This window comes from Ahaetulla prasina, chromosome 3 (assembly GCF_028640845.1).
Source record: "Ahaetulla prasina isolate Xishuangbanna chromosome 3, ASM2864084v1, whole genome shotgun sequence".
Classification (NCBI taxonomy): domain Eukaryota; kingdom Metazoa; phylum Chordata; class Lepidosauria; order Squamata; family Colubridae; genus Ahaetulla; species Ahaetulla prasina.
In genome coordinates, this window is record NC_080541.1 from 134,829,592 (window position 1) to 134,973,770 (window position 144,179).

General features: G+C 38.5%; 4 protein-coding genes across 6 annotated transcripts in view; 2 read left to right on the plus strand and 2 right to left on the minus strand.

Annotated features, from left to right (window-relative positions):
- Positions 1–2,398: 2,398 nt before the first annotated feature.
- Positions 2,399–14,000, minus strand: LOC131194831 (coagulation factor XIII B chain-like). The gene is made up of 10 exons (XM_058176328.1): positions 13,931–14,000; positions 13,040–13,240; positions 12,349–12,546; positions 11,534–11,710; positions 11,241–11,417; positions 9,785–9,964; positions 9,065–9,295; positions 7,578–7,784; positions 6,106–6,288; positions 2,399–2,622 (listed from the first exon to the last, which is right to left on the minus strand). Exons 1-10 carry the CDS (start codon positions 13,998–14,000, stop codon positions 2,399–2,401), a joined length of 1,848 nt encoding a protein of 615 aa, XP_058032311.1.
- Positions 14,001–16,846: 2,846 nt separating this feature from the next.
- Positions 16,847–43,985, minus strand: ASPM (assembly factor for spindle microtubules). The gene is made up of 24 exons (XM_058175572.1): positions 43,407–43,985; positions 41,732–41,875; positions 39,531–40,767; positions 39,238–39,333; positions 35,416–35,562; positions 34,801–35,043; positions 34,423–34,490; positions 33,859–34,000; positions 33,437–33,567; positions 32,890–33,065; positions 32,650–32,795; positions 32,481–32,566; positions 31,135–31,344; positions 29,633–29,837; positions 29,386–29,531; positions 29,179–29,298; positions 28,960–29,085; positions 23,963–28,744; positions 23,307–23,477; positions 21,824–22,016; positions 21,013–21,167; positions 19,534–19,710; positions 17,905–18,068; positions 16,847–17,822 (listed from the first exon to the last, which is right to left on the minus strand). Exons 1-24 carry the CDS (start codon positions 43,701–43,703, stop codon positions 17,717–17,719), a joined length of 9,468 nt encoding a protein of 3,155 aa, XP_058031555.1. The 5' UTR covers positions 43,704–43,985; the 3' UTR covers positions 16,847–17,716.
- A 1,262-nt stretch (positions 43,986–45,247) lies between these two features.
- On the plus strand, positions 45,248–65,033 carry ZBTB41 (zinc finger and BTB domain containing 41). 3 transcript variants are annotated; one of them, XM_058175574.1, is made up of 11 exons: positions 45,248–49,683; positions 50,406–51,591; positions 53,954–54,161; positions 54,860–54,929; positions 55,842–55,989; positions 58,252–58,381; positions 59,876–59,970; positions 60,529–60,636; positions 61,389–61,494; positions 62,870–62,958; positions 63,300–65,033. In XM_058175574.1, exons 1-11 carry the CDS (start codon positions 49,618–49,620, stop codon positions 63,866–63,868), a joined length of 2,775 nt encoding a protein of 924 aa, XP_058031557.1. In that variant the 5' UTR covers positions 45,248–49,617; the 3' UTR covers positions 63,869–65,033. The 3 variants fall into 3 exon arrangements, with proteins under 3 accessions (XP_058031557.1, XP_058031556.1, XP_058031558.1); XM_058175573.1 differs by having other exon boundaries at positions 45,250–49,683; positions 63,216–65,028; XM_058175575.1 differs by having other exon boundaries at positions 45,250–45,483; positions 63,216–65,028.
- Positions 65,034–143,130: 78,097 nt separating this feature from the next.
- The window catches only part of CRB1 (crumbs cell polarity complex component 1), a gene marked incomplete at its 5' end in the record, with an annotated part of 131,021 nt that continues 129,972 nt past the window's right edge, over positions 143,131–144,179 (plus strand). The window contains 1 exon segment of the mRNA XM_058176643.1: positions 143,131–143,706. Coding sequence (XP_058032626.1) covers positions 143,131–143,706 — 576 coding nt within the window.

Genomic DNA, 144,179 nt, shown 5'->3' on the forward strand with positions numbered 1-144,179 from the left:
TTCCCCCCCCCAAAAAAAAAGTGGGTAGAAATGTCTGTGCATCTTATAGAGTGAATATTGCAGTGAGGGGGAGGGGCTGGTGCAGTGGCGCCATTTGCTGCCACTGCCATTCGCCACTGCTGGGGAACCCTGGAGCCTTCGCTGACGAGCAGCTGATTGGCAGTTGGATCGGCCTCCCAGAATACTGCCGATCAGTTGTTCTAGGCAGTGGGGATCGCTGCCACCGATCGCCGATTGGTAGCGGTGATTGGTTGCAGCGGTGAACGGCAGCAGCGGTAATGATCGGTGGCAGCAGTGAACGGTGGTGGAGATGATAGGTGGCGGCAGCGATCCCAGCCACCTTGAACAGCTGATTGATGGTATTCCAGGAGGCTAATCCAACCACCAATCAGTTACTCGGCTGCTCGGCAGTGAAGGCTTCAGCATTCCCCAGCGGCAGCAGCTCAGCTCTGTTGACTAGTGGTGGGCACAACGGAGCTGAGCCCTGACAAGCCACATGCTGGGGCTGCGATAACGTGCTGACCAGCCTGCTTGCTGTTTGCTGCAAGGACGCTAGCCAGCTGAATACTGGATGGATGCTGGGAGGCAGAGGCAGATTTTTTTTCTTGTTTTCCTCCTCTAAAGCTAATGTGCATCTTATGGTCCTGTGAGTCTTACAATGAGAAAAATATGGTACTTCATTAAAGGCCATTAAGTGTCAACGTTCCAGAAAACCCCTCCTGCAGAAAAGACTCTGAAACCAACATCTTTCAAAGTTCTTTTACTAGCATAGGTAAACTGGCACAGTTGGAGGAAAACCGAAACTGGGGATTCCGGTTCCTCCCTCAGTAATACAAACTCCAAAATCTCCACCCTCATGACCCCTCTGCCGGTCACATGCTCCAATCCTCAACCGTCCCATGTCAAAGCATCACTCCAGCCACTCCTTCTCCAGATGTGAACCCAGCCTGACCTTGACCGGCAGAAAATGTTATTATGTCTAATCATCCCTTGCACTACCACCCTCCTTCCCTCCTTTCCCACAGAGGAGAATTGTGGCAGCGCATGGAAGCCTTCGGCCTAGTATGGCTTCCAAAGCTGACATTAAGATTTCTGTATTAGAAAAAGTGCATCCTGAAAGCCTAACATACACTTTTATTTTGTTAAGCAAATGTTTTTAACAGGCGTAAGCTCAGAGAATAAATCTTCACCCTCAAAAGGCTTAATATATAAAATGACTATGGTTAATAAACCTGCTGTTACCGTGTCACATAAGAGTACCTGGAGCATGCTGATTAATCTCAGATATGAAAGTTTTTTAAGGTATATTATTAATAAAACAAAGAAAAGAATAACGTGGAGGAATTTTGTAATGTTGGTATTTTTTAAAAAATGAAAATGCAAAAAAAATGCAAAGCAATAAAAAGCTTTTTATTGTAATAAATATGAATATTTATTTATCCAAATCCAAATTAGAATTATTCTGTTTGTAAGCATCTTCAAATGATGTTGCATGCTGAAGTCAACAGCTATTCCAATAAACCTGAGTAACTATAGTCTTCCAACAGTAAAAAAAAGATACTATAATGAAAGTTAATTTGCATGTTTCTTGCAACATGAAATGAGGCAGAGAAGTCATTCAAGGTTTTTCCCCCAATTATGTTATCTAAAGAAAAACAAAATATGTTAAGTGTTACTTACAAAGAGAGACAAATTATATACTTATAACCAGTACTTCTAAAGCTTGGTTTAGAATATAAGATTAATTATTCATAAATGAGAAAACAGCAGTACTGCTCAGCTCAAAAAAGAGGTTATATAAACCATTGTAACTTCTAAGTAACCTATTGCTAAATTCTGCATTTTTTGTCAACTGATCTCTCATCTTTTTTAAAAAAGGGAAAAATTTTATAGCAATAAGGTTTTTTTTTCATATTCTTGAACAGACTGACACTGTCTGATGCTTTCATCTCATTTTATGTACCCATATTAGAATACTTTCCCTTTCTCTATTTTACAAAGTGCTTTATACAGTTAAAGATATATTGTATAAATATCCATCAAGTTTTCTACATCAAGCTAAGTCTTGGTAAAAGATACTTAATTTAATAGAGTAGAACATATCTGTTTTTAATATTGCCAATAATTCAGGTTCAACTGAGCTTTGATAAATTAAAAAATAAAAATCTTCTATTTTTCTAATTATGGCAGAATGAGAGAAACCTAACAGGAAGTCCTTGGAAATTGATTTTTTGAGGTAGCAATAAATAAGTGTTTGAACACTTTGGATAAATATATTTAATATACATTGTCCCAATACCATTTTGTTAGACAATATACCCAAATTCTTAAAATATGTTTGAATAAGGAAAACATAGAACTACATAAGTATGAAAATATGTGGCAGATAATGTTTTGCTTACCCTTTATTTTTAATGCATTGGGGATACAATAGTTGTCCATTCTGACACTGTACTCTAAATTCAGAGGGTGAATTTGATAGAAGTCTACCTGTAGTAGTGTGATATGCTTTGCATACAAATTCAACAAATTCTCCGTGAAGAAAATAAGGTCGATTGTCAAAATCCCATTTCAAAAGCAAATTATTTTTTGCCATCTCTTCCTGTGACAAGGTGCATGGCTCTTTAGAAAGTAAACACAATATTATTATTTTTTACCATACCATGAAATGTAATAGAACATTTCCCTTAGATACTAGAATTCTTTTTATATTGCATCTGATAAAATGTAAATATTAATGAACTACAACAGGGGTGTCCAAACTTGGTCCCTTTAAGACTTGTGGACTTCAACTCCCAGAGTCCCTCAGCCAGCAAAGCTGGCTGAGGAACTCTGGGAGTTGAAGTCCAAAAGTCTTAAAGGGACCAAGTTTGGACACCCCTGAACTACAACTTCATAAATTAGAATTATCAAGAGTTTATTTTCACTCCATTAGATTGCTAATTTGAAGATAAAGCTAGTATTCATTGTTCTGTTTCTTGCCTGGATTACCTCACAGGGCTAACACCACTGCTGTGAGTCAGGCCTTAAAATAATCTAAGTGAGATCAGATCTATGATTTGCATGATGGCTATGAACGTCTTTATTTATTTTATTTATTTATTTATTAAATTTTTATACCGCCCTTCTCCCGAAGAACTCAGGGCGGTTTACAGCCATAGTAAAAACAACAGCAATATACACATAAAACCATAATTAAAAAACTTATTACACAAATGGCCGAATTAAAACATTTAGAATAAAACCCCATAAATTATAAAATATTAAAACGTTAAAACTAATTAAAATCCTATGCCAGTCCTGCGCGAATAAACAAATAGGTCTTCAGCTCGTGGCGGAAAGTCCGAAGGTCCGGCAGTTGCCGAAGTCCAGGGGGAAGTTCGTTCCAAAGGTTGGGAGCCCCCACAGAGAAGGCCCTCCCCCTGGGGGCCGCCAGCCGACATTGCTTGGCGGACGGCACCCTAAGGAGTCCCTCTCTGTGCGAGCGTACAGGTCAGTGGGAGGCATTCGGTAACAGCAGGCAGTCCCGTAAGTACCCTGGCCCTAAGCCATGGAGCACTTTAAAGGTAGTCACCAAAACCTTGAAGTGCACCCGAAAGACCACAGGTAGCCAGTGCAGACTGCGCAGGAGTGGTGTTACATGGGAGCAACGTGTGGCTCCCACTATCACCCGCGCAGCTGCATTCTGAACCAACTGGAGCCTCCGGGTACTCTTCAAGGGGAGCCCCATGTAGAGAGCATTGCAGTAGTCCAAGCAAGAGGTAACCAGAGCATGAGTGACCATGCATAAGGCATCCCGGTCAAGGAAGGGGCGCAGCTGGCGAACCAGGCGAACCTGGTAAAAAGCCCTCCTGGCGATGGTCGTCTGATGATCTTCGAAAGACAACCGCCCATCCAGGAGGACGCCCAAGTTGCGAACCCTTTCCACTGGGGCCAATGATTCGCCCCCAACAGTCAGCCGCGGCTGCAGCTGACTGTACCGGGGTGCCGGCATCCACAGCCACTCCGTCTTGGAGGGATTGAGTTTGAGCCTGTTTCTCCCCATCCAGACCCGTACAGCTTCCAGACACCAGGACAGCACTTCGATGGCTTCGTTGGGATGGCCTGGGGTGGAAAAGTACAGCTGCGTATCATCAGCGTACAGTTGGTACCTCACCCCAAAGCCATTGATGATCTCACCCAGCGGCTTCATATAGATGTTGAACAGGAGAGGCGAGAGAATCGACCCCTGCGGCACCCCATATGTGAGGGGCCTCGCGGTCGATCTCTGCCCTCCTGCCAACACCGTCTGCGACCGGTCAGAGAGATAGGAGGAGAACCACCAATAAACGGTGCCTCCCACTCCCAAACTGAGCTGCTTCCTGCTCCATGTCTAGGAAAAGCAAGTTGAAGTCCCCCAAATAGAGTCTGGGGAACTCTAACACCAACATGCCCACTACATCGAGCAGCTCAGGCAGGGAATCTCAACAAGACAAGACAACAGCAACAATTAAAGTTGATCTCTAGAAACCAATCTTATCAGTGGGGCCTCACAGCTGATTATCTGTAGGGCAGTGCCTCTGAAAGTCAACAGCATCTCTCAGATGACAATAGTCATTCCATCACCAAGAGTGGCAACTGGAGCCATGCTTGAAACCCAGATAGTCTCATTCCTGAGATGGGAATACACTCCTCCATGCCCAAGCAGATTTCACTAATATATAGTAGATCAACCCTCTCATCCACTATCAAATCATGAATCAGAATCACATTCACCAAGAGCAGTCTATTCCCATTGTTGTTATATACCAAATCTGAGCTTTCATTCCAGTGCTACAAAGCATAACTGCAACATCTAATTCATTGCCATGTAATATAATGGAGCAATTGGAAAACTTTACATTGAGGGCCCTCCATTTAGGCATGAAGACACCATTGCTTTTCTAAAATGTATTGAAACACATTGAAGCTGCATGTTTATTTGGTATCTATTTGCATTGATACCAAGATAATGATAACACTACTATACAATACCTATACAATCAGGTGGAGTAGTCCATTGGCTCCTTGAACAAAAGACTGTCATGGAACCTTGCAAAACATGATATTCATTGCAACTGTACTGTATTGTTGAACCATCTTCATAGTTTTCTGTTAATGAGCCCATAACAACTCCATTTTCTATGGAAGGTGGAGGACCACAGTTAGCACTTAAGCCTGTAAAACCCAGTGGAAAAATACAGCTGCGTATCATCAGCGTACAGTTGGTACCTCACCCCAAAGCCATTGATGATCTCACCCAGCGGCTTCATATAGATGTTGAACAGGAGGCGAGAGAATCGACCCTGCGGCACCCCATATGTGAGGGGCCTCGCGGTCGATCTCTGCCTCCTGCCAACACCGTCTGCGACCGGTCAGAGATAGGAGAGAACCACCAATAAACGGTGCCTCCCACTCCCAAACTGAGCTGCTTCCTGCTCCATGTCTAGGAAAAGCAAGTTGAAGTCCCCCAAATAGAGTCTGGGGAACTCTAACACCAACATGCCCACTACATCGAGCAGCTCAGGCAGGGAATCTCAACAAGACAAGACAACAGCAACAATTAAAGTTGATCTCTAGAAACCAATCTTATCAGTGGGGCCTCACAGCTGATTATCTGTAGGGCAGTGCCTCTGAAAGTCAACAGCATCTCTCAGATGACAATAGTCATTCCATCACCAAGAGTGGCAACTGGAGCCATGCTTGAAACCCAGATAGTCTCATTCCTGAGATGGGAATACACTCCTCCATGCCCAAGCAGATTTCACTAATATATAGTAGATCAACCCTCTCATCCACTATCAAATCATGAATCAGAATCACATTCACCAAGAGCAGTCTATTCCCATTGTTGTTATATACCAAATCTGAGCTTTCATTCCAGTGCTACAAAGCATAACTGCAACATCTAATTCATTGCCATGTAATATAATGGAGCAATTGGAAAACTTTACATTGAGGGCCCTCCATTTAGGCATGAAGACACCATTGCTTTTCTAAAATGTATTGAAACACATTGAAGCTGCATGTTTATTTGGTATCTATTTGCATTGATACCAAGATAATGATAACACTACTATACAATACCTATACAATCAGGTGGAGTAGTCCATTGGCTCCTTGAACAAAAGACTGTCATGGAACCTTGCAAAACATGATATTCATTGCAACTGTACTGTATTGTTGAACCATCTTCATAGTTTTCTGTTAATGAGCCCATAACAACTCCATTTTCTATGGAAGGTGGAGGACCACAGTTAGCACTTAAGCCTGTAAAACCCAGTGGAAAAAATAAAGGCAGCATAAGACCATAATGTTTATGGCTAAAATCAATTTCAAAATTGAGAGAAAAGATGCTTTTGTACAATTTTTTTCCTGAAATCCCTATTTTATAGAAGTAGTGAACTATTGGGGTAAAATGCTTCCCCATTCAAGAGGAAAAGGTGAGAGGTACAGTCATCATTCTGATTTTATATATATTATTATCTATGGTTTTATGTAAAAGAATAACATTTAGATGCACATAACTGGTGAATCTCATTACTGTAATACAATGATTGAACTTTTAACCACCAAGTGATATACTGGCAATCCATGTTTGCAATTGGTTCTGTCAATTCATTCATTAAGCAAAGCAATCTTTGCTTAAGTGAAATCGCATTATTTGCTTGAAATTTTACTTTGATTTTTTTTTGCTTTGCAGCATAAGAAGAATATGGCCCCAAACAGCTGGATGAGCCCAAACACCAAGGAAAAGTTTTCAGAAATTGATTCATGAGGAAGTCAGATAAAAGGGCAAATCTATAACCCCTTTTCCGCATTCCCACATCATTTCCAACACTGGAAAAACTAGTAAGAACACACAGTGGGCAATATACATTGAAACAAATGCACTAGCACTGGCTGTTTGCCTAGAATACCATGGACCATGGATACCTTTTGTGGCCACAGACCATGGCCATGGACCCCCAAGACTCAAGATTTAAATCATAACATTTTTTAAAATCTTTGCAGACCCCCTGTGATGATAATGCAGCCCACCCAGAGATTTGCAGTTCTAACCAGTGGCCTAACATGCTTACAACTGCAAGCCACAAGCCCCTTAGAAGGCACACAAACCTTTACTGTGAAACTGGTTAGGCAACCAGATTCCAAGATCCCTCTCACAGTTACTACTCTTGAGCCAGGTACCATTTATAGTGTACCTGTGCATTTTGTTTTTCTGGCCTAATGTAGAACCTTACTTTTTTTCACCATTGAATTTCATTTTGTTAGATAGCACCCAATGTTCAAGTCTGTCAAGATCCTTCTGTATCTTAAGCCTATCTTCTGGAGTGTTGGCTATACTTGCAAGCTTGGTGTTGTCTGCAAATTTGATGGGTTCCCCATCTATCTCCTCGTCCAAATCATTGATGAAGATGTTGAATAGTACTGGGCCTAAAACAGCTTTTTCATCATACTTTTTCATTACTGTCATAAGTGTAAATGGTTCCTATCTGAGAATGTTGGAATTTGCCAAACTCCAGATAAAACTTTTGCTAAGAACTGCATCATTTTACCTTTGGAAATACACTGAGGGTATCTCAATTGTCCATCACTACAGTACACCAGCAATTTGGATTCTGAGACTAAGGGTGGCAAAACATATCCTGGTTTACATACAAATTCAATAAAATCACCATGCATGAAATACCATTCTTTTTCAAGCTTCCATTTCATTTCTATGTTGTAATCGCCAGGAATTTCTTCTGTAGCTAAACATGGCTCTGTAAGATATGAGTCAACAATAATGTATTAAGTTCTGTGATTAAAAAAAATATTGGTACTCAGTAATTTACCAAGGCACAAACCTAATTGATTGTTGATATTGGGAGATGGGAAGGGAAACATTCTTCATTTATGGTTAACAATGATTTGTTGTCTTTTGTAGTCTCTTCCCTTAGAGTGGGTGTCAGCAACCTGCAGCTCTTTTGTCCCCCTGCTGTGGCTCCCTGCCAGCTGAACCCACCACCGGCTGGCCCTGTTCCCCCACCCTCACCTCCTAGTCACTCCTCGCCTGGCCTGAGAAGGTAAGGGTGATGGCGGTGGATGGAGACTTGCTCCATATTCCAGAGCAGGAGCGAAGCGCCCCTGTACTTGCTGACTATATAAAGTCAGGCGCCACTGACTCTTTTTTATGATTTTCAGATAGATAGATAGATAGATAGATAGATAGATAGATAGACAGACAGACAGACAGACAGACAGACAGACAGACAGACAGACAGAGGGGGGGAAACAGAGAGAGAAGGATGAGAGAGTGAGAGATGAGAGAGAGAGAGAGAGAGAGAGAGAGAGAGAGAGAGACCTATTTCCCACAGAAAAGAAAACACTGGGAGCAACAAAACCCGGATAGGCATGGCTGGGGGGTGTCATGTGATTGGGTGAGAGTGAGTGATGAGTTGGCCACGCACACCCAGGTTTTGTGGCTCCTGGTGTTTTCTTTTCTGTAGGAAATGGGTCCAAATGGCTCTTTGAGTATTTAAGGTTGCAGACCCCTGCCTTCCTTAGAGAGTAAAGCTTTGTGGTGATCAACAGAATCATGATCCCCAGTATAGAAAAACATATAAACTGATTAATCTTTCATGTATTATTCACATTGCAGCAGCTCAATCCATAACACAAAATGTATAATGGGCAGAGCTTATCTATTGTTAGCTATTTCTTATCAAATGAAGATATGTCAGCTGGGATAACCAAACAATACGTTCAAATACATGTTGAATATTAACTATGCTGGTCACTCCTCAAATGTTGTGTTTTAACCACACTTAGAGAAATCAGTTTTCAAACGGTTTTGGAGAAGAAACATTTGGAGAAAACCAACTATCATTCTTTTAAAGAATAATTATAAGGTTTATAGAAACATAATGCTGCATGTTTCTTTAGCCTAATTTGTAAATAAACATTTCATAGAATAGTAATACACTATAGTGGTCTTATAGTGGTCAGAATTCTTCAATTTAATCATTTATATAACGTACACTATTTATTCTTCAAGGCTTACCTAAACAAGTCGGTGGCTCAGTCCAAGTTCCATGGATACAATGAACTGTACTGGATCCTTTCATTATATGCAAAGGACGACATGCATATTCCACTAAAGATCCAGGGCTGTAACTTGCCAACTGATTGATATCATTAACGGTAATACTATTTTTAACTACAGGAGGGGAATTGCAGCTCCCACCAGTTTCTACAGTCCGATAATCTTCTGTGGTCAATGCCCTGCCCACATCTGAGAAATAAAAATAATGGAAACAGAAGTACAACAATAACAATCTAATGATGTTCAACTATACTTTATCAAAATTATTACATACAGTAAATGGCATTTCAATCCTTTTGCATTTTTAAGTTACAAATTTCCCTTTTCTTTTTCTCAACATGTTAGCTTTAAGCTAACAAAGTCATAGTTAGGAAAATTCAGAAGTCAGCAAAAGGTTGTACTCAATTTTCTACTGCCTCTCTGACATAGAAAAGGGTCAGTTTTTAGTTCTGGGAATAAATATATTCTTACAGAAATAATATCATCTGAATCTCTTGGATAGAACTAGCTATCCAGAATGTCTGATATCTAGAATACTCTATTTTGGATGACTAAATATCCCTGAATGCATATCACATTTATATTTGAAGAGAAAATACGTAACATAGGCATTACATTATATAGTAAAATTCCATCTTCCATTATATAATTATCTAACACCAATATTTAGAGTCAGACCTATGCATTTGGGAGGTGAAGTCCATTTCCCATTCTCACATCGGATTTCTCTAGTTCCATTAAGCTGGAATGAATGCTCACACTGATAATGTATTACGTCCCCCTGACGGTAGGTTCTTAAATTGGTTAGCAATATGGTATTTGGGGGCTGAGGTGGGGGAGGGCATTTGTTTCTTCTTTCTGTAATCAGAATAATAAATAATAGCAAAATACCATTTTGTTTAAGTAAAAGTTTTACAGTACACTCTTTCAGAAAAGACAAAGAAATCTTGGACTAAAACAAAACATCATTATCTTTTTCTAGGAAAAAAAAATCAAGCACACTGCTTTTACTATACTTATACTATGTATACTTATCCAGTAAGATAGTAAGGGAAGCAAAATCAAAGTACACAGTCACAGTCCTCCAGGTAACCAAAATGTGAAACACACCTACTTGGAAAAAAATAATTGTAAGGATAAACATGCTATATATAGAAAAGGAGCATTTGGTTTATGCTCTTCAGTTAATGATTCAGTATAATTTTTCCCTCTTAACTATTTCTGCAACATATTTAAAGCAAATTATATAATCAGTGGTTTTTGGTGAAGAGCAGGGAAAAAGAATATATTGTATAATGAAAATATTAATGGAGGTTGCTCTACCAAAATGGAGGCTCGCTTATGGCTGGTAGACTTAATTCTATGGTTAAAGCTTAACTCTTGTCCAATAAACCAGGTTGCTCTAAGAACTTCTACTCTGTCCCCGGAGTTTTAACTGTTTGTGGGCTATGCCTCTTGAGCAGCAAGTCCTTACTGATAAGGGCAAAATGAACTACTCTTTAAATCCTGGCATCTGAATCCGATTCTGAAGCCAGCCAAATAACTTCCTACTGTCTAATCTCAAAGTTGATATAACTTCTGCTCTGTTAGAGGGCAAATTTAATAGGACATCCTATCAGGAAAAAAATTGCCTATTTGAACTTTAAATATGCCATGGGACCAGGTTATTTGAGGAACTGTCTCTCCCCAATCACATCTACCCATCCCATCAGGTCTGGCAAGAAAGGCGTGTTGCAGGTCCTATCCACAAAGGAAGTTCATCTGATGGCACCCGATGGAGAGCATTTTCTGCTGTGGCACCCACAGCAGAAATGAAAGATCATTTTCCCTAAGATTGGCCCTGACCTTGCTGACTTTACTGAAGGGCCTGAAAACATGGCTTTACCATGTGGCTGTGGGGATCCAGTAATGTACAGTAGGCATGGAGCCTACAAAGTGGCCCTGTTGCTAAGGAAATTGAGTGAACTGTCTTGCAGATGGATTTCTAAATGACTTTCAATTTCTTTATTGTCTTTAATAGATTTTTGTTAAGTTTTTTTCTTGTTTTGTGTGCCAGTCATGTTTGTAAGATGGGCAATTATACAACTTTACTAAACAAAGTTATAGGGATCTATGAATAGTATAAAAGAAGTACCTTCACATATTGGAAATTCTGGATACCAGCCAAAATAATAACACTGAATTAATTCAGATCCTCTTAAAGTATAACCTTCCAAACAGATAATCTGAATTACATCTCCTTCTTCATAAGTGCTTTTCTTAGGATATACTTTTCCATGTGCAATATGATTTGGAGATGAACACTCTAATTCTAAAAAGCAAGGCAAAATAAGAATGAATATGAATAAGTGATTTATTTTTTAGTGTTGACAGATACCACCTGCTGTTGGTATTTGGCCTAAAGCAAAGTCCTGTAAATTAACTTACTAGTACATTTGGGAACAAGTAACCACCCTTGAATCTGACACAGCACTTCTTCTGTTGTGTTTCCTCCGGCTGTAACATATCCATCCATGCATTCATATTTGAGCTTGTCATTCACACTGAACGTTCTCTGCACTGTATGATAATGACCATATAACAGATCTGGAGCTAAGCAAGTCCCTGAAAACAAATGGCAGAAAAACCAAACAGGCATTGAAAAAAGGGAAGAGGAAAAATAGGTTGTGCAGAAAACAGTACAAGGTATAGATAGCATTATATTTGTTGTTGTTGATATTTTTAATTCACTGACACTAAGTTATCTCGAGAGAAGCCTAAATATGGAAGCAATGAGTTAGTCATAAATTAAGACAGGTATAGTAGAGACAAAATAACTCAAAACACTTTTTTTCCAGATTAATTGACTTCAGCTAATCAATTAAAGGTCAGATTTAATTCTATTGGTCTCTTGAGTTACTCTGTGCAAGTAGCTCCAAACCTGGCCAGAATTGAATCCTCAATCTTTGCAAGATTTTTTTTATCTTGGGGACGATGGGTGTTAAAGGATGAAAAGTTTTGCAACTTTCAGGAAGTGATAAAAGCAGGCAGGCAGGCAGAAAGCAAGGAAGGAAAGTTGGTTGGTTTTCCAGGGCTTACTGCCAGCTTCTCACAAGGAAATTCATTGGTGAAGACAACAGGAAGTTGGAAGACTCTTCCAGTCTCACTGATTTTTTTTTATCCACCTGTGGTGATTCAGATTTTTTTTTAAGGAAATATTTTTGAAACAATGACCCAATGGGTCATGGGTTATTTAATATTACCTAAAGGTTCTTTAGTGGCTTCCATACACTGTGGATGAACTGACCACCCATCTTGAAGACATTGTATACTTGCATCCCTCTTGCCTTCTGGAGTTTGGTAGCCTGAATGGCAACTATATTTTAAGTTTTCCCAGATGTCGTAAGATAATTTTGTATCAGAAAATACACCATTATCCAAAGTAGGTTGAACGCATTTCTCTTTAGTGTGTTAAAGGAAAAAGAGGAGAAAAATGTTATATTTCTTTTCTTTGTTCATAAAAGTTAAACTCTTACATGGCAAGAATTATATTATAAAAAGGACCCATAGTCACTTAACCAAATTCCATACATCAAGAAGCCATGTTAATAGCTTGAGAAATCTACAGATAATCCTTGCTTATTTACTGGATACTTAACAACTATTCAAAGTTATAAAAAACTCCTCCAAAAGGTACTTATGACCCTTCCTTCCATATCCACCCATACTGTCAAGGCTTGGCAACTAGCTCACATTTGCAATCAGTTGCAGCATCCCATGGACACATGATAGCAATCTAGAACTTTTTTGTCAGCTATTTAACTATCAAATTGTATATAGATTGCTCATCCTAGCTATACTTTACAGTGTATATAACTTTCAAATTTTCTTATCACATGAAGAATACAACATTTCTTTTCTAACTAGACTAGAAAGATAAGAATGTGGACTTACTATAACATTTGGGGACTGGTGTCCAGCCTTCATTGGTGCAATTTACCCTTCCGTTTTGACTTCCAGTTTCAGTTGAATACCCAGCCAAGCAGGTATATGAGAGCTTTTCGCCTTTCTTCATTGGAAAATAATAATTTTTAAAACTATAATAATATAGTGCAATCCTTCCATTTTCTATATTGGGGAAGTCACAAGCTTTGTCTAGAAGAAATGTATTAATATTCAAGTAGGAAGAAATGAAAAAATATACCCTTCAAACCACTTCATTTTAACCATGGACAGTAGGCAAATGAAAAAAAAAGACAGGAACTGTCTTTAAAATATGTTATCAGTGACTATGCTCAGATAGTTGAATCCAGTTGAATACATTGTTTCTACTTCATGACTCAAATTTTGACAAAATCCTCATATATATGTAGGTTTGCTTACTGTTCACTTTATAAGCCTAAACTTTAAACTTCACTTTATAAGAACTTTATAAGATGTGAAGTTGTTAAAAGGATATTAGAACCTAATGAATAAATAAATACCAAGTCCTTTAAAAAATCTTACAAAACAATGCAATTAAAATGCAAGTTTGTAATATGAGGCTTATTGTATGATGTAATATCCCAATAAACATGATCTTCTATTTACCATGTTTCCCTCTTACACACACACACACCTCGGTTAAGATTAAATTATTATCCAAAATCTTTTGATTGCTAGCACAACTTTCAGCCTCTCAGGATGCATGCAATCATACGTTTTTACATATATTCTTAAAAAAATAAAGACGTAATCAGAAGGGGATGATACACACATCAATTTTGAACCTAGAACATCAGTATCTACTGCCTTATAATTGTTGAAAAAGTAGTGACATTTTAACAACATATATTTGATTTTTACCTTCAGCAAGAAGTTTCCTTATTGCAGCAAACATTAATAGAAATGAAAACATCCACCTTTTATATCCCATCCTGAGTGCTTTCCTGGCAAGTTTGTATTATCCCACTTTTGGTAGTTTACTCCGTTCTGAAGGCAGTTCAGTTAATAATTTATAGGAGAGCATGACAGACTGGAAGATAAATTGAAAGATTATTTCTTAAACTACTACTCGTTCTAGGTAACGACTATTTGAGGCCTCAGATTCAATCAAAAATGACTCGGATTTAATCTTAATTAACTCATTTTAATCAAGCTGGGAAATTCATATTATAGTTTCTTCTGTATTTACTCCTAGACTGGCATAAAATACTTTTATTGAAATCCGTATCATTTTTACTTCTTTGGCCTTGTCAGCTATATGAAGTCTGACAGGTAAAAACTGTTCTTTTCACTATGAAACTTTATTTCCAATATAGAATTATATATATCTAAGTTGTAGGAAGGCAGCATCTCCTTTAGGATATTTCACAATATACCTGTTCTGTCTCCCCCACCTCACTTAAGAAAACACACGTGCCGAAGAACGTCTGCCAGCAATGTTTACAAATTGGCCTAGTTTCCTTTGGCAGAGTAAAGTTCCGGCAGCAATTCCCCAAGTTCTTATCAAGAGTCAGCGTGTTACAGTCCATCGCCGGAGCAACCAGGAGACCACAGAATGGTCAAGAGTTACTCATGAAAATCCAAGCCTTAAATCCAAAAACTGTCTGAAGCTCACACGATACAGTTCCCCCTTAGTAGCTTTTGTCCGTCACAAGGGCCAGATGGCAACCCCACTCGCTTTTATCCCCTGTGGAGTGTGGCTCAGTGATTCAGCACTCTGGGCCTGCCACACCTCTTCCTCTGCTACGCACGCCTCTCTTGCTGACAGTGCCTAGGGTCTATCCAGGATTGATTCTCGTCTTTTATCTGTGGAGGCTCAGACACGCCTTCTTCCTGGCCTTCCGCCGGCACTTGAGGCGTTGCCAGGAAGGAGGGACCTGGAGAGGGAAGTCTTGTCGGCTCCTCTCCCTCACTCTCCTCCTCCTCCTCCATGAAGACAGGCTCGGGGGCCAGAATCACAATACCATTCCAAGTTCTACAAATGTAAGATGACCAATTGTCCTCCTTTAGGAAGACAGTCCTTCTTTTGTAAGTTCTGTCCTCTCTCAGTGTCCTCCTACATGTCCTCCTTTTCGATATTTGAAGACTAATCTGTAAATCTCCGTATAGCAATGCCGATCCGATCCGTTGCGTGTGATGTATTTGTATTTGACACAATGATTCAAGACTCAGTACAATGCGGTGAGATGCGATTATGAGACGCATGCACTCCGCACAGAATTGTTTTGAGTGTGCCGAGCGCAAGTTGCTTTGTTTACTTCTTACCGAAACACAACACAGCACACACGCACATATTAGACTCACTTCTTTCTCAGTGAATATTCAATCATACACAGTTGAGCACAATAATTCATGTTTTATTTTTTATTTTTTTGTTTACATTTATATCCCGCCCTTCTCCAAAGACTCAGGGCGGCTTACATTGTGTTTTATTAATTCATGTTTTATTAATTAATACATGTTTTATTAATTCATTATGCATTTATCATATTATAGTGTATTCTGTATTATTGTTGCAATGAATAAAATGTTTCTTTTATTTACGATATTTTTTTCTTCAATTTATTTGTCTTCCTTCTCATTGTAAAAAAGTTGGTCACCTTAATAAATGTAACATTAAAAGTATGGGAAAATATTTAATTACTAATTCATAATAATTAAACATTAATTCATCAGATTGATTCAAATGTGAAAAAAATCTGCAATGCTTACGTGATCTGTTAAAAGGTCTTTCATGTCACTGGATAGCTCTAGGCTAGGTTTTTAAATACTTATACATAATAATCTGCACTTAGTTAAACAGTATCTCCCCAACATTGAAGTGATTCATGACTTAATAATCTCACATTTGGATTATTGTAATCCACTATATCTATCATTCAAGTTGGCATACTTTAACCAGTGAAGGATGGGATTCCTAGACTGTTATACTGAAAGCTAAACAGGACTAGATAGCACTATTCCTAAAAATCCTATGGTACAAGTTCATTGTAAACATTGACATTCAATTGCCCTTAAACTATTTATGAATGTAAAATAAAATAAATTCTGCTGGAATTGTTCATAATCTCAGATGGTTCAACTTTTCCATAGTTCCCAGCAGTAGAACATTTTCCAATTATGTAAGTCTTCTGAAGAGATGTTGGCTGTCTTTTCCCCATCACATATATAATTTTTTTAAATAAAATCATATTCACCAAGAAAATTGCAAATAAGCAAAACTTTTAGATTAGCTATTACTTTGTTTCTGTTAAAATGAAATTTGCATTATTTTAGTATCCATTATTGAATGTTGCTTTATTGCAGAAGCCTTGTTTTGTATTCTTCTGGGCTCCTCTAGGATGAAAAAATAAATAATAGGTCAAATCCCTAGGCTGATACATTTTATTGAAAGAAAGCTTTGCAATCAACTATTAAAAAAATAAAAGAAGTGTTTACTAAAAGGCTTGCTAGCCATATTCATTGACAGACAATAACACTACCACCAAACAGGCCAAGGCATTTAAACATGTAGGAATTACTATTAAATCTTCTGTAGTTTGAAGGAAAATTAAAAGCTTATTCGAAGTCAAATTATTTAGGAAAGGATTCTACCTACTTGTTCTATCTATCTATCTATCTATCTCATTATATAAACATTATATAAGTGTGGATAGATGGTAGATAGATAGATGTGTTTGTGTTAAAAACAATAAAAAGCAAAGCAACTAATACAATTAAAAAGCCATACTAAACAAATGTTTTGAGTCTGTTACTAAATTATGGGGAATGGGATTTACTTAAACTCCAGTTTGTTTTACAATATGGGTCCAGCCATAGGAAAAGGAATTAGGCATCAAATATCAGTGGAAGATACAAAAGATGACAATAAAACTAGTAATTGAAGAGTGAACTGAATATGAATATGAAGGGATGAACTGAATATGAATAGTCTTGCAACTACTAATAGGTTTTTTTTTCATAATTTTGACGTTTCCATTTAGTAGTCATATCTTGTGAAAGAAGTAACAACAAGAAACTTAGGATTCATAGTGGTAAAGCAAAACTGTAAGAATTCTATGGATAGAAAAAACTACTTTTCATTCGTAAACCAGAAAATAATTTTATTAAGTAAAAACAAAAAGTAAAAAATATTATTTTTAATGTGTTGCAAGGGGGGGAAATCAATAATTTTGGAGGAAGTAATCCTATCAGAGCTTTAATTAATTTTTTCTGTTGTCTTTCAATAATTATGTTCAGTTCTTTGGAATGCAATTTCCCAGACAAACCCTCAACCTTTTGTTTTACATGCTCATTTTATGCTATTAAGCTGTTAATATTGGTTTCAAATTTCTCTCTAAAGCAAAAAAAATACACTTTACATTAACTAACAACTTTAGTTTTTCCGTTTTATTGTATAAAATAACAATCTTATATTGTACACAGTATATAATATATAATTTTCTTATCTCTAAAATATATAAAAGTAATATTTGTGATTTTATTAATTCAACAGATAAAAGTCAATAAGAAGTTTAGTTTAACTGACAGATGAGTTCAAACACAGGTAAACAAGCTTTATGAAACAAATGCATAATATGTACATCGATACAAGAAATCCAGGCCATTTCTCTGTGAAAATGTCATAATTATAAACTCTTCCATGTTTTAATTGCAGGAAATTCCAAGTGTGTTCACTACCATCTCAATGGCTTCCAATGGATCAACTATCTCTCTTACATTATCTTTCCTTAAATCCCAATCCGGCCTCTGCCTATAGGATGAAAAAAAATCTCCATAAAAATAAAAGTATGATTTGAAATAGAAAATTTAAAGTTACAACAATTTAGACTTACCTTGAAACTATTTTTGTTTTTACAGAAATGGAACTCAGTCCATTTGTGTATGCAACTTTTTTTTGTTTGGCACGCATTCTTTCGACATCCATTTGATGTTTACGGGCTGTAAGTTTAAACAATCTCCGAAGGCTAGCAACTGTTTTACAATTGTTTCGAATCTCCTAAAAAGATAAACCACAGTTGTTAAAATATAGCATTTTATTCAATGAAACCTCACAGCTGTACATCTTTGAAAATCCTTTCAAATTTTCAGTTGGACCAATTTAATGTTCTTTTCTATAATCTCAGTATGTCTCACTTACACCAAGTACTTCATTTTAAAGCTAGTCTCAGGCTATATTACACAAAATTCAGGATTCACTCTACAGAAAAGGACAAATTCAAACACTTAAATTAAGACATATTTTGTTAAAACACAGTATTCTATAGAACGGGAAAAGCTAGTAATTTTTCAAAAAATATCCCCTAAAGTTGTATGGTCTACCAACTGTGAATAGTTTGAACTAAGTTCTACTTTTAAAGGCTGTTAAATGTTGTGGGATCCAGTCAACCTGGATAATTATACCTATAACCTATAATCTCTATACTAAAAGGCAAAGATCAGTAGAAATTGCCTACATTCAACTATATTCCCCAAAGAGGGAATGGAACAACTTCCATAGCCAACTTTCTGCAGCCAACTTGCCGCAGAACAATTTAACAGTTCTATTAAATTATTTAAAATAAATAAAAATATTTTACTTTTTGCCATTCACATTTCATTCTGCCCTTCCTTTAATGATTCTATTCCACCATTTGATATTAGTGTAACTTGTCCTGCACCAAGTTGTCCTGTGGCAAATGTCCATGAGGAGTCAGTGTGGTGAATTGTCATAGAGCCCCCCAAAGAAGCAATTTCCTATCTCCCTTAGCACATTTAAAATTTGTCAGCATATACAAGAGAAGCAGATCCCATTGTTAGAATCTAATATCCAGGATTTGCTTTTAACTATAGGGTAGTCCTAATTTAGTGACTGCCTCATTTAATGCCTGAACAGTTACAGTCAGTGAAATGATGAAAAAAATAGCTTTGCAACCAGTCCTCACGTTTACAACTTCCACAGGTCTGAAAACAAAGGAAAGCAGAAGTAAGCAGTCATGGTTTTACTTAGCAACTGCTTTTCTTAGCAACCAAGTTGTCAGTCCCAATTGTGGTTGCTAAATGAAGATTAGCTGTACTTAAGATGAATCAGCGACATCCTATATAAAACCATTATATATAAGCAAGTATTAGTTGGCCAGATATATGTGAAATAATAATAACATAGTAAACTTGTTATTTTGCCCACTCAGAAAATACAAAACAACCAATTTCACTGTGAGCGAGAGCAAGTAGGAATATTTGCTCACTATTCAGTTCTAAAATACTTTATTTTAGAATGTCTGTTTTAAAAAAACTTCCAGCAACTACACTGCTACCTCTTAAGTACTAGTTTCTGTATCTGAACCCGGAGGCTAGTTCTAACTATTTTTTGGCAAACAAGGAAAAATAATTTGCATTCCATTTTTTGAATATATTTATATTTGAATATATACTTGGCAATTCCTAGAGAATGAAGGCACAAAAAATTAACAAAGAAAACTTACAGAAGCTCTTCTTGAATCCTTTGAGAGATGAGCAAATAAGCAGCATGTCTTTGTAAAAATGCTACCACTTTTTTCTGAAGTTTTGTCCCCAGGTCTTTCCCGGTACATCTGAAGTAAATCCAACAGTGTTTCTACTGAATTTTCCACTGAATAAACAGCATCAGTAGTCCTTTCATACTAAACAGATGAGAAGAGTTGTAAGTTAATTCTCAAAAGAATTCATAGGATTGTTCATCATTTGTGAAATCATTATGGAAACTGTAGAATGACAAACAAATGTCAATGATTTACAGCAACAATACATAGGCACAAATAAACTCATTCTTGTCTATTTGTTATTTAAGTTAATATAGCTAATATAAGCAAAATCAACTAAGTTTATTCTAGCAAATATTTTAAATTTCAGATTGTACTTAGGCAGGACAATGACTATTATAATATATATTCTTATGAATTGACTATAATTTATGAATTGAGGGGGCAGGTGTCTTCTTTTACCAACAAAAATAAGATCTTGGCCTCCCCCACCTCTAGGACATATAAATGTCTTAAATGTTTTGAAAATTAACCTGAAGATTTTTTTATTTCCTAATGAAATTCAATTTCTTTTCTAATGCTTAAATATGGCTTTCTTTTCTTAACTTTCTCTCAAAATAGTTTTTCCAAACCATAACTTGACTGTATAGGGAACTGCAACAGTGCTCCTAGATCAGTGGTTCCCAACCAGTGTGCCGCGGCACTAAGGGGTGCCGTGAGATCTTTTGAGGGTGCCGGGAACTTTTGAGCTACGGAGATTTTAAATATCTATTTCCTTATAAGGGTGCCGGGAACTTTTGAAAGGCTTTCCAAGGGTGCCTCAAACAAGAAAAGGTTGTGCCTCAAACAAGAAAAGGTTGGGAACCACTGTCCTAGATGGTACTTTTCATCATTTGCAAATTCCCTCCCCTCCCAAATACAATACTAAATTCAACTAAAACTCATTAAAGGTACATTATCATAAATTATTTGATAAGCAGTTGCAGTAACTATGTGGGACTAAGTAACATGCTTAGCCCTTAATTTAAAATATACTTTCCCTAATTTTTTGTAATAAAAGTGTTTTGTTCAAGTACTTTTTGACTATTTGGCAGATTGATACAAGTTACAAGAACAATGACTAATATTTTTTTTTGCAATTTGAATCATAGCACATTACGTGAAATGCTAATCAATTTTAGACTGAAATATTTTTTTGAAAACCAGTATCTCTGGTATTTTTCACAGCATGAATTATTTGGCAGTTTAGAATTGTGCTAAATTAAACTTGAAATAAGCTTCAATAGTATAAATGAATTTAGCTGTCATCTGCAATATAACCTGAAATTTAAATTCTGGCACTTATTATAAATGAGAAAATAATAACCGTTGTAAACTTTATAATACAAACTTAGAAAAAATAAAAAAAGCTTAATTTCAACAAACATGAAAATAAATTAATACCTTTGATAAATTAAGCAAGACTTGGACAGAATATTTAATAACATCCATACTAGGGACACTTCTATTGCAGCTCCGTATCAAAGTAAAAATCGTGCAGACTGCTTTACTTTGGGCCATATTTTCACAGCAAACAGGAGACAATCTTGTAACAACCTCTGACAAGAGAAAAACAGGAAAAATATTAACATCTTTTCAAACTAATACCTAAATATATCGTAGAAATATAAATTCAGTGACCAATCTATTCCTCATATAACTGAAACCCCAGAACTGACTGCATGTGTCAACTCTCAGTCTACTGCTATAATATTCTATTTATTGAAGCTTAGGCTCTGAGCTCACAAAATTCAAATGTAGCATTATTTAGAATTTAGAGTTACTACATTCTACATTGCTAGTCATACCATTATTTAAACCCAATTTCTATAGCCTGTGAGGACTTCTCAACTGCACAAATTTCAGCCTTACATCTGGAGATTCAAAAAACTATCAATAAGGCAATATAAGTTATCAAGACATCATATTCCCTCCCTTCCAAACATATGAATCAAACTGCACCATATATAGCAATTGATTATGAGAGCAACCCAGTGGTGAAATAATATTTCTTTCAGACACATTAATTTTGGCCTAGCTATCTCTCTTTCGGATTTTCTTTCATTTGAGACACCAGTGCTTTTAAAGTCTAAAGTAATGACAATAAAAAGAACTGGTGTTTAGTTAGTTTTGCCTGTTTTTCACTTTGTACGTAGAATAATGTTTGTATACTGATATTTAAAAATAAAGATTGCCCTTGAATCAAATTACTAACCCAGATCTTTCAGAGCTGCCAGAATATAAGAAAAATGTTTATATTTAAGAAGATAATCAATGGCAACTGCAGTTCTATTATACAGCTTCTTCTCTTCTTTGCTTTCTTTATTGGCAATGATCAAACTGTTTCGCAGAGATCTGGTTTCTGGAGTATCAGTCTTCTTCCTGCAAGAATATCCTCTCCACAGTGCCTTATAAGGGGAGAAGGGAAAAGTTACATGTTTAAGGAACAAAAGAAGAGGCAGAAACTTCATAGAATATAGCTTTATTTAATAAGCTATATATAGCTTATTAAAAATAAATTCCACTATTGTTTTTCTCAAAAAAACTTTTTCTGAAAGTCAATTGATGAAAATTTGCAAATGTAATTTTAGATAATGAGCTATTCATAAAACATTTCCAGATAACCATTGAGCAATATGCAAGATTTTAAATCTAGTTTACAGAATATCCTAGAGAAAGATAATTGTTTCCATGTTTGCAGTTTTTAGAGTCAGTTGATCTGAAACAGAATGAGCAAAACATTTGACTATTTTTTTATTCTTTTAAAATATTCATAAAGCTGCCCATCTTAAAACTTACAATAGCTTACAAACAATAAAGCAATATAAACAATTATAAAAACCAACAATAACAATAAAAACAGAAAAACCCTATGCCTCAGCCCCATTTCTTTTATGCACAGATATTCTCATCCCAACCTCGCCTTGCCTTATTCCATTGCCTCGGGGAAGAACCAGGTTTTAAGTACTCTCTGGGAGAATAGAAAGGTAGGAAACTGTTAGACCTCAGTGTCAACTTGCAAAGCTTTCCTAACCTGCTCCCGAGTTGCCATAGGTTGGGGAATTGAGCCTCACAGCTGCACTGAGGAATTTGCATCTCAGTCAAAACACACATCCTAGCCGGCCAAAGTCAAGGCCATCTACAACCTGCGAAATTGCTTCGTTGGGAAATGTGACTGATGACACACTTTGGGGGGAAGGGGAAACAAGATCAGAGTCAAGGCACGAACTGAGTGGGGTCAGAGCTGGCTTCACTAGATCCGTGCCAACATGGCGCTCCTAATAAATAATTGGATTCTCCTTGAAAACTGGCTTGAGGCTCCTGCTTTTATTAGGGCATCGGTTGGAACCCTGACACTCAGAAGAGAGGAGTACAAACAGTACACTTCTGAAGTCCAACAAGATGGCAACATTGAAGTTTCGGGTGCCACACCTGAAACTTTGGGAATTACACTTCAGAGAGGGGAACCGCCCTCCCAAATACCCAGCTGGGTTTCATCAAATATAGGTCACATCGGCCCTCTTATTCATAATTAAGTTATGAACAACAGAAACTTCATTACAAGCTGCTCCAATTTCTTTTATCTGGATCATTGCATGGCCAAGAAAAATAATTCCAAAAGAAAATATTTGGGTTTGAAACCAAATTTGTCTTTTATGCATTCCTAAACAGTATCAATTTTCTGAAAATTTACTTACCTGAAATTTAGTTACTCCAGCGTTAACATTTTTGGGGTTTATGTCTTTTGGAATTCCACCTGTATTTGTATTTCTGTGGCTAATCCATCTTCTAACCATTCTTTGTATTATAATAATCTTCGTACGATATTGCAGATATTTCCTCCTCTGCCAGTTTCCTCGATACCATCTCTGTTTTAAAGGGATATAAATGAAACTTTAGCTCATGGCCTCATAATATTAAATTATGTAAGCAGCAGCCTAACATAGGTGAGGGACAGCTATAAAAGGATATTCCATATCTTAAAGGTAGTGGACTTACATAATTTTGCTTTTAATCTGTAGTTAAATTGTATCAAAGGAAATTTATAAGAGCAGCGGTGGCCCAGTTAGAATGCAGTACTGCAGTCTACTTCTGCTGATCACCGGCTGCCAGGAATTTGGCAGTTCGAATCTCACCAGGCTCAAGGTTGACTCATCCATCCATCCTTCCAAGGTGAGTAAAATGAGGACCCAGATTGTTGGGGGCAATACGCTAACTCTATAAACCACTTAGAGACAGCTGTAAAGCACTGTTAAGCGGTATATAAGTCTAAGTGCTATTGCTATTTATTCAAGCTTATTCTATTGTCACTGAAAACAATTAATGCTGGAGAAAACTGAATGTTTTTAAATACCTGTATTTTTACTGTACTTCTTTTTATTCTGGAAAACCTCTGCCGTACAATGAAACCTCTCACTGTAGCTTGCAAAAGAATTATTCTCTTACGTGTTTGTAAATAAACCGTTGAATGATGTTTCATAGTCAGGTAAGATCGGTAATGTTGTTGTATTAAAACTGAAGCTTTCCAATATTTCTGGTATTGTTCTCTGGCTTCATTTGTATGGCACTGACTCTTTGATTCAATAGCTTCAATTCTATCATTCACAGCTATATGACACAACTGTCTGTTTCTTGTTGCATACATTTCCTTTGTTTTTTTGCGTGCTATCATTCCACGATAGGCAGATTGAATAGTTATCACAGCCCAGCATATCAATTTGTAATGTTTTTGCTGTATATACATCCGATAAAGAGATTGGATGACAGTTGCCGAAATATGCATGATGTCCAATTCTGGCTGTATTTTTGTTCCTCTGCAAGTGACCTGACTTATTATAGATTTCTGAATTTCCTGATGTGTATTTTGATGTTTCTCCTTTAGATGTAATCGATAGTACTTCTGCATTGTAATAGTAGCGTATCTCAGTTTCTGGTAAGCTAGTTTAACTTTATACATTCTAAATGTTGCCTGAATCACTGTTGCTGCTAAATGCTGGCATTTGACTTCTCTCCGTATTTTAAAGCCTCTATAGAAAGACTGCACACAAATAATTTTTGCACGAACAGAAGCATATTCTTTAGTTTCTCTTCTCATTACAACCAAGGCTCTGTACTTTCTCTGAAGAGATATAGCAGCCGCTTTTAAGGTAAGGTAATTTTTACGTGCTCTTTGCATTTTAAAATTCCGCTGAAGCAGGATAGCAGCTTCCTGTCTTCTTTGGTTTCTTGCCTTCATCCTGCGAAAAGCTTTCTGAATGCAGATGGTCGCTTTCTTAATGGAAGAATATTGCTGAACTGCCATTTTGCTCTCTTGGTTGGCTCTGACTCTTGCCTGGATGAGTCTGACTGCCCACTGAATATTTTTGTAGGATTTCCATTGCCTGTGTTTTCTATAGTTACTTTGTATGACTACTGCAGCTTCATGTTTTTTCTTTAACATATGCCGAACTTTCATCCCTCTGTAAGCTGCCTGAAGAATTAGAGCAGAGCGATGCTGTTTTAAGTACAAATCTCTGGTTTGCTTGGCTGTTTGGTATGCTCTATAATGATGCTGTATTACAATACAAGCAGACTTCATTGTTCTGTATCGAGTATAGGTTATGTGCATTCGAAAAGTTGCTTGGATAACTGCAGCAGCCAGATGCATTTGCTTTACACATCTCCTAACAAGCAGGCCTCTAATGGCAGATTGTATTATAATCACTGCTCTACGCAAATTAAGGAACGTCTCACGTTGCTGTCTTGAGAGTACTGTTGCTCGATACTTTCTCTGAAGAGATATAGCAGCCGCTTTTAAGGCAAGATAATTTTTACGTGCTCTTTGCATTTTAAAATTCCGCTGAAGCAGGATAGCAGCTTCCTGTCTTCTTTGGTTTCTTGCCTTCATCCTGCAAAAAGCTTTCTGAATGCAGATGGTCGCTTTCTTAATGGAAGAATATTGCTGGACTGCCATTTTGCTCTCTTGGTTGGCTCTGACTCTTGCCTGGATGAGTCTGACTGCCCACTGAATATTTTTGTAGGATTTCCATTGCCTGTGTTTTCTATAGTTACTTTGTATGACTACTGCAGCTTCATGTTTTTTCTTTAACATATGCCGAACTTTCATCCCTCTGTAAGCTGCCTGAAGAATTAGAGCAGAGCGATGCTGTTTTAAGTACAAATCTCTGGTTTGCTTGGCTGTTTGGTATGCTCTATAATGATGCTGTATTACAATACAAGCAGACTTCATTGTTCTGTATCGAGTATAGGTTATGTGCATTCGAAAGGTTGCTTGGATAACTGCAGCAGCCAGATGCATTTGCTTTACACATCTCCTAACAAGCAGGCCTCTGATGGTAGACTGTATTACAATCACTGCTCTACGTAAATTAAGGAAAGTCTCACGTTGCTGTCTTGAGAGTACTGTTGCTCGATACTTTCTCTGAAGAGATATAGCAGCCAGTTTTAAGGCAAGGTAATTTTTATGTGCTCTTTGCATTTTAAAATTCCGCTGAAGCAAGGTAGCAGCTTCCTGTCTTCTTTGGTTTCTTGCCTTCATCCTGCGAAAAGCTTTCTGAATGCAGATGGTCGCTTTCTTAATGGAAGAATATTGCTGGACTGCCATTTTGCTCTCTTGGTTGGCTCTGACTCTTGCCTGGATGAGTCTGACTGCCCACTGAATATTTTTGTAGGATTTCCATTGCCTGTGTTTTCTATAGTTACTTTGTATGACTACTGCAGCTTCATGTTTTTTCTTTAACATATGCCGAACTTTCATCCCTCTGTAAGCTGCCTGAAGAATTAGAGCAGAGCGATGCTGTTTTAAGTACAAATCTCTGGTTTGCTTGGCTGTTTGGTATGCTCTATAATGATGCTGTATTACAATACAAGCAGACTTCATTGTTCTGTATCGAGTATAGGTTATGTGCATTCGAAAAGTTGCTTGGATAACTGCAGCAGCCAGATGCATTTGCTTTACACATCTCCTAACAAGCAGGCCTCTAATGGCAGATTGTATTACAATCACTGCTCTACGCAAATTAAGGAACGTCTCACGTTGCTGTCTTGAGAGTACTGTTGCTCGATACTTTCTCTGAAGAGATATAGCAGCCGCTTTTAAGGCAAGGTAATTTTTACGTGCTCTTTGCATTTTAAAATTCCGCTGAAGCAGGATAGCAGCTTCCTGTCTTCTTTGGTTTCTTGCCTTCATCCTGCAAAAAGCTTTCTGAATGCAGATGGTCGCTTTCTTAATGGAAGAATATTGCTGGACTGCCATTTTGCTCTCTTGGTTGGCTCTGACTCTTGCCTGGATGAGTCTGACTGCCCACTGAATATTTTTGTAGGATTTCCATTGCCTGTGTTTTCTATAGTTACTTTGTATGACTACTGCAGCTTCATGTTTTTTCTTTAACATATGCCGAACTTTCATCCCTCTGTAAGCTGCCTGAAGAATTAGAGCAGAGCGATGCTGTTTCATGTACAAATCTCTGGTTTGCTTGGCTGTTTGGTATGCTCTATAATGATGCTGTATTACAATACAAGCAGACTTCATTGTTCTGTATTGAGTATAGGTTATATGCATTCGAAAGGTTGCTTGGATAACTGCAGCAGCCAGATGCATTTGCTTTACACATCTCCTAACAAGCAGGCCTCTGATGGTAGACTGTATTACAATCACTGCTCTACGCAAATTAAGGAACTTCTCATGTTGTTGTTTCGAGAGTACTGTTGCTCGATACCTTCTCTGAATTGTCACAGCAGCCGATTTAAGACATATAAATTTACGCCTCTGAACAAAAGCTTTAAAATTCCTTTGAATGATGATGGCAGCCATGTGCATCTTTTTCAAAAGGACTCTAGCTTTCCTACCTCGGAAAGCCGCCTGGATTTGGAGAGCAGAAATCTTCATCATTTTGTATTTATGCATCTGAGCATTTGTATCTCTGGAAGCACGATACCATCGCTGAATCACTTTCGTTGCTGCAACTAGCTTTAAATAAGCTTTCCGTTCTCTGTACATTCGATAATATGACTGAATAACTAGTATGCATTGGTGACTACTTCTCAATTGCTGTCTAATTTTCATGCCTCTGTAGGCTGCTTGAAGAATGAGAGATGACTTTCTAAGTGCCAGATATTTTTTCCGATCTTTCTGTCCTCTGCAGAAAGCTCTGTATTGTGCTTGAATTATAGTAGCTGACCTTTTCAGGGTCTTATATTGAACATTACATCGATGCATTTTAAACATGGCTTGGATACAAATAACTGCTTGGTTCATGCGCTGGATTTTCCGCCTTTCTCTCAAACCTCGGTAAATTGCCTGCATTTTAACAGTTGTTTCCTTTAAAGCAAGATATTTTTGTCGTGCATTACGGGCTTGCATAACAGCACGATACCATCTCTGAATTGTAACTGCAGCCTTCCTGAAATGTTTAAACTTAGCTTGATTCACATGCATCTTATAATAGGACTGAATAGTCACTGCAGCCTGATGCTCTCTTTTTATTTGCCTCCTCACAGTAGTGCCTCTCCAAGTTGCCTGGAATAATACAATGCTATTGTAAAGAACAATATATTTCTGTTGCTGTTTTTTACTTGAGATGTGAGCCCGATAATGCTGCTGTATAGTAAGAGCAGCACATCTCACCATCCTGAATTTTTTCATAGCTTTATATTTTCTGTAGACAGATTGAATAGTAATTGCAGCAGCATGCTGCCTCTGAAGCCATTTTCTCACTTGCCAACCACGCACAACTGCCTGTAAGGAAATCACAGCTGCTTTTGTCTCCTGAAATCTTTCTCTTATTTGGGATCCCCTTTTAGAAGTCCTGTACCATTTCTGAATCACAATGGAAGCTTGAATCAAACTTTGATATTTCATTCTAGCAGCATAAGCCCTGTACGTAGCTTGGATTTTAGTAGCAGCCATATGTTGGTGTCTTAGCATTCTTCGTACTTTAAAGCCTCTGTAGCTTGCTTGCAAACACAAAGTTGCCTTTTTGATTTGCAAAAACTTCTGTCTCTGAAAGGTTTGTTCTCTATGTGCACGATAGTATGTTTGAATGACAGATGCTGCTCCACACATTTTTAAAAACTGCTGCCTCTCTCTCTTCATTCTATACCAAGCTTGAAGGACAATTACAGCCTCTTGCCATCTCTGAATAACAAGAAGAGAACACCAGTTATACATTTGTTTGTTCAGGTTTTTAAAAAAATAAAATATAAAGACCAACAAATGTTCTATTAGTGAAACCTTTATTTACTTGAACTTGAAATCTAATGGCTTCAGGGATGAAAACTAAATATCTTAACCATCTTAAGTAAAAAATGGATTCATTTTGATCAAGTGGTTTTATACAAAGTCAATTATACCTGGATTGCAATTCTTCCACTTTCTTCTTGCTTTGCCTTTTTTAATTTCTGAAGTTCCAGAACAGCCAAATATCTTCTCCAGTGCTTTTGAAGTACAACTACAGCATTTGATTTTTGCTTCTTGGTCTGAAAAAAATAATAATATAAACAATCCTCTTTCCTTCCAATAGCAGTAGTCTGAGTTGACAATAAAGAGCAAAATAGAAAGCAACTGAATACCTCAGCAAGTATTTTCAAACTGTATTTTCTCCAAGCAGATTGAATCAACTGAGCTGCCCGAATCTCTTTAGAAAGACTTATAAGTCTTGAACACAGAAATGACACATAAATAATGACTACCTAAAAAGAAAGAACATACAAACAGAAACTTACTATATGTTGTGAGGAAATAAAACAACTTTGAATTTTAATGATCCGACTGATTACCTTCTCGTCAGGTATTGTATTAGACATGTCTGAATGCTGAATCATAGCTGGAACACCTCCCAGATCAGAAACTGCAGCATTGATCAGTTGAAAATTTCTTTTTTCATTATCAAGGAGTTCTTTGTAAAGCACGGAAGTACTTATAGCTTTGTAAACAGAAAAACATGAAAAATGGAATATATTAAAGCAGAAATAGTAACACAAACCCAGCCTGCTTTGAAGCCAGCTCTATTTTTAAGAAACTCACTTTGATCAAAAGTTCCATTTATTAGATTTAGAGAAGCATCAGATTCAGAAGAGGAATTCAGCCCAAGAGTGCCACTTCTGGTACATTCTACTGTTTGAGTAGTGTGTTTACATATAGCCTCCAAAGGTACGTAACATGGGTGATAATGATGAATCAAATAACATAATACTCTTCCATCTGAAAAGGACACTGTGAAATTTTCCACCTAGAATAAAGGAACATAAAAACAATGGTAGCTCTGTGATGGTTGTAAAAATCTAAATCTATAAATCTGTAATTAAATAAATCTATGTTAAAACAGTTCTGAAGTAGTTATTCTGAGATAAATAACTTCCTTGGGATGTATTCCTCTGGATATGTTTTTACAAAGATCTTTTAATTTAAAAAAGTAAGATATAGAAATTTACCTTTTCTTACATACTAGCCTAAAATGATGTTTTTCAGGCAGTTTAGGATTGGGAGACAAGCAGGCTGATAGGAAAGAAAGAAACAAGGCTGTATGAATAGTAAATTGTGCAGAAACATGGGGGCTAGGTCAGCTGATGGGAAGGAGGAAGGAAAGGCAAATTCATTTTACTCCTGTCTGTTCAAATTTAACTATGAAAGAAATTTTTTTGTAAGTGGATAGTCTTAAATGACAGCTAGGAAGATTTGTGCATTTTTTAAAAATAAAAAAAAAATGGTTTGGAAATCTTTGCTCTAGAGAATATTACTATGAGAAAGTAGAGATGATGCAGTGGGTTTTTTTGGGGGGTGGGGGAGGACACAGTGAGACAGATCTCATCCTTCACTTTTGCTAAACTAAACTGAAGCATCAAGTTTGTATTTAAGCTCTTCTTATTTAAAGATTTCAGCACACGATTTATCATTAGTATTTTGTTAACAATTTGTTGGAACTAAAACAGAAGAATATATGACCATATTATAAGGCTACTTAAAAATTTAGATCAAGTTAAATAATTAACTTACCTTAAGAGCATACACATTAACTAGTAGAAAATTTAGTGTGTTTAAAAAGAATCAGTGTCACATAATCTCTTAACCAAAGTAATGTACAGACAAATGATTCAATGTAACAATATGGAATATATTTTTGAATAATATAGTAATTATCTTTTATACATTAAGCCCAATCATACCGCCAGGCCATTATATTTATACCTTTTTTGTGTGTCATGGGTTGCTTAAATCATCATCACCATCATCTTCCACCCACCAACAAGCAACTATTTACATGACGTCATTTGGCATCAATGAAGTGCACCAAGAAGAGACAGGGCAGTAGCAAATGCTATACTTTTACAAATAAATTATTATCATAATCAACTCTTACTTTAATATTTTAGTTTTCATAGCAGTAATAATCCACATAATAAATATATGATCAAAACATAACTATACTTGTCTCAACATTTCAATTCGCTTTTATTACATTTGGTTAAGTTTAATAATTATACTCAGAACAGTGCTTTGTGAAATTGTTTAAGGAAATAATTATTTACCTTAATATTATAAAATCCACAGACAACATTCACCCAGTCCATCAGCAGTTTTACATTTTCACCATAGCTTTCATATGAATAAGACCTGCTGGTGTCATTTCCCATGCTGTTAACACATTCTACATCAGGTCTTTTTAATTTTGTAACTTGCATGTTTTTTAAGAAGGCAATTTCTGCTTTTAACTGATCCACGTCAAACGAAATATTCACCTAAATAAAATCCAACCACAATTTTATTCATAGCATATTCCTTATATAGTGAAATAATTAAGCTGAGAGTATTATTAATGGAATTTTTAAAGTCATTCTGAGTAATGTTTAGGATTTTAAAATATACCAACTGTTAACAAATTGCTTAGACAAATTATTGAAACTAAAATGGCAACGGGTAAAGGGTTTTGGGTATTACAGATTTTCAAAAATGTTGATTTCGTTCAGGTTGTGAAAAGAGCCTACAGAAAGTTCTAATAATTTAGAGAGACTGTGAAAATAATGTCTTAATCTAGGAAACCAGTCCTATATAGCTATATGTGTAAGCCTACATTATTTAAAATAAATTAATTAGGACTCTGCAGTGCTTTGCTCTCAATTCTAAAAAGATGCTTCGAAATATAAAAGAGCATTACTATAAACTCTACCTGTAATGCTTTAAAGCAACTGTTTCTCGGAATTATGCAGCTACGTTTCACAGTTGCCATATGGTCATAATGGCTGCTTTAAAAAGTTGCACAGTGCTGAAAAATCATGTTGAAAATTAAGGTCTAAATAATGATAGCAATCAATTTCTTGATAATTTCTGTGTATATTTTAAAGGTTTCTAATCTTAATTTCTGTATCTGCTACCTTGTATGACAGTTTTTCATGAAAGTGCTCCAAATGTAAATAAATGTGCTGTCATCTATTTTCAATTTTCCCCCCTCAAATTCTATGTACAGCACATCTGTACATATGTGTACACATTGAGCCGCAGTGGTGCAGTGATTAGAGTACAGTACTGCAGGCGACTTCTGCTGGTCACCAGCTGCCGGCAGATCGAATCTTATCAGGCTCAAGGTTGACTCAGCCTTCCATCCTTCCGAGGTTGATAAAATGAGGACCCGGATTGTTGGGGGCAATATGCTGACTCTGTTAACCGCTTAGAGACGGCTGTAAAGTACTGTGAAGTGGTATATAAATCTAAGTGCTATTGTTATCTACTTTTATACATTGGCTTTATGCATGAAGCAGAAGTAATACCATGTTACGTTTCATGCACAAATTATTGTTTGCTGAAATTCTGAAGATAGAGAATACACATTTTTAATTTTATGCTCTAAAGAGAAATTAAAGCAATGATTATGCAGTACCTGAAAAGCGAACACTATTTTCCATAACAAAGCAAATGTTTTCTCTCTATGTCGATCTACAATATCCTTTGTGTCAATGGTTGAACCTATAAACCAATGAAACAAATTAATGAAAAGCAAAATCAATAGACTGATAGGATAACACTCCACATTACTTTCTAGTACTTACCATGTTCATCTTTCAACTGAATTCCATGATCATTCAATGCCTCAAAAGCTAGTTTAACATTATGCATCTTCTGAAGTCTGCTGATTGCAGGCACTCTTAATTTTTCGGAAAGAGTCCAATCTGATGACAGCAGTTCTAAAGTTCTCCTTAAATACATTAATATTTCATATTAAAAAGTAATTAATTTCTTCATGCAATATATTTTTGTAACTGTAATGACAAAATTCGGCAAAAACTTACACAAGACGAATGCCACATTGTAAGTCTGTAGCTAAATTTGTAACAGCAAAGTCAAATTCATCAAGCGGAGTCTGTATGTGATTAACAGGGAAACCCAAGAAGCCAAGGTGACGTGAAAGATCACCTTCTCCACTTAAAAAGTCCCGGGAAAATGCTAGTAATATTTCTTTACTAGACTAGAAAAAAAAGAGTGGTAAATTCAGTACATATATACAATAATTTATTATCCTACATAATTAATGACTATATAATTAAGTCACTGAACTATAATATAAATATTACTGCTACCTGTATACTTTGTTTTTAGTATTATGGACATTAATCTCAATCATTAGTGAAACTGCCAGTTACATATTATGCAATCAAAAACCTGTAATAAACCCATTGTTGATTAAACTTTAATCAGCCCTGAAAAATTCTTGTACCTGATATCTATTATTTTAAAAAAAATATTCTAAAGAAATAAGCATGGCTTGTGTCTTTCAAACACACAAATACATACAGATTATACGCAAACATAATTCAAGACAAGCTTAAGTGAGTATACCTTAAATTCTGCATTTTTGAAGAATAAGCAAGGGTCGTGTTCAATAATTCGAGACACTTTGGCACGATCAAGGAAACAAACCAGTAGTAGAAGTTTTTTCAGTGTAAATTTGGACAATGCTTCTTCGTGACCTATAAATGCAATATTTTATATAGAGATGCTTCTTGTAACTATTTTTTTACCTTTGTTCTTTTCGGTCAATCTGGATTCGTACATGGATTTTTAAAAACATTTTTGGAAATGTTTGTCATTTCCTTCTTAGGAGAGACAATGACTGACCCAAGGACACCTGGCTGGCTTCATGGCTAAGGCAGCACTAAAACTCATAATCTTCCAGTTTCTAGCCTGGTGCCTTTAAGCACTATACCAAGCTTGCTCTCAATTTTGAAATACTACTATGTAATAGCGAAGGAAAATTTTACCATCTCGATAAAGGTGAGGCACAGTTGGGTGTCGGTATTCAGCTGCTATATCTGGGTTCCACAACAAGCGATTTAGTATAAATACTGCCAAACCCATCACATCACTGTTACTTTCCAAAGCAATTAGTTCCCCAAAGATTGTCTGACAAAGATAAAAGGGTGAAAACAATTCAAAATATGAATACAGCTCTTGTAGCAATAGGATGATATTGAAATGTTTGCAACAATTTGGTACGTGAATGTATTAACTTCGCTATAATATTGTCCTCACAGAATATTTTAGCAAGCAATAGAACAATGTATGGGAAAGGAAGAAAACTATATACTATATTATTATGTTAATGCAGCTGTTCTCATCACTGAAAATCAGCTTAATGAGCTACAAAATACTGCACTTGTTTTGGCCACTGATGCCTATTTAAGCATTATGTTCTCAAGCAGAAGAATTTTGCATCAAAGAATATCTTATCCTGATCTTGAACTATTCCATGTAACACAATAATCATTAGACTTTACAAAATAGCATATTGTTTACAGAATAATCATTACAAAGAACAAACTCACTTCTAGGCCTATGCGTAACCACAGTGGATTGTAACATAAAAGCCACTTGAGGATTTTCTGTCGTTCTCCTGAAAGAAAGAAAGATGCAAAAGCATTATGTAGTGAAAGCATTTCTGAAAATGTTACATAAAGATATTGATCACATTAGTAGCAGAGGCACAATTTATTCATCAATTTTCTTAAGCCAATCCCACCCCCTCCCAAAACAGCAGCCCCCAATGTTTTGGACGCCAGTTCCATGAAGAAAGATTTTTCCTGCATCCCGCAGATGTAACTTCACTTGTTTGCGCAGCCTGGTTGCTGGCATGCCATGGATGGGTGCCAGTCCATGGTCTGAGGATTGGGGATCCCTGCTCTAAAACACAACTATATTCTTACCAATATCCTTCCACAGATGTCTGTCTTTTCGAACTAGCAAACGTTTTGCTTCAATTTCAATCTCCAGCCTTTTTATTGCTTTTACAATTTCATCAGAGGTAAACAAGCAGCAAGCTGACCTACGAAGTTTGTTTAATTTGCATCGAGTTGTATATGATCTTAATGATGCTTCTTCTTTTGTTGGTGCTTTAGGAACACTGGTTTTATAAATCTCTGATCCCAGGATGAGACATGCTGTATTAACTAATAAAGAGAAAATGGTTGTATGTGTTTAAAACTTACACTATTTCATCTTAAAAATCACTGAATTGTCATTAGAAGGATGGCCAAATGGCTAAAACTTGCTGAGCACAAATGTCACCAAATCCTAAGAAAGTCCAGCAATCAAAAGAAAAGACCTTTTAATCCGATTGCTAGGCTGACTTCAGATAATAAGTACCAGGTCCAACCCAACTATATTTCTAGCTGATTGTAATAAATGTGCAGATGCATGAAACAACTATAATGAAAAGTTTTTATGCATATATATATATACACAGCTAACTTCTGGAACACAGAACAATTCTTAACTACTCTTAACCCTTGAAATATTAAGATGCCATTGATCAACTTTACCTTGTGAAATGTCTGTTTTCAAAGTAAAATCATCAGGAGTAAGTACAAAATTCAACCACCATGTAAAACCTCGTTGTTGTTTTTCTTTCCACTGCTCATCGTAAAACATATTCTTTGCTGCAAAAGGCATTGGATGCCTAGGAATATCTTTTAAAATAATTAAAAGTTATATTATTGTTTTTGCTGAAACACTGAAATCCTTATCACCTAATGAGAATATATCAAAGCTCCATTTGTAACAGCAAATGGAGACTAGGAGTGCTGGGCAAAGGATTGGAAACGGACATTTCTTGAAGTACATAAACCCTTCCACTGTAACTGGCTCTTCTATTTAGTGTGACTGCTTTGAAGGTTGTTCCAGTTATTTGACTATGAATGTGCATTCACAGTTATAACTGCCAATAAAGTGAGGCAGGTCTGCATGCACAGATTGCTTCTCGGCCTTGGCTACAATCAAATGTAATGCACAAAAAGTTGTGGAGGCAAGCTTTCACAGGAGCAGCACAAGCCTTTCAAATCACATGGCTGCTCTAACACTGATAAATGTTGATTTCCTTATGTTAAATAAGATTTTGAAGTTGTCTCTTTCCAATGTTTTGTACAGTACCACAAAATATGAGATAACGGAACAGATGAACAACTGTAATAGAACAATTGTTTTAAGATTTCACATAATTCTCCAAAGATTTTCAAGCTTGAGGTGAGTTCTGTCTAAATTCTTCCCTTTTTAAATTATTCTTAGCTTTCTTGTTCATCTGTGTCTGCAACCAATAGTTCTACGTATGTAACTCATCAGGTTGTACACTGTGTCTACACTCATATGAATATATATTATTGTAAGCAGGAATTACCCATTTTGGATTAAAAATGGCATCTTTAGTTCACCTTTTACTCTCCCAAAGCAATCTTCACTCTGCTTTTTCATGGGCCTAAATCACTACACAATGTTTTGATCTCTGCCATATCATTCATGGAGTTCAGAGGACGACCACCAAAAAATCCCAGAATCAGTAACATGGAACAATTTCCCCCTTCTTAGTGTTCTGAGAAACCTGGCTTTTCTCAGAAACCTTGAGATAGTCTAAAGTTGGAGGCTTCCAATGGCAATGCAGGCTTCGTGGACGTTCCTTTGGGATCGTCTGCCCTGGGTTTCGTCAAACCGTCCCTGACAGCGTAAATGGGCTGTCAAATGGTTTGGAATTCTCCCCCCCCCCGGGAGAAGGGGGAGAGAAGAGTGGTCAGGTCTGGGTAGAGCTCCCCGGGACCCCCTGGAATTTAACCAGGGGATCGAAGGGTGAGAGCTCCCCTTCAGCCTGACGAAGCTCCGTGCCCAGGGTGCTTCTGTTTATACAGAACGAGAAGCCGCAACCATCTCTGTGCCAAGATTTATTTTTAAAGAGAACTCAACACAGACAGAACAAAGCAGGAGGACTAGCAAGAATTTGCAAGTAATAAATCTTAACTTCGGCTCTTAAATAGCTAACTAACTTTCAACCTGAGTGGATTTAAAATGGCGTTTGCAATATACAAAGGAAGTGAAACTACAAAACGATAAAGGAAGAGATTTTAAGACTATGGTTGCAGAGAAATTTTAAAAGATTTTCTACTAATTTTAATTTTAAGAAATAAAGTTTAAAAGATGGCAATTAAGCAATTAAAAACAACTGCTTTTAAAAGTGTTGGAGTGTGCTGGCATTTGCTTGTATTAAGGAAATGCTTATTATAACTGCTGGCGTGGAACCTATAAGAAGAACATAACAAGCTACTTTTTAAATGGAATGAATAAGAACTGTTAATGATTTTTTTTTCTTTTTACCTTTTTCTTTATCACAATGTTTAAGAAGAAAAGTTTATTGATTTTTTTTCTCTTTTTGGTAGATTTTACAGTTTAAAAATGGCTTTTAAGCAAACAGAACTAACTACTAAAATCTTGGAAACTTCTTCAGTTCAAATATGGAAAAAAAAATTTTTTTAATAGGAACTTTTGGAAGCTTATCTTTTCTTAATAAGTTTTTAAACAAGAGATTTTTACACCAATATATTAAAGATTGGAAATTCTTTATTGTTAGATGTTAAGCTGATTGGTGAGCAGATGGTGGAAAATGTATAAGATAGAAGACAAGGGGAAAGAGAATGCTTAAGATGTGATTTTGATGGGTTTTTTTTATATATATATATATAGGGTTTAATTTTTACAACTGTTCTATTTTGGGTATAAGGTGTTACTATTTGATATATGTGAGGTATAAAGGAATGGAAAGATGGAATATTGTTTAACTTTTGGAGGACAGATAGAAAAATTTATGGATGTAATGTTGGTATTTGGTTAAATAGAATTTAATTGTTATAATTGATATATTTTGGATATAAGTTATAAGTATAATTTTAATAATGTTATTTGACAGATATAAGGTAAATTGAAGAAATATTAATATTAGCAATGTTATTTGATTTATGTAAGTGATATTAAAGATATGAGAAGATATTGTTTATTTTTGGAGATTGGATAAAAATTTAAGAATTTAAGCTGGAAATATGAATTATATTTGGGAGACTGTTTAAGGAAGAAAGATATATTATAAAAGAATTTCTGATGAATACTGGAAGATGGAATGTCGTCTTGGTCTTGATCGATGAAGATTGGATATTAAAAACTATAAGATTCTGAAGACTTGGAATGGATTGATATATATTTGGTGTTAATCGATGAAGATTGGATATTAAAAACTATGTATTTTATTGATGGAAATACTAATTTAATTGGAAGATTCTGAAGATTTTAGAAGTGAAATGGACTGATATATAATGGACTGGAAGAAGAATGTACTTTTTTGTTTCTGGAAAGGGAGTTAAGGTCTTAGAGAGAGGAGTGACTATGGATTATGACTTATGTTGTATTTTACTTTATGATTATTAATTTTATACCCTGTACTTTGTTCTGGGAAGTCTCGGGGTGGGAGGGAGGGAGGGGAGGGGGAGGGGGAGGAAAATGAAGGATCAATGTAAAGGAATGATTGAAGATATGTAATTAAGAAATAGAAATAATTTGAAATGAAATCGGGGCTGCTCAGCTGCCATTTCAGAAGGGAATGGAAAGGAAGAGGAGAGAGTGAAGGAAGAAAGTAGGTAGGAAAGAGAAAGGTAGAAGAGGGGGAAAGGAGAGGAAGAAGGGGAAAGAGAGAGGGTTAGAAAGGGTGGAAGAAAAGAGTGGGGAAGGAGGAGAGGAAGTAGAAAAGCGAAGGAGAGGAAGGATGAAGAAAGTAGAAGAAAGTAGAGAAGGGAGGAGGAAAGGTTTTTTAAGGAAGGAAGTGGTAGCTGGGCAGATTCGAATAAGTAACAGATGAAAGTTAATGACTAATGTTGAATAAGAGACTGTATATTGAATAGGCTGTTGGAAAATGGAAATAAAACTTTTTTATTAGAAAAAAAAAGAGATAGTCTAAAGTTGGAGCCCAGAAAGGTTTTTTTTATGTACCGTATTTTTCGCACTATAAGGCACACTCCCCCCACCCCAAAGTGGGTGGAAATCTTTGTGTGTCTTAGAGCGAATGTTGCCTAAGTCCCCCCAACCACACCACCCTTCGGCCATTTTCAGCCTCTGAACATCCCGTTTTCGGCCCGTTCCAGGCAGTGGCAATTGGCGGCTGTGGTACAAAAATGAAAAGAATGCAAACCATATAATTCTACTAACTTTTATTATTTTTACTATTTCACCCAATGTATTTTAGATAAACTTTACCAAAATTATTTCAAATGATATATTTTTTTTAAAAAAAAATCCTCTTCCTTTCAAAGTGCAAAATGCCAGGAATTTATGTTTACCTGTTTTTAAAGGCTTCACAAAAGTCAGTTGAGACTGTGCAACAGCAACAATATTTTTTGTCCTTTTAAAATTCTTAGATTTTTGTGATGCAGAATCTGAAAAAAATAAATACATTTCTAACATCCTAAACATGAAATTGAAGCAAAAGTTCAAGAATTCATATAAACAAACTATTCTATCACTTTGTAATCACAAGAGAATGAGAACAAAAGATTGGCTCACTCTGAGCTTAAAATATTATTTTTTCTAACAGAATACCAATTGAAAATTAAATGCCTTTTTTTTACATTACCATGTCTCTTCTTTTTCTTATCTCCATTCTGAGATTTGGAAACTGATAATTTCAAAGCACTCTTGCTTCCATTGCCGTCACAGGACTTCAGAGTTCTTTTTCTTCCTAAATTTTCTGCATATTCTTCTCTTCCATTCTTAACATCCTCTAAATATTCTCCACTTTTTCTTTTACGATTATGAGATGATTCCAAATAAATGAATCCGGCTTTATCTTTGATACATTTAGTTTCATTGGAAACACTTTCTATAACTGGAAGTCTTGGCAATGTGTCCAGGTCTGCATTTTTAGGGATAATGTCCATACTATGCTCTATTGCATTAGAAAGATTTTTTTTAGATTTTAGTTTTAACATCTTTGTTTCTTTTCTTTCAGGATTGGGCTTAGTTTTGGTAACAGTGCTAGAAAGCAAAGGCCTTTTTTTGTTCTGAAGGCAGGAAGCTTGATCACTTGCCTTGGATTTGACATTTTGTTCAATCTTATCATAGCAATGTGTTGTAGGATTTCTTTCATTTATATTGTTGGGAGCTTTGGTGGAAAGATGAGGTTCCATAAAAAAAGAAACGTGTACCTTTTCTTTCTGTTTTGAAAATTTTCCTGTTGACATACATGATTTCACATCTGAAGAAAAGGACGCAGTTTTACATTCCGAGATTGGCACCATTTGATTTTCTCTTAAAAACTGATCAGGTGAAAGAATAGGTATTGCTGTAGCTGCATCTTCTGTCACTTCGTAACTATTGTTTATAAAAGAATCAGGACTTAAAATCTTCCTACGATTCAAAGATATATTCAATTGTTCTGGTGTACCGACTGATTCTGCATTTATTTCTGCTGAGTTAATAGTATTATGTCGGCATATATTTTTTTCCAAAACATTATCATATAGAGTTGTAACAGTAGGGGGTTCTGTTATATTATTTAATAACCTTTGACATGCTGGTGCTTCTGGAACAGAATATTTAATTGGTAGGGGAGTATAAATGACATGTTGGTTTTTCTGACTGATGGGACTAATAGGGGAAAGAGATAGGTTATGTTCTGAAATGATTAAGGAATTTCCATTAGGTGAAATTCTGTTTGAATTCACTTCCAGATTCTCACAAGACTGAAGAGGGCTTCTATTTTTCTCTGTTTTTTCAGACATCTGAAACGTTTTATTTATACTTTTAATGATTGGCACTCTTTTTCGTGATTGCTGTGCAGTTCTTCTTTTAATAGTATCCCAAAGATTTTTCTGAAATGACATTAAATACACATAAGCAACTATTATATTTTTCCTTATTTTCCATATAAAATTAAAAGCTGATACCACCTGACATATTTAGAAATAAATAGAAAGGAACACTGATTCTCATTTTTTAAATTGGCATCAGGATTGCCGCATTTTAACTCTACTATGTACGTATCTCTACTGCATATTTTATTTACAATAGCTATTTTTTCATTTCATTGAATCCAATGTTGGGGGAAATTCAAGATGCTTAAAACCAAGGGAGATATATTAAAATTTTTAGGAGGCACAAGACTATATAGCAGATGTAAGTGTTGTAGAGACTTTAAATATTTATAAAGCTCATAGACCTATGACATTTCTGTATTTTTAATTACATTGGTATATGATTTTGCGCTTTCAAGCAAACCAAACATGCCTTTTCAAACATGCCAACAATTTATGCAGAAAAGCTTATTACATATATAGATATCCTGCCTGCCAAATGAAGAGACTAATTTTATTAATAAGCAGAACAAGAAAGATTTTAAAGAGCTGTTGGAAGAAATATCTGGTCCTGTTCCAAACCAGGACATTGTAGAAATGAACTGGAGGCAGGCTACATTTTGGAAAGGAGGTCTCTATTCATTTGATAGCCAGAATCTACAGTTACAACAGCATGTTTCTGGGTAGGCTTTGTGATTGACATGCATGTTCTTGTGCAAGAATATACCCTTTAATATTTTAATGGCTGTTGCCAGATTCCTATGGGGTCATAATCCAGCTTTCTGAATGTCCATCCCTAAAGCCTAGCCTCTTCAGGCTTCTGCTTGAGGCTGTTTTCCTATAGCAGGAAGAACGGGGCTGCTTTCTGCCTTTAAGATGTTTTTCTTCCTTTAGGGAGAATATTCTATTCTGCCTCTTTTTAATATTAAGAATAAAGATTATTTTATTCGGGAAGGAGAGGCTTTCCCATAGAAAATCCTACCTTTTTCCTTATAGGCTGCTCAGCATTTCCCAGCAAAACTGCTTGATGTTTTACAACATCGTTTACAATAAAAGTTATGAGCTCTCGAATTTTGCCGCCTTCTAGTGGTGTCCATGTTATTAATATATAGATCCTCTCTCCAGGCTGCAAAAGAAAAACATGAAACAAGCAGTTGGCGTAGTGTCTGTGACAAATACATGATGGATATATCCAGTTTGTGCAATCTTGTCATGAACCTAGTTTAAAAGTTATTAAAAGTTATAATCCAGGAGTATATTTAATTGTATCATTCTCCAGAAAAGTAGGGATCACTAGTATATCAAATTTTGCTTTGTGTGCAATCTCCAAATTTGCTTTGAAACTTAGGAGCTTTCCATAGCAGAACTGCAGCTTCCATAGTGTAGCCCTAAATATAAAGTCAAATTATAGCTCTTTAAAATATTGTATGAGAATAAAATCATGCTTATATATTTTGCAGGTATGGCACAATGTTTCCCAATAGGTAGCAACAAAATGTCAACATCAATCAATCAGAATAGAGCTGGAAGAGGCCTTGGAGGTCTTCTAGCCTAGCCCCCTGCTCAAGCAGGAGACCTTGTATCATTTCAGATAGATTGCTGACCAGTCTTTTCTTAAAAACCTCCAGTGATGAAGCCCCTACAATTTCTGAAAGCAAGCTATTCCACTGGTTAATTGTTCTTACTGTTAGGAACAGAGTGGATTTGATTTAAATCAAGTCGGTTTAAATCATGATTTAAATCACTAGTAAAAAAAGGCTGATTTAAATCAACTCGATTTAAATAACAATTTTTAAAGAGCAACCGTCATCTCTGTCCCGCAGCAGCTCCTCCTCTGACTTGCTGTTGACAGTCCCAATATTGCCGAATATATACCAGGGGTAGTCAACCTTTTTATACCTACCGCCCACTTTTGTATCTCTCTTAGTAGTAAAATTTCCACTGTTAAGAGAGACATTTGTTAAATGAATTTTGCCCCATTTTACGACCTTTCTTGCCACAGTTGTTAAGTGAATCATTGCAGTTGATTTTGTTTGTCAGAAGGTCACAAAAGGTGATCACATGATCTTGGAACACAGCAACAGTCCTAAATATGAATCAATTGCCAAGCATCTGAATTTTGATCAGATGATCATGGGGATGCTGGAAAGGTCGCAAGTGTGAAAAGCTGCCGTAAGTCACTTTTTTCAGTGCCATTCTAACTTTGAACGGTCACTAAATGAACTGTTGTAAGTGGAGGACTACCTGTACTCATGAGGTTTACACCCTACCAAAAACAATCCTCATAGAAAGAGCCTCGTTTGGGGAGGCTATGCATTTATTAACCATTAACATACCCCAAGATTCCCTTTCCTAGAAACAGTAAACAAAAAGTTAATTTACCACATCCTTTAAAAATAACTAGGATTTTGGGAGAGCATCAGCAGATGTCATCTATAAACTGAAGATTATTCTATAACGTCCCTGATTGATCGAAAATTATGGAGTTAAACCCTACAAATAACTGCGGCGTATTGCTACATTTGCCATTGCCGTTTAACCATTCCTGCATACCGGGCAATCTTTCAGGCTACCGATGCTACATGAACGTTAACACCCGTCCGCCTTCCGCCCCCTCCCAGACCACATTGCCTTCCCCTGCTAAAAATAATAAGCACCTGAAGGACGAAATCGTCCTGCTCCACCGTGAAGCCTTTGGAGGCGGGCGGCGGGCGGTAGACGGCCCCGTGGACAGGCTCCGCGTTGGGGTTCTCCACGGCCAAGCGGCGAACGCACGAAGTACCGACGCGGACGGAGCCGAAACTGAGGAAGGGAGGCCGGGAGAAGTGGCCGAGTGAGAGCACGGCGTCGTTTCCATCCTCGCAGCCTGGGGAGGCAGCCCTGCGCTTGCTCCGCTCCTGAGGACACGGCTCCTGAAGCCCGGCTGGTCCCACACCCTGCCTTCTTTCCTCCATACAGGGGAAATGATCGTCGCCAACGTCTCCCGTTGACAACCAGAAGGGCTTCGTCCGTCCGAAAGGAATTTACAGATTCCTTTCCCCCCCCACCAACAAAAAAAAATCGGACTCGCAACCGCCGTTCTAGAATTCAAACTAGCAGCCTCCGCCAATCAGGGGGATTGACAAAAAAAAACCGCAGCCAATTGTCACGTCAGATTTTTTTTTTCCTCCAATCGCCAAGCTGCTCTAAACAAAGACTCGGCCAATCGCTTGAGATGTTTGGTTTTGTTTTTTTTTCACCGTCGTTTCGTGCCTTTTTCCCACTAAGTCACCGAACTCATCAGGTTACGCATCAATAACAAAGCGAGCGCTCAATTTAAAACCATCTCTCGGGAAAATGCTTTGTCTTCTTTCGGTTGTCCCAATAGTGCTTTTTCAAGAGGCAACTGGACTTTCTGGTTTTTCCTTTGAAAAACCAGCTCTGACTAGATCAGGGGTCTCCAACTTTAGTAACTTTTAAGGTTTGTGGACTTCAACTCTGGAAGTTGAAGTCCACAAGCCTTAAAGTTACTAAGTTGGAGACCCCTGGACTAGATGGTGGGATCCAGTCAGAGCTGAAGAAGCTTCTTGGATGAGAAGCGAAACGTCTTCAAAGAAAAAACCAGAAACTCCGGTTACCTCTTGGAAAAAGCACCTTTGGGACAACCACGACCTGGATGACTGAAAATCTCCATAAAAGTCCGCTTTCTGCTCCAGAGGCGAAATTCGACGCTCCGCTGCAGCAGCATCCCGAAATAAATAAAAAAAATTCCTAGCCTGTGAATTGCCAGTGAAGAGCCACCAATGCCGTCTGGAATTGAAAGCCTCCCGAAATTTTATTTATGTTAGTAAATAAATAAACCTTGGAAATGTTCGTGGTGATTTGCAATCAATGCTCAGAAATTTGGCCCCTTCCTTTTTAAAAACGTTTGGTTCCCTTTGAACGTTTATCAAAGACATTTATTTCTGGGACTAGAGAAGAGAAACTCTTACTTATCTTGTCAATATACCCATAAGGCCAATTTACTGTGACTTAACACAAAACATACCAATCACTCATCGTTAGCATAAATCAGGGGGACCACTGTCCCTTCGGAACCGCGAAATTTGCGCAAATGGGAGCTGCGAGCGCGCTCGCCCGCTGCCTGCAGGGAACCATTCCCTCTCCCATCCCTCCGCGCCCCCCCCCCCCGTCGTTGCTGTGGCCGCCGGTCCGCAAAGTCGACAAGGTTGGGCACCGCTGTTATTAACAATAGTATTCGTTTCTGGTGTGGCTGACGGTTTTGCAGTCAACATTCCGCAAGCGCCCATTGGGAGCCGGAGGGTGAAGAGAAACCTCGCCCCGCGTATTCGCCTCGCTTTTCCTCTTGCTCCGCCTTTTTTCCCCCCACCCACGTGCCATAGAGCCGGAACTACAAACCTGCCCAGCTTCCTGTCAAAAAATTCGTGACGTCAGCCTTTACTCTCTCTCTCTCTCACACACACACACACACTCCCCCCTCCCTCCCCGCCCGCATGGAACCCGGAAGTGATGGCGAAACCTGAGGGGGGGTAACGGTGCGCGACCGTAGGGATTTTTTTTGGCTTTTTTTTTTTTTTTTTGAGGGGGGAAGGTGTATTTTTTCTTTCTTTCTTCTTTTCTGCCTTTCGGAATCTGGAGGCCGGCCTGGCGACGGCAAATGGGGAAGAAGCGCGTTTTCCGAGAGCGCGCGCCTGGGACCGTTATTTGCCCCTTTCCTCGGCGAGGGGAGGAAAGGTAGGCAAGAAGGCTCCTCCCCTCGTTGGAGGCCGGGTGGGTTCAGGGGGTTTCCGAGGGGCGCAGTTTTACTCTCGCCGTCCCGGTCGAAGAGGGAGGCGATAGTCCCGACGTGCCTGAGGCTCGGTTTTAGTTTGCTTGCCGCTTCTGAGCGAATCTGACCTGTTAGATCTAGTTTAAACCTAATTGGATCACCCTTGAAAGCCGGATCAGTGTTAAAAGGTTGTTGGGGCGGGGGGGGGGGAGGAAAGGGGACGCTGTCACTACCTCGTTGAGAAAGGAAAGGCACCTGGCAATTTCTTCTGCCGCCCACCCTGCGACAGAGGCCGGGGAAGCAGCGATGGAAAGGCTTTCCTTCTTGTGAACGTCCCCTGAAGCCCGTTCCCACACACACAACTTCCTTCCCTCTCCGGTTGTGTTGCATCGGTATGCAGGCTAAACAAAATGTTTTTGCGCTCCTGCTGCCGCCTTTCGCCTTGCTCAATCTTTACTAGCACAATGGAAGGAAGGATTAGGCCCAGGAGGGATAAAACTTAGAACAGTCCTGCTTGCCTTTTGTTTTTGCTTTTCCCCCCTGTCCAGGGTGCTTCCTAGAGCAGGGGTCACCAACCTTTTGGACCTCAGGGACCACTAAAATCGTAATTTTAAATCCTGCGGACCACAACTATGATTTTTTTTTAAAAAAGATAAATAGTATTTAGTGCAATATAAAAAATGCAATTGATTTTTCTGCGGACCACCAAAATTTTCTCGCGGACCATCAGTCCCAGAGCAGGGGTCTCCAACCTTGGCAACTTTAAGACTTGTGGACTTCAACTTTGTTGGCTGAGGAACTTTGGGAGTTGAAGTTCAGAAGTCTTAAAGTTGCCAAGGTTGGAGACCCCTGTCCTAGAGAACTGTGATGGAAGTTGCTTCCTCTCTGATCTGCTCCTTGCTCTAATCATGTGACAGTTGGGCTGGTTATTATGTTCATCACCCACCGAAAGAAAGAGCAAAGGAGCAGCTACTTGCAGATAAGGCTGGTTTTCCTTGGTTTAAGGCCACCTATCACATCTCACTTGCTCATCTAAGCATAAGCAGGGAAGATAGGACCAATAATATCTAGAGTGAGGATGCTGGTGAACATGTTCCCATTCCTTTATGTGGCTAAGGCTATGTCTCTGGAATTGAGGCATTAGCAGATAAAATACTGAAGTGGAGAAAAAAAGAGCAGTTATGTGAGGGCCAGATAATAATAAAAGTTGAGCAGTCATGGTAACATGTTGTCTGGGCGGTATTCTAGAACTAGAGCAGGGGTCGGCAACTTTAAACACTCAAAGAGCCATTTGGACCCATTTCCCACAGAAAAGAACCCTGGGAGCCACAAAACCCTTTTGACATCTAAAATGAAGATAACACTGGATATATCATTTTTTACCTTTATGCTATGTATAAAAAAACTATAGTGTGTTGCATTTATGGAATCAATGACCTGCTACCGAGAAAACACATGTTTATTTCTGCATGCAACAAAAACATTTTGAACTCCAAAAAAAAGATGGGTTGAAAAGCTCAATAAATTGTGTGCCGGCAGGTGTCGCACATTGGCAGTTGTGACACATATTTTGAGCAAACGGGAGCCACAGAGAGGAATGAAAAAGCCACATGTGTCTCCAGAGCCGCGGTTGCAGACCCCTGACCTAGAGCAATAGCATTTAAGCAAAAGAGGGAGGTGGCTAATATTACCTCCTGTCTCTTTGAGTGGATAGATCAAGTCACAGAAGCAGCCACATTCCCCCAGCTAGTTATCCTGTTTTCACCAGTTGTACAGCATCTAGACTGGGTTGTGAAAAGAGCAAACTTCATCATTTCACTTGCTATCTTGAGTTTTCCCTGGACAGCATCCAGTGAACCAGATCTTTCCTGCAGAGAAAGAACCTGAATACAGGAAATAACAATTGCAGCTTGGAAAAAAAGAAACAGTTGTTTTTATACACTGAATCTTCCTTATAAAGAATGACTAAGATGGTTCATATGACACACTAAATTATAAGGTAGTTTCTTTGGTTCTGGGCTGTGTGAACCCAGTCCTTGTGTCAGTTTTGGAAGGCAATTTTCTTTTTGCTTCTTAACTGCCACATATTTTAGCTGGAGAAGTTGGGAGGGGGTTGTTGTTGGAGCGATGGAAAGTTAGTCATAACAACATTCCATATTCAAGGACTTTTGCCTGCATCTGATGTAGACTGCCTGAAGATTGTATCCAGTTGAGTGTGAAGAGTTGATTGGACAATGTGATGAACTTGGGGTGGGGCAGGGCTGTGAACTGTCAACTGTGTGTGGAAAACCTGGAAGCTTTCAGTTTCGGGTTTTCCCAGCTGTGCCAACATGACATATCTCACTATAGAGCACTGCACACCAGAACAACTAGACACAAGAACAGTTTTTTCCCAAAGGCCATCACTCTGCTAAACAAATAATTCCCTCAACACTGTCAAACTATTTACTAAATCTACACTACTATTAATCTTCTCATCGTTCCCATCACCAATCTCTTTCCACTTATGACTGTATGATTGTAACTTTTGTTGCTTATCATTAAGTGTTAAATTATACCCTATGACCATCATTTGTGTTGTAAATGTTAAATGTTGTACCTTGATGAAGGTGTCTTTTCTTTTATGTACACTGAGAGCATATGCACCAAGACAAATTCCTTGTGTGTCCAACCACACTTGGCCAATAAATTCTATTCTATTCTATTCTATTCTATTCTATTCTATTCTATTCTACTCTAGTCTAGTCTAGTCTAGTCTAGTCTAGTCTAATCTAATAAATTGGAACTTTGAGGAACCTCAAGCCTCAGAACTTTATTTCGTTGGGGGTGTTCCTTGGACCCTGACACCTTGTTTGTAAAGCACAGTTATTATTTTGATATTATTATGGGCCATCAAATCATTGCAGCTCTTAGCATAAACACAGATTTTTTTTATCCATGATCTCTTCTTAACCAGTTATTTCAGGTTTTCCAAGGATGCACTCATTGCCACTTTAATTGAATTCATCCATGTTGCTGCTGGTCATCTTTTTCTCTTTCCTTCCTCTTTCCCAGCATTAGAGTTTTCTCCAGAGAGTTAGATCTTCATGTAATGTGTACAAAGTAGAATAATTTAACCTTGCTAATTTGTGCCTTAAGGGATCAGTCTGGGTTGATTTGTTTGATGAGCCATTTGTAAACCCACTAATTGTGGTTTAATAATTTAATATGTATTAAATCATAGTTTAGCAAGATATGTGATACTATTCACATTTATTGCTTATTAGCTGTCTTACAACTTTCTCTCTTGGTGATAAATCCATGCACTCCATTTTATATGCTTGCATATGTGAATTTTTAAGTACAAGAAAAAGGATTAGAATTAAATCATATATTCATTTGTATCTGTTGTGGGCCGGGATAGCTCAGACAATAGAGAAGCCTGTTATTAGAACACAAAGCCTGCAATTACTGCAGGTTCGAGCCCGGCCCAAGGTTGACTCAGCCTTCCACCCTTTATAAGGTAGGTAAAATGAGGACCCAGATTGTTGGGGGGGGCAATAAGTTGACTTTGTAAAAAATATACAAATAGAATGAGACTATTGCCTTATACATTGTAAGCCGCCCTGAGTCTTCGGAGAAGGGCGGGGTATAAATGTAAACAAACAAAAAAAAAATTATAGCTACTCAAACAGATCAGTGAGTGACTACATTAGAGATGACTGCTTTTTAAGTGACCAACTGTTTATTATGCAGTAAATAAAAATAAATATCTTAGCATTCAAGCCCTGGTCATTTCATGCCTGGACTATTTCAATGCACTCTACATGGGGCTACCCTTGAAGAGTATTTGGAAGGTACAGTTAGTGCAAGATGCGGCACCACAGGCAGTTCTTGGGACCCCTAAGGTGGCCCATGGTACACTGCTGTTCCAGTGGTAACATTGGCTGCCAGCTTGCTTCCAGATGCAATTCAACAGGTTGGTTATCACCTTTAAAGCCCTTCATGGCTCAGCCAAAGTTTTCTGAAGAGCCATCCTACCCCAATGGGATTGCTCTCGCCCTACCAGTACTGGTAGAGCAGGCAGGCTGCGGACCCCACTAGTCAAGAATTTTCAACTGATGAGGTCCAGGAGAAGAGCCTTTTCTGCTGTGGCTTCTGCCTTTTGGAACACCATACACTTCAAGGTGAGATCTACACCCACTTTTTTGATTTTCCATAAGAGCCTGAAGATCTGGTTCTGCCAGTTGACCTGGGGCCCCAGTGGAGTATCCCATTTTGAAGGTAGCTATTGGGTTAGGAAGGATCTCATCTCTCCACATGTGCTTCATGTTCCCCTCCTCCCCATCTTTTAACAGTATCATTTTTATTTATTGTCCTACTGCTTTAATATTTGTAAGCAGCCCAGAGTAATCTCTGATGAGATGAATGGCACACAAATATTAAATTTTAAATATTAAATGAAGAAAAATAAATATGCAGAGGTAAATAGTAGTAGTATGGGTGCATTATTCCCTGCTTTGCTTAAAGATGAGCAAGAGAGATTCATTAAGAATAAACTTTTAAAAAAAATCTATATCTCATTGAGTAACATTACTAGCGGCAATATTCGAAAGAGATAATGCAGCTGTAGACAGATCTAAATGATTTCTGGTACAATAGCTTTTCCTAGCTATTTTTCTTTATTACTTCTGTTGACAAATAAATAAGTACTATTTACAATTTGATAACATGCATGTGACTTGAATGTTTTGGTTCAATTCAAGATGAATTTTTGCTTTCTAGAAAGAGGGTAGATGCCAATTCTTAGGACCTCACCAAATATGGAAGAAATTAACTAGTGTTAAAACGGAATGAATCTAGGTTTTTTTCCATTGGTTTCAAAGAAAATTATTTGATCTATTTGCAGGTCATAACTTCAAGTATCACTGAAGCAACGATTTGTTTGGAAAAGTTTGGCTTATTGATAACAGTTCTGATTTTAACTGGCACAATTGCAATGAAGAAGAGAAGAAGGCTTAATGTAAATGTAGATGACAAAATACATCTTGGTCACTCAAGGGAGCAAACTGATAAGATTCCTGTAACAGACTCTGAACACGAAGCTCATATTGATTCTGCAGAAGTAGATACTGCAGACCAGCTTATATATTCCAAAGAACTTTCTCTGCTGCCTGATCAAAGAAAGCTTTTAACTTCTTTGCAATACAATAAAAATCTACTTAAATATTTAAATGATGATCGACAGAAGCAGCCGTCTTTTTGTGATCTTCTTATAATTGTTGATGGAAAAGAATTTAGCTCCCATAAAGTAGTGGTTGCTGTTGGGAGCAGTTACTTTCATGCTTATTTGAGCAAAAATCCAAATACAAATGTTATTACATTGGATCATGTAACACATTCAGTTTTCCATCATCTGCTTGAGTTTCTATACACATCACAGTTTTTCTTAAATAAAAATGAAATACCTTTAGTTTTAGAAGCAGCAAAATTTTTAGATATTATTGATGCAGTTAAATTGCTAAATAGTGAAAATGTTTCCATTTCACAAACTGAAGAGAAAACAAAAAACCCATCTCAGATAGAAAAGACAACTGAACAAATACCTAAAATAGCCAACAATCATCAATGCACTTTATGCAATCGTAATTTTTGTTACAAGAAATCATTAGAAAATCATTTGTCCAAAGCACACAAATCTTCTGCACGGGAAAAAGAACATGAGCTAAAAATGGTTGAGAAGTCAGTGATTTGTACTAGACGATCAGTGCGAAATCGTAAATGCCCAGCCAAGTTTGATCAGAGTGACAATGAAAGTGGCAATGCATCAGATACCAATTTAGATACAATTGCTCCTAGTAAGGAGAGCAATGAATCTGAGGACAGTGGAAGTGAAAACAACACTGATGGGCAGGAAGAGGACACTTTGGGAGATGATACAGAGTCTGAACAACACAGTGAAAAAGAATGTGGTGGAGAGGTCCATGATGGTCCAGCTGAAGATAATCTTTCCACATGTATTCCACCTATTCTTCAGAACAGCAGCAAAAAATGTTTGCAGTGTCCTAAGTGTGATAAAATATTTGATCGACCAGGTAAATCAAAATATGTTTGTCTTTTACCTTTGCACGGTGGCTGTGATAGGTTTAAAAGCAAAGTCATTTTCAATCTTGGGTTAACATCCAGGGCCAGATTCAATGTATAGAATTGTGATTATTCTTTAGATCTTAAATATATCCATGGTGCACTTAACAGTACGTGCAAAACTTTAGACATCCCTTATAAAAATTAATGCTTCACTGAATCCTTAAATCAGCAGAAGCTGACACATATCTCTGTACCATTCAAGGCAGCATACATAATGCTCCTTCCTATTTTACCCACAGCAACAATCCTGCAGTTAATTGAGCTGAGGAAGACCCAGCTAGCTATCAGATTGCTAGTTGGAAGAGGTTAGATTTTTTTACAGCTTTTTCTGTTTTATAAGAGTCATTTTTCAAATGCTCAGAAAGCTGTTAGAGAAACTCCTAGCTGCTGAAATAAGATGAAACAGTCATAACCTGGGAAGTTAGGTTATTTAATGACCACATCTGTACAGTTGTCTTGACCTAATTGAACTATAGGTGTAGTAAATGAATCACTTCACCCTATTAACAAGTACAATAAAAATGAACTGTAAAGTATCCACTGCTATACTTGTCAAATTAAATGTTATCTTATTTTGAATCTGCCTACAATTGGATTTCAAGAATACTGCATGCTCTCACACATATACCCAAATTGCAGGCAAACAGTATTCAGATTAATCAATAATATTAAATTAGAGAGACCTCAGAAATAGAGACAAAAGTCTCTTCCCCCCTCTTCAAATGTTTCATCTCCACTCAAATTCTACCTGTGTCATTTGGGGCCTTCAATTAATGTAGGAATGTGTTCCTACAGTTGTGAAAATATATTAGCATTGTGATAAGCAATACTAAATTCTATGCATTGTGAAACCTAATGTTCATTCAATAAACAGCAAATTAGCTTCACTGGCATATAAACTCCATGCAATGAGCATATAGCTCATTTCAAACACTGTAGCAGGCTTGCACATGTTTGGTACCATTTAGTTGTAGAAATTTTTGGCTGTTGTACTACTGAATTGTAGAGATTTTTATCCCTCACAATTGGTTGTACTAATTGGGATTGTTCGGAGCTACAATTCAACAGTTTCTGGAGAGCCTACAGATTATTGGCCTGCCCTTTAAATTATTGCTTCTCAATTGGTACGTGGTAACTTTGGTAACCTTATCAATTTATTATTGTATCAATGGCATCATAGCCATCACTCTTAGAGAAGAAAAAGTCTAGCTCTGATTCTGGGTACCCTTTTGCCCGATATGCAATTTCAGGCTTGCAGTTCAACTGAATGTTTATTTTATTTATTTAATTTTTATAACTGCCCATCTCAATCAATAACTCTGGGCAGTTTAACAATTCAAAAACTACTCTAGAATTAAAAATATTTTTGAACAATACAAAAACATGAAATCATTTGAAGGTGCCTTTTATGGCTGCCAAAACTCATGTACCTGGTAATATCAAGTGTAAACACCTACATGAAGACTAACCAACCTGCATTCTCCTATGAATGACCAAACATCTGAACAATTCAAGATAAAAATGAAGTTGCATTGGCTTATCGTATTGTATTATGGGCTTAGAATCTTAGTTTATTTAAAGTTAAGTTAAATCTTAATATAGTTCTAGACACGTTTATAGAATCATATTCAGATAATGATCTTCTTTAATCCTTAGTTGCTTTGTGCTCCGGGACTATAGGAATAGGAATTGATTAACAGTGACAGAGTTGGAAGGGACCTTGGAGATCATCTAGTCCAACCCCCTGCTCATGCAGGAGACTTACAACTAGGGATCCAAACTGCCGACCTTTCTGATCGACAAGCTCAGCGTCTTAGCCACTGAACCATCTAGCCAGGCATTATAATGTGTAAGATTATAGTGATAATGTGTAATGAGTATAGTGAAAATTGATAATGTGTAAGATTATAGTGAGAAAAAGAATCCCAGCCATTCTTTAGCAGCTTGTTTTAAGACAAGAACGGTTCCACTACTAAAGATGAAAATAATTTTGTGTTTCTGCACAACTTACTGTGTATTCCAGTCCTTTTTATAAGTCTCCTTTGTATGGAGAGTTAGTGTTAAATGATACAGTAGGATGGCAGTTATATACCATTGCATTCCTATCACTCATGCTCGTGCTATTTGAAAAAAAGTGATGTTCCAGCCAGTAATTAGAAAGGCTTCTTCAAAAAATAATACATTACAAAATAATCAGTGTTAAAACTTTCTTACAGACTTCATATAGCACATACTATTATCGTGATAATATTAGAGATTAATATTTATCAGCTGTTTTTCATTTTAAAAAATATATATTTTATTTTATAGGAAAATTTGAAAGCCATGCTCGAGTACATACGGGTGAAAAGCCTTTTGAATGTGATATTTGCCAGCAGCGTTATTCAACCAAATCTAACTTAACAGTACACAGAAAAAAACACAACAGTGAATTGGAATTTCATAAAAAGGAACACAAATGTTCATATTGTAACAAATTACACGCCACCAAAAAGACTCTGATAAAGCATGTAAAAAGGCAAGTATCATTGAATCATACTGAATTTTGGGTAATATAGAATGATCATTTGATTTCCTTTTATTATAAAATTATATAACTGGATGCTGCAGGATATTAGCTATAAACAATAGTCCAGTTAAATACATGGTAACTTATTTTAAATGTGTAGGATGTTAAAAGCACGATACTTTCCCAATCATACCCTGCCTGGAGATGAGGAAAATCTAGAAGACTTCAGGCTGGGTAAAATTGTGCATATTTATAAAGTAGTATATCAATAGTGTAATCACCTTGAATCAAATCAAGATATATGATCTCCACCAAACATGTACATTTGTGAAGTGAGATTTCAGTATGTTCAGTATTTTTAAATGTATGTCCTGCTGTTCTATTTGGTGAATATTGAAAGGTGGTTTAAGTAAATTGAGGCAAAAAGTGCTTAAAGAAGATGACTAAAAGCACATTAAAAAACAGTTAACATTTGTGCTGATGCTGAATTGTAAATTTCAGCTTGGGTTATATACATAACTTTTCAAATGGGAATATAGATTAAGAAACTTCAAATATTTTGCTTTCTTTATATGTAGAACAGGCCAATATTTTTTTTTAATAATTATACAATTAGGCCAGCAAGCAGTAACAAAATGAAAACTAATGATTTGCTTGTTGTGTTATATTTATTAAATAAATAATGTCTTAGTAGATTTCCTCCTCAGATTTCATCCTGAAAATGTACAAGAGTTTCTGTCTACCAGGAAGAAAAAAAGTGAAGGGTGGAAATGTGAGGTAAGTATGATTTTGGTTTCACTGAAATTATTTTATACTTCTGACTTATTTTTTTAAATCTGTGACTTGAATCCAGATCAGAGGCTGTGCATTTATTTACTGATAAGTAATAAGTGCCTATAACAATTTATACTAAAGTTACTAAATAATAATGTTAGGGATAAATGGGAAATCCTACATTTCATTATGTGCTTTAGTGTGTAAAATAGTGCATGGTTCAGTTGGGTTCAGGATAATAAAAATAAAAATACCGTAATATGACTTTGTGGCTTATTGATGCATGGTCTTTTTTGGTCAATGGTTTAATAAGGTAACTTTAGTGGAGAAAATAGTATTTAGCAATCCACACTGAGTAAGTCGCCGTATATGCTATGATAAAGTTATGATAAAACTTGAAATTAACAAGATTAACAGAGAAGCAAATAGTCATAACTATGCAATTGCATAGTACAGTTATTTCCAGAAAGCTACCATATGTATTCACATATACACCTATCAGTAGATAAGCCAATTCTCAAATTTTTAACCAAAAGATTATGAAAAATGCATTATCTATGGATAAACTAATCCACATTTTTCATTGTATTGTGGTTAAAATATTTGAGAGTCAACTCATTTATAGATAGATTCATGTGAGAAAATACAAAAACTACAAGTACTTTAAAAATATTACTGTATATACCTGTGGATAAGCCTATACTTGGCTAAGCCAAACCCTATTTTTTGATACATTTTGGCACCTAAAATTCTCAGCTTATTTGCAAATGTAAATGTAATAGTACTTATTTATAATTCATTCCTTTGAGTGATAAGATTGGGTTTGTGTATATATTTTCACAGGTAACTTGACTTTCTTCAGGAAGCTCAAGGTTGTGTATTTTACTTAATCATTGCATATTGTTGTTGCTACAGATTTGCAATAAGTCTTTCACACGAAGACCACACTTGGAAGAACACAGAATTCTACACACTCAGAATAAGCCTTTCAAATGTACCTATTGCGAAGAGCATTTTAAATCCCGCTTTACGAGATTGAAACATCAAGAAAAGTTCCATTTAGGTAAGAAAATATTCAGTGCATATATGTTTTTAATTCATTAGCTGAACTGAATTCTGTATACCAATTTTCCAAATCTCTATTCACAGTCTTTGAACAATTCTTTAAACTGCTTGAAGATGAGGTTCAATTTTTTTGACAAATTAATTAAACGAATCTTTCCTTAGAGATGTTTGGAACCCTCCTCCCCACCGCTGCAAATTTCAGTTAATCTAGTTATAGTTAGGGATTTACAGTACATGTTTTGCAGCTCACAGGGTATTTTTCCCTTCCTCCACTTCAGCCTATCTATTTGATTTCACCACTTCATTCTGAAGTTGGTGGAAGGCCAATTTTCCATTAATCTGACCAATTACTTGTTGCAAAAACTGTTTTTCAATGCATTCTGGAAAATGCAAAAAAATAAAAGAATAAAAATAATAATAATAAAATAATAAATACAGAATAAAAAAAATACAGAAGAGAGGTGAGGAAAGTTATCAGTGTCACTTTTTGTTTGTTTCAAAAAAAATGTAATAGCTTTGTGAGCTACTAAATCTTTGGACATATTGTTTTTCCAGTTTTCTTGGAAACAGTAAACTTTTAGACTTTGACCAGGAATGATTAAAAATTTTCTCCTGAACCATTTTCTTTGTTGCTGAAAACTAAAGTAACATATGAAACATTGACCTGTTTATATTTCATTATTTGTTTAGTCGCATGTAATAAATTTGTGCATTTACTGAATAATCAGTTTTGTCATTAAAATCTATTAGGAAAAAAAATTGCTGCAATTCTATTTAATGCATCAGCACAGCTATATTATACTTGAAATAGAAAGATTAGATGACGTTTATTTTTTGAAGTACCTCAATATTAAAAAAATAGCAGAGAAGGTCTTAGGGTTATTGGCCTTCTACAATACATGTAACTTGGAAGATATGACTGCACTTCCTAGCATTTTTCGCCTCCTTGTTTTTGGAGCTTTAAAAGCTGTAGTTGTGATTTTGACATGGAAACAGCAGATTTGCTTGGATTCACAGGCTACAGAAGAGGGGATAACCATTTCCAATATTTTCTTTATTGTAATACCATGTTTCCCAGAAAATAAGACCCTGTTTTATATTTTTTTGAACCCTGAAATAAGCGCTTGGTCTTATTGCCATGCGCTCAAAAGCCCAATTGGGCTTATTATCAGGGGATGTCTTATTCTGGGGGAAACAGGGTGGTCTTCTACTTATCCCTTCATCATGGTACTAGAATACCTTTTTCAAGAATGTTAATTTCCATAAAGAAAAATATAAGCTTTGCTTTCAAGCAGGACTTTGATATTTTTAAGGCAAAAGATATTGGAAAGTATCATCTTGCATTCTGCAATTTGGTAAATCTACTGGCCCTTAGAAAATGAAGCAAAATTGAATCAAAGAATGTGGGATTGAATCAAAGAATGAAGCTTAAGGGCTGTTTTCCCTAGCTTTTCAAATAATAGTTAAGAAAGTCGCCACTTACCCAGTGCATGAATAGCTATTGTATTTCTAATTTTTTTTAAGGATAAATGGATTTTATAAAGATAAATCATATCTCTGCTTTTCAAGAGCCATCTTCAATCTGGCATTTCTTTTCTGCAAGTCACTATTGGTAATTGTTCATTTAACATCTGTTCATTAAACATCTGTTAAAACAATTGCTTTCTCCTGTCCAAGAAGACTTCAAAAGGCACTGTGGTTGTTTTTGCTAATACAATGCTAAACGATTATTTGAGTCATACAATCAAGTTTTAAAAACCTTAGGGGCAGATCAGCCCACTTTGGCTATGTCAGACCTAGAGTTTTAGATATTAGCAAAAATATAGAAAACAATCACATGGCAGACAATTCATAGATAAACTGGTCCTGGGAGTCACTATTATGATAGTTATGATACCATAATTTAATGGGTTACCAAGTTGTCCATAAAAATGTAGTATCAATATGTTTGTTTTTAAGTTTTACAAAAAAGAAGAGAATGCAAAAAGATACAAATCTGTACAAAATATCTTCCTTTTTGGTAGTTCAGTTTTGGTAAACTTAATTTATTGTATCAGAATTACCAATAGCAACTTCTGGGGAAGAAATGATGGACTGTTTAAAAATGAAAGATTAATGTGATTGTGGTTAGGTTTTTCAAAATGAAGAGAGTATTTTGTTCAGTTTTGTATTTTTGTATTCTAAAATATATGTTTATTAATTATTCAAGTCACTTGCTCAAGTTGCATACATGTAAAATTGAATCCCTGTGTCTTTTTAGGACCTTTTCCATGTGATATTTGTGGTCGTCAGTTTAATGACACTGGAAATCTGAAGCGCCATATTGAATGCACTCATGGAGGAAAGAGAAAATGGAGTTGCTTTATTTGTGGAAAATCAGTTAGAGAAAGGTATGCTGAATACACATACTGTGTTTTATATAAATTAAACAGAAAGCAGATCAATGAATTCACCAATATTTTAAAAAAATATTGTAAAGGCAGTTGATCAGCACCTATATGTTTCTCAGAATATTTCATACCACTTACTTCCCAAGTCTTTACTCATCCATCAGCATTGGTATCTACTGAGCCGAGGGAAACTCCATTGAATTTTAGGGTTTCAGGTATATGTTTTTATTAGATGTACATATTTTCTTTATTTTGTATAACTCAAGGCAGAATGCATAACGCTCCTTCCTCTTATGATCCTCACAACAACTTTTGAAATAGATTGGGCTTAAAAAGAGAGACTGCCTAAAATCATCCAGCCAGTTTCTGTGCCTAAGGGAAGATCAGAGTTCAGGATCTCCCCATTTCTAATCCAGCATTTACTGCACCAAATTGGCTGTCCATTTTTATATCAGTGAAATTTTTGTCTTTTCCTGCTATTTAGGTTAGATCAAATGAGTATTGTACAGCACTTTGAATTAAAAAAGGAGTGTTTTGCAGTTCAGAAGACACACATTAATATGTCAGCAACCTCTTCTGGGATTATACAGCTGCAGAATGATCCTGAAGAAAGATGCATTTTATTTTGGAAACTGCTATCCAAATCATCATTTTCTTCTTTATATCAAAGGTTTTGCCCGCTTAATAAAGATAGGCATTTGAGACTTGTCTATTGGTACATACTAAGACAGGCTAAGAAACAGAACCCAAATAAAGACTGTGCAGATAAGCAGAGGCTTGATTTTCAGTAGCAGTAGACAAGAATATGGAGAGGCAGAGGCCTAGTCTTTGATCAATCTGTTAAACAGCCTTTTTCAGATTCTTCCTCTTGTGAGACATTTTATGGGTTATAGGCACACTTACTAAGTTTATTTTATATGCTGTGTATTACATATTCAATTATATAACGTAGCAGAATTCTCAACTCTGTGACTCCATGTGACTTAAAATGATAAATAAGGTTGTGTTCCCCTGTACTTCTGTCAATATGATTTTATTAGGAATGGGATTGAACAACAGATTGATTTTTAAAATTAAAATTGAATCTATACACCAAATAAAATGACAGAATCTTATAACTTTATTTTTTTTTATAAAAATACTTATCTTCACCAATGTATACACTTCTACAGTGACCCCAGAGACTGTATATACAGTACATGGTGTCCCAAAGTATTGCACTAAAACTTTTAGAATGTCCCGGGTGCTACATGCTATAATGGTAGAAATGCCACAACCATACATGTATTTCTGGAAAAAAAGCCAAACCCGGTGATCATTGGCAATGGATTGACAGTGTCTGGTAACAGTTTGTCCATTATCAATAAATGTCAGTTATATCTTGCAGAAAATAGGATTGTGACCATTTTAAATGTGTTACAATGAAATGTATTATTGTATTGTAAAAGCATTAGGAAATAATCTCCTCCTTATATCTGAATGTCTTCCTTACAGAACAACTTTAAAAGAGCATTTGAGAATTCACAGTGGAGAAAAACCGCATCTATGTAGCATTTGTGGGCAGAGTTTTCGTCATGGAAGCTCCTATAGGTAACACTTTCTATACTGTTATGCCACATCAGTTATGCTCTGAAATGACTTGGTTATACAATTTATAGCTAGGTTGTCATTAAAGAGTAGAATTAAAATTCAGTACTAATTACTATAATAAGAGAAATCCCTATGGAAGTTATTTTTAGATTTTAGCAAAAAAAAAAAAGGACTATTGATAAGCAATTTTTACCAAAGTTTGCTCATCTCTATTGTCATATTTCCAAGTAGACAAGTACAAAATTTAAATATAATTTTTACTCATCTACTTGGAAATAAGACAACTAGACTCCATGACCCATTTTTTCTAAAATTTCAAACTATTTAGACTTAATAAAATCAGTAGCGGCATACAGTATCTACCCAGAAATAGTATAGCAACCTCTCAGAGTAGATGGTGTCATTGTTGAGTTATACTAATTTAGATCTTTAGATTTAAGTTATAGTTAATATAAGTTATGTAACCTTAGTGTAAGTTATACTAATTTAGATTTTCAAATTTGAATATCATGGCACATTAAGCATGCAGATGCTAATCTTGTATTCCTGTTAATACTGGCTTCATCTGCGAGTCCACCATGATGATAAGAGATATGAATGTGAAGAATGTGGAAAAACATTTATTCGCCATGATCACCTTACAAAACACAAAAAGATACATTCAGGTAAGGAGTGGCATTGACATTACCTTTTTCAATCAAAGAATCCAGGAACATAGTGTTCGTTTATATTTCACAAAATAATGGGCTGCTGAAAGAAAAGATATCTGTTTTCACCATGACTGGTTAGAGATGAAGAGAATGTATGCCAACATATGCGGCCAGACTGTTATTTGCAGAACAGATACTCCATGAATGAAAAGGTTCCTACTCATGGAAAACACTAAGGTATACTAGAATGCAACTGTTTTCTCATGGAGGAACTGCACATTTTAAAGTTATTTTTTCAGCAACCAGAAGGGAGATCAGTGGTAGAACCAGGACACAGTAATCTCAATTCCATCCCTCCCGCCCCCCGCCCCCCCCCCCGCCACACACACTCCTTTGGGATAATAAATTTAATTTTAAAAGACATGTTAAACCTATCAGAAATTTATTTATTATTATATTATTTGACAAATCCTACTTTTTCCCCCTGCTCCCAGTGACACACATATTATCACTTACTGGTGAGTCATGGACATTGATCCCTAATTTATTTATTTTATTTATATCCTGCCTTTATTTTATATAGCTCAAGGTGACCTACATAATATTGCCTCCTCTTTTTCCCCCCCACAATAACCTTGTAGGTGGGTTAGACTGAGTGAGACTGACTGGCCCAAAATCAGAAATAGTCGGATGCCTCTGGCATTTTTTTGGATGCTTCCTAGAAGTTTTATTAAGTTAATTCAGAATATATTATTGCTTCACCTTAGGAGAGAAAGCCCATCAATGTGAGGAATGTGGAAAATGCTTTGGCCGAAGGGATCATCTCACTGTTCATTATAAAAGTGTTCATCTAGGAGAAAAAGTGTGGCAAAAGTAAGTTTAATTTAATATTAAAATATATTCAATATTGATATATTGTTGTAACATATCCAACATCTGAGGATATGTTAGATTGATTTGTATACACCAAATAGAACCAGGGTCAGGTTAAATCAGGGTTTAATTGAACCAAAAATAGTTTATATGAACACATTCTTTTTACCCCTTGAATACTAATGTTGAAAATATATAGTGTATTATGGTATGATAAGATACAATTTTCAATTGTTATAAAAGGTATGAAAATATAATTTAGATATCATATATAAAGCATAATATTCATACCTACAGGTGGGACATTTCAAGTCAGGGAAAACATCATTGGAGAAAAGATTTCAATAATACGTGACATCTGTTTTTTGATATCCAAATCAGTGAGAAGCAAACATAGAAGATACTAATTATAGATCCAAATGCCTTATCTAATTTGATTTTCTATGAGTTTTTTTACTTTAGATGTATGAATTTTTATCCTAAATGGGTGTGTATCAGACAGTTGAAAGGGGACAAGGAATTGAAAACAACAAAGCCAAGGGAAATAAGATACAGAAAGTGTGTTTCAATATTTAATTAATAATAACTCTCATTCTTCTCCAACAGTTGTGATAGGTAGCCTTCGAGTCATGAAGTTCCTAAACCAGCATCAAATAGCTGGATTTTACATTAATCCTTTACCCTTATACTGGAGAATATGAATATTTACATTACAACCCTATATATGACTAACAGAATAGCAGAGTTGGAAGGGATCTTGCGGGTCTTCTAGTCCAACCCCCTGCTCACTGGTTTCCTGCTCAAGCAGGAAACCCTATATCATTTCAGAAAAATGAAAAATGCAAAACATAACAGAGTGGTTAGGAGTAACTAGGAAGTGTTATATGCAGTACCTAGAATTACAGCATCATTAAGGGTCTTTTTCTTTCTTTAAAATGTCCCATTTACAAGAGATAGAACCAGTGATTCACTAGTAAATGTTTAAGAACCAGCTCTGCCAGCTCCATTGCTGCCACCATGCTGCTAGCCATCAAAATCTGATTAATACATGTGGCTCAGCTCTGTCCTCAAATTGACTCACAAATTTGCCCCAAAATTTAACAACTGGCTACTGTGATTCCAGCCCCATCACTGGATAGAACTGAATTTCTTGATGGGTTACACATTTATTTGCATTAATGTTCCTGGTGAAGGTATCAAAATTGTCCACAAGCAAACAATTAAATGGACATATATTTCTACAGAAACAATTTAAAAACAGGGAGAAGATGAGAATAAGCCTGTAATAGTAATTTAGATTATGTAAGCCTGAAAACATTCCTTGGTAAAAAAGTTTATTTTCTAATATATTTTATTTACTTGCTTTTCTTCAAAGGTACAAAGCAACATTTCATCAATGTGAAGTCTGCAAGAAAGTTTTTAAGGGGAAATCAAGTTTAGAAATGCATTTTAGGACACATTCAGGTAAACAATCAAGAGTAGCCTAAAAACTCAGTTGGATCTCTTCTATTTTTAAAAACTTGCTTGCAGCAGAAGAGAATTCTTGCATTTCTTTGTTTTTCAGTTTTCTCTATTTTGGGTAGTGAAAATAATTAATCCAAAACATTTTGAGCATTGTTCTTAATTCTCACAATGTTTTGTTATATAACAAAGATTAAAAATGGTAGATAAGATATAAAAGATAGCACATTTATTCTATTAATATTGATTTTTTAATGCAGGTGAGAAACCATACAAATGCCAAATTTGTAATCAGTCCTTCAGGATTAAGAAGACATTAACTAAACACATGGTTATTCATTCAGATGCTCGGCCTTTCAACTGTCAATACTGCAATTCAACATTTAAACGAAAGGATAAACTAAAATACCATACTGATCACGTACATGGAGGGAAGTCTGCAGAAGAACTGCAAAATTCATTGTCAGATGAAAAAATTGTGTCATTACCAGCTCAGTACACACCAGACGATAAGGCTTTTCAAGGTGATTCTAAACCATTTGTGGATCAGAACACAACTTATCAAGTGGATACCAAGGCAATGCTACAGAATGTACCATCAGACACATGTGTGCCAGTGACATTGATATCTGTTCGAATGCGTGAAACTCAGTCTGATCTTGTACAACCGCAGCCTCCTGTTATATCTTCATCTCACTCAATTCTTCCTTCACAACCCCCTCCAACAGATTATCAGCAAACAACAGATCTGGAATTTCTTGAAAAGTATACTCTGACTCCACAACCAGCAAACATAGTTCATCCAGTTAAACCTGAACAAATATTGGATCCTAGAGAACAAAGTTATCTTGGAACATTACTAGGTCTTGATTCAGCTCCTTCTGTACAGAACATTTCAAATAATGAACATTAATGATCATGTCTATGAAATGTGATATTTTATTAGTCTTGAGCTGTTAGCCATTTTGAAGCCTAACAGTATTATATAAGCTCTTGTCTATTTCATTAAATGAATGGGGTATTACGTTGAAATATGTGTGTATATGGAAAGAGAGAGAGGAAGGGAGGGGAAATGAAATGTAGAGAATGGAGATTGTGACAAGTGTCTTCTTGTCAGGGATCCTAGCATTCTTCTGTATGACAGAAGGCAAAAAATACTGGATATATGAAATTAATTATACAAACTGTATTTAGTTAACTAATTTAAATTTTAAAATCATTTAAATAAGTTCAATTTTTGTTTAATCACTAAATGGAGACTATCACACTCTTAAAAGAGCCACATTTTTATTCAGATTTGGTCAGAAATGTGAAAAAAAGAAGCAGCTGCTTTTAATGAACTAGAAAAATGCTGTGGTTATCCGAGATCAAAAACACTTATTCTAAATCATTTTTAAGATGTGCACAGCTGTTATAAAGAAAATTATTTATAATTTCTCTAATGAATTTTTTTCTGACTGCAGTATATGCTATTCTGTGTGTATGTGGGCATACAAAGAGACCAGGAGAGAGAGAGTTAATATTCCGTTCATTACATGAAGAAAGCTACAGTGCACAAAATTTATGACACAGTTGGCCTTTATGGTGTCTGTTCGTTTGCTACAACAAACGAAAACAAGTGTTCTACTGAAAATTCTGTTAACAATTGAAAAGTTAATATATCTATATTTTCTTTTACTTCAGTTATTTTAAAGCTGTTGAGCATGAAAAATTATTGTTGCCATTTTAATGCAGTGGTTTAGCTTTCAAAATCATGTATTTTTCTTAAAAATTGTAATTTTTTAAAAATAAATTCTTGAAGAGTAAAAAATATAGATTTAATCAATTATGGATTGTCAATTATTGAGGGGAAGTCCCCTCACCATATGTTTTCACTGTGCAGATATCTCATTTTGTATGTTATAAAAAGCTTTAGAGTTAAAACTATATGTCTTTCTTTTGATTGTCACAATTTTAAAACCATTTCTATTTCAATATCAGGTGAAATAAATCAAGGCAGCAATACTGCTTCCTAGACAATGTCTTTGGTATCAGAAGGCGTCATTGCTGTTAGCAATCTAAAATACATCCAGGAATCAACCATGTAAGCCTGGCTTTTGTTTGTGGCTTCCTTAATCTTGCTTTTTTAAGGAGAGTTTTGTGGAAAATAATAATAATAATAATTTAAATATAATTTGTTGTAAAGAAAACCTGCACAAATGAAGTCTTGTGGAACTGAAATATTAATTTCAATTGCTTTTATTATAAAAAGAGAAAGGAACTACACTGAGCATGAAGGAAAAAAATCCATATAACTAAAAACTAAACATAAAATACTGGTTTGTGCTTAAATCAGGTCTATACAGATTAGAGTCTTTTACCTATTCTGCTAATACTATTTGCATACAAGGATTTAATTTGAAGATTATTTCCAAACTGTGTTGCAAGACATACTTTAAATATAATAAACTTTCTAACTTTGGTAATAGTTCTTAAAAACTTAAAAGAGTGCACATGCTTTATCACTACTTTATACATTATATAATTATATAATGTATAATTATAATTATATAATGTACATTATATAATGTATAACTACTTTATACATCATATAATTTTTTACACATTAAAAGCTAATCATGTTAGTTTACCTTTTAAACTATAGTAGCAAGGTTTACTGCATTAAGTAATGGCCAGAGCTACACAGGCAAAGATCTTGTTTTTACTTAAAGTCAAAATTACAAACTCAACACAATTATGCTGCTACTAAGAGCACCCAAAGGCAGAAGAGAATCTTAGTTCCAGTAGAATTTTTGTTGTCCCAAAGCAAATCATAAAATTTTCAGTGTTGCAATATATTTTATAATACCATTTTTTTCACCGTACGGAATGTTGATTTTTAATCACTTATGTAGGCAGGACTTTTTCCAAGAGGCTAAAAAATAAGATTGGAAGAAGTTTCATTTAGCCAGCTGGGTGTGATGTGATTCCTTTGAAGCGTGGTGGAAGAACCGTAGATTGAAGGTCAAGCGGTTTCAGGAGAGGTTTGGTTTGTGACAGCAATAATAATAGCAATACTACTTAGACTTATATACCGCTTCACAGTCCTTCACAGCTCTCTCAGCAGTTTACAGAGTCAGCATATTGCCCCCAACACTAGGTCCTCATTTTATCGACCTCCGGATGGGACGCTGAGTCAACCTTGAGCTGGTCAGGATCGAACTCCTGGAATGAGCAGTGAGTTAGCTTGTACTGCTGTATTCTAATCACTGCATCACCACAGCTTTTAATGAGTTTATTGTTCTTTTGGACTCTCTTAGGCACAAGCATGGAATAGCAATATAGCAGGGGTATCAAACTTGATTTCATTGAGGGCCGCATCAGGGTTGTGTTTGACCTCCAGGGACATGGCCAGTTCAACGTCACTCATGTCGTGGGCACCTGTGGTGGCTCAGACAGGACTGGGGGGATCCATTTTCTCCAGCAGAGGCAGGCGAGACCAGGAAGAGTACCAAACGATGACCTCCAGCAGCTGTCTGTCAGTAAAAATGGAGCTTGGGAGAGCTCAGTTTTCGCTGGCAGAGGGCTGCAGGAAGCTATCACAGCAGAAAACAGCTTTAGTTTGACCTGCAGCTGACACTAGACGGCACAGAGTGCCGGTTTCCACAGAGGCAACTGCCATTCTCCACAATTACAGGTAGTCCTCGACTTACAACAGTTCATTTATTCACCATTCAAAGTTACAACAGCACTGAAAAAAGCGACTTATGATCATTTTTCACATGACCATCACAGCATCCCTAAGGTAATGGGATCAAAATTCAGATGCTTGGCAACTTACTCATATTTATGACAATTGCAGTCTCCCAGGTCATGTGATCACCTTTTGCGACCTTCTGATAAGCAAAGTCAAGAGGGAAGCCAGTTGACTTAGCAACTTAACAACTGCAGTCATTCACTTAACAACTGTGGCAAGAAAGGTCATAAAATGGGGCAAAGTTCATTTAACAAATGTCTCACTTAACAAGTCACAGGCACTGAGGAGTTAACTGAGGTTTTCCACCCCTCCTGTCATCTCTGAAGTAGGCAAGGTCAAGAAACAGGCATGATATAGATTCCAGAAAAGTTGTAGTAGGGTGCAATAATAGAATTTTGAAAGCCTCTCCAACTTTCTGTGTGTCCTGTTTTATAATAAATCAACTTGGGGTTATTTTGAGTTTGTGTGTTTCTTGATTTTGACATGAAAAAGTCTTGATCTGACTGTTTGTTATCTCTTTTCGTTAATTATTTGAGTAAATAGGCCAAGATATGATGACTTATGACCATAGTATTCTTTCAGGACATGAGAATGTCCTGTCTGCATTCAGACTCAGCAATTCCACTGCCAACAGCAGTGCAACCAGCCAGTGTTAGTTAACTCTCCAAACATTACTTGAACTTGCAAAAGAAGTTAATGAATCTAGTAGGCTTGTTTCCGATATTAATACGAATATCAGATCATCCCTTGCAAGCCATACTATTACTGCAAATTGTACTGTGTGTTCCAACAATCCCATTGAAAATGCAAATTTCAAGGTGCTTGGAACTTTAGAAACCATCATTATGAAACCATGCATTATATTATTATTAATGTGTGTTTTTAAAATGTTAACAATTCTGTCAACTAATTGCTAATATATACTGTAAACATAACTGTATGAAATGGATTATGCGCCCACTAGGAGGTGCAATTTATCAGTTTATTGAGATACTGAATACTCCGCTATTGCTACCTTTCTAAATCACAGAAAACTAAAGTCAGTATGGTATGATGGAACCAACCACAATGGGGAGTTGTTGTCTTATTTTTGGTTCACAGACGCATTATATGTTGTGATGGGTAACTTGTTAATATTGTACACCCATATTTGTGCACAACAGCAGACAAATGTACGTACAAATATATAAACAAATATGACAAATATCCACAAATATCTTTTAACTAGGATAACTTGTAGGTATTACATACAATTATATAACAAACCCAAGAATCTTTAATGAAAGATGTCAGTCATATTCTAAATCAGCTACTTTTTTTAAAAGAAAGTAAGAATTGAAACTTTTTGTACAGCTCATCACAATAATGAGAAAATATGTATCTGCAAGTGTGTTTAAATATATATCTGCATAGTTTATATATGCAACAGAAATCTGGAGTCTTAATTTCATCAACAGAATGAATTTTCATGATAAACTCAAATAATATACTTTGGCAGGGCTCACTCTTTCTTAAAAAGAAATTATTACGATTATCGTAATATAAAATGAAAACGAAAACGAAGATAGTAGAGAAATGGGAAAAGAAAAAAGTAGTTCCTGAAAAGGAAAAAGTAACTGAGCTTCCGGTTTCTGGTTTCCGTCATGCGCATGCACATGCACATGGACGCCGGTTACCTGGTCTTCCAGTTTCTGGCGCACATGCATGCACGAAGACCAGCTGGCTAGTGTGCATGCATGCCAAGGAGCTGCTCTTCCAGTTACTGGCACTCCTGCGCGCACAAAGAACAGCTGGCTGGCGCGCAAGTGCGTGCTGGAATCCAGAAGAACAACAGGCAATGGCTGGCATGCCCAGAGAGATGGCTCTGCATGCCACTTCCAGCATGTGTGCCATAGGTTCGCCATCACTTTTCTATACCAATGACAAAAAGCTATCTCACAGAATTTATTATCTTACAGCCTAGTCTAGAAAAGTTTCACTAATTTGTTATATTTGACCCTATATGTTAAATGTATTTTCTCTCTAAGAACATGACCTGCTAAAAGGACAAATAATACTATGAAATTGTTCAGAAACATCCATATCCTCCCATTTATTATGAACTGTTTGGCATTTACTGAGCCAGTGCATTATAGTAATTAAATATTAGATTTCTTTCAAGGAAGCCTATGTTCAAATCTTCACTTGACTATGATGTTATGATTTTATTTTAACCAATCAGTCTATTTTAGCCCAAACAATTATAAATAAGGAATAGGGCTTCTATTGTATTTTTAAAAAGTCAACTCAGCTCTTTAGATAATAATTTGGTTTATTAATAGAGGAAATGTGTTTATTAATAGACAATAATTTGGTTTATTAATAGAGGAAATTAATTAAAGCTTTTTTTTTAGTTCTTCTTTGCCGTGTAAATATATTGGCTCTTCTTCATCCTAATGAGGTTCATATGTCACATGTACCCTAATCATAATCATCATCGTCATTTCCTATGTGCCTTTAACAAAGCATAATAAAAATCAAAGAAAAACACAGCATAAAATTAGTTCACAATTTAACAACCAACCAGTTGTAATACCAATATATATATATATACAACTAAAATAAATCAAATATAAAACCATGCATATTTAAAGGGATGTCCTATGATACTATGTAACATGCATACATCCTTAGTAGATTTGGACATTGGGCAGATGTCAGGCACAAGCAACTAGAAACACTTGTGGAAACACCCAAGCAGATATTTTATTTTCATCACCTACATTACAAGAATCTCACCAGACTATCTTGCCGCCGCCTCCTCTTCAGCCAGTGGTTCCACTGTATCAAAAGACCGCTGTCCTCCTTCTAAACACAGAACGACTTTCCATATCTCAAAAGGAACTACTGGTAGCTCTCTGTATGATTCGGAAGAGCTGGGAAAAGATTTATCTCTATCTTGGAAAAAGATAAGAGATTTGATGAGGAGGGACTGTAGGTGTCGTGTCTTTGCGGCCTCTGACCCGGCGCAGATCTCAATTAGCTCCTTGGTTCTCTGAGGAGCTGAGAGAGATGAAATGCCGGAGAAGACGCCTAGAGAGCGCTTGGAGGTCCAGCCATTCCGACGCTGATCGGACACTAGTTAGGTCTTTTTCAAGGACCTACCTAGTGGCACTGAGGGTGGCGAGGCGCTCCTACGCTTCCGCCATCATTCCGTCGGCAGATAACCGCCCGGCCGCCCTGTTTCGGGTAACCCGTTCCCTCCTTCACCAGGGGGAGCGGGATGACCCCTTACAGGGACGTGCCGAGGAGTTTAACGGTTATCTATACGATAAAATCGCTCAGCTCCGGGATAGCTTGGACCAAGATTGCGATGATCCGGATGAGATGACTGAGGCGCGTCTTGTTGATACCATTTGGGATGAGTTTGATTCTGTGACTCCCGAGGACGTGGACAGGCTGCTGGGGAGGCTGCATGCCACTACATGTTTACTGGACCTGTGCCCCTCCTGGCTGGTGCTGGCCACACAGGAGGTGACACGAGGCTGGCTCCAGGGGATTATAAATGCTTCTTTGATGGAGGGGATCTTCCCCGCCGCCTTGAAAGAGGCGGTGGTGAGACCCCTCCTCAAGAAGCCTTCCCTGGACCCAGCTATTTTGGGTAATTACCGTCCAGTCTCCAACCTTCGCTTTATCGCGAAGGTTGTAGAGAGTGTGGTGGCGTGGCAGTTTCCTCAGTACCTGGAGGAAGCTGTCTATCTAGACCCGTTCCAGTCCGGCTTCCGACCCGGGCACAGCACGGAGACAGCTTTGGTCGCGTTGGTGGATGACCTCTGGAGGGCCAGGGACAGGGGTTGCTCCTCTGCCTTGGTCCTGTTAGATCTCTCATCAGCTTTTGATACCATCGACCATGGTATCTTGCTGCGCCGGTTGGAGGGGTTAGGAGTGGGAGGCACCGTTTATCGGTGGTTCTCCTCCTACCTCTCTGACCGGTCGCAGACGGTGTTGACAGGGAGGCAGAGATCGACCACGAGGCACCTCACCTGTGGGGTGCCGCAGGGGTCGATTCTCTCGCCTCTCCTGTTCAACATCTATATGAAGCCGTTGGGCGAGGTCATCAGTGGCTTTGGGGTGAGTTATCATCTGTACGCTGATGATACTCAGCTGTACTTCTCCACCACAGGCCACCCCAGCGAAGCTGTCGAAGTGCTGTCCCATTGTTTGGAGGCCGTACGGGTCTGGATGGGGAGAAACAGACTCAGACTCAATCCATCCAAGACGGAGTGGCTGTGGATGTCGGCATCTCGGTACAGTCAGCTGCAACCGCAGCTGACTGTTGGGGGTGAGTCACTCGCCCCGACGGAAGGGGTGCGTAACTTGGGCGTTCTCCTGGATGGACGGCTGTCGTTTGAAGACCATGTGGCGGCCGTCTCCAGGAGAGCTTTTTACCAGGTTCGCCTGGTGCGCCAGTTGCGCCCCTTTCTGGACCGGGATGCCTTATGCACGGTCACTCATGCTCTCGTCACTTCTCGCCTGGATTATTGCAATGCTCTCTACATGGGGCTACCCCTGAGGTGCACCCGGAGACTTCAGCTAGTCCAGAATGCAGCTGCGCGGGTGATTGAGGGAGCACCACGTTGCTCCCGGGTAACACCACTCCTGCGCAGTCTGCACTGGCTACCTGTGGTCTTTCGGGTGCGCTTCAAGGTTCTGGTTACCACCTTTAAAGCGCTCCATGGCTTAGGGCCCGGGTACTTACGGGACCGCCTGCTGTTACCTTATGCCTCCCATCGACCCGTACGCACTCACAGAGAGGGTCTTCTCAGGGTGCCGTCCGCCAAGCAATGCCGGCTGGCGGCCCCCAGGGGAAGGGCCTTCTCTGTTGGAGCTCCTACTCTCTGGAACGACCTTCCCCCCGGTTTGCGCCAAATATCTGACCTTCGGACCTTTCGTCGGGAATTAAAAACTTATTTATTCATCCAAGCGGGACTGGACTGATTTTTTAGATTTTTTAAATTTCTAAATTTTAAAATTTTAAATTTTTTATATTTTCTGTAATTTTATATGGGGTATTTTAGGTTGGTCAATTCGACGGTTTTAATTCGGCCACTATTGAACAGGTATTTTAAATTGATTTTTAACTGTGTATATTGTTTTTTATCTTGGCTGTACACCGCCCTGAGTCCCTCGGGAGAAGGGCGGTATAAAAGTTATAAAAAAACAAAACAAAAAACAAAACAAAAACAAATAGGTAACATAAGAGATCTCACTTGAGGTTCTGGGGACTAGAAGGAAAAACTTGGATGTCTTCATGCAGTACACTAATTTGGGTTTCCACCTCTTTGTTTTAAAATTGGGTTAGCATATTTATTTCACTTTATATTTAGTTAACTCAAATGTATGCCAAACTAAGCAAGTGTGCTTCATTAAGTATCAATTAAGCATTAACATAATGGATATTGCAATAAATTTTAAAAATTGCAGAACTGGCTTTCCCAGAGCTATTTTTTAACTTGAACCAAGGTCAGGCATCTTGAGAAACAAATAAAGAGAAGAAGGTGGTAGACTGCTACTTCCCACTTCTCTGTGTGTGTTGTAAATATGAAACAAAACTAGTGAGAGATACATACTATTTCAAGAATGGGAGTCTGGCAATGTAACCTCCTCCATTGCTCCTTTTAGGGTAAATTTAAAATTATGGTGCTTGGCTTTGACATTTAAAAATATTTTTTTTATTTATGATGTTTCCACTTTTTAAAAAAATGTTCAATGCCTATTACATGGATTTATGCTAAAGCACACTGTCACTTAGCAAATTTGTTTACTGCAAAAAAAAAAAAATCTGCAGGCATTCTGGTTTGAAAGTCAGACTGATTAACAGTGTGACTCTAATTTACATTCTTCAAAACAGTATTTATTTGCAGTTTGAGCACCCCTCAAGGTTTGAGTACAAATAACGAATGTTAGAATGCTAAATGATCCATTACCATGACAGGAATTTCTATGATAATTCACCTTTGGAAACCTGATATTCTTGAACTCTTAGAATCACCTGATTTAATCAAAATATTTTTTTTCATCATAGCACAATACATGTGTGCATAAATGGTGGCTGATTTCCATAAAATTGCTCCTAATCATTTTATGGCCAGATGTTGTAGGTAAACATCTCCACTCTACATCAAATTAATATGTCAGCCTGAACATTAATAGAAACCAACTTAATGGAACTTACCAGAGGTGGGTTTCAGCAGGTTCTGACCAGTCCTGGAGAACCAATAGCGGAAATTTCGAGTAGTTCAGAAAACCAGTAATAAAAATTCTGACTGGCCCCGCCCCCATCTATTCTCTGCCTCCCAAGTCCCAGCTGATCGGGAGGAAATGGGGATTTTGCAGTATCCTTCCCCTGCCACGCCCACCAAGCCACACCCACCAAGCCACACCCACAGAACCGGTAGTAAAAAAAATTGAAACCCACCGCTGGAATTTACATACATTCCACATCTTTTTCCGAACCACCCCATTTCAAGCTGTTGGATGATTACACTGAGATACACCATTGTAGAATAGTTAAAAATAATAATAATAATAATAATAATAATAATAATAATAATAATAATAATAATAATAATAATAATAATAATAATATTTAATTTCTATACCGCCCTTCTCCCGAAGGACTCAGGGCGGTTTACAGCCAACTAAAACAACGGTAAATAAATACAATATACAATTAAAAACAATTTTAAAAAACCTATTCAATTTGGCCCAATTAATTAAAATATACAATAAAACCCTAAAAACCCCATTAAAATTAGTAATAAATATCTATTTTATGCCAACCATGCCTGGTGGATCTCTTGGTTTAATGTATTTCAAAGGATTCTTGTGAAGATTTTTTAAAAATGGGAGGGGACTTATATATGCATTCTTAAAAAAGAAAAAAAAAGTCTGGAAAGGTAGGATTCTTTGTTTTTCCTCTTTATGAAAAAAAAATATGGGCAATTTCTATGCAGGTAGGAAACAGGTGGATAACAGAAAGTAACTCGGTATGATATCTAAAGAAATTATTAACCAAACATAAATGTGAAAAAGACTAGAGATAGGAAATACAAATTACAAAGCATGGGAGAAAATGTAGTTACTTATAACTTGAGTTTGAAACAGACGTTGATGGAAGAGATCTCCATTCCTTTTTCAACATAGCACTGAAAGAAATAAGAGTAATATGTCAGAGAAGGTATCAAAATAGAAAACAAGAAACAACAAATGGATTATACTAAAGCAAATGCATATTTTATTTATGTAATTTAATTTTGCATTGAAGAGAACTTATCTACTACCTACTTCCAAATACATTTCTTTAAATTTGGACATTATAGGAAGACAGCCATATTAATCTGTGGTAGCAAAGCATCAGGAGTCTGGTAGCATTTTTTCCCCAACTAACCACTTTTATTAGTTACTCTATGCATCCAATAAAGTGAGCCATAGGTCAGAACAGCGTAAGCCTTTTTTAAATATGTTAGAAAAGTTGCTGTCAGATTCCTATCAGTTTAGAGGGAGCAAGATGTCCTTGGGTGATTGAAGATGCCACAAGTATAAAGAATAGAGACCGAGATACATGTGGGGATAAAAGTAGAAACATTATTTTTCAGAAAGTTTTAAAATACAACAATTCTGCATTCACTTACTTGTATTACATATGTATTTATAACCTACTTTTCAGGATATCCATCCTCTCAAAGGGATCACAAGTTAAAATAAATGATTAAGAATAAACAAATGGGTAGGAATCTTCTCAAAGAATGGTCCCCTGGAGGACAGAAGTATCCAGTTAAGCAGGCTTTTGTTATGATCCTTACTTCTGACCAGATATCGTTTCAAGAGGTTGTGTAATGAAAAACAAGCCATAATAATTGGTTGTGCATATAGTTGCTTTATCTAGGGTGCTAAAAACATTAGACATGGTTCCTTCAAAGGGTATAATAATAGTGGAACTATACAGCTCAAACTTATTTTTTCTTGTGTTGCTTAGAAACTTGGGCGTTCAGAAGTATTCATGTTTATTACACCATGAAAAAAAGAGTAGCTGAGGAAAAAAAGTAGAGCCAGTCAGATGTTCATAGAATGCAGTAGAACAGATAATAATTTGTCTTTTTAATTTAGATTTATTTACAAATCTTGACTTCCTTTTAATAGTGATATACTTTAAGTTGGTAATTATAATTAAATCAACAGCACAATTACCTGATTTAAAAACAGCAAAATCTATTTTGACGCAATTAGAGGCCCTACAGACCTCTACAGATGAAAAACATAGCATGATGCAGAAAATCTGAAGTTATATTGTGCAAAATAGAAGTTTTTATGATTCCACAAACTACAGTAGAGAAAGAACTATGTAATTGTGAGACTTGCTGATGAAATGCTCATCAAAATCCGTATTTACACAAGTGAGTATCAGGGAAGTTGAGGGACTAGAGACCAACTTTTATGAGGAAAGGATGAAGAAACCAATTTAGCCTAGAAAACAGTCAGTTAAGAGGTACTATGATTTTAGTTTCATATACTATAATTTTAATGTCATGAAGGGTTGCCATAAACTTGATCGCCATTATCCCTAACACCTTAACATCTAGGTTTGAAAGCAAGGATTATCAATGAAACAGTGACTCTTCCATTAAGGACACATCAAGTCCTATAAGGATTTTATGTGGCTATCACAAATAGTTTGGGGTCGATAAGATATGTTCTCATTTTCTCTTTTTTCATTAGCATTGCAAAGCAAGTTTTGTTTTCTAGGCAATGTTGCATTACCTCAATGTAGATAAATAAGCTAAGATTCTTGCTCCATGCTATCACCTTTTTTACTGACCTGTAGCCAAAAAACAGCAATGAAACCATAAAGCAAAGTAAGGTCAACAGACTTGCCAAATTAACTTGCCAAATTCTCTGAAGCTAATCGTCCCTGGGCAGCTCAGGTGTTCCTAGCCATAATGGACCTTTGGAGAAAGACAAGAAGCTAATCCAATCAAGCATATGTAAGACCCCAAATTAAGATTTCATCACCATGATAAGAGCAGAGAAACATACTTTTTAGTTTATAGGAGTTCAATACCACATTTTCAGATGAGCTGCTCCTTATTAGGCAGGAGAGTGTTTGTTGATCACGTTTTGGGCTGCTGTGAAGAATACTCTGTGTAATTGATGGATATTTATTCAGAGTCTCTTGCAGTTGGATTCAGAGCTGAATTTGGTCAGAGATAGAGGCACAGTCACAATCACTGTTAGTTACCTGAGAGAAGTTTGACCATGTAACTGGAGTTAATTGACAAGAGGCGTCTGTTAACTGGGCCACTTTTTGTCTCTCCTGGTTTTATAAATCAGTGAAGATATGACATAAAGTTTACTTCATCTACTGGTGTTGGTTTCTTTTTTTGGGGGGGGGGGTGAGTTCTGCCAGTCTTGAATAAGTTGGGGCCAACTGTCCTGGACATCCTCCTACCATCCTTTTATAGGGAGAAGTTGTTGAGAAGCTGGTCAAGTTACAATTGCAGGCCCTCTGCAGTTGAAATTCAGGTCTGGACACATTAATAGCATTTGTTCTTTAACATATTCTTATGGCAAAGCCAAGAATATCATCACCCATAATATCCTTCTGGACCAGTTATGGGGAGTAAGAATGTGGGTTATAGCGTTATAGTGGTTTTCATATTTAATCTATAGCCAGTTTCAATGAATGTTATTGGAAGGGAGAGGTTCAACTTGAGGCTCCTGGTTTGTAGGATGTTCTAGGACTCAATGTTCTCTCCTCTCCTGTTTAGCGTCTATCTGAAGCCATTGGGGAATATTGCTGAATTTCTTTGTTCCTGCCCCTCCCCTTCAAACTCTTGATCTAGTATGTGTTGTACCAATTAAAAGCATACAGCTTTTAAATCCTTGCAAGGAAGCACAACGTGCATGAGACCCAAGGTAGGTATCCTATGCTTTATTTATATCAATAATGCACCTGTTTTCTTTTCTCTTGCATCAAAACCTAAATACAAAAAATCTCAACTTACAACAGTTTGTTTAGTGACCATTCAAAGTTACAACGGCACTGAAACAAGTGACTTATGACCAGTTTTCACACTTACAAACTTTGTAGCATCCTAAGATCACATGATCAAAATTCAGATGCTTGGCAACTGACTCATACTGATGACCATTGCTGTGTCTCAAGGTCATGTGATCACCTTTTGCAACCTTTAGGCGAGCAAAATCAATGGGGAAGCCCGAGCCACTTAACAATTGTGTTACTAACATAGCAACTGCAGTGATTCACTTAACAACTCTGGCAAGAAAGGTCATAAAATGGGGCAAAACTTAGTTAACAATTGTCTCACTTAACAGTAGAAAGTTTGGGCTCAGTTGTGGTCATAAGTCGAGGACTACCAGTACACAAAAAAATAATTTAGATTAAATAATCAGAATTCAGCCTGATTGGCTGCAACAGCTGAAGCAAATTAGGCAGAAAACAAAACCAATCTATTTGCTACTCTGAAGTGTAGAGCAATGTTCTAAAACACCATAATTGTATTGGTAAGATGTCACTTACACTACTACTTACTGTAGCAGATGAAGAATCTGTGGCCCTTTAAATGTTGCTGAAGTACAACTTCCAGTATCCTTCATCATTGGCTATGCTGGCCACCTGCTGTTAGAAATTAAGCAATTTACAGAGAACTGTATATTCCCTATCTCAGTTCTGGATACACCTAGGCATCCTTACAGGAAGAAGGCCTGTATTATTCCTTTTTCTTTTTCTTATACTTTTAAAAAGGTAAGTCTCAAAACTTCTGAACTCAACACTGATTTCTATAAACGGCTTTCATTAAAATCCAATTTGATTACCATAATATCAGTACTTGGAGCATTCAGCAGAGTTAATAGAAATGAGCTCTTAAATAGCTGAAAATATATTCCAGAATCAGACTGCAATTTGACAAAATAGAAGAAAATAAATACCTTCTTGTTTCCATAGTTACCTGGATATGAAGCCTACGCTATGGATTTCATCAGTGGTCAGAGGGCATTTTCAGAAAGCCACATTTTTTTAACCAATTAGCTGATTATCAGAGTTACATTATTCATGAAACAGTGCAAAAATGTAGTCTGAACTGTTAATTTCTAATCATCCTGAAAGTCAGTGCGGTGGGAGAATTTGCTATAGTCCAGTTATAACATCCAATTTGCCTGTGCAAAAGAGCAGATTTATTGTCTATCATCCAGTCTTTACCATGTGGCTGACAGACAGTTTTCCAAATTCTGTCCCTGATGACTAGGCTAACTATATCTGGTCTGCAAAAAATTTGGATGACTATTAGTAGTCAAAAGTTGTCTTTTTGATGAACATCTCAATTTTTGTAACTCCAAATTTGGTGGCATAATCTTGGCAGCTGGCAGTGTCCCTCCTCAAAGTAGGAACTGAAGCCCATTCTCTGATTAGTTTGATTTGTTCGTTTGAATTAGTTTGAAGCCTGGATGTTTCCTCTATCTATTAATCAGGAAAAAAATTGAATATTACCATATAGTACCTTTTTTGTTCCAGACTCAGTTAACAAAACAGCTATGAAATATTCACTGAACCCTGCCTCCTACAAGAGTGCAAGGGCAAGAGAGAGAAAAAGTGGAAGCAAAAGAAAAAATTCTCCATTCTTCCATTCCCAAATAGAAAAGAGCTATAAAATATTTTTGCCTCTTAGCATACGTTGTGGCTCTTCTTGACCCTTTGCAACAGGTCAGATTTTCTGCTTGCACTGAAATCTCTCACAATAGATACTGAACATTGCAGATTTTTTAAAATGTCTCTTCTGCACACTGAGTACTGTCATAACTTTTCACCTTGCTCTTGAAGCACCTGCTGTCTGTTTGTGATTCAGTTCCCTCTGTAGGTAAACCTCTAGGGCTTACTTGGATATTTGGGGGCATGAACTAACTGAGATCTTCCAGTTCAATAATTCTAAAGCCTGTTTTACATAAAAGTTCATCAGGTGAGAATTGTTCCTGGGTATATTATTTTGACTGCATTTGAATTCTTTGCCATTAAAAAAAAAAAGGCAGAAAAACTTCATCTTAAAAATCAGAATACTAGTTTACCATCCATCTTCCTGTCATGCTTTATAAGAAGAAAGGCAGGAGAGAGAAATAATGAGCAGCTACATTGCAGCACATTGGATGTTTTTTTGGCCAAAAAAATGTGTTTTTTACTGTTGTAACAAAGTTGTACAGGAAACAAAAGAATATCTTTTATATAGAACATTTTCAGAACCTTACCCTGTCCATTTCCTAAGTCTGGACATTTAAATTAATTTGAGAGTTGTCCTAGTTATCTTTACTTTTGTTTTCAGATCCATGCACATACTTGTACTCTACAATCACTGACATATTTATGGGAAATTCCAGATGGGGATACAGATCGTATCAGATATCAACTCTTCCTCTCACCCCTAGGCTATCAAATCATGACAGTGTAAAGTTGTTCTATTGCAGTGCATTCTAGCTGGTCCTGTTGTTGCAATCAACCATTTTGCAAGTGTGGAACTGTGATTTGCAGATGATGAATAACAGTATTTCAACATTTTTTTTCATTTTTATTTTGCATTGGATGGATTTAGCATTTATTGGAAAGAATGCCTGATTTGTCATGTCTCCCAGATACTGATATTCTAATATAACAGATGAATATCAATGTCAGATTAAAAACCTTAATACCATATCAAATTGCCACCAGAATAGCACTCTTTAAAATTTCACAGAGGGAAAGGATCCTTGTTTACTGAAGTAAAGCTAAGGGCAGGATAGAAAGCATCAATTGACTAGGCTACCTCTTGATCATTTGGTCAGGAAAGGGAAGCTATAATTAGATGTTGCTTTTTTTTTTTTTGCAAGTATTGCAGACCCACATAAAGTTGACAATATGCATATTGGAGACTAGGTAAAGGTAAAGGTTCCCCTCGCACATATGTGCTAGTCGTTCCTGACTCTAGGGGGCGGTGCTCATCTCCTTTTCAAATCCGAAGAGCCAGCGCTGTCCAAAGACATCTCTGTGGTCATGTGGTCGGCATGACTAAACGCCAAAGGTGCACAGAATGCTGTTACCTTCCCACCAAAGCTGATCCCTATTTTTCTACTTGCATTTTTTATGTGCTTTAGAACTGCTAGGTTGGCAGAAGCTGGGACAAGTTACAGGAGCTCACCCCGTTATGCAGCACTAGGGATTTGAACCGCTGAACTGCCAACCTTTCGATCAACAAGCTCAGCATCTTACCCACTAAGCCACCGCGTCCCTATACTGGAGAATACAAATGATTATTATGAAAGGTGATCATAAACTGCCTGAACAACGCCCTCGAGCCCTGATTGATTGGTTTCGATTATACCTTGCCACAATCAAGAGTGATTGTTCCTTTCATTGTTATTTTCATTGCCAGATCAAAAAGCTTGGTCAATAGGAAGGTGTATTATGAGAACTACCTTGTATTTACAATTTAGAGCTTGCAGAGCACATACTGCTCATTGTTGCTGCCTCCAAAGTTGCCAATAGTACATAACGCAGTCCCAGAGTTTCCTCAGATTGTAAATGAGCAAAAAAATAAAATAAAAATCCTTTCACGCACCACTTCCCAAAAGGAAAATTTTGCCCCTTTCCATGCAATTAGCAAAATTTCTCTTTGAGAGAGACTTTATAGTAAGGAGGGATTAATGATCAGAAATGCCAGGCAATCTTCTTGGATGCAGTCCAAGGTAACACAGTAGCAAAACATGAATAGAAATGCTTTGGAATGTCTATTATAATAGTGAAGGGTAACATGTCTGCGTTTTAATACCTCCCTAAATGGTTGTGGTTATGCCAGACTAGTGGTGGGTTGCCCCCGGTTCAGACAGGTTCTATAGAACCAGTAGTAAAACCGGTGGGAGGCTCCGCTCACTGACCCAAACGTCATCAAAACTCTTCTGCGCATGCGCAGAAGACCGCGCATGTGGGCATGATGCAAACTGGTAATAAAGGTAAGTAGAACCCACCCCTGTGCCAGACATGTTGAAAATTTAGAGGGTGGGAGTGAAGAAAGAACGGTTCCAAAGAATGCATATGCCAGTCCGAACTGCCAGAACATTAGAAGCAGATCGGCTGGTATGTGTCCTGCTTTTGCCCAGAGATGAAATGATCAAGTTGAATGCAGGAACTTGGAGGCATGTTGTTCTGATTCACGTCATGCTGGGAAGTCAGAGGTTAGGTACGGTCTGTTTATTGCTCACTTATCACAAAAATAAATGATTCACCGATGGTCATTTGGTGAAGCTCTGCCCCAGCCATCAGGTTTTCCTCAGTCAAGATTCCCCGGCTCCATAAACTGGGTTCTAGTCTACCGATGAGGCAAAGAGGGAAGTAACAATACCCATAAGACCAGCAGTTCTCAACCTGTGGGTCGGGACCCCATTGGGGGTCGAATGACAATTTGCCAGGGGTCGCCTAAGACCATCGGAAATATGGGAAGTATACTTGCGAGTCAAAGAATCGCGCTCCAATGGTTGACTCTACAAGCCAGTTGCAGGCTCTTCAAATTGCTAGCCGAATTCGGCTTCAGGCACGATGAATTAAAAAAGAGAGAAACCTTTGCTCTGATGTCTCCCTCTCAAGCCAGCTGCAATCACTCCCAATCGGTAGCCTAATCTGGCTTCAGGCGCGATAAACTTATTAGGGGAGGAGTCTCCGCTTTAGTGCCTCCGTCCTCAAGGCAATTGCAAGCAGTTCAGATCGCTAGCCAATACGGCTTCAGGCGCAATAAATTCAAAATGAAAATAATTTTATGGTTGGGGTCGCCACATCTTGGGGAATTGTATTAAAGGGGTCGCAGCACTATAAAGGTTGAGAACCACTGCATAAGACCAAAGTTCCAACAACCAAAGCACAACCTGAGAGCCAAGTCCAAACTCTACAAAGCAAAGGGCAAAGTTCAGATTCCCAAAAAACACAGTCCAAAGTTCAAGAAACGAGATTCAGGAAAGCCCAGGAGGTGCACATAAAAGCAAGTAGGTGCTCCTGACAAACACACCTTCCCCCAGTTCAATCACCCTTCCCCAGTTGTTCCTTGTGAGGAGTGGGCAAGGCTGCTTCCTTGCAAGCAGTCTTGCTGACCTCTGTGCTTCCCTCCATGTTGAAACGACCCGAAGGCTGAAGATGATGAATCAGACTTTTTCCAGAATCAGCAACAAAGTTTATTGAAGAATCAACAGCAAACGTATTGCACCAGAATCAATAGCAGAATCAACAGCAGAATCGACCGCAAACTTATTGGATATTACACAAAGTTTATATAGCTTTTCATCACTCAGCTCAACTTAGCTAACATATGTGTTGTCATTATTGGCTAATGAATCTCCAAGGCACAATAATTAAATAATTATTAAATAATAATTAAATAATTAATAATAATTAAATAATTAATAATAACTACTAACGAGCATACAAAACATTTGCCAGACCTATTCTCTAATACAGCTCATCCGTCTGGAACCCATACTACATCTCTGACATAAACACAATAGAACACATCCAGAAATATTTTACTAGAAGAGTTCTTTGCTCCTCCGAAAACAACAAATTACCTTATACCACCAGGCTTGAAATCCTGGGATTAGAAAACTTACAACTCCGTCGACTTCGACATGACCTGTGTTTAACACACAAAATCATCTATTGCAATATCCTTCCTGTAAATGACTACTTCAGCTTCAATCGCAATATTACAAGAGCAAAAAATAGATTCAAGCTTAATGTCAACTGCTTCAAACTTGATTGCAAAAAATATGACTTCTGCAACAGAGTTGTTAATGCTTGGAACTCATTACCTGACTCCATAGTCTCTACTCAAAATCCCAAAATCTTCAACCAAAAACGGTCTACTATTGACCTCACCCCATTCCTAAGAGGACTATAAGGGGCTGCATAAGAGCACAAAAGTGCCTACCGTTCCTGTCCTATTGTTCCCTTTATTATATCAAATTAATATAGCTGATGCATATTCTTTACATATATATATATATATATATATATATATATATATATATATATATATATATATATTCTTCATGATATGTTTCTTTTTACTTATGACAATGTTTATGTATACTGTTGTCACAAAATGAAATAAAAATAAAATAAAAATAAAATAAAAAAAATGGTTAGTAATTACATCATTGGCTTTCAAGCGAATATGCGTGTATGCACATATGATTAAAGCAACAAATGTTTCAGGGTTAAACATTGCTTCATCCTGTATCCTTGTATATGCTGGGAACACTGCGTAAATGAGGTTTGCCATCTTTTTTTTTATTTATTTATTTACATTTATATCCCGCCCTTCTCCGAAGACTCAGGGCGGCTTACAGTGTGTAAGGCAATAGTCTCATTCTATTTGTATATTTACAAAGTCAATTTATTCCCCCCCCCCCAACAATCTGGGTCCTCTTTTACCTACCTTATAAAGGATGGAAGGCTGAGTCAACCTTGGGCCAGGTGGGACTAGAACCTGCAGTAATTGCAGGCAGCTGTGTTTTAATAACAGGCTATCTTACAGCCTGAGCCACTCAAGGACCCTGAGTCTGTGGGTAGCACTCTGAGAGAAGAGTGCTACCCACATTCCAACATGTACATGATGATGAACAAAACGTTAACCCTTCACCTCCACTCTGCTCTCCTCACCTGCGGATTGAGCAGGGGAGGTAGCTGTTCTTCATCAGAGATGGTATAGAGTCTGTCATCTCTGCTGGACTTCTGCAGCTGCTCCACTCCTGCAGTAGTTCTCTGTCCGGTCGGCCACCTCCCCCTCCCCACTGCCAGGTTACCTTAGGACTGCCTCATCCTCAGCCACTGGACTCTCCACCAGTGGTGAAATCCAATTTTTTTTTACTATTGGTTCTGTGGGCGTGGCTTGGTGGGCGTGGTGTGGCTTGGTGGGCGTGGCAGGGGAAGGATGCTTCAAAATCTCCATTCCTACCCCACTCCAGGGAAAGGATACTGCAAAATCCCCATTCTCTCTCCACTCCTGGGGAAGGATATTGCAAAATCTCCATTCTGAGGCCAGCCAGAGGTGGCATTTGCCAGTTCTCTGAACTACTCAAAATTTCCGCTACTGGTTCTCCAGAACCTGTCAGAACCTGTTGCGTTTCACCCCTGCTCTTCACTCATTCAGAAAAGACTGTGCCCTCCTCTTCAGATGGTCCCAATTCCAATTCCTCCTCTTCTGATTCGGGATCCGACAAAGCCATGACACATGTCCAGATAGCAAACAGATATGCATGCACACACACACACACACACACACACACACACACACACACCCCTGGGTCCCCAAAATTTTAATTGCTCAAACTCATAGGATCAGAGCTAGGAGTACCTGATGAGGAAAGAGATTTTGGAATAATGGTAAACGGTTTGACGAAGGTGTCCATACAATGTGCATCTGCTTAAAATAAAAGGCCACTAGCATGTTAGGGATTATAAGAAACAGTACTGGAACTAGAACCAAAATTCTAGAACAAGAAGTCATTGAATGAAATTGTATCCTAGAAAAACCAAGACAGGCAATATTTTTGTTTTGTTTTGTTTTACCCAATGTACAATTCAGCTATGGAATTTGCTATCATAAGATGTGATTCTGGCTTGGCTAGTTTCAAAAAGGGCCAGTTTAGGAAATTGTGGAGATCAATAGCCATTAGCTTTCATGACAGTGTGACTGTCTCTAAAGCAGTGGTGAAAAGTAACATTTGTTACTACTGGTTCTGTGGGTGTGGCTTGGTGGGGGGGGGTAATGTGACTGAGTGGGTGTGGCCAACTTTTTTTTTTACTTTTAAAAGCCTTTTTCAGCCAAAGGAAAAATGCTTTTAAAGAAAAAGAAAAACCTCTGATGATTGTGCAGCTAAGCTGGGCATGGGGGGGTGGGGCGGCAGGGATTTTTGCTACTGGTTCTCTGAACCACCTGCTGCCATCGTTACTGGATTGAGCGATCCGGTCGGAACTGGGAGCATTTCACCCCTGCTCTAAAGGCCTTCTGCTGGGAGGCTAGTGGGTTTCCTTGTGCAGTTGGTTGGACTAGATGGGCCAGGGATCTGATCCAGTAGTGCACCAGTGCAGTGCTTACGTTTTTATGTTTATATGCACACAAGTATATATGGGTATGTATACCAATCTTCTCTGTGTTTTATGAATTTCTCCACCAAGTAGCAATGGTGGTTTATTGCAGATTTTAAAGATAAGACAGCTTCTCCTCATTAGAGAAAATAAAGTGGAAGGAAGATACACCGTATGAGAAATGGGACAGTTCCCGTACCATGAAAACTGCCAGGATATGAAATAATAATTATAAATCATTCTTCTCTAGGACTGAGCATTGAGAGGAATGGGAGATCATTCTGGTTCCAAATATTTTTGGCAGAAGCTGGTTGAGGGCAACACTGGTTAGCATCTCTGATGACAGGAAAGAAGATTCCTTTCCCCCAAGCAGTTTCTACTTTAACAAAAAAAAAATAGAATGAAAGCAGATTTTAGAAACATGGAAAGGCAAGGCAGATGACCAAGCTGAAATGTTTTTTTGTTTTTTTGTTTTGCTGATGGGCAATTTTATAATTCAGACTTCAAAGCCAGAAAGGAGCTGCATTTCCATCTGAGTGGGAGGCACACAATGAACTCAATTTATTTTAAGCTTATATTGAATATATGTCAGAGAACCATTTCTTTGTGTAGAGGAGGGATAGTCAACCTTTTTATACCTACCGCCCATTTTTGTATCTCTGTTAGTAGTAAATTTTCTAACCGTCCACCAGTTCCACAGTAATGCGCCGTGTATCGTCGTCTGCGCATACCTCTCGCGCATCGTGGATTGGGTTTGTGGGGGGCGCCGGCTACCAGCTCTGCTTGCTTGTTACAGCTGGGTGGTGGTGGGGGGAGATGCGCGAGCTATTCTGGAACAAGGCTCTTTTGTTTGCGCCATTTACTTTCACTTACGTAATGTGAACTAAACTTATGCACGATCAATACAAATAGTATATTTTCAGAGATTTAAATTGTCACGGGGAATTTTGTGAAAACCTAATGAAAATGTTTTTAAATAATGCTATGAATTTTTTTAAAAAAGTCAGTTAAATTAAAAAAAAAGGAAAGTGCTTCAGTATCGGACAAAACCCCTACCGCCCACCATGAAAGCTGGAACGCCCACTAGTGGGCGGTAGGGACCAGGTTGACTACCACTGGTGTAGAATGTCTGTTCTGGGGTCATGCTTTAGGATATGGAATGGCCATCAGATAGAATGGATATGAAGCTTGTCAAATAAACAGTCATATATGGTAATGGTAAGGTCTAGCCACAGATACTGTATGTGGGAAATACCACTCCTTGCAAAAATAGTAGTTAGTAGACAATTTTGGTATTTGGTAAATAATACTTCCAGTAACTAAGCATTCCTCTGCCTATTTGGGGTACTGTGCTATCAGTAGCAACTACAGGTGGAACGGAATAAAACTGTTGTCGTGGCATATACAGTGGCACGGGTTATATATATCCATCTGGCAATGCAACAGTGATGCAGAAGGGAATGGAAAACTGCCACACTACATTTTCCCAAGCAAATCATCAGTGGATAAAAAATAACATTGATGGTTGCCAATCCCCAAAAGGAGATGACACAAAAAGAGAAGTCTCTGGGTGTTTGCTTGCTAATCTCTTTAAAATGAACTAGTCTTTCAGATTTCTCGCTCTCCCTCCCTCCCTCCCTCCCTCCCTCCCTCCCTCTCTCTCTCTCTCTCTCTCTTGATTACATTTATTTATTGTTTATTTGTTTGTTTGTTTGACTTGTTTGCTGCTGCCCCTCTTGCCTAAATTAAGGAAAAAAATAGCCTTTTTTTTTCCAAATAAAGTTGCAAGCCAGATACATGGAATCTGTTCGAATGCATCTAGAAACTTCTTTACTTCATACGTAGAGCTAGCCACAGTGATTTCTGTCACAGTGGTGCATAGAGAATTATTCTAGCTATTTTGGAACTTGCTGGTAACTTAATTCGCACTAGTATTTCTATTGCTTTGCCCAAGTATTGGCTATAAGTGCTTGCATTTAAGGTAAACCTCCTGATCCGGTCATGCACAATGACATGTAAGTAAATATAAATGAAAATGAGAGCTACAAAAATGCATAATGTATGTATTATGTCTGTGCACAAAATGCACTTTAGTGATAGCTTATTTCTACAAGTGCGACAAGGAAATCGAGCTTGTTCCCATGGAAGAGAGTGACTCGGAAAGTGAGGGAGAGGAGCCAGCAAGGCCTCTCTTGCCAGGACCCTCCTCGCTGGCACCGCCCCAAGTTCCAGCTGCAGGCCAGGAGGAGGAGCTGACAAGGATTCCCTCTCCTGCACCCTCCTCCTCCCTGGCAACGCCTCAAGTCCCAGCTGCTGACGATCAATCCTGGATTGATCCGAGGCAGCGACGTAAAGATAAGCGTGCGCAGCAGAGGAAAAGATTTAGCAGGCTCAGAGATTGCTGAGTCACTGAGCCACACTCCACAGGGTATAAAAGTGGGTGGAGCTGCCATGTGGCCCTTGTGACAGACAAAAAAGCTACCAAGGGTGCACTGCAGCTCGGTTGTTGGAGGTTAAAGGACTTTGTCAGTGAGTTTTTGGCAACAGATCTTGGATACGAGATAACAGACTCAGAACTTGGCAGGCCTCTGCACGGTCACTGCCAAGTATTTCCTCAACTGAAGAAAATCAGGTCTATAGCAATTAAAAAGACTGGGAGACACGCGTCTTTGAGTTTGCTCTGTGAAGTAGGGACGGGGACAGAACAATACTATTCTCAGATATATGCTAATGAGTATGATTAATGAACACCTATGAAAACATTTGGAGGCACCACATTTGCAAAATGTGAACAAAATAATGAAACAATCATCGTTTCTTGACAATGATCTCTCTTATTCATATTGAGATAGAATCTGCGATTTCTGCACATATGCAGGAATTCAGTCAAGATGTTCCAGGACATAAGATTTTGTTCATCCAATAGCATGCTACATGCTCTTATGAGCTCTCTTCTAAACATAGCAGTTAGTAGCAAAAGCAATAGCCACAGTACTTAGACATATATATCACCCTTAGTGCTTTACAGCACTCTCTGAATTATCAGCATATTGCCCACAACAATCTGGGTCCTCATTTTACCTACTTCGGAAGGAGGTAAGGCTGAGTCAACCTTGAACTTTGTGGTCTTCCGGGTGCACTTCAAGGTGCTGGTTACCACCTTTAAAGCGCTCCATGGCTTAGGACCGGGTTATTTACGGGACCGCCTTCTGCCACCGTTTGCCTCCCACCGACCCGTGCGCTCCCATAGAGAGGGCCTCCTCAGGGTGCCGTCAGCCAAATAATGTCGGCTGGCGACCCCCAGGGGGAGGGCCTTCTCTGTGGGGGCCCCTACCCTCTGGAACGAACTTCCCCCAGGATTTCGTCAACTTCCTGATCTCCGGACCTTCCGCCGCGAGCTGAAGACGTATTTATTCTTCTGCGCAGGCCTGGCATAGAATTAGTTTTAATATTTGTAATTTTAAATGGGTTTTATGGTTTATGTATTTTAATTCAAGGGCCAAATTTAATAAGTTTTTTAGTACTGTTTTTATTTATATTGTATCTATTGATTGTTGATTTTATCTGGCTGTGCACCGCCCTGAGTCCTTCGGGAGAAGGGCGGTATAAAAATTAAAATATTATTATTATTATTATTATTATTATTATTATTATTATTATTATTATTATTATTATTATTATTATTATTATTATTATTATTATTATTATTATATTCAGCTTAAATTAAACCTGACTCAAGCCAAATAAAATTAATACACGACAAGGAATGCTTTTATCAGCGATCAATTTTGGAATAACTCAGTGAGAAATCACACAGGTCCAAGAAGAAGATTTCAGGATCAGTCCCTGTATAAAAGGATCAAGAATAAAAGACACTTCTGTAAGAAATACTGCAAAGTAAGCACAAGCCAAAAAACTGAAAAAGGAGATTCCTATATAAAAATAACAGTTTAAATGACAGTGGCTTACTGAGCCGAATCCATCGGAAAACAGCTTGGTTCCAGGCTTGTAGTCATTTATCTTGAATGTCATTTCAACCTAGACTGAACAACATATGTGTTCATACCAGGAGGGAATGCAGCGTATTGATGGAGCAAACTCTTTCCATGCAGAAGGATCTAGTTCTTTTCAGTAGAACTGGAAGACCATGGAGAGTTTCAGCCCATCAGGATAATTAATGGATTGATGATGAAAAATCATTTAAAGCAGTTTCTTTTGTAACCAAGTCCTATGCTACCTCTAGACATAAAAAAGATACATTCCTCTCCAATGGCAAGTATGGCTAATGTTTATTTCTCAGAAAAGAAAGATGATTTCCAGTATTTTCCCCTGACTGTTAGATGTAGAACCAGGGTTGTATGATGTTTAGGTATAGATTGGCATTAGGAAGACCCAGGTTCACCCTCAGCCATAGAAAATCACTGGGTGACTTTGAGCTAGTCACTCACTTTTAGCCCAACCTACCTCACCAGGTGATGTTGTGTATGGGGGGTGGGGGTGGGAATAGTAGATTGTCACAGGAGAGAGGATTATCATGCAGATAGCAATTTTGGTTAAGTAATTCATTGACAGGAAGTTGAAAAATATGGCTTCAGTAACAGAGTGGTCAGTGCCTGGAATGCACTACCTGACTCTGTAGTTTCTTCCCCAAGCCCCCAAAACTTTAGGCTTAAACTGTCTACTGTTGACCTCACTCCATTCCTAAGAGGTCTGTAAGGGGCGTGCATAAGTGCACCTGTGTGCCTACCGTCCCTGTCCTAATATTCCTTTTTACTTACTCTTTTCATGTAAGTATAAATTATGTTTATACTTGTACCTGTTATCTTACCTATGATTGACAAACAAACAAACAAACAAACAAACAAATAAATAAATAAAATAAAACTAAGTCATCTAGAATAAGAGCCAATTTGGTCTCTGACTGACAACAGTATTCCCTTCTGCAGCTAATGGTATTAACCCTACAATCTGAAGTAAAAAAAAAGTGCTATATAGTTAGGTAGACCACAACTTATGTTTCCAATTGAGCCCAAAATTTCTGTTGCTAAGCTAGACAGTTGTGAATTTTGACCCATTTTACACCTTTCTTGCCATAGTTGTTTTTTTTTTTATTGAAAAAGTTTTTAAAAAAACAAAGACATTTTTGCCCCTTTTTCCCCCCCTCCCTCCCAGAAAACCCCCTTCCCCCCTCCCTTCCCCCCCCCCCGGCTTCCTGGGTCAATCACAAGGTATTGTTATACATAAACCAAACATAGAATAAAATTTTCCCTTCCAGTCCAATTAACCTCATCCAAAGCTTTTCATCTCCCAACCCCCTCCCCATTACATAAAATAACTTTCTAATTATTCAAAGGCAATCTGATATTTCTTGCCATAGTTGTTAAGTGAATCATTGCAGTTGTTAAATTAGCAACCTGGATGTTAAGTGAATCTGGCTTCTCCATTGACTTTGCTTGTCAGAAGGTCAATGACTGCAATCATCATAAATACGAGTCAGTCGCCAAGTGTCTGAATTTTAATCATGTGACCATGGGGATGCTGCAATGGTCGTAAGTGTGAAAAATGGTCATTACTCACTTTTTTCAGTGCCATTGTGACTTTGAAGAGTCACTAAATGAACTGTTGTAAGTCAAGGACTGGTTGTAAGAGCAGGAACGCAACAAAGAAAAGGGTACCCAAATTGTACCCTAAATTGAATTATGGTGCTTCCAATATACCACTGTAGTATCTAGGTGGAAATTGATTTGTTTCTTCCTGCAGTGCAAGAAACTTATCAATAGTATGTGTCGCATATAGGTGACTATAGGACTGCAGTCAGTCACATTTTAGACCAGGGGTCTCCAACCTTGCCAACTTTAAGACTTGTGGACTTTCAACTCCCAGAATTCCTCACCCAGCAAAGCTGGCTGAGGAATTTTGGGAGTTAAAGTCCACAAGTCTTAAAGTTGCCAAGGTTGGAGACCCCTGTTTTAGACCACAAAGCTCTCCATTGTATGCTATGTGTTTAGAGAGTAAGGAGGCGGTAACTAGGAATAATCCAATTGCCAATAGTTAGGTAGATCTGATGAACTGCACGGCAGTGGATGCAGCTTTATTTTTATTCACGACACTGTATTTAATAAAAATAATTTAATGAGCCCATTTTGAAGGTTCTGCCTTTGGTGTATTTCCTCTGTTGCAAGAAGCAGAGTTGTGATTTAAGAGCAACCTTCCTCCAGCTTATTCCCTCTGCAGGAAATGATTCTCATGCGGTGTGGATGCCCTTTATCTGCAATGAAGTTGAACACAGAGAAATACCACAAGGATGGTATAAATTGTTTTGTTCATTAAACATTTGACTTGCCTCCAGAAGCTGTAAGTGCTCAAAACTGGAGACGTTGGACAACCATTTGTCTGAAATGGTAATAGGGTTTCCTGCTTGAGCAGGAAAACCTTCAAGGTCCCTTCCAGCTCTGTTATTCTGTTGTTGTGAGATTGACTAAGAAACCAAGGTATTCTCTACATAAATTAAAACAAGTAGACTTTCAAGGGTCTGAGTTCTGGACCTAAACCAGCATTAAGACCCCATTTGAATGGAGGCTAACTGGATGTATTTAGCTGGACTCTGACACACAATGAGTTCCAAAAGCAAAATGCAGCAGATATAAAGTCAGCACTGGGAGCATCCGCCTCCCAGCTCATTTTATAGGTAGAATAGAATAGAATAGAATAGAATAGAATAGAATAGAATAGAATATTTTATTGGCCAAGTGTGATTGGACACACAAGGAATTTGTCTTGGTGCATATGCTCTCAGTGTACATAAAAGAAAAGATACGTTCATCAAGGTACAACATTTACAACACAATTGATGGTCAATATATCAATATAAATCATAAGGATTGCCAGCAACAAAATTACAGTCATAAGTGGAAAGAGATTGGTGATGGGAACGATGAGAAGATTAATAGTAGTGCAGATTTAGTAGATAGTTTGACAGTATTGATGGAATTATTTGTTTAGCAGAGTGATGGCCTTCGGGGGAAAAACTGTTCTTGTGTCTAGTTGTTCTGGTGTGCAGTGCTCTATAGCGTCGTTTTGAGGGTAGAAGTTGAAACAGTTTATGTCCAGGATGCGAGGGATCTGTAAATATTTTCACGGCCCTCTTCTTGATTCGTGCAGTATACAAGTCCTCAATGGAAGGCAGGTTGGTAGCAATTATTTTTTCTGCAGTTCTAATTATCCTCTGAAGTCTGTGTCTTTCTTGTTGGGTTGCAGAACCGAACCAGACAGTTATAGAGGTGCATATGACAGACTCAATAATTCCTCTGTAGAACTGAATCAGTAGCTCCTCGGGCAGTTTGAGCTTACTGAGTTGGCGCAGAAAGAACATTCTTTGTTGTCCTTTTTTGATGATGTTTTTGATGTTAGCTGACCATTTTAGATCTTGCGATATGATAAAGCCATGCCCTTCTGCCAGCACTGTCCTCGCCCCATAGCCAGCTGTGGATTGGGATGGCTGATTAGACACTGCCCAGTAAGTCTGCAGTCCGGAACAGCTGATTGTCAGCCCTTCACTGCTGCTGCTGTGTCAACCAGCTGATTGTTGGCCTGATGCTGGTGCTTTGGATCCGCTTGCCTCATCCCACCCTGCCTCCCTGCCAGAAAGCTAATCTGCTGCATTTGTTGGCATGCTGCTACAGCCTCCGGATCTACACCCCCCCCCAATCACCAGTGCACCCATCACTTCCCCCGGTATGGTAAACCCCGGGGTGTCACAGGGTTTGATATAGACAAGTATAAACATGGGCATGCAGAAAAATCACATGCAGAAAAATTCTTTTTCTGGAAACCTCAATATGTTTCTTATCAAAATCATCTTGTTTTTGTCCTGGGGACAATATGTAAGGTTTTCCACTGATACAGCAAAAAGCTACAATAAAACTGTTGAAAACTACCAAGGGAGGCTATATTGTAAGAAAACACAGCATTTCTAATTATAATGAAGCCTATTTGTCATTAAATTAGTCATTCATCTGTTATCAATAATATCAGGAGCCATGGTGGCAAGTGATTAGAATGCAGTGTTGCAGGCTAACTTTGCCCACAGAGCCAGGAGTTCAAGCCTGACCAGCTCAAGGTTGACACAGCCTTCCATCCTTTGGATGTCCGTAAAATGAGGGCCCAGATTGTTGCGGGCAATATGCTGACATTCGTAAACCTCTCAGAGAGTGCTATAAAGCAGTGTGGAGTCTAAGTGCTGTCACTATTTGTATACTAGTGTTGGAAGAAATGTCCATCTGGATTCAGTTCCAAGTGGGAAGAAAGACACTGGAAATGTGGAGACTGCTTGGAAAGATGGTTTAATAGCGGACAGGACCACATGATTTTTTTGGGTCCTGGGCAAAATGATTACATGGGAGAGAGAGAGAGAGAGATTTATTTACCCTCTCTTGGGCCCCGCCTTGGAGCTTCCTGTTCCTGTATTTTGATTGGTTGTCAGACTCCCATGGGGCCATGCAGGGGTAACTTTGTAGTGTCTTGAGTCCCAAGCTTGGTTGAATCTTGCTGGGTGATGTAATTTCCCCAAGTGCCATGTGGTGAGTTCTGTTGATAGATGGGTAGAGGGCTAATCCTATCATGTCCTGAGGGCCATGTCTTAATCCCATCACCCTAGAGCTGAAGCGGGGGGGGGGGCAGGGAGCTGCAGGGAGCTTCTTTTATCTTTAAAACATGTTTCTCCTTTTCTCATCCAGGGAAATATAACATTCTGCCTTTTTAATATTTCCTAAAATATTTCTTTCTTCTGGGAGTGGGGTGGGTGCTAACTTTCTTCACTAGATGTAGTTACAAATTCTGGCCTCTTGTAAGTGTCAGAAATGGAAAAGGACCACTTATTGACAGCCCCAAAGTGCATGGCTGACACCAAAGACAAAACATTTTGCAGACAGTTGCAAACATTATTTTATACTTGCTAATAGGAGTTACAATGCTGTGCAGTTAGCACCGACCATGGGGGTAGATGGTGGCTGTATAAAAAGGAAACCAGTTTTAGAAAATATTTGAATAGAGAAGTAGAAATAGCATAAGAACTATAGTTGCCAGATGTTCTAAGTATGCCAGAATCAGGAGACATTGCTACAAATTCCCACTCAACTATGGCATTCACCCACCAATCTTTCTCACAGAGCCGTTTTGTGGGGAATATCTGAAAGGTTAACATGTTAGCATTTTGCCCATCATTGTGAAAATCTTGGCACTCCCAATTCCATTCACAGTCAGAAAAAAGGATAACAAATCTGATATTTTATCACAATCGACATAAAGAAAAATGAATGTTACTATACAATAAGACTCAGTGTGATCATTGTAATTCTCAAAACGCAAAATCCCATAAAAATGGGATTACAGATTCCATAATCCTGAATGTAATCTGAGCAGACACGAGGCTAGAGAAAATAGGAGCAGATTGTCAGGCTTGATTTGTGTATATGCTTTCAAAAATCAACTCAATTTTGACATTCAGAAGTCAGTATTATCTTTTAGCCTAACCTATTCAAAGAACTGATATGAAGTTCATACGAGAAGAGGATTATATACCTGAAATACAATTCTTTGTCAAGGGTGTTCTTGTCATTTTTTATAATGACTGAAGGAATATGTATAATCTGAATAATTTTGACATGCTTCCCATAATTTAGGCATAAAGGGTGTGGCTCAGGCTGTAAGAAGCCTGTTATTAAAACACAGCTGCCTGCAATTACTGCAGGTTCTAGTCCCACCAGGTCCAAGGTTGACGCAGCCTTCCATCCTTTATAAGGTAGGTAAAATGAGGACCCAGATTGTTGGGGGGGGGCAATAAATTGACTTTGTAAATATACAAATAGAATGAGACTATTGCCTTACACACTGTAAGCTGCCCAGAGTCTTCGGAAAAGGGCGGGATATAAATGTAAACAAGAAAAAAAAAATTAGAAGTTTTGATAGCAGGCCACATATTCAATGGAAATTTTAATAGACATATCAAGAAATCAGCAGAGGAATAAAATCTCCTTCTTCCTCAAGTAGCTGATGGAAGTTGGGATAATCAGACAGTTTGAAGTCCAAGAATTAAATATGGGGTCAGAATATATTGGGTGTCTGATGTTTTGGCAGCCAAATGAAAATCAGGCATAATTAGATGGATTATCAAAGCAAGAAATAGACAGGAAATTGCCATCATCATGAGAGGTGCAATCAGAGTTATAAGAGACCAGAGGACAGTGAAAAGGTCCATCTTGTTACGTGAAGACATTGACTTAAGTAAGCTGAAGTGGAACCTCCAAAAATAGCATTGATTACAAAACCTATCGAGGTCAAATAGCACTGCAATTCTATATTCTCTTCATGCAAATGTCATTACCAAAATATCGCCTTTTCTCCCTGTAGGATTTGCAAATGAAAAACAATAAAATAGACAGAAGGATTTATACATTTTTCTTAACCTAGTATAAAATACTGTACTCAAACTTTAAAATTTTTAAGACTGCTTTCCATAAAAAAGAAAGTAAAGAGAGAGAGAGAGAGAGACTTGCCTTGTTCGGTTTTCTATTGGCTAGTTTCTTTGAGGATAAGAGCAATGTATCTCCTTTCTGCTCTCATGCTTTTGTAGCTGATATTCGGAAACAACATACAGAGGTCACAACGCAGTAAATTATTTATATAATACTTTCTTCACAAATAAATTTATTTATTTTATTTTATTTATTTTATTTTATCATAACAATATACACAAGGATAACAAGCATAACACAAAAGATTATATAATATATAAACAAAATTGCGCTTGAAGCAATTGATAGACTTGATCAGCAATCATATTATGACACCCTGAGGTTTTAACTACTATAATTCATCCAAAACATGAGTATAAGCATGAATAAGCATGAAACCAATCAATAAAATATATCCAACAATATCAACAATTTAATTTTTTGAAAGAATTCATTCAGCAGCCCACATCAAAATACACACCAGCCCACATATATCAAAATATAAAGGTAAAGGTTCCCCTCGAACTAGTTGTTCCTGACTCTAGGGGGCGGTTCTCATCTCTGTTTCAAATTCGAAGAGCCAGCACTGTCCAAAAACATCTCCATGGTCATGTGGCCGGCATGACTAAATGCCAATGGTGCACGGAATGCTGTTACCTTCCCACCAAAGGTGGTCTCTATTTTTCTACTTGCATTTTTTTTTACGTGCTTTCAAACTGCTAGACTGGCAGAAGCTGGGACAGGTAACGGGAGCTCACGTTGTTATGCAGCACTAGGGATTCGAACTGCTGAACTGCCGACCTTTTGATTGACAAGCTCAGCATCTTAGCCACTGAGCCACCGTGTCCCTCTCATCAAAATATAGCAAAGGTACTGTAAAAGTAGTAAAATGTAATTAAGTTTTTAGGCATTTTATTTGTTTATTTGTATGTTTTAAACTTATTTATGTAGTTTAAGGCTGCCCAATGGTTTTCGGTGTATAGGTGAAGCCACCTTTTTTTTTTCTGTATGTATTTTTACACTTTATTGAATCATTTTTGTTTTATTGTTATTCCATGCTTGCTTCTAGGAGAGTCCACAAGAACAATAAAACTGTTATTATTATGGTTGGTCATACAGCCAGCCAAATGCTTAGGCTAGATTTAGCATTTTTATCCACCTATCAAGTCCTTTCCAGGCTCTTGGATAGGCAGATTTTGTTGTTTCATGATGTTAAAGGTATTGTTGCAGGATGTAAACTGTTCCAAACAAATTTGCTATTTGCAATTGGCTGATGGTGATTTTGTAATTATATACGCAACAATCTGAAATCATAGCTGCCAATTCTTTAGCTGGCATTGGTCTTCATACTTACTGAGTTCTTCCCAAGTACCTAAGATGTAATAATGTATTGGCGTAGTGGATGTGTCCATGCAGTGTGACTTTTTGTCACTGACATACGAAAACTTTGTCAATGCGCATATTTTCTAAGTGCCATTCAAGACCTTTTGGTATGACACCCAGTGCGTTGATAGCCTGGGGTCACCACAGCCAATTATGTGTTATGAACCAACACTTTATCAATTTGATTTCAGAAATACCACAATATTTTAATCTGCCTGGAACCAATGTTCAGTCTTAAAGCCTTTATGGAATTCCAGGAAAGTTGATGCAAATTTGCATTTCTGAAGGGATGCTGCTCTGGGGGCGGAGGTATATGGACAAAAACGGCACACTTCCTTGATCCCATATGATGACATTGAATCAAATTGAATAGATCTGGAGCATATCCATTCTGCTTGAATATAACAAGAGGGCAAAAAATAACTGAAGGTAGGTGGTCCCACAGATAATCAGCCCCTATACTGTAAAGGCCAATGTCAATCCACCAGTCAGCTTCCAGGTGCAATTCAAGATGCTAGTCATCACCCATAAGCCCTTTGTAGCAGTGGTGAAATCCAATTTTTTATACTACTGGTTCTGTGGGCGTGGCTTGGTGACCGTGGCAAAGGAAGGATACTGCAAAATCTCCATTCCCACCTCACTCCAGGGGAAGGATACTGCAAAATACCCATTCCCTCCCCAACTCAGGAGAAGGATACTGCAAAATCTCCATTCCCACTCCACTCCAGGGGAAGGATAATGCAACATCCCCATTCCCTCCCTACTCCTGGGGGAAGGATATTGCAAAATCTCCATTCCCACCCTTCTCTGGGGCCAGCCAGAGGTAATATTTGCCAGTTCTCTGAACTACTCAAAATTTCTGCTACCAGTTCTCCAGAACCTGTCAGAACCTGCTGGATTTCACCCCTGCTTTGTAGTATAGGGCCCAATTATCTGTGGGGCAGCCTCTATCTCCAGTTATTTTTGCTCTCCTGATATATAGCAGTAGTGACATAAAATCATATGGGAGTCATCTACTGCATTTTGAACCTTCCAAATGTTGACTTCCAGATAGTCTTTAATGCCCCATATAGAGCACATTGCAATAGTAGTCCAATCATGAGGTTGTGAATAACTAACTAAAGTAAGCACCATAATAAAACCAACATGTTAATATCTATAGTGAGGCCGTCCTTTTATAATTCTTCAGAAATCCCCCCCCCCTTTTTAAACTACTGTGAATAATTTGATGTAGGCCAGAACTTGATCATCTTGATGGTAACATCATGAGGGTATCAAAAGCAAAAACATTTTTTATATTCCTCCATTGTGAGAGTAATTGATCGATTATTTGTCATCAAGTCAGTATCAATACTTAATGACCATATAGATTTTCTCCATGATGATCTAACCTGGTTTTTCCCTTCTCCCTAACTTGGTTTTTCAGGACTGGTATACCCATACTTCTTTCTCTCTGCTTCCTGTTTGTGGGAAACTATTTGATCCCCTGACTTCTAAATTTGCTTAGGTACTTTGGATGAGAAATTTGGTTTGAAAATCTGAAACTATAAACTTGAAAGAATCATCTTTACTGATACACAGTTCTGGATGCTCAATAAAGGGTTTTGTAGCTCTAAATGAGAATGATTGTCTGAATCTTTTTCACTTTGTTCTGTGCCACTTAGTTAATTTTCAAAGGTTTGTGGCAGAAGCTTAAAATCTGGATCTCAAATCTAATGTTATCCAGGACTAAAAGTAATATTAATAAAAATATGACTGTATTTTTTCTCATAAAGGTTTAGTCTTTTTTTTTTTAGCAGAAAGAATGATATTGCGAAGTTCACATATTCATTAAAGGGTTGTTCCTCTAAGCTTCAGGTAATAATTGCTAAAGTTTACAGAGAAACAATAAAGCTTGTTTTGCCCTGTTTTTTTAAAAAATTAATTTAATTTAATTTATAAAGGGCTATTACTCCTACAATGTGATATTGCCATATAATCTGTGAGGAAAAAAATTAGAACTAATATATAGAAAAGTCTTTTATGATGAGAAAATGAGAATTTATGGATATGGTTTGAGGGCATTTTCTCTGTCCAGTAGCACAATTGTCCTTAAATCCACAGGGGACATGAGAGACTCCAGTCCACTAAGCTGAAAAATCTGCACCAGGTTTGAGTCGCCACCCAGTGCTGCTAGAATAAAATGTTAACAAGCACAAATGCTTTTTAAATGGAACTCTGCAGGTTCATGCTGCAAGTAACAGAAGCAAAGATGGGATACATTAGACCCTGTCCCTTTACTGTCTTTCTGGACTCAGGGCAGGAGTAGAAAATAATAACCATCCATCTCCTGTGTATTGGAAACTTTGAAAGAAGATGTTCTATTGGAATGAATAATATGGCTCAGTCAAGAACTAATTTTCTTCTCTTCTACCTCAATTTCTTGCTGCTCTTCAGTTTAAAAAGTAAGGATTAACTCTCTTTCTCCTGTCATTATTTAAGGCCTGTGTGTAAGAAAAGAGCTAAACTATTCCAGCAAAAATATCTGAAGGCAGTTTACATATTTTAAGGGAAACTCCTGAGTTATATGAATTATAGCTTTGGAGCTATTAAAGTTCAAAATGTTTGATTTTGGCGGGACAAAGTTTTGAACAGATGGCATATTCACGCAAATTTAAGTGTTTTTAGACATATGCACCATTATAAAAACTCACCATTTTTAAAATAATATTTTAAAAGGGACCCGTGTTTCTATGTTTCTTTGTGTACCTCTGTTTATATACTTCTTTTCCAATTTACTAACATCTGTTTTCAATGGGTTTCATTCTTAGATTTGTCATAAATTAAATAAAGTAATAAAATACTGTAAAAAAACCACCTCTCCCTCAAAAACTGACTTCTTTTTAAAAAGTTTCAAATATCATAGGGTTCACTTTCAGCTTTGTAAACATAATGTCCCATTAGAAGGACAAAATGTGCATATGCACTTGATTCTTCTTTTTATTTTTGTCTTTTTAGAAAAGACATTTGAATAAACTCCTGCTTTACAGGATTTATATTTTTATAAAGCTTTTAAAATGGTCGTCTTTCATCATTTTGTCAGAAGGATGACAGCTATGTACAAGATGTAAAAAAATAAAAAGAGGTTAAACTGGCAAGATTGATGTGTGTTTATGAAAGAAAAGATCTGCTGAACAGGTTTGAAAACTGTGTGTATTTGAAGAGGCTGTTGTGATTTGTGCTTGTCGAATGTGAATCTTAATCAGAGAAGCTTACAGCAGCTGCTGTTAAACAAGATTTGGCATTAATGTACAATGCCTTGTAAACTGGGTCACCTTCTGTTGCTGAAGCCATCAGATTGTTGGGCTGAACATAGTTTTATAGTTGGGTATAAAACAGATGCTAAGACCAGTTAGTCATTGATAACACAATAAGCTAATAGAAGAAAAACTTTAAACAAAGAATATGATTTTGACTAACTTTTTGAACAACTTTCTGATATAAAGGACATTGTGTGATGTTAGATAAAACAGCAAAAAGTTCTATATTACCAAAATGTTTAACCTTTTTTTATTTCTATCAGCAGTGATTGTCCAAAGATAGTAAGGGTTGACTCTCTAAGAAGAAGATAAGAAAAAAGATAATAATGGTGAACTTTTCCATTTACGTCTCTTTCATAACTTTCTGTCTTCTTAATTCTCAGTTTTTTAAAGAGATATTTTAAAAACAATTAAAATGCTTAATTCTGATTCACACTTGTCTTATCCAATCTCTAATTCTGTAATTTACCACTTTTAAGTGTTTAAAAACTACAGGGAAGGGAATGTTTATTCTTTTTAGAGTAATAAAATATTCTTTATTCTTAAACAGACATCTCTAAGGTTAATACTATAAAGAATAAACATTCCCTGCCCTGTACTTTTTAAAAACCCTTAATTCAGTAACAACGTCCAAGGCATTTAATTTCTGTTTCTTTCTTTTGTGTTATGTTATATTCTGCAGAAACAAAGCACAGCATTTTATATATAATCAATACAACAAGACTTTCCTTGACCTTGGAATTGCAGTCAAAGAAACATGAGACCGAATGAAAAAAAAAATATTGGGAAGGAAAAAAGCAAGTTCAAGCATGATTTCACAAAAGAAATTAATAGTACTTATATTTCATGCATAATAAGCAAATAGAATAGAAACTGTTTAGGGAAGAAGCTGCTCATGTGTCAAACAATTTGAAAGATAGATGGAAAAGCAATGCTTTTAGTCGGGGTTTCTTTCTTTCCCCCCCCCCTTTTGGCAGTCTGCTAAGGTTGCTGTGGCCTAATGAGAGAAGCTCAAGTTTGTATTAGTGAAGACTGAAGTGAAAAGTGCAGAACTAGCACCAGGATAAAACTTTGGGATGATAGTTAAGGGCCCTGTTGGAAGAATGAGCGGGGCTGGCCTGATTGATTTTAGTATGGGGGTTTTAGTGGGTTTTAATATTTATTTATTTATTTATTTTTATTTTACATTTATATCCCGCCCTTCTCCAAAGACTCAGGGCGGCTTACATTATGTAAGGCAATAGTCTCATTCTATTTGTATATTTATATACAAAGTCAACTTATTGCCCCCCCTAACAATCTGGGTCCTCATTTTACCTACCTTATAAAGGATGGAAGGCTGAGTCAACCTTGGGCCTGGTGGGACTAGAACCTGCAGTAATTGCAGGCAGCTGTGTTTTAATAACAGGCTTCTTGCAGCCTGAGCCACACCACGGCCCTTAATAGGGTTTTATTAAGGTTTTAGTTTTGATAAATTTTAGCTAATATTTTAAGTATACAGCGATTGAATCAGTTTTTTAAATTTGATATTTTATTTTAATTTGTTAGGATTCTTGTCGTTTTATTGGCTGTACACCGCCCTGAGTCTTCGGAGAAGGGCGGTATAAAAATATGAATAAATAAATAAATAAATAAATAAATAAATAAATAAATATAATTACATTTTTAGACATAGATTTGTGTGTGTGTGTGTGTGTGTGTGTGTGTGTGTGTGTGTGTGTTTAGATTACAGGGAGTCCTCGATTTACAACAGTTCATTTAATGACCGTTCAAAGTTACAACGGCACTGAAAAAAATGACTTTTGACCATTTTTCACACTTGCGACCTTTGAATCAGCATCATGATCAAGTGATGGTTGGCAACAGTGTATATTTTGCTGTGTCCCAGGGTCATGTGATCACCTTCTGTAACCCTCTGACAAGCAAAGTCAATGGGGAAGCCCGGTTCATTTAACAACCAAATTACTAACTTATCAACTGCAGTGATTCACTTAACAACTGAGCCAAGAAAGATCAGAAAATGGGGCAAAGCTCACTTAAACTATATAAATTATTTTATAAATTATTATTTAAACCTCATTTAAACTATATAAATTTTGGGCTCAGTTGTGGTCGTAAATAAAGGACTACCTGTATTATCGTGTCTTTTTTTTCATATACAATTCAAAGTACAAATACTCTTTCATCCTTCTATTTTCCCCACAACATCCACCCTGTGAAGTGAGTTGGACTGAGAGAATAAAGTCACCCAACTTGCTTTCATGCCTAAGGTAGGACCGTAGCTCACAGTTTCTTGGTTTCTACTACACAAAACTGGCTCTTATCTTTGGATGCAGAGTCTTTTAAAAGCCTATAAAATTATGTAAATGCATCACTTCGTAAGAGGGAAGTCTTCATGGTAGGATGAGATGTTGAACCCTAAGCCTCTGTTTTCCTTCCATTTGAACACATATGAAAATTGTTTCTGTGGCATGGTATGTTTATATAAATCAATGTATTTCACAATATGTATGTGACATTTATTATTTTTTCAGGCATAGAAGCAAGTTCTCTATAAATATATTGTACAATATAAAAATATATTACAAGCTTCAGACTGTAGGCACCTACGTTCAGTATTTAAACTCAAAACCTGGGGGCTTCCAAGTTCCTTTAGCTTTTATTGGGGTTCAAAGGGGATGAATACGAAGTGAAAAAGTTGGTTTGATTTAGCAATCATGCCTTCAGTTGAGTTATCATTAAATTACCCCATGTTTCTTCCAAAGATTTGAGGCATTTTATGGAACAATTTGGCCTGAGGGAAAAGTGTAAACTTTCTTCAATCATGGATAGCAGACTTGGCCCCAATTGGGCACTCATGGAGAAAAATATAAGGGCATCGGCAACTGCATTGTTTATTTGAGTGATTAATTTCTATAGCTGCTCATCTCAATAAATGACTCTGGGTGGCTCCCAATTCAAAAACATACATATTACAATTAAAATCTTATAAACCATTTTAAAACAGTAAAATACTAAAAAAAATTAAATATTTAATTTGCGTACATACAAAGTACATATTTGATAATTTAATCCATTAAAACAATGGTCTCAGTATGCTTGTGGTTGAGTAGAGATTTTGACATAGCTGTTCCCAATCCAAGTCCTACCGATTTGCTGCCCATTTCCTTTTCCATCATCAGGACAAAGGAAGCAGGTAAGTAATATGATGGAATCCAGCACATGTGCCATAGGTTCCCTATCACTGGTCTACAGCAGGGGTCTGCAAACTTGGTTCTTTTGAGACTTGTTCTGGAAGTTGAAGTCCACAAGTTTTAAAAGAGCCAAGTTTGCAGACCCCTGGTCTAGAGCATTAGAAAGCCACCAAGATTTTTTTTAGCGGGGGAATAGTAGATCAATCTCTAGTTTCAGCATGCACCATGGGATCCATTTTTAATATGCCTTTCTTCTCTTACAAGTTTGTCTGCTCTTCTTTGTTTCATTGTTTTATCTTTCTCTGAGTTAATAGGGGCAACCAGCTGAGTAATTTGGTGAAACTTCATATAACTGTGTCACTTTATGGTGTAGAATGGAAGAAATGTCTTCATTAAATTTTTGATATGCAGTATCAATAGCACAGACAAAATTGGTAATGATTTTTAAGCTTCGTATGCTCAGAAATATATATAAAGTATTCTACAATAACTCAATCTATAATCTAAATCAATATAGCCAAAAAATCTCATGTTTTGCAATATATTTGAAAGCTATTCTCTTTCTTTTCTCACTCTCTTTCTCTTTCTGTGACATATAAAACTTAAAAGAAAATTGTCCTGGTTGTGGTGCTTTTAATATGGCTCACTTTGGATCAGAGCAAAAGAGAGCCATCAGTTTAAGACTATGCATACAATTGACATCCTTTGAATTGGCTATTGTAGTGATGACTTCAATGTAACCTTGATGTACCTCCATTAGCAGACAAGACTAGCAATTTCCATGCTGTGAAAACTCTCACCAACTAAGGTCAATAGGAAAAAAAATGCTGCTAAAGACACATGGGCACATTCAGTTTTTAGGATTAGTTGGCACCCCTATCAGATTATTTGTCTGGCGTCTCTTTGGGCATATGCTGAAATGCTTTTGTGTTCTAGCAAATGTGAAATACAACCAAATGTTACATCTGGGGACATCTGCGTACATTTTAAAGCATTCTAAAAGGCCATTAGAATATGTTCTAAGTGGTTCTATTTCCTGTGAAAGGGAGCTCAATATATATAACACAAGGTTATTTCATTGGTTGTGATAGCTGAGAATCCTTTAAAACCGCAGCAGCACAGTTTTCTTTTTTGAACAAAAGGTGTGACATGATTTCCTAACACCATATTTTCTCTAGAGGACAGTTTCTGACATTCTGCAAAACATCTAATTAATGTTTAATTATTGTGGGAAGATAAAAGGTCAGTTGAGAAAGGGAGATGGAGTTGTTTCTCTGGCTGGTGAACATCCTTTACTTGCAAAGAAGATGGAAAGAACTGCTTTCCATCGGAGGCAGAGAGGCACCATCCTTGACTGATGAGCTCCTTCAAGTGCTGGTGCTTCTGTCAACTCTCGTTAGCTGATGGAGAAAGAAGTGCCAGCAAGGCTGATATTCATAGGACCAGGACTTTTCCTGTAGGGAAACTGGATGGCTGTCGGAAAATGATTACATGCAGTGCAAACAAACATAGCCTGTAGCTTCTCAGAAAAGGCAGGGAAAAGGCAATTTCTTGGGTATCAAACAAATGTGCCTGGATAATGCGCTAAGGTGCGTTTTCCCTTCTTTGCTCTCACTTTCATTAATACGTTCATCATTACATTCAGACTTTTCACCTTGGTCCTTTTGTTTGAACCCAGCTGGGGACAGTGTTTTAGCATCCTACTAAAGTAAAAATTGATTCCTGCAAAATGGAGTCCGTTCAAACAAATGGGGCTTTTAGAATAGAATAGAATAGAATTTATTGGCCAAGTGTAATTGGACACACAAGGAATTTGTCTTGGTGCATATGCTCTCAGTGTACACAAAAGAAAAGATACCTTCATCAAGGTGCAATTACCTCAGCAGGTGGTAGCAACTGACTAATTTTGTCATGCTCAGGCTTGGTTGGTGCTTGGATGAAGATCTCCAGGGAATTGGAGGGTTGTAAACTGAACTCATAAGTCACAGAAATGTTCACAAAAGGCAGCGACAAAACAGTGCCATGTTTTTCCCAAGAAGCTGTATAGCTGAGATGGGCAGCTATATAAATAAATAAATAGAATAAATAAATAGAAGAGTCCATGACATCCATGAGGCCACCAGAAATTAAGCTTGGCTGAAAGATTTTATTTATATCACTTTTATTTTTTTATTTTTTATTGCTTCTTTTATATATGTCCTCGAACTAACAACCGAGCCCAAAATTTACGTTGCTATGTGAGACATTTTTTGAATTTTGCTCCATTTTGCAAACTTGTTTGCCACAGGTGTTAAGTGAATCACTTCAGTTGTTAACTTAGTGACGTGGTTGTTAAGTGAGTCTAGCTTACCCATTGACTTTGCTTGTCAGAATGTCGCAAAAGGTGATCATACGACCCCGGACACTGAATTTTGATCAGTGAGGGTCTCCTCAGGGTGCCGTCCGCCAAACAGTGTCGGCTGGCGGCCCCCAGGGGATGGGCCTTCTCTGTGGGGGCAGCGACGCTCTGGAACGAACTTCCCCCTGGCCTACGTCAAGTGCCTGATCTTCGGACCTTCCGTCGTGAGCTCAAAACACACTTATTCATTCAAGTGGGACTGGCATAATAGTGGTGAATTTTAATTTGGGGTTTTGTTAATATTTTAAAATTTTAAATCTAAATTTTTAATTATCAGCCTTTTATAATCTGCTATGTTGTGTTTTAGTTTTGGCTATACATCGCCCTGAGTCCTTCGGGAGAAGGGCGGTATAAAAATTTAATAAAAAAATAAAAAAATAAAATCATGTGACTAGGGGTGAATGATCGTGAGTGTGAAAAACGGCCGTAAGTCACTTTTTTTAATGCCGTTATAACTTTGAATGGTCACTGAATGAATGGTTGTAAGTTGATGATTATCTGTAATGAAAGAAAGAAAAAAACAAAGCACAAAGATGATATTGAAGGCGATACATACACTATCAAACAGGGAAAATAGAACACAATGCTATAATGACATAACATACTATATTTTTCTTTGTTGAATTTTTCCCCACTTTTTTTTAAAGCACTTTTATGGATTCTTTTTTCCTTCTATTTGTCTCATGTTTTTTGAGTAATTGACTAAAAATGGTTTGTTCCTGGAATTACAATAAGAATTTATGGAACAGTCACAATCACCATCTCGTCTTACCTCTAAAACATAATTGATCTTTTTTTATATCCTGAGACTATAAGGCCCAATAGACCCAGCCAGCATGAATAACAGTAACCTGTAGCCCAACCATAAATGCTGGTGCATACATTTTCTGCCTGTTTGAAAGTAGATTGATGTCACTTTGCACAGAAAAGCGTCAGAAGGAAGTGTGGGCTTCAACTGACTTCATCATTTTTAAACTTATTTCTTGGTATTCAGACCCATGGAAGACCTCTGTCCAGCAGTCTGCTCATGGAGCAGCTGTCCAGAGCACAAGTGGGTGATCTCCTGTCCTCTCCTCATCCTGTTCCTTTGTCTTTGTTGCATTTGTCGGCTCCATATTTGCAGATCCATCTTCAGTTTGTCATACCTCCACTAGAAGGCCCTGCTTCTTTTCATCACTTTTAACTGATTGTGAATTGACTCATTGAAGTTACTCAACTTGTATATTAGCAAAATCACAATAACTGCCCTTTTTATTCTTTCAGACCTTATTGGTTGTTGAAAAGAAATTAGCTAAAGGGACTTTAAAACTTTGTTCATTACAGGATAACTCTCTGAGAACAGAACAGAACAGAACAGAACTGAACCAAATTTGGTATAAGGGGAGAGTCAGTAACAGGAAAACAAATTGAAAACTGAATTTGTCTGAAGCAAACCAGAGCCTATGGAGAGAACCCAGGGATGCAGTGGCCAGAATGCAGTATAGCAGACAAACTCTGCCCGCAGTCTGGAGTTTGATCTTGAAAGGAACAACAGACGTTCAAGTTGAGCATATCAAGAAAGTCCTCAATGAAACATGAAGCCCATTACCTGTTTTAATCCCACCCAGGTAAAAAGAAAGCAAAGAGAGTCTTGGTGGCACAGTAGTAAGAATATAGCCAATCTCTACCTACAGCAAGGAGTTCGATTCTGACCGGATCAAGGTTGACTCAGCCTTCCATCCTTCTGAGGTCAGTAAAATGAGGACCCAGATTGTTTGGAGCAATATGCTGGTTCTGTAATCCACTTAGAGAGGACTGTAAAACACTATGCAGTGATATATAAATCTAAGTGCTATTGCTATGGAGAACAGAATTTTTTTAAAAAAAACATACATTTATAGAGCACTCACTGATGCTACATGATGGGAGAACAGAAACATACATGATACAGAGATACATGATATTATTAAATCATTACATAGAAGAAAATATAGACACTTAAACCACTGCTAGTACTTTGGCTAGGGGGGGGACATCAGAAGCCATGTGTTCATGGTCCCTCTATCTTATTATGAAACTACAAATGCAAGTAGTCTTCAGCTTACAACCAGAATTGAGACAGTTGTTAAGAGAGTTTTGCCCCATTTTACAATGTTTCTTGACACAGATGTTAAATGAATCGCTGCGGTTGTTAAGTTAGTAACCGGGTTGTTAAGTGAATCTGGCTTTCCTATTGACTTTGCTTGGTTGAAAAGATCCAGGGACACAGCAATTGTCATAAATATGAATCAGTTATATAAAAAAACATTTCCAGGGAAAGATGAATGGTAAGGAAAGCGTACCTGTTCCTTCTTTACACTTATAGTTGTGTTGGTTTTATTATTACTACACACAAAATGCAGCTTCACAGCTTCATTGCAATATTTGAAGAACATTGATTAAATGAAAAAAGAAAATGACCATATTTGTGTTCTCCAGAAGTGTTGATAACGGTAATGTTCCTTCTCATTTTCTGTCTTGCTGTATATTCATATTATTTATCATTTCCAAGAGACAAGAAAAAGGGGACAAATAAGGAAATAAGGAAGCATCGCTCAGCAGCCTCTGCTATAATGAAGAAGCCAGGGTTCAAGAGTTCTCCTTCAGATCTGTCATACAAAATTTCTTCTTGCTCCTTATAGAATTTATTCTAATCAAGCCATTAAACCTTTTGACCAGCAGGGGATTCTAAGGAGCAACTCTTCTTCCCTCTATTGACCCCAATAACACCCAAGATACACTTTGAGTTATGAACAAACCACTGTTCTTTAATAGCTGGCATTCAAACCATAGAAGAGGTCCCTTTTACTCCTGCATTAAAACAATAACCATAGAAATTTCCAACCAGACTCATAGAGATACAAGGCTAACTTTATACAATAATAACCATTGAACTATGTGGCAATAAGTCTCTCATTTCAGTCCTGAGAGGCACACTTGGAGAATTCAGTCCCTCTCTCTGTCATCCTATAGCTGGATAGGTTCTTTTTAAAACTTTGTATATAGCTCCCTTTTTACGACTGTAATCCCTTAATTCAGAGTAGCGTCAGGGTGACTGGATGGAGCTGAGTGTTTACTGGCCGGATGCCCTTCCTGACTCCATGCGATGTTTTCAGCAGATATGTTCTCTTTGCACCCTAGGAGAGAAATATCTGCCGCTACCTAGGATTGAACTCTCAATCTTCCATGTGAGAGGCAAGCATCTTCACCACAAGGCCCCTCATGCCACTCAATTGAAACCTCACTTTAAATTCACACAATTCAACCTTTGTTTTCTTGCAAAAGTCACAATGGGGTGCTTCCTTCTTTCCTCGTTACGGTTCTGCTGCACCTCCTGGCTGGCCCTGATTCAGATCTAAAAGTCTTGCAGCCATGTTCTTCTTCCTCAGCCTGCACACACGACGTGCACCTCACCTCTTCACCCAAACTTTCTCTCCAGCTGACATGTTGGATTGGTTCCCTTCGTAGGAGGAACTTGCCAATCCACCTCCCTTGCACCCAAATCCAAACCTGCAGGCTTACCAGCAGGGTACACAGCAGGAGGACAAACTTGTGCATTTTCCCTTCATCTCTGGCTCATAACTAATCTTTCTGTCACTCTCCCAACTGGGAGGCTTTGTCTATTATCTCCCTTTTGTCTTTGTAAGCTGCCTGACTCACCGGTAATTTTTCTTACACTTTAAAGCTTTGTTCTTATCTCCTTTACTCTCATGTGCTCTTCTTGTCTCATTTTAACTCTCTGACTCCTACTTATTTCCTCAGCAAACTAATCCCTTCTTTTTCCTCGCCTTGTCTTCCAAACAGAAAAAAATAGCGTTCCTGTATCTGTGAGATTTTATACTCAGAGCTCCACAATTTTATAATTTCCCAAACTCTGAGGCTCTACTTTGTGCACAAAGATGCCCTTTGTCTCATTTTATTTCTTAACTTTTTCATTTCTCCTCTTAACTTCCTCTTTCTTACATCCTGCTAATTAAAAGGCCTGGCACTCAGATTTGTAGCACCCGAGGAATTTCCTTGCTTCTTATATATATCAATGCTCAACTCTGTGCCCCACCTTCAATCGTTTCCCCAATTTTATTGCAACTCCCCGGTTACAAAAGGACAGCAGGAATCTTGAGATAAGGAACTGAAGACAGGAAAGAAAAGATATTACATGACTGAGCAGAAAATCTAAATGCCAAAATCAACAGATGTTAAAGATATAAATGGATAGTACTCATCGCCGCAGAATATCCATATACAAGTCTAACATTTTGGAGCCAAAATTGTAGTGGGAGATTATTGCTGTCAAAGCTTTACAAATAGTCCTTGACTTAGTCCTACAGTTGAGATTGGAATTTTGATCACTAAGCAATGAGGCCATTAAGTGAAGCATGACATGGCCAGACCTGATTTTACTATCATTTTTACTGTGGTTATTAAATGAATTATATGGTGTGTTTTTTTAAATATGACAATACAGTCTTTAAGCGAATCTGACTTCACTAATTTTGCTTGTTGGAAGACAGCTGGGAAGATCGCAAATCACAAGATTGTAACTGCAAGATTTTGCAAACCTCATAAATGCGAGCCAATTGTCAAGCACTCATATTGCAATCTTGTGTCCCTGGTGGTGTTGCAATGGTTGTAACTTTGAGGTTCGATCGTAAATTGCTTTTTCCAAGGCTGTCATAAATTTGACTCATTGTTAAATGAACAGTTGTAAATCAAGGACTACCTATACTTGAAAACTAGTTAGAGACATTTGGTTGCTCACTATCGACTATATCAAGGCTTTTTTGCCTGCTTTCCTAGGGAAAGAAGAAGGGGTTGTCCTTTGATTTGAGCAATCTTAAATCTGAAACCTATATTTCATTTACCACATGAATGCCCCATCCTTTTCACTATATTCTTAATGCAAATATTATTTATGGATTCAGAGGTACTTCTGACCAGGGCCATCATGTTTTATATTTTGAGTTCCCTCCTTCAGTCTTCTTTGTGATTTTATATCAGGTTCTATATCACAAGTGCAAACTATAATTCAATACATGCTCAGCAGATATAGGATTTGAGGAGCAGGGATAATATGTATGGTCTCTTTCCAAGCCCTTGCTTGTATTTAATATGTGATTTACATATAGGTATACCATATCCAACTGGCAAAACTCCAGGTAATTGATAGATGGCAACAAAAAACTAGCATATTCTGAGTGCTCTTCTGGATTTTTACAGCCTAGATGTTATGCCTATGGAATGCACTAAACTGTATGGTTTATGGTTTTTCTTAATCTCCAGTGTAGCCATTCAAATTTGAGTGCATATAAGTGTGTTCATGTATTTTACTAACAATCCAAAGATAAATTTGAATTCTCAACTCTTTATCCAAATCAAGTAGTCCTAACAGCTTTAATAGTGATACATAATCCTGTTCTGTGTTACAAAGTAGCATGGAAACGATAAAAACCATTAGAAAAGTATTTGTCATTGTGTGATGAAACCAAATGCATTTGGGAAAGTTCCATTTAAATTTTAAAGTGGGGAATTCTTGTAGCCGTCCTACAGTTCTCCCACTCTGAATATTTCTTGGCAGCCTGGATAAAATAGAAAGAGATAATGAAATGTTAACAAGCATATAATTTTTTTTTCTGCCAGAGAGTTTTAAACACATGGTTGAAAAATGATCAAGACCATTAGTAATAACAACTGCAAGAAAGGGCAAAATAAGTTCTAATTCTTTAATTGGAGAAGAAGTACAAACTAAAAACCCCGCTTAAAATACAGTGTGGTTCTGTTACCTTTCTATAAAGAACATTTGTCTTGGGGATTGCCCTTGAAACAACTGAATCCATTGTAGCCTCTCACTGGTGACACATTCAGGAGATAAATCAAGATAGAAGATGTGCTCAAGAAATATTATTATTCATTTATTCTAATTTATACACCACCTGTCCATTTGAATAAGTATTCAAGGAAGCTAACAGAATTTTAAAAAACAATAAGAATGTAAAAAACATAAAGCTAAAATTAAAATCAATTAACAATTTAAAACAGTTGGGTATTTACAAATTTTTCTAGATGCTAAAAATGTGGACATCCAGAACATTTTCAGAAGAGTACTTTCCATAGTTTGGAACATAGTTTAGATACACAGGAAGGTCCAGTCTTGTATGCCAGGTAGATCAGCTCAGATCATGGGGACCTAAGTGGAAGAATGTCTCCAGAAGATTCCTGCTTGAGAATCCAAGGAACTTGCACTTTCCAGAAGAGATTTACTTTTTCAAAGGAGTGCAACTTCATCCTAGACAGGCTGAATCCGCATTTCCTCTTTACTAACATCATTTCTGATTTATATGGTTTAATCCCATCTTGTCCAGTTTCTTCCAGCCTATTTTTGAGAGTATTCAACATTCAAGGGTACCAGATGCTCCAGTTGGTATTTGTATGGTAAAAAGTAGCAGAATTTGGTGTTGCCATTCTGCATTCACAGAGTTTTGTAGCTGACATTGAACTAGAAAATGAAATATAACCTTGTGTAACATCATGGGTCATTGACCTATGTATCAAAAAATGATCCCTAGCAGGACTTTCTGGCATGGCTTGAAATAAAGGACCAAACTCTCTTCAGAATAGATCACCAAAAAGGAAATCATAGTTTTTGACATAAATAATCCAGCAAAGGAAAAAGAAGTTTCAGAATTGTGAGATCTAAAATGGATCCAGAAAACCAATGTCATTCAATTGCATCTGGAATTGCAGTAACACCATCTTCCCAGAAATGAAATGAAAGTCTCTGAGAACGTATAAAAGAATAAAGATTATGAGAATGATACACTCAAACACACACAAATAAACACATGTGTTCATCCATAAAGGACTGCTACCATCCATACAAAATCTGTTTCTTTAAATTTATAGTTTAGTTTAAAAAATGAATTGCAGCACCTGCTTTAGAATTACATTGTTTAGTACCACCACAAGGTTTAGTACAACCTTACAAAAAAGCTTGTTACTGTAGACATCAGGAATATTTAGCCACCTGCCTTCCCTTGTTGTGAATTAGACTGAAATGGAAAGTGTTATGTGCATTCATGGGAGACTGCTTTCTTTTCTGCAATGTAGCATTTATCACTTACTGTATTTTTCAAAGGATACTGCACTTAAAACTCCACTTAAATAAATCTATACGTATACATATACACATATATATACATATACATATATTCATGCATGTTCATTTAGAGAGCAGTTTGGAGGACAGCAAAGAATAATTCTGAGAATAGGATACAAAAAAGCAGTGACATTTTTCTTTAATTTATTGCTTTGTAGAGATTTATAATTTAGATTTTTCGCTGAACAGCTCCTTTGTTGGAAATATTTAATAATTAGCTTATTTATTGGCTCAATTCTTACACTTCTCATCTCAAAATGGTAGGAAATCACCCTTACAATTTTCTGCAATAATGCAACTAAATTCATCAGCAATTCTGTGAGTCTTTAGGATGAAATGAAGTTTCAAGTTGTCCATCCTTGATATGGATTTATGCCAAGTTTTATTAGGCAGAACATATAGAGTTTTGAAAGTATTTTTATTTGATTCCCAGCAGAGTCATCCAAGTCATCAAGGATCTTTCACTGCCCAGCTAATGCAAGAATGTACTTATAATTGATAGCAATATAGGATCTATATGTATCTTTCTATCCATCTATCTTAGTTGCCTATTTGCCCAAGAGCTTTAGGTTCCTGACCTACTAGCTGGCATTGTTTCACTGATGAGACCTGAAGAATTTTTACTATCTAAAAGGATGGTCAGAAACCATTGGAAATAGGTGGTTCTACAAGTAACCATGTCATGTAGAGCTTTTAACAACAGCACCTTGAATTGCACCCAAAAGCCCACTAAGACCCAGTGCAGCTCAGTGTTATGTGATGTTATGTGAGAATATCATGGTGCATATAGGAACACGGTGGCTCATGTGGTTAGGATGTTGGGTTGGCAGCTAGCAAATCTTTGTTTGAGGCCTGAGTACTGCTATGGAGTGGGATAAGTTCCTCTCCTTCACTCCAGCTCCTAGCCAATACGTGAAAAGAGCTCCCATCTGGGCATCCCCTGGGCAGCTATGAGGTCACTGACTAATCCTTTCAACCTGGAAGTATCTTGGTGCTTCTGACATGAGTGTGATGTTTTTGTGATGCATCCAATACAGCATGCTACTGTGTTTTGCACAAGCTGAAGCTTTTGAATGCTCTTCAAATGCAACCTCATATTGCAACAGTGCAGTCAAGGAGTGAGTAAGGCATAAGTCACTGAGCAGTGCTTCACATTTAGAAATGGGAGCAATATACAAATGTCCTTCTGGCAACAGTCACTACTTGCTCCTCAAGCAGGAACCATGACTCCAGGAAAATTCACAGATGGCATACCAGTTCTGCCTGCAGGATTGTGACCCCATTTAAATTAATTATGGAAAATACAGGTAGTCCTAGAGTTACGAATGTAATAAAGCCTGCCCATTCCATTTGTACCTTGAGGGTTCATAGGAGTGAATCTCATACCTTGAACGAGATCACTCTGTTGTGATCGAGGCCCAAGTAGGTAGTAATAAACTCAGTCAGTTTAAAAACAAACAAACTTTATTAGAACAGCTGAGAATTAACTCATTCTCAGTGTAGTCCAAACTAAATCAAATCAAATTCTTCCCAAAACAATTCCTCAGTCTTATCACCAACCTGGGTCTTAATTAGGCAAACTGCCAAAGCCCTTTCTTGGCAAGAGTTCAAAAGCAGAAGATGCCAATAAGAAACAAATGCAGCAAGACAAAGCTATCAACGTTGTTTTTCGGCAAAGAGTCCTAACGCTGTCACTGGTCTTTTAAGCCTAATGGGAGGGGCCAATCATCTCTTGGCCCTACTCCTGAGTCGTCCTCTTTGCTTTAGCTGCTCTTGCTTTCTGGCAGCTCTTCTCATTTGTGTATTAGGAACCTCCTTTTCCTCTGCCTTACTACTGTTAGCCTCTGGAGGCTCCAGAGTCCGCACATCACTCCCCGATGGCCCTGGCCCCACCTCTGCCTCCGACACAGATCCAGGCCTTCCCCAGCATCCAGGACTGGCCCATGTTTTTCCACAGCCTCATCGCTGTCCAACTCCGTTGCCAGCTCCACAGGCTGCTGGCAGACCACAACACTCTCCCTCCTTTCTGCCCATGCATTCACTAATTGAATGTGTGGTTCATTAAGTGCGCATGAGGCATCTCAGAGTGGGGAAGGCCACGGAGGGGGGGGAATGATGAAACAGGCTCCCAAGGCCTTCCCAACCCACTAAAATACCTCCTGTTCGCTGGCCTCACCTTACAAGATCTGTCTCCTCTGTGCCATGGTTTCTGTGCCTTTGAGGAAGAGGAGAGTCGATGGAAATTCCTGGGTGCCATAATATTGTGTGAGTTCAGGCACCTATCCTCTTTTGCAGAGACTGGGTGCCTGAACTATCACGAGATCACAGACCCCAGAAACTTTCATTGTGGGAGTGAAAAGTGTTTGCGGTGCCTTTCTCCCGCTCCTCCCTCCCCAACTCTTTTCTGCCACCACCAGAACACTTTTCACCTGGAAAAGTGAAAAGCCATCCACTCCATTTTTAAGCACCTCTTTTACAAGGAAATGAAGCTCCCAGTTCACTTCAGTTCTTCATTTGGGTGAAAAGTGTTTGGACACTTATGGGATGCTTAGAAACGGAGCCATCCAATCCGTTTCCAGGCATCCCATAGACACCCAAACACTTTTTGCCCAGATGGAGAACTGATGTGAACTGGAAATTTGTTTCTTTGCAAAAGGGGCACTTAAAAATGGAGCCATCCAAGCATTTACCCAAGGAATGATGATATCCTTTTGTTACTGAAAAACCCCACTCCACTCTACTCAGCTTCTAGGCTAGTATGTTGCTGAATACAATCTTGTTCAGAAATTTGATTTAATTTCTACTCAGAAATAAGCCCTGCTGAGTTCAAAATAACTTGGATCCAAGAGTATATTTAGGACTTTATATTTTATAGAAAGAAGACATGAATGTTTGGTATCTCTACGAAGTTTCCCCAAACAGCAAGCTAAGTGATCAACCTTCAGCCTGCCATTTTTCCTTTATTCTAGCCATTACATGCTTCATTTCTTAATCTTTTTTATTAATTAGTTCTGTTTCTCAGCTAACTTCTTTTTTTTTAGAAAAAATAAATCTTTCTCCATGATGGTTTGGAGCTCATAAACTTTAATTGATATTTTGTCTGCAACTTTCATTTTTCACAGAGTGCTCCTGATAATAAATCTTATTTTCCAGTTGACTGGTGAGATTTTCAAATGACATTTTACTAAACACAGTTAATTAAAACAGAGATCAGGGATTTTATCTTACCTTTATTATTTTTATAAATAAGTCAAGGTGATGAATACACTTAGCATCCTTTCATCCTCCTATTTTACAAAAAAAAAAAAAACACCCCAACCCTATAAGTAGAGTTGGGCTAAGAGGACTATAAGGGGCGTGCATAAGAGCACAAAAGTGCCTACCATTCCTGTCCTATTGTTCTCTTCATTATAATATTGTATGCATACTTTTACTTATACTTTTACTTATATATACTTTTCTCTCATGATGAGTTATTTTTATGTTGATGATTGTATATACTGTTGTGACAAAAATAAATAAATAAATAAATAAAAATAGAGATCAACTAGCCTGACATCTTTCAACTGTATTTCATGGCTAAGGTAGGACTTGAATTCATGGCCTCCTGCTTTCAAGCCTGGTGCCTTAACCACTAGATCAAACTTGCTCTCATATTAATATCTCTTAATATTATGAAACAACATCTGTCTATCCCTGGTCCTTGGGGAAGACTCAATAAGCCAAATCCAGTCTAAACATCTGGCTGATTGTGGGGCCAATCTGAATAACAGTATTATAGAGTGATAAAATTCTTATTTTACTGATATCTAGTAAAATTGAAAGCTGCTAATTTTGACCTTAAACAAAGGGTCTGCTTCAGATATATGTTCTTCCTTCACATATTAGATAATAAAATAATAAATATTTGTTATAGCAAATGCTACCTGAAAGGCTTTTGGGACCATAGATAACTAAAATACTCTCTTCTAAAGTATGCCAGCCAGAATGCATAATCTAAGTTTACCTAAGATTAAGTGAAATTCTAAATAAATAATGAATTGCCTTACATGGTTTAAGAGATTAGAACAGTTCTTCGACTACATGATACTAGTGTCAACTTCATTCACTAACCTTTTTCACCTTTGATAGGCAAAGAAAACCCTGGGATGGAGTTTCAGAATACATGTTTAAGCAAACTTTCTTATCTTTAAGAATCTATAAATGGTAGGCCTGGAGAGTTAATTTTCTATGAAAAATAAATAGTATTTTTAATGTCCTATGAGAAAAGAAGAATATATTACATTTGAAAGCTCCAGTGCTGAACTAGACTACTTCTGCTACAAATCTGTTTAATTCAGCATCTGATCAGGAGGCATACCAAGCAGAGAGATTCCTGCAGATACATTAAGGCAGAGCTTTGCTGGACAGGAATTAATTCTTGTTTTTATAAATTCCAAAGATAATTCGCTGCTCTTTGAGGCATGCCATGTAATCACACCAGTCTCAGAAACTGGTTAAATATCCTTATAAAAGGTAAAGGTAAAGGTTCCTCTTGCACATATGTGCTAGTTGTTCCCGACTCTAGGGGGTGGTGCTCATCTCTGTTTCAAAGCTGAAGAGCTAGCACTGTCCGAAGACATCTCCATTGTTGTGACTCGTCCTCCCTCCTCTCCTCAGCCGGGCCCCTCCCATCTCCAACCGGGCCTTTTATCAGACTCTGAGTCTGATAATGAAGATGAAAGGCCTGTCATGACTCCAGCCCCCGGCCCTGGCCCCATGCCCGGAGAGGATTCAAGGAGTGAAAGGAGAAGCCCAATAAACCTCACTCATACAGCGTGTGTTCCTTTGGCTCAGCCTTCAGAGCAGGAAGCCAGCCAGGTGGTGGAATTACCCGGGCCTACTCCCTCTGGCCCCTCCCTTTCCCAGACGCTGACAGCAGATCCAGCTGAAGACAATTCAGAGTGGGTGGACACTCGCTTCCGGAGATCTGAGAGGTGACGCCAGCAGAAGGAAGGGTGGGGCAGGCCTGGATAAATGCTGAGTCATGGAGCCACACCCCACAGCCTATATAAAGGACCTGCTTTTGGCATTCCAACCTTGAGTCAAGCAAAGTCTTATCTAGTTCACTGATATTGGATTCTATCGCTGAAGTCACAACTTGGACTCCTGCCTGCTCTGATAAACCTTGAAGGAACTTGGCAAGCTGCAGAGGCTTCGTTGCCAAGTTTGTTACGGACTTCCTTGACTCATTCGTCGGAGTGGGAGTGGGACACGACATCCATGATCATGTGGCCGGCATGACTAAATGCCAAAGGCGCACGGAACGCTGTTACCTTCCCACCAAAGGTGGTCCCTATTTTTCTACTTGCATTTTTTAAGTGCTTTTGAATTGCTAGGTTGGCAGAAGCTGGGACAAGTAACAGGAGCTCACCCTGTTATGTGGCACTAGGGATTCGAACCGCTGAACTGCCGACCTTTCGATCAACAAGCTCAGCGTCTTAGCCACTGAGTCACTGCATCCCCTCAAATATCCTTATACCTGAAGATTTTTTTTAAAAAGATCAAAAAGGCTTTGGCTGCTGTCCTGTTTCAGGGTAAAGTAGAATGTAAATGAAATTGTATACTGTACTCCCTGATTTAAACCATTTTGCAACTTTTAATTACAATATCTTTATAGTACAGGTAGTCTTTGACTTACAACAGTTGGTTTAGTGACTACTTGAAGTTACAATGACACTGAACAAAGCAATTTATGATCATTTTTCATACTTATCACCTTTGTAGCATCTCTATGATCATGTGATCAAAATTCAGATGCTTGGCAATTGCTTCATACTTATGACCATTGCTGTGTCCCAAGGTTATATGATCACCTTTTGCAACCTTTTGACAAGCAAAATCAACGGGGAAGCCAGAGTCACTTAAAAATCATGTTACTAACTTATCAACTGTAGTGATTCACTTAACAACAGTGGCAAGAAAGATCATAAAATGGGACAAAACTCACTTAACAAATGTCTCACAACAACATTTTGAGCTCAATTTTGGTCGTAAGTCAAGAGCTACCTGTATCACCGAAAGGTCAGTGAATCAATATAAAAATCCTTCACTGTTGTTATTTTGGCACAACGATGATTGAATTAATGGAGAAATTTAAGATACTGCCTCTCCAGCCAGATCAGATAACTGGGTGCACTCCAAGTCCCATCACTTAAATGTTGTCTTCTATCAGGATCTAGGAGGCAGGACTTATTCATCTTCTGTCCTCCTGAAATCCAAAGTGCCCCTGTCCTCTTAGCCTTTTAGAAGGCTATGAAGACCTGGCTTTTTCCCTTAGGATTGAGCTAGGATAAGAGTTGAAACCAGAAAACATGGAACTGGTTGGGTTTTAAACTAATTCTCCTCTTCAGCTCTTTCTTAGTCTCACTGCCATCAACATCCCACCTTCATCGCCAATGTTAAGTTTGGGCAATGAAGAGGCAGGAAACAGTCTTCGTGGCAACAGCTCTTAGTTTATTGTGAGAACCCAGCAAAAACAACAGGCAAACAGCCCTCTTTATATAGTCTTTTGGCTGAGGCACCAGCCAATCAGAAACGTGCTTTTTCCCGCCCAAATTTCCCTCCAGAAATTTAAATACATAACAAGTGTGATGATGACAAGGTGCCATAATTCGAAGTTTGATGAAATGTGGGATTATTCTTTAATTTGTTTATGTTGACAATGAGCCGTCTGATAGATAGCCATATAATTATGTATTATGAAATACAAATTATGTATTATAAAAAGTTGCAGAGTTACTCTGTCTTAATGAAGCTATCGAACAAATTGATCTGAAGAATTGCTTTGGCAGGTTTTCAAAATTATATTGCATTGCCTTACTAGCTATAAAGATCGTTCAGTCCAAATGGTTAATGTTTCCTGAGTTTGCCAGTTTCAAAAAGCTTGAATGTTAGACTGCAGAAGGCACTTGCATTTTCACTTGAATCCTTATCTGTCTGTGTATCCATCCATCTGTCTATCTGTCCTGTTAGGATATTGATGAAGCAGCAGGTAAAGAATTTCAGATAAATGAAAGTGATTATGAAGTCAGGTTCCCATTGCCACTCTTGAAATGGTGGGTTTGTTTGTTTGTTTGTTTGTTTGTTTGTTTGTTTTTGCTCTAAGGAAACACTGGCCTGCTTGGAATAAACAGGCCCTTTCTTCTCTTCTCTTAATGGTCCAGTATCATCAGAAGCTGCACTTTTTCCTGTTTCTGTTGGTATGCTTCCATTGTTGTCTGCCCCTAGAGTTTCTGTTCATTGTTTTGGCTTTTCTTACAGCTGACTAATGCTCATGGCTGCTCGCTTGCTGCATATACAGTGAAGTGAATTTAGAGGATAGGGAGGACATGGAATTTTCCTCTTATTAGCTGATGGAAGTGTGAGAGGAGCCATAGCTGTGTAGGTGCTTAAACCATCAGCACTATGAAGCTGAAATGATGTGAGTCTAGTAGAGTTTAAGAAATTCCCTAAGGACATTGATGTTATCAGAATAGTAACAGGGCTGTTGCTTTTACTATGACAGAGTTATCAACCTCTTTTGTGGAAGAGAAGCAGTGGTGGGCTGCAACCGGTTTAATAACCGGTTCTGTGAGCATGGGCTTTGTGCACACACGGGCTTTGTGCATGCACACGGGTTTCATGTGAGTGCATGCCTAACGCGCTTGCACACAGCGTTCAAAATATGGCAATTTGAAGCTCAGCTGCTTACCTTCTAAGGCAGCCCCGGTAAGTAGAACAGCAGAGATGCGAAAATCAGCTGTGCCCCGTGAATCAGCTGAGCCAGAAAGAAGGAAATATAGGACAGGATAGGGCGGGAGTGAGTGGGCAGGGCCAGCTGATTTTCAGAACTACTGGTTCACCCAAACCGGTCCGAACCAGCAGCAGCCCACCACTGAAGAGAAGATAAACTTTTTGTTGTGGGAAAGGACTATCCATAGTTTGAACTATCTCAGCCCTTCCCTTTGGATGTATTTGATGTACAAAACCCAGTGTAACAAAGCCAAGGTGGCAGGGGATGGTGAGTGAAAATTAGTGATTTTGGCTCTCTTAATCAGCTGTTACATCATTTGTTTATTTATTATTGAAAACATTTATATATCCACTCATCTTATAACCACCCTAGGGCAGCTCCTAATCAAAAGTAAAACAACATAAAGACTACAATAAAACTGCAATACTAAATACATTAAAAAGATTAAAAACAACAACAAACTGATACTAAATCATACAATCTCTTATCCCAGCACTTGGTGGGTGGGGGAAACAGATCTTCAGAGCTTTAAAGAAAGATAGGAGGATAGAGGCTTGCGAAACTACTACAAACTACAAACTACAAGACTACCTCAGCTTCAACCACAACAATGCACGAGCACACAATAGATTTAAACTTAAAGTGAACCGCTCCAATCTTGATTGTAGAAAATATGACTTCAGCAACAGAGTTGTTAATGCCTGGAATACACTACCTGACTGTGGTCTCTTCCCAAAATCCCCAAAGCTTTAACCAAAGACTATCTACTGTTGACCTCACCCCATTCCTAAGAGATCTGTAAGGGGCGTGCATAAGAGTACCAGCGTGCCTACCGTTCCTGTCCTAATGTTCCCTTTGGTTGTATCCAATTCGTATGATTATTTCATGCTTATACTTATATATATAAATGTGGGTTAGTGCTGTCTAACCCACATATAAATGTGGGTTAGACAGCACCACCACCAGATGGATTCGTAACTGGCTGAATAACTGCACTCAACGTGAAGTCCTCAATGGAACTACATCCACATGGAGGGAAGTATGCAGTGGAGTACCCCAAGGCTCTGTTTTAGGCCCAGTACTCTTCAACATCTTCATCAATGACTTGGACAAGGGGATAGATGGGGAACTCATCAAATTTGCAAATGACACCAAGCTGGCAGGAATAGCCAACACTCCAGAAGATAGGCTCAAGTTACAGAAGGATCTTGACAGACTTGGACATTGGGTGCTATCTAACAAAATGAAATTCAACAGTGAAAAAAGTAAGGTTCTACATTTAGGCCAAAAAAACAAAATGCACAGGTACCGTATATGTGGTACTTTGCTCAATAGTAGTACCTGTGAGAGGGATCTTGGAGTCCTAGTGGACAACCATTTAGATATGAGCCAGCAGTGTGCAGCAGCTGCTAAAAAAGCCAACACAGTTCTGGGCTGCATAAACAGAGGGATAGAATCAAGATCACGTGAAGTGTTAGTGCCACTTTATAATGCCTTGGTAAGGCCACACTTGGAATACTGCATTCAGTTTTGGTCGCTGCGATGTAAAAAAATGTTGAGACTCTAGAAAGAGTGCAGAGAAGAGCAACAAAGATGATTAGGGACTGGAGGCTAGAACATATGAAGAATGGTTGCAGGAACTGGGTATGTCTAGTTTAATAAAAAGAAAGACTAGGGGAGACATGATAGCAGTGTTCCAATATCTCAGGGGTTGCCACAAAGAAGAGGGAATCGGGCTGTTCTCCAAAGCACCTGAGGGTAGAACAAGAAGCAATGGGTGGAAACTGATCAAGGAAAGAAGCAACTTAGAACTAAGGAGAAATTTCCTGAGAGTTAGAACAGTTAATAAGTGGAATGACTTGCCTGCAGAAGTTGTGAATGCTGCAACACTGGAAATTTTTAAGAAAATGTTGGATAACCATCTGACTGAGATGGTGTAGGGTTTTTTGCCTGGGCAGGGGGTTGGACTAGAGGCCTCCAAGGTCCCTTCCAACTCTGTTGTTGTTATTATATTGTTGTGTTTGACAAATAAATAAATAAAATAAATAAAAATAAATAAAACTTCAGGGAGTAGAGCAGTGGTGGGTTTCAAAATTTTTTACTACTGATTCTGTGGGTGTGGCTTGGTGAGCATGGCATAGCTTGGTGGGCATGGCTTGGTGGGTGTGGCAGGGGAAGGTTACTGCAAAATCCCCATTTCCTCCCAATAAACTGGGACTCAGGAGGCAGAGAATAGATGGGGGCAGGACCAGTCAGAATTTTTACTACCGGTTCTCCGAACTACTCAAAATTTCCGCTACCGGTTCTCCAGAACTGGTCAGAACCTACTGAAACCCACCTCTGGAGTAGAGTGTTTGATAGAGGAGAGGTGGCCATGGAAGAAGCACACTTTCTAGCTCCCATCAAATGACAATATTTCAGGGAAGGGATAAGGAGTATGCCCACCCTATCTAATCCGGTAGGACAGTAGATGTACTTAGGAAACATAGTCCTGCAAATAACTGGCCCCATGCCATATAGACAGGTGTGCTATTCAGCAGGTTCTGACAGGTTCTGGAGAACTGGTAGCAGAAATTTTGAGTAGTTCAGAGAACTGGCAAATATCACATCTGGCTGGCCCCAGAGTGGGGTGGGAATGGAGATTTTGCATTATCCTTCCCCCAGGAGTTGGGAGGGAATGGGGATTTTGGGGATTTTTCAGTATCCTTCCCCTGCCACTCCCACACAACCACAAATGAATTACACCACTGCATATAGGGCTTTAAAGGTGATGACCAATACCTTGAACTGCACCCAGAAAGAAGCCAGTGCAACTTGGACAACAGAGGTGTTTCATGGAAAAACGGGGGGGCTCCATTACTGTGTGCACTGTTGCAATCTGAATCAGTTGACGTTTCCAGATGGTCTTCAAGGGCAGCCCCATGTAGAGGACATTGCGGTAATCCAAATCATCATCAATTCCCATTGTTATCATGTAAAACAATGATGATGACCTTATAATGATAGCGTCCCAAAGAGAGCTTCAACAATGCCAGCAATCATCATTAGTAGTGGTAAACTCTATCGCCAGTCTCTGCTTGTCTCTTGCTTTCCAAACTTACCATTCCAATTGGAAAGAGCCAAACGATAAGCCAGAAATTGACTGGTGCAAAATCATGGGGTCCTTGGTGTTCTCTGAACTTGGTTGTTTTCTTGTAGACATTTCATTATCATTACCATTCATTTCATTACCATTAATGACAACTTCGTCGCCTTCGACAGTACCTGGGTTTAGCTTATAAAATCATCCGTTGTAATGTCCTTCCTGCCAATGACTACTTCAGTTTCAACTACAATAACACAAGAGCTACCAACAGATTTAAACTTAATGTCAACCGCACCAGTTTAGATTGCAGAAAACACGATTTCTGTAACAGAATTATCTATGCTTGGAATGCATTACCCGACTTTGTGGTCTCTTCTCATAACCCCAAAAGTTTTATTAAAAATCTATCCACTGTTGACCTCACCACATTCCTAAGAGGACTCTAAGGGGCGTGCATAAGAGCACAAATGTGCCTATCGTTCCTGTCCTATTGTTTCTTCCCATATATATATATATATATATATATATATATATATATATATATATATATATATATATATATATATATATATATATATATATATATATATACGCTTATACTACCTTGTTTCTCCCCATATATATGTTTATATATTATATAATCTTTTGTGTTATGCTTGTTATACTTGTGTATATTGTTATGACAAAATTAAATAAAAATAAATAAATAAACAATGAAACGTCTGCAAGAAAACAACCAAGCTCAGAGAACACCAAGGAGCTCACAGTTCAACCCTGAACTACAAATATTCTTTTCTATTGATGCAAAATCTGCAAGCCTCTGATCCATTCAACCTACAGTAGTGGCCAAAATTGTGGAAACCTTTTGGGAAAAGTGTACTTTCTAAAACTAGCTAATAACACCATTTTTTTGGCAGTAGTACCATAAAATTATATATCAATGGAAAGATATTTTTTTTAGAATAGAATAGAATTTTTTATTGGCCAAGTGTGATTGGACACACAAGGAATTTGTCTTAGTGCATATGCTCTCAGTGTACATAAAAGAAAAGATATGTTCATCAAGGTGCAACATTTACAACACAAATTATGGTCAATATATCAATATAAATCATAAGGATTGCCAGCAACAAAGTTACAGTCATACATAATTTAATCAAGAATGTAATGCAATAACTTTTATGAAGGATTTGCTATTAGAATAGTAGTTACAGTATAAAGAAGAAAGGTGAAACACGTAGAAGGAACTAGATATACAAAAATTATCACCATAGAAAAAATGAGATATACAAAAAGTATCACGTCTGTTAATACTTAGCTGGGTAACCTTTAGCATGAATTACAGCCTTATGATATCTTCCCATGGAGTGAACCAAGTCTTTTAGTTCTGCAGTTGTTATTATGTGAAACCAAGATTGAATGATTGCTTCTATTAATTAGGTTTTATTGCTTGGTCGCTTCTGACTAACAAGTTTTTTTAGTTGGCTCCATAGATTTTCAATTGGGTTAAGGTCTGGGCTATTCCAGCAGTGGAATATGATCTTGAAACTCGAAAAAAAAGTGGTGTCATTAGCCATCAAACTTCAAAAATACACTTTTTCCAATTTTGGCCACTACTGTATTGTCACCCACCTACAGTTCCTTTGCATGCACACCCATCCACATCCACATTAAGTTGGGCTTACTTTCTGAATAGAAGGCATATTAGAACAGAGATGTTTGCAGATGCATTTGGAAGAGAGCTATGCAAAGCTAGGAATAATTCTTATATGTATATATTCAGCATGCCTTCGAATTTTAATTTAAAAACTTACATTTAAAAAAACAAAATAGAAAGCCCTGGTCTCAATAGGATGGTTGGATTGGACATTTGGGTGCCCTGCAGTCTAAATGTCCTAAAAGACCAAGAGCAATGAATGGGGCAGCAGTAAATAAGTAGCAATGGCATTTAGACTTATATACTGCTTCACAGTGCTTTACAGTTCTCTCTAAGTGGTTTACAGTGTCAGCATATTGTTCCCAACAATCTGAGTCCTCATTTTATTGACTTTGGAAGGATGGAAGGCTGTGCCAACCTTGAGCTAGTGAGGTCTGAACTGCCGAACTGCTGGCAGCCAGAAGTCAGCAGAAGTAGCATGCAGTACTGCATTCTAACCACTGCACCACCATAGCTCTTATATTTATAAAGATATATATTTATCTTTTAACCCAAGGCCCCATTGTTGATTCCTGACTGACTGACAAAGTGGGGGGGGGACTTTGTGATGTAATGTTGACTTAGCTGCATACAACACTGACAAGGATGTGTGTCTCCAAGTTTCAGCCTTAAAAGAAAACATATTCTCTATGCATTAAAAGTTGGGGAACAAAACATCTAGAGCTGAGCAAGAAGGCAAAACTAAAAGAAAAAAGGAAAGAAAGAAAGAAAGAAAGAAAGAAAGAAAGAAAGAAAGAAAGAAAGAAAGAAAGAAAGAAAGAAAGAAAGAAAACTTACAGCAGACCAAAATTATTTTGCTGGGAAACTGAAGTTGATCTTTGGGATATTTTGATGCTACTGCTACTTGCTTTTTACATCATTTCCATGCCACAACACAAGGAAAAACTTTTCCAAGTCACTCCTTTCTGTATATTTGCTTTGCATCGCTGTAAGCAAAATGGAACACGGATGTGACTGTTTTGCAGAGAAAACTGCCATTTTACATATCCTGTCTCTTGCTAGTACCAAAGTTGCTATATTTATAAGACAGACTTGGGCTAATATACAGTTCTTGTAAGATAGGAACAGCAAGAACAGTACACAAATTAAACAGTAGTGTGAGAAAAGAAGCCCTACAGTTTCCATTGTCATCCCCTCCTCCTCCTCCTCCTCCTCATATGGTTGGTTCTTAATGATTGTATTTTGGAGTTGTTGCTCAGAGTTTGGATAGTTTGGGACATCCTATGAATAATGTTAATAAATAAAACAAAAAGCAAAAAGAAGACTTCAGGAGGCCATGCATGGACTGAGGCCAAATGCAATCCATCTTAACCTTGAATCTTTCTTGGATAATTCCAGGACCAGTTAACCTTATTTTGGCTTTAGAATGTTTATGAGGTTTATTGCATGAATAGGCAGCCTGCAGTTGGGTTAAGTGTAGCTTTCTTGTTTAGTAAATAAATTACAATTAAACTAATCTAATCCAGTGTGTGTTTGTGTTTGTGTTTGTTTGTGTGTGGGGGGGAGGGGTAAACCCTTTACTGAGGTTAATTTCATTGCCCCAGTTTTTAGTATTTTTAATGAATCCCTATTTTCACAAGGGTAAGAAAAATAACATCAGGTTGCAAATTAACTAAAACATAATCAAAATTCATGAATAAATAGCTTGGTCCAAATTGGAACCGTACCAATTTGAATGCCAAACATCATTTTAAAATCCTCTGCTTCTTTTCTTTCTTTCTATTATAATACCAGTTTCTCCTTACTAGAGAAGGTTGGTACTACTTTGCTTTTTCACTCATACAACTATGGAGTTTCCTTTGTCTTTTCTGATTTAAATGTTTTTTGGGGGGGTTAACGAAATAATTGGCTCTTTCTTATGGAAACTGAACCACCACCACGTCTTCCTTTTGTTGCTATTGCAGTTGTTTTTATTGGTTTCCATGGCAACGTTCTTCATTCAAGGCAATAAGCCACGCATAAGGTTGCCATGGCAATTTAGAAGGATGCTTCAAAAAACAGGCCTGGAGTAAATAAATTCTATATTTAGTGCCTTGGCGTTTTTAGGGCCATAATGTTTCTGCTTCTGCACAAGGTATGACCTAAAGGCTTGTTCATTTTTCTTTTGTGATCCAATTTGTCATTAGCCTTCTGGAAAATACAAAGAATGCCTTTCAAATTATTTATTTACTTACTGTCCTCCTCCTCCTCCTCCTGCTCTTCATCTTTTCTTCTATTCCTCTTATAGCCCTAGCCTCACTTTCTTCACCCTTATTTGGGACAAAGAATGGAGATATTACCTCCATTAACAAACGAGAGCAATATTTCATTCCTGAAGAAAACAGAGTTCCATCTGTTCGACCGGAATTTGATAGAGAGTATTTTGATTTCATTTCATTTATTATTATTTCGTTATTAAATTTGTTTGCTGCCCATCTCGCCCCAAGATAACACTGCTTTGATGAGGATGTAGGGTGCTATGAGCCTTATATATAATGCATTTGGACAAGTCTTGCCTAGAGAAGCAGGAAATTCTGAGGTCATTTAGAAAAGAATATAAACATGGAGCAATATGGAAATAGAATGCTTTGCAGGATGAGAGGAGAAGTTAAAAACAAGTTTGACAATGCTGCAGGTATACACTTAAACCACATGAGTATAAGTTGTGGACTTCCCCATTCATCTATTGCAGTTGAGAGGATTATTTTGCTCGTACCCTATTGGAACGAATAGTGCATTTGTATTTTGTCTACGAATGGATAGCAAGGGGCTTAAGTGAGCCTTACTCTTGGGAAAACATGCTTAAAAATGATAATGGACTGCTGAAATCTAATAGTTTAATTCTTGAAGACTGGCAATGAATATGAAGGTTATAGAATGCCACAATCAACAGCACCACCATTTGTTTATCAACAGTATTGCCTGTGATGCACAACAGAACAAGTCAGTAGCTTTGTGATCTACAGAGATCCTTGACTGGGTGAAAATCCCAAAAATAAAACTTAAGAGTTTTTCTGTAGTCTCTCTGCCCCATTTTTTTTCCTCCTGGTTTATTTTAATTCATTGCCTACTGTTCTGTATGATTCAAGTATCCCGTTTCTCTTTCTTTTCATATTGTATATGACTGAGAAAAAGAATTCCATGTCTCTTAGGCTCTTCATAAAGTTATATGCATATGTTCTTATTCTTTTTGGCATTCCCTTAAGAGTCATTATGTAGCACTAGAAAGCTCAAGATAGCATACATGGTCTTCTGGGTTTGATTTGCCAGGGAGTTCTTAGTAGCTTTGCAGGATGCCTTATTCACTATCTGTCACAAACCATTTCAAACAAATTGAGACACGCCTAGGTATACCATAGCAACAAATTCCTTAAAGCCATGCTGAATACCTTGGGCAATAAATATATGTCCAATAAAATATGTTATTTCTATTTAGGATTTGAAGATATTACATTGGTACCATGAATTGAGCATGGTTGGGTATAATCTCATTGGCAGGTTGGATTGCTTTAAACAACCACTTGACTACTAAAAAAATATTTGTACAATTCTAAGGCACGAAAGAAAGAAAGAAAAAACTTAGCTGATGCATAGAAATCAGCTCTAATTTTTGGCTCAGTTTAATTTTAGGGAATATTTTAAAAGAATTGTTTTATTATTTATTGAACGTGTGTCTTCTTAAACAGTTATTGAGTCCTCAAATAATGGAGACGATAAAAAGAGATCAACTAATAGGTACATATGTGATAGTCATTCCCAACTCTAGGGGGCGTTGCTCATCTCCATTTCAAAGCCAAAGAGCCAGCACTATCCAAAGACATCTCTGTGGTCATGTGGCCAGCATGACTAAACACCAAAGGCGCATGGAACGCTGTTACCTTCCCACCATAGCTGGTCCCTATTTTTCTATTTGCATTTTTTACATGCTTTTGAACTGCTAGGTTGGCAGAAGCTGGGACAAGTAACGGGAGCTCACCCTGTTACGTGGCACTAAGGATTCGAATCGCTGAACTGCTGACCTTTCGATTGACAAGCTCAGTGTCTTAGCCACTGAGCCACCATGTCCCTTCAGGTCAGCTAATAGGCTAAGTTTAAAGAGACAAGATATAAAAGGAACTGAGAGAAAGAAAGAAGGAGCACTTTCAAGAAGGCAAGTCTAAGATCAGGGGTGAAATGCTCCCTGTTCGGACCGGCTGGCCCGATCCGGTAGTGATGGCAGCTGCTGGTTCGGAGAACTGGTGGCAAAAATCCCTGGCCCCGCCCCCCTGCCTCTGCTGAGCCACACCATCAGCAGAGGGTTTTTTTTTTACTTTTAAAAGCAGTTTTTCTTCAGCCGAAAACATGCCTTTAAAAGTAAAAAAAAGCCTTTGAGGATCCCACCCCTCAGATGAGATTGGCAGAGCCTTTAAACTTTAAAAAATTTTTTTAAAGGCTCCTCTGGCGATCTCACCTGAGTTCCTCATCAGCAGAACCTTAAAAAACATGTTTTCTACAAGTAGAAAACTTCCATTAAGAGATTCTAAGGCACTTACCTGATCACTGATCTAACGCATGGCTTTCCCAGCCCGAAAGGAGCACCAGACAGAATCAGTTGCTAGCTAATCTATTTCCTCAGCGAGCAACTAATGCTGGCTGGCTTTGCTGGCTGCGGAACTCTGGGAATTGAAGTCCACAAACCTTAAAGTTACTAAGGTTGGAGACCCCTGATCTAAAAAATATAAATAAAGTAAAATAAAATAATAAAATAAAATATTTATGCAGCTTTTTGAGATTTGGTGTGTTTGTATAGTGTTTCACTCTAACTACACAAACAGACAAAATCTCACAAAACTTTATGTGGCATTTTGTGTATGCGTGTCAGTTATGTTGTGTTGTGTGTGTGTGTAAAGTGTGAAAGTTGATTTTTGAGCTTTTTGTGGCTGTATGAGGTTCCTGCTTGTTGCAGGGGCCATTTTGTGTGAAGTGCAACTGCTTTTACATTGTGTGTGTGTCAGTTGTGTTGTGTTGTGTGTGTGTAAAGTGTGAAAGATGGTTTTTGGTACCACTTATTGTTTTGTATACTTTGTTTATTATTTTTATTATTTATTGTTATTGGCCATGCCCATCCAGTCATCTGACCACCAAGCCACGCCCACCAATTAAGCCACGCCCACAGAACCAGTAGGGAAAATTTTTAGATTTCACCCTTGTCTAAGATACCATTTATATCAAAGTGGGATGTTGGATCTTCTCTTATTGCTTTTCTTTCTTGGATAATTATCAACAGGTCTTGCTCTTCTCAGGCAAAAGTCAGTAAATGAGAGTTCCATCTGACAGGAAGGAACAAAGTAAGTTTGCTGCAACTACCGCTTCGTTGCCTACAGTAAGGGACACATTCATGGCAATGACGTTTTCAGCCAGTTTCAAAGCATGGATTTATATGAATGCTACTTGCTGCACAAACCTCTTTAGCCTACATCCTGCAGGACATCTCTTATTATTCTCAATTCCTTTTTTTTTCCTCCTGAAAAGCGGATCCATATCAAAATAAAGACTAAGTAGTAGCCACCCATCATTTTTATTTTCTAAAAGAGGGCATGGATTGTGGAAGCCATTTGAGGCTCAGGGCCAGTCTTGAACAGAGACATTGTCCTGGAAGCTGAAAATCCTTGTTTTGCAGCATTGCAGCTTCACAGTTTTTAAATTAAATTAGTTTTTAATGTGGAAAAATCACACATATCTGAGAACCAGGAGGTGACAAAGGAGGTGTCCATGACTACATTGGCACCCTCAGGTGCCACACTGAGAATTTTTGCACTATGGCAGGCTGATATACAGTGCTGGTCATTGGCAATCCAGAAGGCCACTGTGTTGTTCTGTATTGTACTTTACCGTACTGTGATCACTGTAATGAACTTTGTGGAAATACAATTTGCATGAAGGAAATGGCAACTATTATTGTATTCTGGAGTGCCATTCTTAAGGTATGTGGGTCCGGAAGCTAAAGTGAAAATAGAAGGCTGACATTGCATACAAACCTAAATTCAATAAATGTAAATACTAATATAATTCAAGAATTGGAGAGGGGAAGGGAAGTAGGAACACTGTAATTTCTTTTCATACGAAAAATCCCTTAACATTTTATGTGTCTCTTTCCCTAATATCTAAACTATGATATACTTGTCCCAACAATACACATTTTTAGGCATAACATGATGGATTCTTTTTGGTTTATCACATCATTTCCCTCGAAAAGAATCCATTATAGATTATTCTGATATCCCTGCTCTTTGTTTTGTTTTTTTCACACACACACATCAACATACAATGCATTTTTTCTGAACAGAATATTGGCCAGATTTCATATTCATACAACTTTTGATTCTCTTCCAATACATTTTATAAGCTTACATCAATATTTTTTCTCTCATTTTTATTTTCCTTCTTTTATTTATATTGTATATCTAATCTTACCCTTTGCCCTGAATTCTAATCATTTATCAACTTTTCTGCTCTGTTATGAAAAAATATCCCTCTTTATGGTTCCGTGTAGGCCTAAATTCTCAAATAGTGTTATGGCCCATCGGTTGCCAGCAGAACTAGCAGCAGAGTCAGATGAGGAGGAGATTGAGGGAGAGCCTGGGCTAGTTTCGGAGCCTTTGGAAGACTCTGATAAGGAAACAGCTTCAGAGACAGAGCCGGGACTTTCCGTCTTCCCCCAAGTGGAGGAGAGGCAGCTGTTTTCGGGGCCTGAGCTGAGTGAGGGGGAGGAATAGATGGAGCCCATCTCACATGTGCACATGCACAGAGAGGAAAGGAGAGGAGAGCAAAGGAAAACAATAAGCCGGATCTCAAGGAAAAGCAGATGTGAACGCTAGCTAGCCCCTCCCTGGCTGGGAAATAAATAGTAGGGGTTTGGGAGTGGCCCTTTGTTGCAGGCAACCATTCACTTTTAAGATGCAGCAAGGAATTCAGATTTCTTGGCCAGATCTGTTGGGGCTAATTACGTTTTAGTTTTGTTTATCCATCTGAATAAAAGACTGTTCCTACCCTGTTTGAAAAGAGGTTTGTTTTTACTCATGAGTAAGCAGTTTATCATTATTTGCTAAGGCTGAGTCAGAACAAATAGCTAGAAAGAGTCACTGGCTGGTGCATTCTGCCAAAGGGAGAGGCTATTCAATGATCTAGGAAAGAGATGTATAAAACACATCCCACAGACTCAGTGGTGAGTTGCAACTGGTTTGCCCCGAATTGGGCAAACCGGTAGTGGAGGTGGTGAGAGGCTCCGCCCACCCGCTCAGATATCTCTGTGCATGCGCAAAAGATTCACACGCATGCAAAAGCATGCGCGCTTCCACGAGCGAACCGGTAGCGACGGGATTTGAATCTCACTACAACACAGACTGTATTAGAATTCCTTTTATTGGTCCATGAGTTCACAGAGTGATATTTCAGAAATTCAGAATACAAGAAGAACATTAAGATTTACAGAGATTTAAAGCATTCATTTCATGTTTAAAAGAAAAAACCACTAACTACCTCAAATCCTTTTCTAAATACCATGAATTTACTTAAGGATGCAGACCTCAATATAATACACATGTCTAATGCAGCCTTGAGCCAACAAAGCACATTCTTGATCTACAAAAAAAAAATACCAAAAACTTTAAAGTGAACCCAGTTCCTAGAGAGAAATAGATTTCGTTTCTTTATTCAATTTGTATAATTGCCCATCTCGCATTTCTTACTGTAGGTGACTCGCATTATTAAGATAAGCAAATAATATAACCAGTAAAAGAAAATACCAAAATCAATAAGTAATGCAGTAACTCCTCTTTAAAACCAAAAGTTAAAACCAAAAAAATATAAAAGACAGGCAAGTGTAAGTCACGGATCAATCAGAATAGCCATTGGCAAGTCCTCAACTGTCACTGGATGCTAAGGCACATTGACACAGCTATTGATAGACCCTTTCAAAAGGCAAGTAGGGTTGGAGCCAATCCAGTAGTGGGTTTACCTTCGCTACCAATTTGGAATTGTGAGCTCATGCGCAGCGCTTCTGCACATGTGCAGAACTTTCTGCAAATGCACAGCCCGTCTGTGATGATGACCGGGCAGGTGGGCAGAGCCTCCCGCCAGCGCCACTACTGGTTCGTTTGAACCGGGGTAAACTGGTAGAAACCCATTACTGGGTCAATCTAACCTCTAGGGGAATGATATTCCAAGGGGCAGGTGCTGTGGCAGAAAAATCTCTCCTCTGGGGTCCCATCAGATGACATTCCTTAATAGATAGAGCCTATAATTTTTCTGGTAGACCTGATGGGACAGGGACATGTAACCAGGAAGAGAGGATTACATGGAAATATCCATGCAGTCTGTCCCTCCTTCCTTCCTTCCTTCCTTCCTTCCTTCCTTCCTTCCTTCCTTCCTTCCTTCCTTCCTTCCTTCCTTCCTTCCTGTCTCCCAGTGGGGCACTCATCGCCACAGTGAGTCCACTCACTTTTCTGCTGGTGGACCACTTCTGTTTCCTTCCATCTTTTGCCAGTAATGTAGACTTCTCAAAGGATGCACAATGTTTTTTAGGCCATGTACTTTTTGTGCTGGAATGGTGTGCATTGATCACATTCCCAAAAATAGAGACATGAGAAAATGGCATTTTGTTTAATTAAAACTATTATCTTGATTAATATCAGTTTGTTTATGTGATTACCTCCCACATATTTAATAATTTCCTCCCTTCAATCATATTAACAGTTGTAATGTAGCAGCAACTGTAGAGACTTTCCCAAGACTCTGAAGGAAAGTCACTTTTCCATAGTATCTGGCTTCCTGATTTATACTATAATTGTGTTATAATATCAGATGTCAATCTTTCTGTGGGATTTTTTTTTAAAAAAATATTTTTTGTTATATCTTGATTCATACTAATACTAGCCAGCAGATGGCAATCTTTAATGTGAACAAAATCTTCCTGGGAAAACTCATTACTTCAACTGTAATATATTCCATTTTCTAAGCGGGAAAAGCCTCTTGCCAAGCTTCTCAGTTACATCAAAAGGCTTTAACGATGGGGTAAAATGTTTGGCACTAATTATTTGAGTAATTAGGTTAGTGCCATAATGTCTTTTAAATAGACTCCGAGCATTACTTCATGTATCAGTCAGTCTAAATTTAGAATGATCAGCAGTTTATTTTAATATTTTTAGATGTTAAATTTTTTTTTAAAAATTTTTTTTTGTCAGAGCAGGTCACTCCTATGTGATCTTAACTGGTGGAGAACAGAAGAGAATTTGTGTGGTTCTAATTCTATATACGAAGCTGCTAAGACCCAGCTCCCGTCATCACTGTGGGCTTTAACCTACACCCCATCCTTTCTCTCACACTCTCTTTACTCCCTCCTGACAGTGTTAATTGGGACAATATTCTTATTTCAAGAACAGATGTTTGTAGCTCAAGCATGAGGAAGCACTTGTGCCTGTACACAGCATGCTTTTACCCCCTAGCAAAGGTTACTCACAAAACAGGTCAGGATATACAGGAAAGGTAGTTCCCATGGAATCAGATACTCGCTTTCCTGTGTGAAAAGGCCAAACACCGGGAAGTTATCTATGTTCCCTTTTCAGGGAGATACATATGCAAACTGAGCCCTGTGAAGAAGGAAATTATGTCTACTTACGAAAGAATTTCCTACATCCTCTAAATAGCCAGACCTTTAATACATTTTGGTCTAGGTCACACGTGCCTTTGTCAATATATTTTTAAGAACAAGAGAGCTGAGATGTAAATCTGAACACAGTTTATATTCTAAGGCATATGACATTCAATACCGTACTAAGGTTCTTGCAATATGTAAGTGACCAACTGAGGGGAGATGGATTTTTGTTTATTAGGTCAGGAATCGATATGGTTGGAATTGTTATTTTTTTTTCAAATCTTGTGCTCAAAATCTTTAAGTATGAGAAAGGCTGGAAACAACCTAGGCAGAGATGTTCACTTTTATAATCTATAACCGATCACCAGCATTTCCCCCTATATTTTTTTAATCTCATAATTTACTGTTGCTGTATAAGAACTACTGCGGTGAAGACATAATCTTCTTTTTAGGTTTTATTCTTCTTTGAGATGTAACACTTGCAGCTTTCCAACTAATCATTTGGATAGCTGGTACATAAATATTTGTATCCATGGCTTAGGGCCGGGTTATCTGCGGGACCGCCTACTGTTACCGATTGCCTCCCACCGACCCATGCGCTCTCACAGGGAGGGACTCCTCAGGGTGCCGTCCGCCAAACAATGTCGGCCCAGGGGACGCGCCTTCTCTGTGGGGGCTCCTACTGTTGTGACCCAGGTTCCTGGACCCGGACTCCTGGACTCGGATGATTCAGAAAGTGAGGGAAAAGACCTGGCCAGCCCTGCTTCTCTTGAGCCCTTTCCCTCCCTGGCACCCACTCAAAGGGAGGAGGAGGGGCCGGCAAAGCCTGATTCCATGGAGCCTCCTTCTGATTTGGCAACGCCCCAAGAACAGTTTTGGAGTGATGCAAGGTTACGTAGACTTGATCGGCGTGCGCAGCAGCGGAAGAGTTGGGACAAAGCCAAGTCATAATTGTCATGCAGTGACATCTGCAGAGACTATAAATAGGAGGCGGGACTTCCTGATTTTTTGTCTTGGACAAAGTAATGAATTTGGGCGGGCAATCTGTATCAACGGAGGGAAGAATATATTCGTGAGTAATTCTGGCCTTATCTATAATTTCCTCGTTATCTCCAGAAACTTGGCAGGCCCGTGGGTAGACGTGGCCAGGACATTTATATATATGTAAATAAATCAAAAAAGGAGGCCTCTGACTGACTCTTTGCTGGGAGTATTGGGGGAAGGGTAACAGAACATTTTGCCCAAGACCTGACTAAAACATCTTCCACCAAAGATGGACCAGCAGCAGGTACAGCAGCAGTTACAGCAGCTACAAGCAGCTAATCGACAGCTCCCGCAGCAAGTGGCTCACTTGGCAGGCCAACTTGCTGCCGGGAATGTGCCTGCAGCCCCCATCCTCCTCCTCCTCCTCGTCGCAAGTGCCCGATAACCGTGCGGATAAGTTTTCTGGCCAGCCTGAGATGTTCCCGACCTTCTTGGGACAGTGCCAGCTCTACATGGCTATGAGGCCAGAGGATTTCCCAGACGACCGGGCTAAGGTGGCCTTCGTGATTAACCTTCTTTCCGGCTCGGCTGCTCGATGGGCCACGCCCTCTTGCTCCAGGACAGCCCCTGCTGGCGGACCAACAGCGTTTTGGCAGCACCTCGCACCATGTATGAGGACCCGTTCGAATGCTGGCGGCAACCAGGCGCCTTAAGGAACTCCGTCAAGGAAACGCCCCTGCAGGAGTACATCGCGAATTTCGTCTTTTGTGCCAGGACTCTGACTGGAATGATGCAGCGCTGGTGGGCCAGCGTTCAGGAGGGACTCTCAGAGGAATTGCAAGACGAGCTGGCCCGCGTGGGCGCGCGGACCCTCGACAACTTGGTGCCCTTTGTCTCCGCCTCGATGCCCGTCTGCAACGGCGACCGTCCCGTCGCACCCCGGGACCCGCCGTCGACATCTGCACCCCACTTCCTGCACCACCAGCACCCAGGGTCGCCCCACGTTTTGTAACCGCTGCGGAAGAGCCCATGGAGTTGGGAGCGGCCAGACCTCGCCTGACAGCCCAGGAGCGGAACCGAGGCGCCAAGGGGATTGTGCCTGTACTGTGGGAGCCCGCCACTTCGCCGCTTCTTGCCCCAGAAAGCGAAGTGGGGCATGCCGGTCCCGAATCACAGCGTGACCAATCGGGAAACGGAGCAGGCCCGACCTCGGGGAAACCCTAGGTCGGGCACGTACTAAGCCCCCACTGGACGTTGCGGAAGTAGACTCTGGGCCCCCTCGGCATCTGATTCTGGACACACGGATATGGTTGGGGAACCAGTCGGACGGGCTCCAGGCGCATGCGCTGGTGGACTCAGGGGCCACAACAAACTTTATGGACCAGGCCTTTGTGACCCAGTTTGCGGTCCCCGTGGTTCCGGTGGACCCTCCGATGCGGGTAGAGACAATTGATGGACGAGAACTGGTGTCCGGCCCCATTAAATTCGCCACCCAGCCTTTGCGCCTGGCTATTGGGGACCATGAGGAGGCGATCCAGTTTTATGTCACGGCGGACCTTCATTTTCCCTTGGTCCTTGGGATGGCCTGGCTTCGGACCCACGATCCTCAGGTGGCCTGGTCGCGGAACGCCATCTCTTTGCCGAGTCTGCAGTGCGTCGACCACATCTGCCACACCTGTGCCGCCAGAACGTCCCCACCGCTGCCATCACCTTGCCTCCTGAGCTGACGGACTTCGCCGGCGTGTTCAGCGAGAAGGAGGCGGACCGACTACCCCGCATCGGCCCTACGATTGCCCGTGGACCTTCTGCCCAACGCACCACTGCCTGTGGGACGCCTGTATTCCATGTCGGGCCGAGTTGGCGCCCTCAGGGACTTCCTGGACAAAAACCTGGCCCGAGGGTTCATCCGCCTTCAAAGTCCCTCTCGGCCCCGGTCCTCTTGTGAAGAAGAAGACAGGGACTTGCGCCTGTGCTGTGATTACCGCCGGCTAAATGCCATTACGGTGCGGAATCGCTACCCCTGCCGCTCATCCGGAGCTACTGGAGAGGTTGCGGAGGCCACGATCTTCACCAAGCTCGATCTCCGGGGCCTACAACCTGGTGCGGATGCGAGAAGGAGACGAATGGAAGACGGCATTCGCACCGATACGGACACTACGAATACACTGTCATGCCATTTGGGTTGACCAACGCTCCGCCGTTTTCCAGCACTTCATGAACGACGTGTTCCGAGACATGTTGGATCGGTTCGTGGTTATCTACCTGACGACATCCTGATTTACTCCCGGTCCAGGAAAGCCACCTTCGACACGCCGGTCTGGTTCTGCAACGCTATGGAGCAACAACTCAATGCGAAGCTGGAGAAATCGTCTTCTTCCGGACTTCCATAGAATTCCTCGGGCATATCATCTCGCCCGAGGGCATAGCCATGGACCCATGTAAAGTAGAAGCTTTGTGTAGCTGGGAAGCCCCTCGTCGGGTGAAGGATGTTCAGCGCCTGCTGGGCTTCGCCAACTACTACCGGACCTTCATCCCGGGCTTCGCCACACTGACGGCTCCACTTACCCAGCTCCTCAGGAAGAAGGTTGCGTTCCGGTGGGGTCCCCCGCAGCAAGAAGCATTCACAGCCCTCAAGAAAGCCTTCGTCACGGAACCCGTCCTGAGGCATCCCGACCCGCTCCGGCCTTTTGTGGTGGAAACGGACGCGTCAATGTGGCTCTGGGAGCGGTGCTGCTACAGGCTCCGGCGAATGGCGGCACACTTTTCCCTGCGCTTACTACTCCCGGAAACTCAATCCTTCCGGCGCAACTACACTATCTGGGAAAAGAGTTGCTGGCTATCAAGGCTGCATTCGAGGCTTGGCGACACCATCTGGAGGGCCCGACATCAGGTGGAGGTCGAGCGGACCATCGGAATCTCGAGCACCTCACCACAGCTCGGAAGTTGAACCAGCGGCAGATCCGGTGGTCGTTGTTTTTGCCGGTTCAACTTCGCGTGACCTACATTCCCAGCGGTCACAACCGGAGGCGGATGCCCTGTCCCGCAAGCCAGAGTACCTCTGCGCCAAGGACCCCTTCCTCCACGGACAGTGCTGCGGCAGAAGCCTTGGCCGCAGCACGGAGCCAGTGGACTTGCGGGCCCAGGTGCGAGGCGCAGCGCCAGGACGCCTGGTCGCAGCAAAGGAGAGCGGAGGTGGGCCCCACGTCTCCTTGGACCTTGGAGGAGGACTTACTCAAGTTTCGGGGCGATTATATGTGCCCACAGGACCACTCCGAGCCCTCGTCATGACCCAGTGCCACGACAACCCTGCAGCAGGACATTTTGGGTTCTTCAAGACCCTCCACCTGGTGACACGGACCTTTTGGTGGCCCAGTGCGGCATGATATACATGCCTCGTGACATCCTGCGTACCGTGCCGGCAAGCCAAGACCGCCACGGGGCCCCTCCCGGCTCCTCCAGCCCTTGCCGACACCCGACAGACCCTGGGGCGATCTCTATGGACTTCCTGACAGACCTGCCGCCGTCCTCTGGGTTCACCACGGTGCTGGTGGTGGTGGACATGCTCACCAAGATGGCACACTTCATCCCATGCCGCGGACTGCCCACAGCCGCAAAACGCCCGTCTCTTTCTGCAGCACATCTTCCGCCTCCATGGTCTACGGACAGGGTGGTTTCGGACCGCGGAGTTCAGTTCACAGCCCGCTTCTGGAAGAGCCTGATGGCGCGTTGGAGGTGCAGGTGTGTCTGTCGTCATCGCACCATCCGGAGACCGGCGGGGTACAGAGAAGGTCATCGGTATACTGGAACAGTATCTCCGTTGCTTCATCAACCAGCAACAGGACAACTGGGCCGACTACCTGTCCCTGGCGGAGTTTGCTTTTAACAACTCTCAGCACACCTCTACTCAGATGACCCGTTCTTTGCCAATGTGGGGTACCATCCGCGGCTCTTCCTCTGGCACCACCGGACTCTCCTGTTCCCGAACGCAGACCTTCCTGACGGAATTGCATGCGGTCCAACAGTTGGTACGCCAGCAGCTGAATCGGGCAAAGGAGGACTACAACGGTCCGCCGACCGCTCCCGACGGGCAACGCCCCGCTGGCAGTTGGAGACCGGTGTGGCTCTCCACCAAACACCTCCCGTCCGACCGCCCGGTAAAGAAGTTGGACCACCGATTCATCGGCCCGTTCCCTGTCGAGGCAGTCATCAACCCGGTAGCCTACCGACTGACCCTGCCACGATCCATGCGGATCCACCCGTTTTCACGGTCCCTTCTGGTTCCTGAGGCCACACCGAGTCCCCTTCGGTGCCCAACAGCACCCGTCACTGTCGCCGAGGACGGATCGGAGGAATCTGAAGTCCACAGCGTCACGAGACTCCCGCTGGCTGAAGGGTCGTTTCCAATATTTGATCGCGTGGAAGGGATACGGGACTGATTTCTCCTGGGTAGATGCCTCCGACGTTCATGCCCCTGACCTGGTGCAGGCCTTCCATGAGCAGAACCCAGCCCGACCGCATCCCGATCGTCAGCCCCGGGGGAAGGGCCCTGCGGTGAGGGATAGTGTTGTGACCCAGGTTCCTGGACCCGGACTCCTGGACTCGGATGATTCAGAAAGTGAGGGAAAAGACCTGGCCAGCCCTGCTTCTCTTGAGCCCTTTCCCTCCCTGGCACCCACTCAAAGGGAGGAGGAGGGGCTGGCAAAGCCTGATTCCATGGAGCCTCCTTCTGATTTGGCAACGCCCCAAGAACAGTTTTGGAGTGATGCAAGGTTACGTAGACTTGATCGGCGTGCGCAGCAGCAAAAGAGTTGGGACAAAGCCAAGTCATAATTGTCATGCAGTGACATCTGCAGAGACTATAAATAGGAGGCGGGACTTCCTGGTTTTTTGTCTTGGACAAAATAATGAATTTGGGCGGGCAATCTGTATCAACGAAGGGAAGAATATATTCGTGAGTAATTCTGGCCTTATCTGTAATTTCCTTGTTATCTCCAGAAACTTGGCAGGCCCGTGGGTAGACGTAGCCAGGACATTTATATATATGTAAATAAATCAGAAAAGGAGGCCTCTGACTGACTCTTTGCTGGGAGTATTGGGGGAAGGGAAACAGAACACCTACCCTCTGGAACGAACTTCCCACAGGACTTCGCCAACTTCCTGACCTTCGAACCTTTTGCCGCGAGCTGAAAACATATTTGTTCATTCGTGCAGGACTGGCATAGGATTTTAGATTTTAGATTTTTAATTTTAATGGGTTTTATTGTTTTAAATTTATCTTAATTAGAGCCAAATTGAATAAGTTTTTTAAACAGTATTTTTATCTTGTATTTATATTGTCGCTCGTTTTTATCTGGCTGTAAACCGCCCTGAGTCCCTTGGGAGAAGGGCGGTATAAAAATCTAATTAAATAAATAAATAAATAAATAAATAAATAAATTTTCTAGGTTGGGGGAAAATGTGGCACAGAGAGAGAGAGAGAGAGGGAGGGAGAGGAGAGGGAGGAGGAGGAGGAGGAGGAGAAAGACTCAATTTTGCAGCTGTATAAAAAAACAGCATCTTTAAAAACTAGAAAAATCTACTTCTTACTTTGTGGTAGTTGAAGGTTCTTCAAGCTATGATCCATCTAGATCCCTCCACAACATTCTGTATTTATATTTTAAATGATTGATACAGTAAGTTTTTTTAAGCACCCACACACATTCTCATATATTACATGTTATTTTATATTCATATAAAGTCACCTGATAGAAAGTTTTTCTGATACCTCCTACCATCCAACAAATTCTAGTAGGCGCATGAAATATTATTTTTATGTTTAAATAAATCAAGTATTATGCTTACTGTTCTGCAGAACAGGTTCATGATCTTCTTCTACTGTCTTGAAATCCAGACTGAATACAGACAGAATATCTTACCAAGGAAAGGGAATTTGGGGGGGGGATGAGGGAGCAAAATGGGAGTGAATCAAAATGAATTCTGGTGCCAACTATAAAAGTTCAGCTTTTTTTTTTTTGGAGTTCCTTTGAAGGTTTGTGAATTATCCCTTTAACAGTAGAAGTAGAAATGAAAGTGCCTACTGATTTGGAAGAAAAACAGCTTACCTCAGAATAAGTACAGCAAAATAAGTAATTGTAAAATAATTTATCCAAAAACTTTCTACTATTGACCTCACCCCATTCCTAAAAGGACCATAAGGGGCGTGCATAAGCGCACAAACGTGCCTACCGTTCCTGTCCTATTGTTTTTCTTTTCTTCTTTCTATATATATGCTTATACCTCCTTATATTTACCCATATATGTTTATATACTATATAATCTTTTGTATGATTCCTACATATATTGTTGTGACAAAATAAATAAATAAATAAAATAAATTACATGTATAGAACTTGTAAGGTATGTTTGTCCCAATATTGGCATGTAAATATTTTGAGGACTTCCTGATTATGAGATATACAGTAGTGGCCAAAATTGTGGAAATCTTTTGGGAAAAGTTTAGTTTCTAAAACTAGCTAATAACCACTTTTTTTGGAAGTGGTACCATAAAATTATATATCAATGGAAAGATAATTTAATCAAGAATGCAATGCAATAACTTTTATGAAGGATTTGCTATTAGAATAGCAGTTACAGTATAAAGAAGAAAAGTGAAACACATAGAAAAAATGAGATATACAAAAATTATCACATTGGTTAATACTTAGTTGGGTAACCTTTCTCATGAATTATGTCCTTACAACGTCTTCCCATGGAGTGAACCAAGTCTTTTAGTTCTGCAGCTGTTATAATGTGAAACCCAGATTGAATGATTGCTTCTATTAACTATTTATTGTTGGATCACTTCTGACTAACAAGTTTCTTTAGTCAGCTGCATAGATTTTCAATTAAGTTAAGGTCTGGGCTATTCCCAGACCATTCCAGCAGTGGAATATGATTATCTTGAAATTCCAAAAAAAAAAAAAAGTGTTATTAGCCATCAAATCTCAAAAATACACTTTTCCCAAAAGGTTTCCACAATTTTGGCCACTACTGTATATGCACTTTTAAAAGCCCTGAACAAGACAGCCTTTTCTATTAAACTAGAAAAAGGAAGTGCAAGTTTTTCTTGCATAGCTCATGTGCTGATTTGCTGAAAGTTGTCTACTAATTTTTTTTGTGTGTGTTTCTATTATTTTTAGAATCGCTTTGCATGAATGATGGCCCCAAGTGCCTGTCCAATTCTTGCCAGAAGGACTCTGAGTGCCACGCTGCTGCCACGGCCACTAGTTGCCACTGTCTGGACTCATCGGCGGACATTTCTGCAGAAGATTGTATTAAAGAAACATATGATCCTTGCTCTTCTGTCCCTTGCCTTCACAATGCTACTTGTGCAAGTGTTCCTGGAAACCTCAACTTTACTTGTGATTGTCCCATGGGGTACACTGGCACTGTTTGTGAAACTGCCACTAGCTTGTGTGACTCGAATTTCTGTAGGCACGGAGGCACCTGCCAGGATGAACCTGGTGGTTTCACTTGCCTCTGTGCTGAAGGCTTCACAGGTACACACTGCGAAATTGACATTGACGAATGCCTTTCCAATCCTTGCCTCAATGGAGCTTTGTGCAGAGGCAAGATCGGGGGATACTCCTGCTACTGTGTCCCAGGTTACCAAGGGAAATACTGTGAACGGGAGGTGAATGAATGTGCTTCTGAACCTTGCCTGAATGGTGCCACTTGTTTGAACCTCATAGGGAAGACTGAACATTTAGGCAGTCAGGAGAGCAGTGGGAAGAGAATCTGCATTTTATAGTGCTCATTATATATCTATATCTATATCTATATCTATATCTATATCTATATCTATATCTATATCTAGATTATATATATAGATATACCTTGTATATAGTCCTTCTGTTGGACAGCTGATGGAGTGCAACTGGTGCCGGACATATAGGACATAGAAAACAGTTGTGTTTCATTATGTAAACATTCATTAATCTGAAGGGGGAAAAAAGGAATACGAATATTAGGACAGGGACAATAGGCATGCAGGTGCACTTATGCACACCCCTTACAGACCTCTTAGGAATGGGGTGAGGTCAACAGTAGATTGTCTAAGATTAAAGTTTTGGGGGTTTGGGGAAGAAACTACAGAGTCAGGTAGTGCATTCCAGGCATTGACCACTCTGTTGCTGAAGTCGTATTTTCTGCAATCGAGTTTGGAGCGGT

Coding starts and splice junctions, on each gene's coding strand:
- LOC131194831 (XM_058176328.1), bottom strand. CDS start 14,000: ATGGGATATAAAAGGTGGATGTTTTCATTTCTATTAATGTTTGCTGCA. Junction 7,785..9,064: donor TGAGCCACCGACTTGTTTAG/GTAAGCCTTGAA, acceptor CATATCTTACAG/AGCCATGTTTAGCTACAGAA. Junction 6,289..7,577: donor CCCTCAGTGTATTTCCAAAG/GTAAAATGATGC, acceptor TGGGTTTTACAG/GCTTAAGTGCTAACTGTGGT.
- ASPM (XM_058175572.1), bottom strand. CDS start 43,703: ATGGAGGAAAGAAGGCAGGGTGTGGGACCAGCCGGGCTTCAGGAGCCG. Junction 39,334..39,530: donor TAAGAAAAAGAAGAGACATG/GTAATGTAAAAA, acceptor TATTTTTTTCAG/ATTCTGCATCACAAAAATCT. Junction 32,796..32,889: donor CAATGTGGCATTCGTCTTGT/GTAAGTTTTTGC, acceptor AATGTATTTAAG/GAGAACTTTAGAACTGCTGT.
- ZBTB41 (XM_058175573.1), top strand. CDS start 49,618: ATGAGGTCCAGGAGAAGAGCCTTTTCTGCTGTGGCTTCTGCCTTTTGG. Junction 49,684..50,405: donor GGAACACCATACACTTCAAG/GTGAGATCTACA, acceptor ATCTATTTGCAG/GTCATAACTTCAAGTATCAC. Junction 60,637..61,388: donor ACACAAAAAGATACATTCAG/GTAAGGAGTGGC, acceptor GCTTCACCTTAG/GAGAGAAAGCCCATCAATGT.